The sequence below is a fragment of the Ambystoma mexicanum genome, chromosome 11, assembly GCF_040938575.1.
Source record: "Ambystoma mexicanum isolate Mex_15411 chromosome 11, UKY_AmexF1_1, whole genome shotgun sequence".
NCBI lineage: Eukaryota > Metazoa > Chordata > Amphibia > Caudata > Ambystomatidae > Ambystoma > Ambystoma mexicanum.
Genome location: NC_090934.1, coordinates 1,324,776,944 through 1,324,921,122, shown reverse-complemented (window position 1 = coordinate 1,324,921,122; position 144,179 = coordinate 1,324,776,944).

Genomic DNA, 144,179 nt, shown 5'->3' with positions numbered 1-144,179 from the left:
ATAAAGCCCCAAGAGAGGGAATGCTTTGTACAGTTTCGTGGAACACTCTAAATGAATACCGTAAAATTACTGCAGAGAAAGTGGAGCTGCAGTACAACATTCTGAAAGATCTTTCTACTGGCAATGGTGATAGTGTATTGACACAGTGGGCCTTTCGCTGTGAAAAAATCTTGGGTGACATAGGTGCTATCAGAAGTTTGCTACAAAAAAACCCAAACACGGTTAAATCAATGTTATGGGCACAAGACTGGATAGACACTGGTGACATTTGTGCAAAACACAGAATCATGAGAATGGCTCCTCCTGAAGCTAGGAAACTAAACAAGACTCAGTCTTACCTAGTAACATTTCCAGAAAATGATCGCAGGTCCATCTTAATGAAGTACCGTTTAAATCACTTGCACACAAGAGAAAATCTGAGTATATTAGAAAAAGATGGCACAGTACCTCTAATATGTCGTCTGTGTGGAGAAAACAATGAAACCTTGAAAGATTTAACTCTATCATGCCCAAAATTGAGACAAGATCACACCAATCATTTGGGAAAGTTTATTCTAGCAAAACCATCATTGTCCATTGATGATTGGTGGAGAGAGTCCTTTCAAGACTCGGACCATAAACTAACAATTGAATTAATATTTTTTTTGGAATCAATGGTGGAAAAATTGATAAAGGCAGAAGCTGAACTCAAACATAAATGCTAAAGCTACTTGATTCAGTGAATGAGCTTCCATGGAAATTTAGTAACTGATATGTGGATCTTTCCGATTATGTTCCTTTTATAGTCTTGCTTCTAGCCTAAATATGTGTTTTACCTTCCCCTTTTGTAACAGAATATGTTGTGGTGTGAATTCCTTTTCTGTTTGTTTCTTTTTTAAAGGTTTGTAACAAACCAATAAAAAATAAAAAATAATAATAGTTACAACCAGGAGGTACGCAGGCTAAGGCAGGAGTACAGAAACTGGGTGAAGGGGAGGCAATTTGTATTGTACATCAATGATGCAGAAATGATGTTGGCTTATATGGCAGGGAACAACAAAGGCAGATTTTGGCAGCTAATAAAGCCTCAAGAGAGAGAATGCTTTGTACAGTTTCACTCAATTTCGGGAGAAACTTGGGTGAAGCATTTTTCTCAACTGTATGTGAAACCAGGCGTCAACAGTCCATTAGTTTGGTTTCAGGCCAGGTGGACGGGGGCACTTAAATGGGACCTGGAGGACATTATTTACCTGATAAAAAGGAGCAAGGGTTCTAACGCCCCGGGCCCCGATGGCCTTTCTAATTTGACATTTAAAGATAATCTGGATGTCTGGCCTAAAGTATCAGATTTATTTTCCAGTATCCTTGTTAATGAAGTGTTCCCTTATACTTGGTCTGCTGCAACCATAATTTTGATTTTTAAAGGTGGAGATAAGTCGTCCCCTTCATTGTATAGGCCTATATCTCTTTTGCACACCTCAAACAAAATATTTGCAAAAATGTTCCTCAAAGAGCTACAAAAATGGGCACGCAAATCCAACTGCCTGGACATTTATCAGGTGGGGTTTCGCCAGGGTATGGGCACGGCACTAAATAGTTTCATCCTGGACTTACTTGTGTTAAGTATTTCAATCAGGCGATACACCATGGTCTCAGCCTAGTATGCAGTGCGCAACCGGAATGCTTATTTTATTATATATAGGTTCAATATTTTGAGTGATACACCACTCATATCACACCCCTTCTCAAATACCCCAGGTCACGATGGACCAGGAATCAGGCTGGTTGGTAAAGGTAATATTTATTTATTTAAAATTCAAATCAAACATATACTTTTTAATATGGAGCAGCAATCGCCAATGTGGTGACAATAACAGATAGGAAGGTATGTAATGCACTTAAATTCACTCTTTAGCAAAACAGAAGGAAAACACCAGAGAAAAGAACACTTTTGGCTTGTTTGGAAATACAGCACTTAAGTTAGGATTTCCCCTGGCAATATTTCTGAACCCACAAACAAACAATTCTAAATAGATCTAAGGAAGCAGCAGGTCATCAGGAATAAGGAATGGAAGACATAATTCAAATCCTACCTTCCCTCCCCAATCAAGAGAGAAAAATTGATTTGAAATCTTACACTTTAAAATGACATTCGGAAATGGCTGGGTGAAACAATGAATGTGTGCAAAAATTCTTAAATCAGTACAAATTTCTATGGGAGCAACATTGTAAAGATAGTAACAATCATGAGCTATAGTTTGAGCAAAAGAAAACACTTTGAATCTGAACGGAAGGTTGAAAATAATTTAGAATGAAAATCACACATGTAAAACTTTGCAAAATTGTGGATTCCCGCCTAAAATTAACCAAATGGATTTTAAAAAAAATGGGTGAAATACACTGATTTGGAGGGCTGGGATGTAGCTATAGGTCTTGGGTATAATTCAGAGTTGAAATGAAGTCTGTAGCTATTAAACTGAGGGAGATATGCAATGCTGAATGAGAGGCGTTTTTAGAAAAATCAGGTAGTGAAAATAGAAAAGAAACTCTGTTTGGACAAGAAAATATTTACTATAATTTTACGCTAGATTAGAGCATTCCGGACACAATACCAAAGAGGGACACAGTTAGCTCTAGAGTTGATTCATGACTTCAACACCAGATCCCCAGTGTCCTCTCCGGCGTAACCAGACTGAGCACTCAAAATAGGATTGATAGTTTAGGATTTACACAAGATAAAAATGGATAAAGAAATGGTGATTAGCAAAATAAAGCAAGACAAGATTGCAATAAGGATTCTGACAATGTTACAAGTTATTAAGGTAAGGACAGGATAGTTTAGAGTTTAGGATGAGACAAGGCAAGGTATGCTGTGGTTTTCTATGATTCCTATTAATACTTACAGTCCACTTTAATTTAGGATTTTGGACTGTCAAGGGTTCTGGTTATCACACGGATTGGGTCTAACCAAGGACAGCTGGGCAACTCTGGTGGGACAGGATCATCTAGGCCGTTCTGGTCACTGGACTGCACTGGACTGGCCTTTCTGGTTACTGGAGACTGGAGATCAGTGGGATGGTGAGTTTGCAGGAATGCATATAGCAGTAGCATGCCAGATTGGATCAGGATGCTTCCCTTGGGTTTTTGGGATTTTTAGAATTTGAGGGGCTTAGCTAAAAAGGGGTTCAGCAATGCATAGGCCTTGGCTTTGCAATGAAATCTGGAATCAGGATCAAGCACGATGAAGAAATCAGTAACAGGACGCCATGCAGGAAATCAGGAAGAAAGTCAGGAATCAGTGTCTTTGTCTGCTGTCAGGTGCCATTATGTATCATGCCAAATGACATCACTACAGTATATGGCAGGGGCAGGCTTACTACCCACACCCATAATGCTAGGATTGGGCAAGAGCATAGTTTCTGCCTTGCTCGTCACTGATTATATCACAGAAAAGGATGTCATGTTTATGGGATGATTTGTACAATGACTGGAAACCTCCCCTAGCTACTGGAACCAAAATCTCATTTTACCATAAATACATATTTATACAGTTAAACCTCTGAGAAAATCAGATGCACAGGTTACATATTTTGTGGGTCATACTTCAATCCAAACCCCAAGTGTGTGGGACCTAGTTTTGCTTTTCTGCTACATTGTGGCAATTTTAACCATGAAAGATTTGGCCTAAAATTTCCCAACTTTGTACACAGATGCGCGTTTACCCCTGGGATGTGTGTACAAAATGTTATGTTCGCAATATCACTACTTTCCCCACAATCTGTTATTCTTTACAACTTCTGTTCCTTATGCAGTAATGAGTTCTACCAGGTTTTCAAAGAAAGAGCATGACATTAGATTTAAAACTACAAACATTTCATTTTTTCCTCATTCTTGCTGCAAAGTTAAAGGTCTTTAAAGTTCAGTTACAAAATAGGCTTTTTAAAACCAACAGGAAGTCTATTGTCACTTAATCAGTTTTTTTCTTTTCCCCAACTGCAAGCAAATGTCAATTCCTTTGAAGCAGGTTGAGGGGCCTCTGTTTTGACTGAAGTTTACTGCCCCTCACACTTGAAAGGTGAGAGTCTCAGCCTGCAATTGTCTCAGCCTGGAGCAAAGACGAATGTCTGATGCGACTTGGGAAGTTCCTTTGCCCTGGGTATTCAAAGCCTCTAAGCTAGCAATTAGCCACATTCCTGTTCCAGAAGTTTATGAGGTGTCACCCTTTCTCAGGGCTAGCAACTGGCAGAGAAAGTTCTTTTTATATAGTTTGCCTACTCAGCCTGGGTTTTAGCTTTTATTTTCTCCTTTTAAATCTTGACTTTAAACCTATAGAAGTAAAACAGTTTATAGGTGTATTTCTATCAGTAACAAATCCTTTTACATTACTAAGTAATCAGGCCTTTATACAACAATGTACTTTTAAATAGGCGATTCTCCCCCTTCAGTCAACAAAAAGTACATTTTATTATTTCTTTAAATTCGGTTTTCATCTTCAGCAAATATACACTTTGTGCAGCTATAGTTCTTTTCTTGAGTGCTGGAGTTGTTTTGCAGAATGGATACAGTTACAGGCATCTATTTCTCTGGACAGCTGATCCTTGATACTGTTGCAAAGAAAATAGACACGTTTCCCGTGTAAAATGAAAACAAAGCCCCTGTTTGATTTTTCAAGGATACATTTGACAGGGGCTGGTCATTCAAATGAGGCCCGTTTCCTCTGAGACACCACAGATGATCCTGGGCATTGCAGGGCCTTTTTAATCACAGTGGTTCATGAGAAATTGATGAATTTAGCAACAGGCAGCAATTTTAAGTTTGAGAGAGTGTCATTTTAAAGAGGCATTTTTGGGTTTTCAGCAAACTAATGCTGCCTCTTTCACTTCACTCCATGTTAAATGTTGCAGAGCACACTGGCACATTCCTGCAGTGAGTACTCTGTTCCACCCCATCTGAAATGTGTGTGGCAGGGTGGCGCCACCATTCTCTGGTTGTTACAAAAACGCAGTTTAGAGATCTTGGCACGCACAGGAGTCATCGCAGCCATTTTGTGCTGCTTCCTGCCCCAATGCAGTAAGGTGATGTAGCATAGCACAGCTAAGTGGGTCAAAATATCCCACACTTGCACATCAGGCTAAAGCCCAAGTGAGACCAGTTTTTGTAGCCTTTTTGGACATTAGCAAGGCCTTTGATCATGTAAATAGGGCCTTGCTTTGGAAAAAGTTGCACGAACGAGGCTGCCCACCTGCGTTGGTGGGTATACTTGAGGTCCTGCACACAGGTACAAGAATTGAGGTCAGGTTGGATGCGTTTGGTGGATATTCAGTATGGATCTAAACTAATAGGGGCTTACATCAAGGGTGTGTGTTGGTCCCCTTTTTTTCTGCTTCTATTTATTTGGTATACCGAGCCATTTGGAAAAAGTAAGAACAAATCCGCCAAGACTGGGAACCTTGGTGATACAACATTTATTGTATGCTGATGATATTGTATTATGCGGCTTAACGGCTATACGTCTTCAAAGAGCCTTAGTTGCAGTAGAAGAGTTTCTGGAAAGCTTGGACCTGGCACTAAATATATCGAAATGAAAGGTGCTGGTGCTAAAAGGTAGTGAAAAAAAAGTTAAGTGACTCCATGGTCACTAAAATTTGGTAGCCTCGAGGTGGTCTCTAAGTTTGTGTATCTAGGCTTGGCGGTTTATAACTTGGACGGGTGTGAACTTGTTGCAGACCTTAAGGCTAATTTCCTTGGAACTCTCGTTAAATTACACCTATTTGATGCTACATTCAGGAGATTTTCAATTCTCCCGGTTTTAAAACTGTACAAACAGCAAATTATCCCAAAATTGATATACAGAGCACATACTAGGAGTAGACGTATGGATTGGTCCAAATCAGATAGTTTAATCTGACGAGGGCTCCTCCACCTACCACAGTCAGTGCTGTTAGTGGGGGATTCTTTATGAATTAGGACCACTGCCAATTCAAACTATGATTGACTGGGGGAAGCTACAGCTGTTCTCAAGTATGTTGTTCCCACTGGCTGCTTAATGAGGGATTGAATTCAGTATTGAACAAAGGTGGTTGTAAGGTATTAGTAGATTGGGCCTCTGCTTGTGTAAAAATAGTGGAAGAAGTAGGCATATCCCTAGATGTACTGAGATACACACCAACATTTTCCAAGACAAAATTGCTTAGACATGTGTGGTTCAAATTAAAAGAATCCTTAGTCGAACACAAATGTTTTGGGGATCACTTCGACCAGACAATCAAAGATTTTAATACGCCTGCTCCATACTTGAAAATGCACCCCTCACAACACTTTAGGCTTCAAGTGTTGAGATTTAGGTTAAATCTAGTGCTAACACAGGAAATCCTGGGCCGGCGAAATAACACTCCACGGGACCAGAGACTGTGTTGTCACTGTCACACACACAGAGACTCTGAAGCATTTGTGTGTGCAGTGTCCGACCCTGTGGACTTTGCATAACAAAATATCTCTGAATGTATGCCTACAGAAGAAGATTTTTGGAGGAAGATTTTAAATTGTAATGAGTTGAGTTTGTCCATTCATATTTTAGAGTTTCTAGCAGCTTCTGCGGTGGATTTTTAGAGTGATTTTAGCATGATAGATTGATAATGATGTCTTGCTATGCTTTTATTCTCTTTAATATGATGATGATGATGAAATGATGTATTATGTTAATGCTGTGTGTTAAAAGTATATTTTTGTACTGTAAAACACAATAAATAAATATTTTTTGGGACTAACTTTCAACCTCTTCTGTGTATGATTTTCGACTTCTCAACTCTACGAAGCCATATCCTATAAGGATGATTTCATTCGTTCATCTCTACTACAAAAGCATCCCTATGCTCTTCTGACTTTTGGCTCCCGATGTTTACTCTGTCACTGCCCTCTGGCATTTCCTCCTAATTGTAAACAATGATCAAAGCTCAGCTGTGCTTAAACATGTGTCTTTGGACCCATATGGCCTTTGCAAATTCCTCCCCATTTCTTGTGATCTCTTCTAGGTAAATGGCTCGAAAGGTACGTGGAAACACATCTTCATCACCGCCTTGTTTTGCATCACCTCTTCCATTCTGATCCACCTGGTCTCCTCCACAAGACCCACTAGATCACCCTATGCCAGCATGCTCTCAGTACCCAGGGTAAAAAGGACCAGAGCAGGGGGCTCCAGTTTCCCGTACCTCGCTGCCGTACACTGGAACACCCTCCCTAGCTCCCTGCGCTCTGAACCCTCACTGACCGCCTTTCGGAAAACCCTGAAAACGACCCTGTTCATCTAACAATTACATGGCCTAGCCCTCATAATTGTATTGTATGATGTATTATGTGGTATATCTGATCACAGGTAACCTCACTGTAACCCAAGGCACAACCTGCACACATTGTAACTAAGTCTTCCTTGCAAGTAACAGTGCCACAATGCCCCTGGGCTGCCTGCGCGCTATATAAATTTAATAAATAAATAAATAAATAAATTCTCTTCAATCCAGTTTTCACCCCCGGCAGGCTCTTTCCAGGAGGTGGATGATGTGTGTCATCCACGTGCTGGATTGTGTGCACCCGATTGGTTTTGCTTCTGCACCTCTCAGTAGTATTTCTCCTGGTTGACTAGGAGAAGTCCTCTTTTGTTATATTCACCCATATGGAAAAAACATTTTATTCCTGGAATGGGTCGGACTCTTTTTCGATAGACCACAGACAGTTCACTAAGGTGGGGTGTGGGGGGTGCAAGGGTCAGCCACACTTTTTTTGCTATGTGGTTCGCGCTGGGGTCGATCATGTCAGCCATGTTAACTTTTTTTTTTTAACAGGCTCGGCGATCGCAGGCATCTCACAGTGCAATTGCAGGCCCTAGACCGGTTGCCCGAAAACCAGACGCATAGAATATACCAGGATATGGTGTATGTGTTTTGGGGGGAAACAGCCTGTAGAGCAGCTGGAAGGGGCAGCGGGGGCCGGTTGAGCTAAGTGATGGGGTGCAGGGGGAGTTTTGTGAAGAGGCCAGACAATGGCAGGGGAGGCATGTTCAAAATGAACAAGGGGAAGTAGATAGGGAGGTATAAAACCGACTTAGCAGGGCGGGCACTGCCTTTCACAGGCTGCATTCTGCAACATCATTATTTTGTTTGCAGGGTTTGGACCCCGAACCCTACAGACACATGTATGTTACAAAAACGTTGCATATATCTGAAAGTGTCATCTGTGGCTGATAGCCACTAGATGAGGCACTGTCTCTGTACCATCAAGGACTGAGATGTCTTGAGAAGACCGATGGGTCTTCTCTCCTTGTGCATCCCAGGGTCTCTATTTCGCCCTCCACCTAAATATCTCCTGTATTCTTTTAAGAGGCGCAGCACCTTGGTTTTTACCTCCGGTCTTAAGCCGCACCCTCACCTTTCCAAACTAGCGTACACCTGTCTATATCACCTTTGTCATCTGAAAAAATCTATGCAATGTTAGGCATGAACATTTCTATTATTTTGCACATTTGCATCTCTTTAAAAAACATTGGAATTGTGAAACTAACATTTCCCACGTCAAGCCCATTAAGGCTAAAATCTGGAAATGTGTTCACTGGTTAAAGGGAGGGGGCTTCACCCCACCCCGCCTCCACCCCCGCCAGGGCAGTGTGGGAGAGGTGGGCTCAGCTGCCCAATGCATATCTCTGTCAGAGCATGCCAGCTACTAACAGGCTTTTAGGGACTGACCACACATCCCCTGCACTCACAGCTTTTTGTCGTGCGCGGAAGTGCCTTCTATGAATCAGATACTTGCCTAGCAAATGTGAGGGTAAACTGTGAGAGGCATCTTAGTCCTCACATTCACCCCACTGATTTCATTGTGAATCTGCCCCATAGTTTCCCAGCCTCTGCCCTTTGGTGCCGGCCATTTTGGAGGCCTTGTCGCATTGAGCGCACTGTGAGCATTGCCCTTACCTTCTTGTGATCTCATAGCCGGTGCCCTTTAATTTTAAAAAATGAGGACATTCACCTACGGGTGAAAGGAGGCAGTTATCCGGACCGTGAGAAATGGCAACCTGCCATTATGCTTCTCCACGATATTAATATTTTCCTGAAATCTGAGACACGAGTCCTTTCTTTCTACATAATTTCCGTGCTACTGAATAACAGAAAAGGGAGCCAAGAGCGGTTAAAGCTGCCAGCATGTAACTAACCATGGGAGAATGACTCTCGGTAATCGTATATCCATGGGAGAGTGGCTGACACTGTACACATACCAACAGCGAGGCGCGGGCTGGATGGGCTCTCTCTGCACCGATCGCAGGTGCTTTCTCGTGTTAGTAATCAGAGGCTTGAAGAGCCAGTCCTCCATACACTATAGTTTACATCTTCAAAGATATGGGAAAACGACCTAAAAACGTATACGCCAAGCGCGTGATATTTGTTGTTTGACATCAGCAAAGACAAGCATAGGGATTGCTTATTTCGAATGCTCCCTGGTGAAGATTTGCTGCAGGAAATCGTTTTGCATCTACGCATTTCAGCAACGTCAAGGAAGTCAGCCATTGCAGGCTATAATGACGAGTTGTAATGACATAACCTGGGCATTTGGCCATTTGTTATGCCACATTACCTATTACTCATTTGCTTGTGCCCCTTTCTTTCCCCTCCAGTAAGGTGCAGAATGAGGCATGTTTTCCTTTTGGCATAAAAAGGCTGCACATTTATTTGCACATATAATAACCACAGCAAACAAATAGTGAAAATAGTTCCAAAGGTGCAGTGACTGCTCCAACAACCTGCTTTGTCCATTTTCCCAAAGTCCATAATAGGCACAACTCCCCCAAACCCTACGTGCCTGAGTCCCGCCTGCCCCGGCAGGTGTTAAATATTAAATATCTCCAAAGGTGCAGTGACTGCTCCAACAACCTGCTTCCCCCCATTTTCTCCAAGTTCATAATATGCCCAACTCCCCCAAGCCCTTCGTGTCTGAGAACCGCATGCCGCTGCAGGTGTTTCTGGGCTCGGAAAGCACCGTTTGTTGGGGGGAAGCTGAGCCCTCATTGCTACCACCAGACGCCCCTGCCGTTTTACCCTCGCAGGAAGCGCTGGTCCAAACGAGCGAAGACCCTTCTGGCTTAGCAATGGCTCATTCGGAGTCTGTCTCTTATCATTGGTCGCCAAAACACTGCCTCGCTGTCCTGCAACGCCGATGGCCAGGCCCTGCCGTAGCTGTTCCTCCTGTAGGATGGGTGAGTTGGAAAACGAAATCATCTCCTCGATGGCGGACGTCCGGCTGCTGGGAAACTGTAAGTTCTTTCTAGCCGGACGCCTGCCGCTTATATGGGGCTTACCCTGCCCCTACCTTTTGTTCGCCCTTTGCGGGCTTTCTGAACACTTTGGCGCTCTTTGGGCTTCAGACCTCTCCCCCTGACCCCGAGGGGGTTAGGGGGGATAGAGAAGAGGAGGGAGACCCCTGCCCCGGTTATCGGGGTGCCTCCTCCATTTTGGAGATCTCTTTCCGTTGTCACCTTCATATTTTTTCTGCAACTGAAATAATGCACACTTCCGGTGCTGTTGCGTCATTCGGCTTACTCAGATGTCATATGTCACACGCTAAGTTCTCTGTCGAACAAGCCGTTCTTGCATGTGTTCAGGAAGACCATGACGACCAGAAGGAATTTTATTTGAACATTATTAAACAAAGATGATCCTGGATACGCTCTCTAGACACTGTGTACTCACCGCTAGGTCATATACAATAAGTGATTTTTGTTTACAATCATATGCTCAGAAAGCATGACAAAGTCTGTATGATGATTCAGTAATTTAACCTGTATAGAACAAGGCAAACAGAAGTGATTTTTGTTTACAATCATATGCTCAGAAAGCATGACAAAGTCTGTATGATGATTCAGTAATTTAACCTGTATACAACAAGGCAAACAGACTCGTGTGAAACGAAGCCAATGCATTTCGGACATTGTCCATCACCAGGGCTAAATCTATAAAAACAGAGGGAAAAACAAACAATGGCAAACATATAATAGAAATAGAAATGCAATCCATTTTGTATCAAGTGTCTCCGCAATATCCCCTTTTCTCAAAGCATACATGAGTAGTCTTGCATGAAGGACCCGAATCGTGAAATTAATATTAGAAGGAATCAAAGAGTAACCTGCATGAAAATGCAAAACCTGCACATTTTTGTTACAGTGAAAATAGCATCCAAAGTGAACATCCAGCAATAAACCAGAATGTTACAAATGCACTTGTGCCAAAAACAATCTGAAATGTACCTGTGTCACTAGTAATCAGACTAGTGAAAATCCTTCCAATAGATAACATCTGTAGTTTCATTGACAATACCCCACCAAACTGGCAGTATGAAGGAAAAAGTGAGTCAAATATATGTCAGGCCAAAAATGATAAAAAAAAATAATAAACAATAACCAAAAAGAAGACCAAAAATGCAAAGAATAATGATTAAAGACACCTGAACACAAAGCTTCAAGGATCCATGCAAACAAGAAGACGCATGGTTGTGGGTGGAAAACTGCGGCGATGCCGCATTTTATCAAAACAACGAAATGGCTACATCTATGATAACGTCATCGGGTTGAACAGTACCCTGAGCGATCGACCGGGGCAGATGATGCACTCCGTGCGTGGCCATAAGCCATGCAGAGTACACAGATGACATGGACGCAGGCAATGATAGCCTGTGGGTAATGCTATTATGCGGGGCACATTGTTGCCATTGCCTAGTCCTAATCGAGCGAGACCACATCGTTGTTGAACTGGAATGTAATGTCATTGATGATGTCAATTGTGATGCCATGTAGGGTGTTATGAACAATGCCTGGCAGGGGCATGTTTTGCTTGCTTTGGTAACCATAACTAGCGAATGCCATTGGTGTTTTTGGATTGTTTTCTGGGAATGTGTATGTTTGCTTTTGCCTTAGTTGTAACTGAGGCCATGCACAGTGGGTATCCGACTGAGGGAATTGCTTTCGGCCATACCTGGGCACCTTGAAACCACCCGCAGTGCGGACTGAGGAAGGTCTGCGGACATCAATGTTTGGTGGAAAGTGAGACATTACTTAGTGACCCTGCATACAGTGCCTCCAAGGCACTGTTTCCAGGCATTGCCTTTGACCGCGCCCCTTGCAGTGGGACTCTACGTGCAGTGCGCGCTGTGCATGGCCATGCTAAGTGGTCACTGTGCCTGCAGTCTGGCAGTTGGCCAGGCCTTGGGCTCTGTACCCATTTTTGCACTCCGTGAGGCAGCCATTCATTGCCAGTTGGTGAACTGTTGTATTGGTTGTCAATACGTTGTGCCTGCACGCATATGATTGGCATTTCGTGCCACAGGGGCTCGTGAACTGTAATTTGCGACAGTCACACAAAATGTCACCCTAACTTTGTAAGTCAATGCAAAACCTGTAGTAGCCTTTGCCCAGTGGGCTCATGTGTTTGAGCCTTTCACACAACCTTTCCTGTTTTATTTAATCTTATAAAGAGCATATTTGTTCCCTTTGTGCCGTGCCCGGTCCTATAATGGGTAAGTGCATAGGTCCCATCCAAAGTGTTTGTAGCACTAAGTTCACAAACGTATGTCTAACCCCGATCACATATCCCAAGGGCACCTGAGATGTTATACCACCAGCAACAGCCTGCTGCAGCACGCACAGCAGGGACCACTCCTTTGCTAAGGTCACGGCACTGTAGTCATTCCTGATTGGTGAACTGCTCCTGCAGCCTTAGCCCCATGTCATGATCTTGCAAGTCAAGAAAGAACAAACCTGATCTCTCCAGTAAATTGATTTGCACACCTGAGGGGGGCTCTAGGTGGGTGAGGCGCTGGAGGGGTGTAGAAGAACCTGCACTTGTGCTCCTCAAGCGTCAATACCAGGAGAAGGAGATAATCCATAGAAAATATCTGGTATTCTGATTAAAGGCCAAGAATTGTTACCTTACAGCTTAATCATGACCTGCCGGATCCTATTCTGAGTAACATGGTAGGATCCTGTTTATGACTTTAGAATGAGGCCGAAACATGTCTGGGGATGGTTGTGGTCTCGTGCAGAAGGGATGTGACCAAGCTTTTGGGCTGGACTGCCCCTTTTAGGGTGAGACCAAGCGTGATTTGCATATAGTCTTTTGTAATGGCTTAGCAGGCGAAGAATAATGGTCTGGAGGGTTGGCCAGAGCAAAGCCAGAAGTTAAGATAAATTCTAAACCTTCAGCCATCACCTCTTTTGTTTCATTATTGTCACCACGAATGGAACAGGTATGCCCAGACCTGGGCCCTGTGTCTGTTGGGCCTAGAGACTGTCAGGGCTGACCTCGGATCTCTGTATTCTAAAATAGCCCACCTCTCAAGAAGTGAATGCACGTGGTCATTAAACTAATTTTACTTCGCAATGGCCACTGGCTGGTAGAGAGGCTAGACAACTCCTTGGAGATTTAACTAACCAGAGTCTCTCTGAACCACAGAACAGATGCAGTATATATACATTTCCAGAATGGTTAACACACACCCACATTTCCCTCATGTTCCCTTACAAGACATTACCAAAAATAAAATTAGGGTTGGCCCTATACAAGGAAATCTAATCCCCAAAATCTCATTGGCTGCTTCACTGTGGCACCATCCCCTTAGACATACAATTTTCTTGACATTGCAAATACAAGCCCAACCCTCTTCTTTGGTTTCTTCCCGCAAGACACACAACCCTAATATGCCATACAATACATTTTTAGTACAGCGTCCCCTTGGTCATAGACCTGCAATACTAAATCTGACAGACATGGTTTATGTATGGACTCTTTATGAAGCTTTAAAGAGCTAAGGAAAGGCTCCTTTGATCTGGCTCTAAATCCTGTCTCCAAGCACTCTGGATATGTATTCTTGGTGTCCTCTTGCCTTTTCATTGTGTGCAACCACCAGTTCAATCCATTTGGCCTCTGTTCCCATTATAATATTTTTCCCGCTAATCTATGTAACTTTCTCATAGGCCCGCAGTCATCTCCGCTCTGTAAGTAAGGCATGGTATCAACAGTAAGACAGACGCAAGTAACCACAGTTCAAGGGTGTTTATTGAACTTGCACAAGGGTCTGATAAATGCCTATTTAAACCTAAATCTACAGATGTGGGCAAGCTACGACCATCAAATAATAATTATGCAGTCCTAGTAGAGTCTTGTCAAAATAAAAGGGCTTATACTAAAAAAAACTTTTGCCAATCTTTACCACTAACTTACAAATAATGTGGGGGACTGTTCATGAAAAAGAAAGAAGTGTTCTCAAAATAATATGTCAGGATGCTCGGGCCGTTGGCCTCCCTTCCCCATGTTTTCAGCATGAGGCAAGGCGGGTCACTAGAGCAAAGCACACACTCTTGCTTCTGCGGCATGAGGGTACATTTCCCTTTTCCCAGTTCAGGGCCTTCTGTGTCAAAGTCTCTTTACTTCTTGCAAGTCCCTTGGTGCAGAGCGCCTGCTGTACCATAAACAACAAGCAAACATTGTTTTCCTTTCTTCACAGTTCAATTTGGAAATTCACCCTAGATCCCCCTCGTCCATGCTGAGATCCCTTTATTCGTTCAATTAGTCTCCCTCAGCTTGGCTCAGATCAATTGTGATGTACATTAAACTATCAAAGATTTTAAAATGTTCACAGGGTTTAGTTGGACCCGTTGCATGACCACTTATATCTTAAAACTTCATTCGCTCGCACTCAACATCCGTTGGATACCTAATAGAGACTTTCAAATGAGCACCCACGTGGTGCTGGACCACTCTGTGTATAGTATTTTTACTTGGCATCCCAAAGTTCAATTATGAAGCTCAATTACTTCTTCCCGGTTCATTCCTGGTCTTCGGTTTCATACTTTCAAAGGCTCACGAAAGTAATGGTCTTTATAGGTCAAGGGTGCTTGCCTCCTTGCAACCCTTTCCGGTCTTGCCGTCTTTCTCCTTGGATTAAACTGCCATTTTGGAACTGCTGTTTCCTCATGTGTTTTGCCTCATCCCGAGTGTGCTTTCGTGCTCTGCCTTTTATCTATATAAGGAAGTGTGATGGAAGTTAGGTGTGTGTAATAAACCGTAATTGCCTGACCTTGCCTGACCATATTGTTGGGACATGTCAGGTATACTGGTCTGGTGTTAGTCCGTAGCCGCTCACTATGAACTGTCCGTGAGAAAGTGTTTGTGTTGGGAAAGGGGTAGGGGTTGAGTTCCTAGGTATCCGATAGCCGTGTTCTGCCCAACTTTATGACAGATCCCCAGGGACTAGCGCGTGAGACACCTTCAGGTTTCTCACAGCTCCAAGTGACCCTTTTACAGTTTTAGCTACTAACCCTAGATTGATAGTATCAGGTGGCCAATGCTTCTTGGGCCACTCGCTCAATTTCCAAGCCAAACCCTAGGCTTATGCTCTACATTCTATTTCAGATCCAAATAGCAGTTCCCATATGGTTGCAGCTTTCTTTCTGCCAACGGATACTTTCTCCCTCTGCCAGTCAGTTTTGCCGAACAAGAATGTGTGCATGTTTATTTTTATGTACGTGTGTTCAAAACAACCACATCCCCTCATAATGGATTCCCCATTTAAGAGATTTTTTCCACTTTATATGAAGCTTCTGTGCTTTAAATCTCATTGTGTTAAGTTGTACAATGTTCCCCCATATCATATTCACACAATTGATGTTGCTACATGTATTCAAATCTAAGATGTATCACACTTGACACAAAGGGCCTCATTCCGAGTACGGCGCTAACCAATGGCGCTATTAACGCCTTGGTTGACGCCGTACCCGGACCGGCAGCGCCTTGGTGGATGGCGGAATTACCGCCCCATTCCAAGGTCGGCGGGGCGGTAATTCCCCATTCACCAAGGCTCTTCCCCATTCCCAAATGAGCCCCCATAGGGCTCAATGGGAATGGGGAAGATGCAAATAACGGTGACCATTCATTACGGTCACCGTTATTGGCTTGGAGGCCCCTTTGCGCCCTCGACTTTAACACCTGCTCAAAGCAGGCGTTAAGGGCGAGGGCGCAAAGGGAACTCGGAGTATGGCGGTAAGGGATTACCGCCACCGGTCTCGTTACCGGTGGCCGCTATCCCTTACCGCCATACTCGGAATGAGGCCCAAAATAACACTAAAGGGAATCTTCAACAAACCACAATTAACTAACTATTCTATATATTTGGAAAACTACAACATTGTAACAATATCACATCCATTTCTTGACTGTATTATGGTGTGCAAAATATGGATTTCTCTTCTATTGGGATAGCATTGATCTACCCTAACAAGACCCAAGCTACTCCTCAATGATGACGCCCAAGGAGGCTGAAACATGTCTGGGGATGCCTGTGGTCTCGTGCAGAAAGGGTGTGACCTAGCAGTTTGGGCTGGTCTGCCCATTTTGGGATGGTTTAAAGTCTGATTTGCACATAGTCTTTCCCCTTTTGCAATGGCTTAGCAAGCGAAGAACAGGGGTCTGGGGGGTTTTCCAGATCAACACCAGAGATTAAGATTAATTATAAACCATGCAGCCATCATCTCTTTTGTCTTTCCATAGCCTTATGCGGTTCTCATGGTGCCTGGGCCAGTTCAGTTTTCATGCAGTTAAAGGTTTTCTGTTTACCCATAAATATGTTGGCACCCTCTCCTCCTTTAACAAGCCAGATTTGATATGTTTTCTGATTTATATGGCACCCCCAGTTAGTGGCATATCATAGGCACGTACCTAGAAACACCTTAATGTGCAATCAATCGTGTGAGTTAGGATTTTATGTAGTCACAGTGGCAAATCGTAAAGAGTGCCATGACAATTGTCAGATCTGCTTGAGCAGGGAGCTTCATTATTTTTACATTCAAGGGAATTTTAAGTCTAAATTGTGAAACTCAATCCAGTCTTAATCCGGTTCTAAAGGGGATATGGGTGAAGGTGACACCCAAAGCTAAAGGCGAGAATACTGAGCTTAATGTAGAATCCAGTATGTTGTGTCAGTGGAATCCCTGAGGTAAAAATCATGAGGTAAGAAGGGATTCCAAATCCACGAGGCAGAACACTTTGGTCCTGCTACTTATCAATGGCATTTCACTAAATTGTACTTTCCGATCCATTCATGAAAATATGTTCATAGATTCGTCTCTTTCAGTTTTTTACAAACGTGAGCTATCGTAGTGCCTGAACCTCTTTCACGTCATGAATAGTCACCATAATAATCTGTTTCTGAAGGCCATCTCGACATTTTGAAGTCTGGTTCTTTGCATTGTACCTCTGTACAATCTTGCAGTACACCTTTTCCATGGCTGCTCTACTAGCCCTGGAGGGACCACAAACCCCCTTCTGCAGCACCTCTTGACCTGCAGTTTTGCTCCCCTTTTCCCCTTCACCCAGTGCTCTAAGTGGGCTAGGAAATCGAGGGGATGGGATGGGCAATATTCTGGGGCGGGGCATAGGAAGCTTCTGGCATAGCCTAAGAATCCCATACTGCTAAGAAAACTTTAAAAGATATGGAGTCCATGGAATTAAAGAAGCCTAACAGATGCAGTCACGGTTTTGGACTATGCAAGAAATGGAGTAAAATCTAGTTTAAAGGAGTCTTAAATATATATATTTTTTAAATCCTCTGAAACAAACATGCTGAAACAGAAAATAGAAATCAATCAAAATAAGTAAATGCACGTACCAATCCTTCAATTATTTAGAAGGAAATTCATGATTCTGATGTTTTCATTTTATTAAAGCATTCTAACCAGACTTCCATTTATGTTTCTCTGTAATACTTTCCCTTCCATGTTAGAAAACTAATCTAATTTGAAATGTGTGTAACTGATGATTTGTTGTGCTGCTTTGGATAGCGCTAAGTTACCCTATGGCGGTATCAAAGCACTGTCTATGGAACCGCTTCCTCTTAAGAGAGGCTGCATTGTGTTAGGGGAATCATTCTACTTAAAAAATGTTTTTATGTGCTTCCGAAACTCAAACAAATCATTAATTTTATGTAGTTCTTCTGGCAGAGCACCAATGCTTGACTTCTTGAAAAGCACGCCCGACAACTCTAGTCTATTTAAACTTAGATGCGACAATGATGTACGTCTGTTGGCATCATAATGTGCCCCCCACCATGTGCCATGTCACTGCATCTTTGAGATACAATGGTGCAGAGCCATAAAAGTCCTTATGGACCAGAGTTACGACCTGAAGAATTATGCAAGCTCTCCCTAGGAGCTAATGTAATTTTCTCAATAAAGGTGAAGTATGGTCATGACGTCCAATATTAGTTGCGATCCTTGCAGCCATATTCTAAAGAACCTGTAAAAGTTATAAGATGGATTGTTTAGTGCCTATAAAAGCACATCATGATAATCCCATTGTGCTCCAATAATTGCCCTGACTATAACTGCTCAGCTGGCTTCTGACCGGAAGAATCAAATCTTACCCATTAACATTAGATAATAGTTTAATGAGCTAATAATGCTATTTGTCTGCAGAACCGTGGGTAAAGAGGCATAACAAAAGACCACATCATTATCCTGAGTTTTTTCTTTAAATTGAGAAAAGAAATCATAAGCATATGGAGGCTTCAGGTTGACAATAGGGTTTAGAATAGGTCATAGGAGCAGTGCTGTTTTAGAGTGACCAATACTAAGTCAGCTGTCCTTCATCTATACTTCAAAAGTTTTGAAAATGATTTGTATGTATGCCACAATTTCAGAAGGGTTGCCTGCCAATTTCAAAAGGACGTGGTGTCATCTGCATAATTGTGGAGTGACACCCCGTCTCCGGTTACGTAGTCATGAAACGGTCTAATATATACATTAAACAGCATTGGGGATAGACGAGAGCATACAGGAACTCCACATTGTATTGCAACTTGATAGGTTTGACGAAGATCCACTTAAACCGTTGTGGTTCTTCCAGGCAAAAACGATCTAAGCCAGTGCCTGGCCTTGAAATCCAGGCTCTATTCCTGATTTATACATCACAGCGGATGGGTAACCCCTAAACCATGGAACTGGGGAACAACAATATATCACAAGAAAATCCCAAAGGGGAAAAAAGGAGTTCACATGGAAGAGTACTATATTAATTTGAGTACTCGATTGTGGAGAATAGAGGCAAAAAAGAGAAGGAAGCCCAGTCATAAATATTCACGTTTTCATTTTTAATTTATTACCATTATAAAATAGCATAATATACAAACATCACAACAAAAAATAAAATAGATGAATTAATTTGTAGTATAAAATACTTATCAAATCTAATGCTTTACACCATTCAATCGCAATTTGATTGCCACAGTTCATAACCTCGTATTACTCAAGGTAAAATACCACTGTCTCATTTTTAAATTTCATTCATATAGTGGAAATGCTGTGTAAAAAGCGAATAGTTAACAATTGGATAAAGTGCTGAATGTAACCAAGTGCTAAGTACCAAATTGTTAATAAGGAATAAAGTACTGAATGCAAAAAAGTGCAAGGTGCCGAATGCAAAAAAGTGCTGGGTGCCTACTGTGCATACATGATCTTCAAATATCATAACAGTTTCGGCGAAATCAACCTATCTGGCTCAATAAAACGAGCCAGTAGTCGCCTTCTTCAGGGCGCACTGAATATTGCAAATGTAAACCTGGAACATACTAATGCTTGAATTTTTGTCTATCATTCAGTAGTTCTCACAGGTAAAACTTTGTACAATTCATGAGGGCTTGATTGTAGATCTGGAAGTCTGTTTAGAGACGTTAACCCTAAGTTGGTCCAAAAGTGGTGCCGAAAAATGTATTAGTTTCGATCCGCCACTCAAACAGGACTGATGATGCAAGTAAATTTACATCTTAAAATGTTGAATATTTCCAACACTGATCATAACCGCAATGGACTCAATTATGGATACGGATAAAGAATAATCAAAATCCATGAATCTTGGACGATGTGGGGTCCAGTCAGAAGAAGCCAACAACTACAGGGCCATAGATCCCCAGAACGAGCCTTCTCTCTCGTCTATGAAAGCAACCGCCTGAGATCTATGGCCCTGTAGTTCTTCCGACTGGACCCCACATCGTCCAAGATTCATGGATTTGCAATATTCAGTGCGCCCTGAAGAAGGCGACTACTGGCTCGTTTTATTGAGCCAGATAGGTTGATTTCGCCGAAACTGTTATGATATTTGAAGATCATGTATGCACAGTAGGCACCCAGCACTTTTTTGCATTCGGCACCTTGCACTTTTTTGCATTCAGTACTTTATTCCTTATTAACAATTTGGTACTTAGCACTTGGTTACATTCAGCACTTTATCCAATTGTTAACTATTCGCTTTTTACACAGCATTTCCACTATATGAATGAAATTTTAAAATGAGACAGTGGTATTTTACCTTGAGTAATACGAGGTTATGAACTGTGGCAATCAAATTGCGATTGAATGGTGTAAAGCATTAGATTTGATAAGTATTTTATACTACAAATTAATTCATCTATTTTACTTTTTGTTGTGATGTTTGTATATTATGCTATTTTATAATGGTAATAAATTAAAAATGAAAACGTGAATATTTATGACTGGGCTTCCTTCTCTTTTTTGCCTCTATTCTCCACAATTGAGTACTCAAATTAATATAGTACTCTTCCATGTGAACTCCTTTTTTCCCCTTTGCGATTTTCTTGTGATCTATTCCTGATTTAGTCTGTTCAACAGGGTCTTATGCTCCAACGTACTGAACACAGCCAATACATCCTGCAACATATGTATGCAGGATCCGTTGACCACCATGAGCTGGAACAGGTTGTCATCTAGCAGAGCTACCTCAGTACTTCGATAGACTGTCTTTCTACTACGAATATGGTTGTCTTCGATCTAAGCTTGTAATTGTGCAGATGACGTTGTATCCAAGACCTTCATGAGGAAAGCAATTGTAGAAATGAGTCGATAGTTGGCACACCCCCACAGAATCCAGGGCAGATTTTTTCAGGCGTGAGGTAATCCAAGTCTGTTTCAAGGTGTCTGGCACTGAGCCTTCTTAGAAGGACTGCTTGATAATATTTCCAACTGGGGCTGCTAAGACAAAAGAATAGTCATTACGTACGAGTGATGGACGGGGTCAACCAAGCAATTAGTTGGATTAAGTTTATTTATGCTTATTATCAACTTCAACTATGTCCAATTGCTTAAACAAAAACTACTTGTGCCGGGAAGGTGAAAGGTTTTGCAGCCTTCATAAGACCTAGCGGGAGCCGAGGGTGATGTTATCTTCTGTTGGGATATGGATTTGCATATATTTAAATCAATAAAGAAAGATTGTATTTCATCACACCAGGATTTTAAGGGACAGGGCCTGCTACCGGGATCACTAGGAAGGCTAACTGTCGAAAAAACTAAACAATAGTTTTGTATAAGTGTCCATTGTGGACAAAGTTCAGCATTTCCAGTACATATTTCTATTATAAAAACAATATATGATATACTCAAAAGTATATATGATATAATGAAGCATAGCTATCTTAAAATAAATTGTATATATCATAGGATGAAATGTGCATGTCATATAAGCAAGCAAGGATATTGCAAGTTAAAATATTAATGTCATAGAGTGAAAAGTCCTATATGTTAAATACCGAAAAAAATGAACTAGTAACGGAGACCATTATTTCATATTCTGTGTTGTTTGTGCTTATTGAAAACATATAGAATGAATTCTTTATAGCATACAATGCAAACATGCAAATAATGCTGACTGAAAGTAAATACATATATTTACTGTCTAAGTTTCATCCAGTCTATAATGAAACTTCAGTGAAAAAAAAAATCATATTGTAAGATTAGTCATCAGTCACATGTCCATGTTCCTTATGGGACCCTGGCACACGCGTCATGCTTCCTGCAGCTGATTGTAACTTTGGAGCAGCAGAGATCGGCTTCATTTTACTCTGCGAGGTGGTATGTCATGGAAGCAACATTCATCGAAGACAATCCATGTGCTGTTAAAATAATTCTTCCTACTAGAGCACCCTCCAAATGTTACTGAACAGTACTCTGCAATGCTGAAAAGTACATTTCTGTGCTCCTCTTCTCTTTTCTTAATGACAAAGCACTCAATAAGCACATTTTCGTTAACTCCTATCCTGAAATATTGTAAACAAAAAGAACCACCAGTTGTTATCTATGGTGCAGAAACAAGTAAAGGAATGAAAGAAGAACACTTGGATCAGTGTGAAGGTTTCTTTTGGAGAAAAATTTTAAGTTTACCTAACTCACTGCCAGTTGCGATAATTCGCCATGAGTTGGGCTGATTTCAATTCATTCAAAGCTTATGTGGAATAAAATCTCATTATTTCAAAAAACAATTATAGAACATTGTCTGCCTCACTTTGAAATACTTAAAAAAAGAGGAAATCTTGAAGATGAACGGATCCTTCTGGATTGGAAAAAGGAATGTACTGATTACCTTTTTTATTTGGGAACGACTCAAGAATCACTATGTTCAAACCCCCAGTTAGTTAAAAAAAACCTATTTCGGCTGATGATTGGCGAAAAACTGAGGAGAAAAGAGCGATATCTATAACGCACACATTATCAAAAAATAGTATTGGTTTGCCCAATGTGACAAAGAGATACTTTCATAAATTCCCAAATGACTGCTCAGAATTTAATATTGAGACTCAGATTAAACCTCCTGCCTAACCTAAGTACATACAAAAGACATAATAAAGCTTCAGTTGATGAAAGCCGGTTATGTGGTGAGAAAGAAGAATCATTAAAACATTTACTGTTATCCTGCAAAAAACGAAAAGATCTGAGATTGATTCATTTACTCCCGGAACTTGGACATATTGTGGGTCTAGAAGCGGAAGAATGGTGGGAGAAAATATGTCAGACAATCCAAGGATTAACTACGCCACAGTGAACTTCTTGAAAGCTACGATGGCGAAATTAAAAGAAAACTTAGATTTAATTGATAAGAGCTAAGCATAGGAAGACGAAAGTAAAAAACTGTTGTCTAGCACCCTAAGGAAAATCGTCTTGTAGTTCTATCTTGTTCCACATGGGAGTGAATGTAAAACATGAAAATGTAATGACATTGTTTAAATATGGACACTTTCTAACTTATCTAAAAGTTTGTAATAAACTAAATGCTAATAAAAAAATTAAACATAAAAATTAATGACATTTAAGCATAGTAAAATAATGCACCTTCTGTGTTTTTGAACAGAATGCAATGACAAATGATCATAAATATCAAACCCTAAAAAATATACGTCTTATTCTGGCTTTTCAGACTGTTTTACTGGACGACTTCCTAACAGGCTCGGATTTCCCTATGGGGAAATAGGGCAATGTTCGAAGGACTGGCTCAACTGGCTTGTCTTATGACCAATGTAGGCTGGTGTTAAGTGGCAGGAGGAACAGGACACATGTACAGTGATGTATCAGGTATAAACTGGTTTTATTCTGAGATCATTATAAGGGTAAAGGTGACAGACAAAAAGGGGTTAGATTAATTAGGATGGCCTGCTTGGCACTGTTGTATCTATATCAGCAAACAGAACCTCTCTCATCCAATCAGTGGTCAACAATGCAAAATCCTGTGAGGGTGAATAATGCCCAAACTCAGATGGGTAGGGCTCACCTCTTAAGTTAGACTCTCTTGAAATAGTCATGTATCCCTGGCTTCAAAGGCGCCCTGGTTTCAAAGGTGCCCAGCCTTTGTTGTTCCTCTTTAAAGGTTCTAGGGCCAGGTTAGTGTCAGGTGAGCTACAGGCCCTAGGGGATGAGCTAAGTAACAATGAAATGTGAGGTTTCTATAGGAAACATGTCAGGATGGGAAGTTGAACTAAAGCAAGTGAGGGCTGTGAGAAACCTGAGGGCGTCCTTACATATAACTCCCTTGGGACCTCTTCTCAGGTGGTCAGAGAAAGGCCATCACTCTTGGATCCCAACCCTGGGAATGGAGAAGCGAGGGAGGATCACCTGGGTGGAGAATCCTTGGGGATTGGAGACGAGAGGTCCTAAAATAAGACACAGTATTCCATACTCTCTTCTCTCAAAGAATCCCCTATCCCAAACACAATAATGGGATATTGTTACCCTTATCCCATTTACAAAGTGAATTATAAGAGATTTTGTCAGTCTAGAGGCAGCAGGAGAAGGGGGAAAAGGAGACGGTGTATATGTGGGGTATCCTTAGGAGAGACATGGTATCTCGTCTTCCCTAAAAATGACCTACCTAACCCTTCCCAGACCTTCATGGGCTAGTACAAGACTGCTCCCCTCATTTCCCCACATTTGAAAGTTAAAGGTACTGGGATAAGGAAGAGGAGACTGAGAGTAGTAAACACTATACCTTCCTTTTAGCACTCTGGTACTGGGACGAAGAAGATACCTGCAGAGAGCCAGGCATGTCCCTTTAATCATGGTCAGGCAAGCCTAAGTAAAGTCACACACCTACAACCTGTTAACTGGCTGCAGGTGTTTAAAATGAGGGTCAGAGAAAGAGGCAGGCAGCGCAACAGGGAGGCTGCATGGGAAAAACCAGCAGAGGAACCCTTATGTATGGAGGCAGCCTTGGTAGGACCAGTGCATGAGCCAGGTCACTGGCAGAGACCCCAAAGAACTTGTTTGGGCCAAGGCGAGTGGGCTGTGTCATGGCACAGGTGTGGGAGCCTCCCATCCAAAGCTTGAGCAGCAGGTGCTGCGGGAGAAGCCTGGAGAGAGAGGACGCAGTCCGCGTCGGGAGAGAAGCCTTGCCAAGTGCCGGCAAGGCGAGCAGGGCTCACATCAGAAGGCCCACCAGCCTCACGGGCAGAAAGAAGCTGCAAGGGCCATCAGAGGGTGCTGCCATTAGCCAGTGAGTGTCAGAGGGAACAATTGGGCCCCGGGCACTCCGAACTGACCAGATTCAGAAACAGTCTTTGAAACAAATTCAATATATGCCTAGTGAATACCAAACCAAGCAGAAACTTGAAATTACATATAACGAGTGCATTATAAATACCAAACTGCATGAAAACAAACATTTGAACATAAAGAATGCATTGTAATTACTGAACTGAATGGAAACTTAGAATTAAGCCGAACAAATGCAATTTAAACCCTGAAATTAGATATCTTGAATGCTGAGTGCTTTAAAAACTTAATCAACAAAGCAAACCTTGAAGAACAACTAAAGTGCCCATGTGAAAATAAACTAGGGGAAAATGGCATAAGTGTGAAAAAGTGGGATAGGAATGATACCCCATAAAGGTGAACTTTTATGAATGAATGCAATGCGGCAAGGCCACCGACTGGCGAGAGGTGTGTGATAGAAGGTGGCAAAATCAAGAGGTTGATAAGGAGAAACCAAAGAAGTGCCAACTTGCACATAAAGCCAAGAGGTGAACAAAGTGGAATAAAGTGAAAGTGACTTGGTACACAGGGGCAGGAACTGAAGAACCTGTGTTGCCCAGAACTTGGGGATCCTGGTTGCTCAACCTGTGATGGGTGGACCGTGTGGTATGACATCTGTGCCTAGACCAGTGAACCCTGGATGAGTGTGAAGCAAACCAATGAATACATTGGTGAAGCCAACCAGCAGGAGGATCAAATTAACCTCAAATTTTGTTGAATTTTTGAAAAGACTAAAATAAACTTGGCAGAGGTGAAGTCTTGGGGAAAGGCACCCCAAGATGTGAGGAGCTGTACATGTTGTCTTGAGAACGGATCCTTAAGACCCCTTTACTTTGTGAACTGTGTTGCTTGGAACTTGGGGAAGGGATTCCCGAGGATTATCTGGGACTGTGTTGCTCGAGGCTTTTTGTGGAACTTTCTTACACTTGGGCAAGGGAAGCTGAAAGAAAGCTGGAAGAAACTCAGACTTTGTGTTAAGCACTGTTTATTTTGTTAGTAACATCCCTACACATTGTTTAGCTTTAGTTGTGAGGGCAAGTATAGGTTTGGAAAAAGACAGACTTTTAAGTTGAAGTCTTTGACTTAGACTTTCCTTAGTTTTGTTCAGGTAGGGAAATCCCATCTTAGTATAGGGCAAGTTAGGCCTTGAGCCATTCTGATATTTAAGTCAATAAATATATTTAGTTTGAACTTTAAATCTGTTGTCTGTGTCTTGCTTTGGATGCCTTCACAGGCCCTGTACTAGTTGGACCTACAGCCCGGAATCCAAGGTCCAATCCCATTACTCAGTCTTCAGTTCCTGGGGTGTCCGCACCCAGTAATGTGAACTGAATTAAGTTCCTATTGATGATAGGAACTCACGTCCCCTGAACACTGCTAAGTATTGGAAAACATCCAATCAAAATTCTACTAATTTAGTAATGTACCTTTCAGATCAGTCACATTTCAAGGCCTTTTAAACAGGCCCCATACTTCTTGGTCTTTGCCTTGATCTTCAGATGATTCCAGTGTGAACCCGTCTCCTGAGACTCGTTAGCCCTGAGTGGGATTTTCCCCTTTCGCCCACCTTGGTTCCTTCAATGTGACAAACCGCTTTAGATGCATCTCAGTTTCTTCACGATATCACCAGTGCCTGGGCAAGAGCCACTAGTAGGCTGTCCTCCAGCTCCTTTCTTTTAGGCTTGGCTCCTACCAGCCTTTGGGACAAGGCTTCTAGGAGGCTCTCTCTTCAAGTCCTCCCTTTGAGCATGACCTGATCCACAGTGTGGTCCACTTGGCTCAGGAACCTCCTGTTCTGGATTTTTCTAACTACTGGACCTTGACACCTGATGTCCGCACATGCTGGCCGTTACTTTACTTGTTATCTTACCATGTACTGCACTGTCCCAGCCCCCTTCCCACGCACTTGCGCAATCTGAATGACACCTGGCCTAGTAGGATCGTTGTCCGTCCTCCCTTTGGTCCCCCTCCCTTGCCTCGTTGCGTCTTGAAACACTTGTGTATAGGCGCGTTACAAATGCCATATCATATCATGTCATGACGTCTGACTGTGTGGCTTCTCTTTATTTATTTATTGGTTATTTATATTGCGCTTTCTGCAAGACTCCACGAGCTTTTAAGTGTTAGACTGCGACTGCGCTATCTTGTTCTGAAAGGTGAATGTGTTGCCCCTGAGCTATCCTTTTGTGCTCCTCTACTCTTGTCTCTTCAACACAACCCTGAGTCTCTGTCCTAACACCTTCAAGGTCAGGAGGCTTGAACCTCTTTTTATAGGTCTGCTGTAGGATACATTTTTCCAAACAGTGTGCTGGCTGGTGGGAATGTTTCCCCGTTACCAAAATACTTTCTTTTCTTTTTTTTATTCTTTATACTTTTCACAGAAAACACAATCATGAATAGGAACAAATACATGAATCAAGGCACAGGGCATCATGCTAACATCCATGAGAACAGTTCCTTTTGCTTTTTGATTGCATATTTCCCAATGTTTCTGCCTCCTCCCAATGTGTCGAATACGTTACTGCCATTTATTTATATACAGGGGGAACAATGTCCTTTAATCACAAAAGAACATACAATATATAAGAAATCAGATTTGGTGGTAAGTGGTGAGCTTCTTACAATGGGGTGAGTTTGAGGCACATTGTGGAGGAGAGTAAATGGAACAGTCACTGGGGACAATACATAAGTAGAAATACATAGATTAAGGACAATGAACATTGGACAGTTTTAAGTGCAGGGAGGCGGTACAGCCAGCTGTGCTTGGGATGTGACCATGATCGAAGAAGTGCTAGAGTGGAGGCAGAGTAAGTGAGGGATAGAGGGAGGGTAGAGGCAAGGGAAAAATGTTAGCTAGCAGGCAGGTGAGAGGTAAGTTAAGAGGGTGACTCTGAGACGAGGCGGTAGGTTTTTAGTTTGGTTTTGAACAAATCTGTGTGGACTGTTTCTCGGATGTCCAGGAGAAGAGAATTCCACGCAAGTTGAGCAAGAAGTGAGAAGGAGCAGAAGCGAGAGAAAGTACAAGGAGGGTGAGGACCCACAAGGGTAGTTGAGGAGGCAGAGCAGAGATTACGAGAAGTCTAGTAGAGTTGGATAGAGGAGGATAGATACATTGGTGCCTTACTCTGGATAGATTTGTGAACAAGGAGTAGACATTTAAATCTGGCCTTGTTTTTCATCATCAGCGTCCAGCCTGGTGATGGTAGGAGGAAGTAGGTGTGAAGTGAGGGAGTTCAAAGAGAGTCTTGGTAGTGAAGTTAATGATCTTGTCGAGAGGACAGAAAGTATAGTTGGGGAGATCAAAGAGGACGCTGGCACAGTAGTCCACGTTTAGAGAATACAAGAGTGGTTAGGAGATGCTTGGCGGTGTTGAAAGGAAGGAGGTGCCTTATTTTCCTAATGTTTAGGGGGTAGAGGCGAACTGTTCCTCCAGTTTTGGAGATGAAAGTAGAGAAGGTGTGAGAAGGCTCACAGATGGTGAGGTTTCTAGCTGAAGAAGAGTAGGGGAAGAGTGTCTCTGTTTTGGTAGAGTTTAGCATCAGAGTGTGCAAAGCCATCCAATATTTAATGGCAGAGAGAAAGTTGGAAATTTTGATAGTGAGATCAGATGAGAGTTCAGGAACAGAGAAGAAGATTTGGGTGTCGTCCGCAAAGAGTTGGTGCGAGAACTAAAAGGAGGAGATTAGCGCCCCAAGAGCAGAGTGTAGAGTGTAAAGAGAAGTGGACCCAAGACAGAGCCTTGTGGACCACCAAGAGTTAGAGGAGTGAGTTGAGAGGTGTTGTTGCTCCAGGAGACAAAGAATTGGTGAGGTGCAAGGTAGGATTCAGTCCAGACAAGGGCTCGATCACGAATCCCATGAAGAAAGAGAGTATTAAGGAGATCGGAGTGATTGGCAATCTAAAGGGCATCAGCCAGGTCAAGAAGAATTAGTGCAGAGGATCGGTTGGAGTGCTTAGCAGAGGAGATGAAGTTGGGTACGTTTATGAGAGCAGTTTCCTTCCAGTGACGGGAGCGGAAACCTGCCTGTAGGTGGTCTCAAAGGTTGTGGGTGCCTAAGAAATGAATAAGAAAGTTGAACATAACCCTTTCAAGCACGTTTGAGTAGTCACCTTGCTTTTTTAGGAGAGGGATGACCATGGCTGTTTTGAAAACAGAGGGAAAGCAAGCAGAGTCGAAGGACGGGTTAAAGAGTTTGGCTAGACGAGAAGCCTCTAAAGGGGCAATAGGCTTGATTAGCTGAGGAGCAAGAGGGTCTCATGGAGCACAAGAGGGGTTAGCCTTCACCAGTAGAGATAGCATCTTATCAGTATTAATGTGACTAAAGTGGGAGATAGAGGCAGAGGATGATGGTAGAGGAGGCAGAGTGTAAAATGAAGGAGGAGGGAGTGTGCGGAAGGTCAGGAGAGAGTCTCTAATTTTGGCAATTTATGTAGCAAAGTCATTTGCTGTGAGAGTCTAGTTGATAGTAATAGACTTAGAAGGAGTGAGCTTAGGGTGCCCTGTAGTCGGCAAGGATGGTTGAGTGAGAGTCAATGAGGGTTAGGTAGAATTCCCCATTTTCTCTATCAAGAAAGGACTTTAGAGAGTTCAGGGCAGAGAGGTAGAGTAGCAGGTCCTCATGTGAGGTGTCGCATGTGGACCTGCATATGCCACAATTTTCATAGCAGCTGATGCATGTCTGGGCAGAGAGAGCGTATGCATGGGGTAACCCATGGCTAAGGATGCTGAGACTTAGGGGTGAAAGTAAGCTGTGGAAACCCAGATCAGAATTAGTCATACAGTTGGGACTGGAAGCTGGAGAAGGCAGTGTTGGTGGAAGAGACATTGGGTGTGAAAGAGGAGAGTAAGAACTGTAGGTTAGAGAGAATGGGGACAATGGCAGAAGATTTACATTTCTTTTTAGTAATAGGTGAAGCCAGTGGCGAGGAAACGTCAGAGGGTGGAAAGGAGATGGTGGTGGAAACAATTGAGTAATCAGATATGGATGGTGTGACAGTATTAGTGGCTGAGAGAGAGGTGGAGAAGAATAAGAGATCCAAAGAGTCACCCCCTGTGTGGGTAGGTAGGTTATGGATAGAGTGGAGAGTGTGGTCACTAAGAAAAGACTGAAGTTCAGATTTCTGAGAAGTGGTTGAAGAGGGAAGGTTAACGTCATCTAAGAGAATGAGGTGTTATTTAGAGGAAAGAGAATCAAGGAGTTGGCCAACATCATTGTCGTGTAGACAATTAAAACTTGTTGTGCAATGGGATTAATCCATATTATACACAACTACATAAAGATGAAACTCATATCAGAAACATTAGAAACTCGGATGTTTTAATGTTAGTAAGTAACATAAATATGGAGTTTTCTTTTTGCTTTGATTGCATTAAAGGTTTTTTCACCTTAACTCATTTGTGGCGCATTTTCTTTTGGTGAGAACTCAACCACAACATACAATTGTTGTTACTTTCTATGTGACCCCGTTCATGAAAGTTCTGCCAAACCCGTAAATATTCAAGATGTTACATTTCAATTTCTTTGACAAACAATAACGAAGAAAATCTATAGCTTTCCATAAACTATATATCAATGTGCTCTTAACGCATTTTAAGGCCTTGTATGCAATTCACATTTAGCAGTACAGCGGTGCAGGTCAACACGCAACTATGCAGGCTGTGGATGTGGCAGGCTGCACGTGAGTGTTGGATGTGGCAGGCAGGCTGCACGTGGAGTGTTGGATGTGGCAGGCAGACTCCACGTGGAGTCCCCACCCCCATCCCCCGCCCCCTAGTCCATTGTGATGGTGGACAGCGCCTGCCGTGTCAGCTCCCAGGGCACATTACTTCTGATCTGGAAACTGAAATCACAGCGTCAGCTATACAGGCCGATTCATGGAATAATTAGCGCGGCGCAAGTGGCCAAAAACGTGCGATTCGCAGTGGAATAGCGAAAATCGCAGTGCAAGTGCGAAAATCGCACGAAAAGCAGCGCACATCGATTCATGGAAGGCCGTGCGCGAGAAAACCATCGGATGTGCGCTAAAAAAGTGCGCGGCGCACGTTGGCGCACAGGCCATCTAATGGCGTGCGCCAGGCCACAGCGAAAATCGCACATAGCGTGGCGCACACAACAAAAGTAGGCGGAACACGGGGCGTAACACTCGGAATGGGGAACAACTTGCCAAAATGTGGGCGTCACGGGGGAAGTACAGGGTGCAAGTGCGCGGAACGCCCACACGCTCGCCTACAACACGTATTCATGGAATCGAATAGGGCAAAAAAGCGCACGGTCAAACCAGCGCACAGGCACAAACACGACCGCCACAAGAAAGCAGGCAGTAGCGTCTCTGCGCCTTTAATAAATGTGCGCCAAAAGGTGCGCCAACAAATAGCACCTATATACAGCCATGATGAATGTCCTATACTGTGGCCCTCCAGGACAAATGACGTGCAAAGGGGTACCCACAAACACAGACACCCGCTGACTGAAAAATAACATGTGCGTGTATTCCGGGGTGCGCGGGAACTTTCACATGCGATTTGGCTGGGTACGTGGATCTCAGGGGTGCGCGGGAAGTCTCACATGCGATTTGGCAGGGTACGTGGATTTCAGGGGTGCGTTGGAAGTTCCACACGCGATTTGGCCGGGTACGTGCGCGGGAATTTCCACACGCGACTTGGCTGGGTACGTGGATCTCAGGGGTGCGCGGGAAGTCTCACACGCGATTTGGCAGGGTACGTGGATTTCAGGGGTGCGCGGGAAGTTCCACATGTGATTTGGCCAGGTACGTGCGCAGGAATTTCCACACGTGACTTGGCTGGGTACGTGGATCTCAGGGGTGCGCGGGAAGTCTCACACGCGATTTGGCAGGGTACGTGGATTTCAGGGGTGCGCGGGAAGTTCCACACGCGATTTGGCCGGGTACGTGCGCGGGAATTTCCACACGCGACTTGGCTGGGTACGTGGATCTCAGGGGTGCGCGGGAAGTCCCACACGCGATTTGGCAGGGTACGTGGACTTCAGGGGTGCGCGGGAAGTTCCACACGCGATTTGGCCGGGTATGTGCGTGGGAATTTCCACACGCGATTTGGCTGGATACGTGTATTTCAGGGGTACGCGGGAAATTCTACACGCGATTTGGCTGTGTGCTCCCAGGTATTCCCTGTACACCCTCCACGGCCGCTGCAGGCAGCCGACACCACAGGGGACTACCCTGCACACCTGCTCATGCCTCCCACCACCCCCACCCCCCAGCAGTGCAGGGGCAGCCTCCACCAGGCCCCCACTCATGTCTCCCACCACCCCCACCCCCCAGCATCCAGGGGCACCCTCCACCAGGCCCCCACTCATGGCCCCTATCACCCCCACCCCCCAGCAGTGCAGGGGCACCCTCCACCAGGCCCACACTCATGTCCAACTCATGTCTCCCACCCCCCACCCCCCAGCAGTGCAGGGGCACCCTCCACCAGGCCCCCACCCATGTCTCCCAACACCCCCACCCCCCAGCCACCATGGGCAGCCACCACCAGGCTCCCACCCATGTCTACCACCCCCCCACCCCCCAGCCACCATGGGCAGCCTCCACCAGGCCCCCACTCATGTCTCCCACCACCCCCACCCCCCAGCAGTGCAGGGGCACCCTCCACCAGGCCCCCACTCATGTCTCCCACCACCCCCACCCCCCAGCCACCATGGGCATCCCCCACCAGGCCCCCACTCATGTCTCTCACCACCCCCACCCCCCAGCATCCAGGGGCACCCTCCACCAGGCCCCCACACATGGCCCCTATCACCCCCACCCCACAGCAGTGCAGGGGCAGCACCACCAGGCCCCCACTCATGTCTCCCACCACCCCCACCCCCCAGCCACCATGGGCATCCCCCACCAGGCCCCCACTCATGTCTCCCACCCCCCCAGCAGTGTGGGGCACCCTCCACCAGGCCCCCACCCATGTCTCCCACCACCCCCACCCCCCAGCCACCATGGGCAGCCCCCACCAGGCCCCCACTCATGTCTCCCACCCACCCCCACCCCCCAGCACCATGGGCAGCCCCCACCAGGCCCCCACTCATGTCTCCCACCCACCCCCACCCCCCAGCCACCATGGGCAGCCCCCACCAGGCCCCCACACATGTCTCCCACCCTTCCCCACCCCCCAGCCACCATGGGCAGCCCCCACGAGGCCCCCACTCATGTCTCCCACCACCCCCACCCCCCAGCAGTGCAGGGGCAGCCTCCACCAGGCCCCCACTCATGTCCCCCTGCACCCCCACCCCCCAGCATCCAGGGGCAGCCTCCACCAGGCCCCCACTCATGTCCCCCTGCACCCCCACCCCCCAGCCACCATGGGCAGCCTCCACCAGGCCCCCACTCATGTCTCCCACCACCCCCACCCCCCAGCAGTGCAGGGGCACCCTCCACCAGGCCCCACTCATGTCTCCCACCCCCCCACCCCCCAGCATCCAGGGGCACCCTCCACCAGGCCCCCACTCATGGCCCCTATCACCCCCACCCCCAGCAGTGCAGGGGCACCCTCCACCAGGCCCCCACTCATGTCCAACTCATGTCTCCCACCACCCCCACCCCCCAGCAGTGCAGGGGCACCCTCCACCAGGCCCCCACTCATGTCTCCCACCCAGCCACCATGGGCAGCCCCCACCAGGCTCCCACCCATGTCTACCACCCCCCCACCCCCCAGCCACCATGGGCAGCCTCCACCAGGCCCCCACTCAAGTCTCCCACCACCCCCCACCCCCCAGCAGTGCAGGGGCACCCTCCACCAGGCCCCCACCCATGTCTCCCACCACCCACCACCCCCCAGCCACCATGGGCAGCCCCCACCAGGCTCCCACCCATGTCTACCACCCCCCCACCCCCCAGCCACCATGGGCAGCCTCCACCAGGCCCCCACTCATGTCTCCCACCACCCCCACCCCCCAGCAGTGCAGGGGCAGCACCACCAGGCCCCCACTCATGTCCCCCTGAACCCCCACCCCCCATGGGCAGCCCCCACCAGGCCCCCACTCATGTCCCCCTGCACCCAGGTCCTCACAATCCCCAATCATGTGCGTTATGGTCAGCCTCCACAGCCAAAAGGCCCTACCAAGTAACCCATTCACCCACATGGAAATGGAAATTACATGTTACACCCCCAATGTTCATAAAGCAAATGAACCCATGTCCGTCACACACAATGGTTGCAATTGAATGGGAATACACCCAACATGACATGCATGAAACCAATGAGATGATACCACACAGTGAAGTATGAAAACAAAATTGTATTAAAAAAAATTGAATGCAAATGAAATGAAACAAATTACAATGGCAATGAAAAAAAGATAAGCTGCATGTCCGTCCAAAAAAATAAAAAATACAAATCCAAATCCAAAAAAATGTTGTCCAAAGTCACATTAAAAATGAAATCAATCCGAGAGAGACAAATAAATGCAAAGACCATTGCTCCATGGAGAATAATAACAAAAAAAACAATCCAATGAAGAACTATGTACAAAACATCCAAGGGTCCATGAGCCCAACTGAACAAAGGAAACCTACAAAAAAACCCTAACTAAAATGCAACTATATACAAAAAGTGGAGCAGTGTCCGTCGACTCCAAATCATAAGAAGAAACAAAGGAAACCTAAAACTAAAGAACTATATACAAAGGCGGCGGGCAAGTCCAGCGGCTCACTCCGTGGTGTTCCGGGCCAGGGCATCATCAAACTCCTTGTCTATGTCCCGGAGGCGGTCCTGTTCCATGGCCCGAGGGTCCGCAGGGACGACACCATCTGCTCCTCCAACCCCCTGCGGATTGCCTCGAGGCACTCGGCCCACCTCAGGGCCCTCCGCATGGAGTTCTCCGCCCTGACCATCGTGAGCCGCGCCTCTTCCGCCCGCCGCCGCTCCGCACCTATCTGCTGGCCCAACCGCAGCCACACGGAAGACACTTCCTGTGTTGGGTCCTCCTGCCCTCCGGCCAATGCCTGCCCCTCCGATGTTGATGGCCCCGAGCCATGATGCCTCCCACGTTGACTCTGCTGCTGCCTCCGACGCAACTGCCTCTGCCAGCACGACGGCATCCAGGCTGATGGAATCCACCGACGCCGCCGTGCACGTGCCCTGCCTGATGATGCCGGCACATCCTCCATCTGCTGGGGTACAGTTGCTGTGGTGTCCACCCCTGCTGGACCTCCGACTCCCGACTGTGGCAGGGATGGGATCCCCGCCGAGCTGGCTGCATTGGTCAGGGCAGGTCCACAGGGGGCCCTGGTGGCATCTGGGCCGGAAGACGGCAAGGAGAATGACCGGCGTATAGCCTCCACAGAGGAGGAGAGGGCCGCCAGATTGGCCGACACATGCAGGAAACCCCCGAACATGGAAGATCCCAATTGGGCCACATCGGCACGGTGCTCTTCGTGATGACGTGCGTGCTCCTCCCGGGAAGCACGCATGTCATCACGAATTGCACCCGCGCGCATCGCGACCCCAATCAGGACCTTCTCCATACAGACACGGGTCCCCTCGTCCGCAGGTGGAGGGGAGTCAGGTGACATGGACATTCCCTCTACCTGCGGACGGGCCTGGGACGGGGCATCCCTGCTGGTGCATGGTGGTGCACTCACAGGGTCAGGGACAGCGACATGCACATGCCCCTCCACGGTGACCTGTGCTGCCTCCTGCCCCTGCCCCTGGACTGCACCACTTGCACCAGCAGGGATGCCCCCACCAGGCCCCATGTGTGCCTCAGTGGCGGCCTCCTCCTCCTCTGTGGAAACCACCAACCTGGATGGCTCCTCACCGTCTTCCGCCGTAGCAGGCCCCTGTGGGGGCTCACCCACCCCTTCCACTGCAGCCGTGGGGGCATCCCCGCCGCCTTGCTCCACAGCGCCGTCTCCGCCCTCTTCTTCACTAGCCGCTGCGTAGAGGGAGACATAGAACACAAGCATCAGGGTTCTGTTCAATGGTCCCCTAGACAGGAAGCAATAGCAGATGAGTACCACTGTCAAAGTACACTTCCATCATGTCCCTCCACAACACATGGGTCAGTCCAGGCAAAACACACACAGTAACAGGCATGGTGCATGCCATGGACATTTCCATACATGTCCAATGGACTCTTGAAACATACAATGATATGGAACTCACATGCATCATGGGTCATGACTATCACATGCACACACTTCACCTCAGTCACATCCATCTGGCCTCATACACCCCAAACACAGCAGATACAAGGATAACTAGGCTGCATCAGTGAATCTGTGCATTGTCACACACATCACAATGCATCCATGGCATTCACAAGTCACAGACACGCAGGTCAGGCACACAGACATGGCTACCATATATGTACCTGGCATCAGCACCCATCCCTCACCCCCACCCATGTCCAGGAACAGAGACTGGCATGCTCTCATGTGTAAAATCTGCATAGGGCTCCCCCTGTCGCATTTAAACACGTGTTTCACACATCACTGGTCGCACATGCATTACCATGATGTCCCTGGTGATGTCCCTGCACACATACATGCATACATGGCCTATATCACACATACAGGCAAGTATCAGACAACCAGCACACCGCAACATGCCCTGTCTCACACAGCAATGCTTGGCCACTTACCGCTCAACTCCAGACGGGTCTCCCTCTCAAGGATCTGGGCGTGGAGCGCTGGGCGTACGCGTTCCAGGACCCTCATCTGGATGGGACTCATGCGGCCCCGGCCCCCCTCCACGAGGTGCCGGGCCTTCACGAGGGTCCTGGACCTCAAGTCCTCCCAGCGCTTCTTGATCTTCTGGACGTCGCGGGTTGCCACCCCCTCCGCATTGATGGCAACCACACAGTCGGCCCAGATCCTCTCCCGTCCTTCCTTGCTGGCGCGCGACGATCCAAAGAGGGCATCATACTGCCCCAGGACATGCTCCACCAGGACACCAACTTCGGTGGCAGTGAAGCTGGTGTCCCTCTGCCCCTCTGGCGTGGGGTTGCCACTGGTGCCAGATGTGGAAGTGCCCGACATGGCAACCCCAGAGGCAGGAGTGGGTGGGCAACTGGGTCATGGGGCTGGGCTGTGGAGCGATGTTATCCCAGTCAGGAGTCTTCTGTTCCAGCAGGGGTGGACACAGCAACTGGACCCCTGCAGATGGCTGATGTGCAGGCACCAAATGGCAGGGCACAGTGGCAGCAGGCAGGCAGGCAGCAGCAGCAGATGGCAGGTGGGAGGCTGCTCGGGGCAGTAATTCGGCCTTCTGGGCAGGAGCGTGGTCTTCCGTGTGTTTTCGCGTGGCCAGCTTGATACGGAGTGATTTGGCACGTGAAAATCCTGCACGTCACCGTGAAATTCGAGGAAAGGCCCTTAGCGCGTAAGCGCGTCAGCACGCATGCGCGATTCTATTGGGCCAAAGGCCCTCAGCGCGTAAGCGCGTCTGTGACGTGACCCGCACGGGTGTTTCCCTCATAGCACGTGATGACGGAGCACACGTGGAAAGACTGCACGTGAGAGTGTCATCGCGTGTAATTGGGCAAAAGTGCGCGTACACGCGATTGGCCTATGTACGTATATTTCAGGGGTGCGCGGGCACTTACACATGCGAGTACATCAGCGCACGTGTATTCCGGGGTGCGCAGGAATTTCCACACGCTATTGGCCTGGGTACTGGATTTCAGGGGTGCGGGGGAAGTTTCACACGCTCGCCTACAACACGCGAAAAGAAACACGTACGCCAGTAGGAAGCAGGCATACGTCGACCCGCAACGCATAAATTTGCGCGCAAAAAAATAACAAGCTCAGACGCCAGGATAAATATACCGTTCCTAGCAGCAGTGGCCGTGGGCTACCAAAGGAGGAGGAGGAGGATAGTCAGGGCCAGAATATTCACACCCAGAACCAGCCTTTTCGGGATGCCTGATGACCAGGTGTATGGGAGGTACAGGTTTCACCACACATAATACTGGACCTGGTGAGTGAGTGGGAGGATGACCTCACATCACCCACCCTGTGCTCCCAAGCACTCATCCCCCTGGAGAAGGTCCTCAATGTACTGCACTTCTTAGCCACTGGATCATTTCAGCGGACAAGTGCCATAGTGGGTGGGGTGTCACAGGCCACGCAGTCACGCTGCCTACACCAGGTCTTGAACATCATCACTGCACGCCCATCAGTCCGCAGGCACATATACCTACCCAGAACACTTGCAGAAAGGCATGCTGCCGTCCTGGATTTTTACGGTGTGGCACGATTCCCCAAAGTGCTAGGTGCCATCGACTGCACCCATGTGGCTCTACGTCCCCCCAGGGCATCTGAGCACATCTATAGGAACCGCAAGCACTGGCATTCCATCAACGTGCAGGTAGTATGTAATGCCAAGGGAATCATCACCTCAGTATATGCCAACTATCCCGGGTCCACCCACGACAGCTTCATTTACCGAATGTCCACCCTAAGCCGGGACCTAGAAGCTGGGCGGCATGGTGATACATGGCTGCTTGGTGAGTATGAATGCCACTGCACATGCATGCATGTCAGATACTGAGCAAGGTCACAACCCCACCAATGATACCAATCACCACCTCCACAGGGGACAGTGCCTACCCTCTCAGCCCCCACATGATGACGCCAATTCGGAACCCCACCACGCCACCCGAGGTAAGATATAACACAGCCCACATTGCAACCCGGGGCATAGTGGAGCGCACATTCGGAGTGCTTAAGTCACGCTTTCGCTCCCTTGACCGTTCTGGCGGGCAGCTGTTATACGCTCCCCCAGTAGTGTGCAGGATCATAGTGGCAGCATGTGTCCTGCACAATGTTGCAACACGCCGGGGCCTGGCCGTGGACATGGTGGTGCCCCCACATCCCCAACCACATGCACGCCCGCTGCGCATGGGAGGGGAAAGGGCACGGGGGGAGGCAGCCCGTACACAGCTAGTGGCTAATTACTTCACATAGAAATCACACCCCTGTGGAGTGCACACTGCCCTGGCACATACCATCTGACAATCAATGATGACACTGATCCTGAATGTCTGGAGAATCAACCGTCAAAACCATATCAGCCTGAGATTGTTCACCTGGAAGTGTTACAATGTGTGCATCCCTGCCTACACAGACACCACCAATGCAGTTTCGTGAAAAAACACATTCATGCAGCTAACATGAATACCCACTTGCAAAATGCAACATGAGGACAGTGCCATGTCACCCAACCCATCCTCAGCACCGCCACACGACACACCGTGCCATGTCATGCTATGTGCAGGTAAACAAAGTAATCCCCACAACATGACACAAGTGTCACAATGTACAGTGTCCCTAATTGAAACTCGCGACACCTGAAATGCTCACAGTAATGCAGGACCAACAACACACTTGAGCAGGTATTTAGCAATAACACTTATCAGCTACTGACCCTCAAAACTACCATTAACATGACATTACGAATGTAAGGAATTAGTAGTCTCACCACCTGGAAATGCCTGCACTCCCACCACTTCCAACTGTACAGTGTTGCCGCCATGTAGAGTTGTAGGTGCACTGCTGCCAACATGGACCCCATCTCCAAAGTAGAGGGCCTTGTGTAGACATGAGGAAAGGACCTGCAAATTAGGAGGTAGACACGGATGATGAGTTACACATCAATGCAACATGCAGTGTACAACACAACAGCAATATGCGCTAGGAATGTATACACAGTATTGACTAGACTACCCACACATGTAGTGGGAGTCCAATGTCACCATGTACGTCAATGTCACTTGGGCACACACTTTGCAAGCCCATGGAAACGGGAAGCAGGAGGGGTGTGTGTGACAAAAACCCAAGCATCTGAACCAAATACATGACAAGCCTGCATGTGCCCAGCCACAATGCAGCGTATGCCCACGGGAGCCACACAAGGCAACACATTGTCCTAAAAAAAAGAAAAAAAAAAGAAAAAAAAAATGGCCATTAATGGGCCCGGGGGGGTTGGGGAGGCCACCCAGGAGGTCCGAGGACAGGGTGCACACCAAAACCCACCTGTGTGGATCTTGCGAAAAAAAACACCTCCATGGGCTCATGGCCCACACGGCTACCCTATTGTGGGAGTATCACTGCTGTCGCTATTATCACCCTGTGCAGCTGCATCCGGAGGTGGTTGCACTATGGGAGGCAGCCCACGCAAGGCCCTAGTCTGTTCCTCCATGGCTGCAAGCATGCGGGTGTGGTAGGTCTCGTTCTGGAGGATGAGTGTGCGGAGGTCCCCATGCAACAACTCACGGGATGCCCGGACCTCCGCCCTAGTTGCCTGCATCTCAGCTGAGAGCGTACGGGTGAGACGCTCCAGCTGCTGTTCTGTCTTTCGGTTTGTTGAAGCCTCAAGCTCAACAAGAGTCGTCCTGAGGTGAAGGAGTTCCAGCCTCAGGGCTTCCCTGTGGCCCTGGGACTCTATGGAGATGGCTTCCTGCAGAGTCGCCAGTGCCGCCCGCCTGTCCCTGTTGGACGCCAACATGTCCTCCCTGTGTGACTGGCAGATGGAGTCGGTTGCCTGCTGTAGTCGCTCCATCAGCCTTTCGGGGGGGACAATGGAAGTGGCCACCCTATCCATGGCCTGAGCCATCATCTCTGATGATGCTGCCTGTTGGGTTGCCATACCGTAAATGGATTGCTCCCATGCGGTATTGCCAGGTGGTGTACGGCCACCACGTCGGCGGGCACCACACCTGTCTGGGGCAAGGCGAACGGCGCCTTGCTGTGCCGGCACTGTCTGAGGCTGCAGGACTGCATTCCCCCTCTGATCTGCTGGCCCAGGAACAGGATCAGATGTCGCAGAGTGTGACCCTGCATCCGTAACCACCAAAGGCGTAGCTGCCAACACTGACATCCCCATTGAGGGTTCTGACCCTGGTGCAGGTGGGTGGGACAGAACAGAATCCCTCCCAGGAACACTCACCTGCGACGGCACGTAGGTCTCATCATCCAAATCAACACCTGAGTACAGCTCGGGGGAGGTGCAGCCAGAGACACCCCTTGAGAGCACGACCTGCAGCAGTTGTGGGTTCTCACCCACCACCACACCACGTCCCTCACTGGTGGTCGGTCTGCCTCTGCACCATCTCCACAACCCCAGCAGTATCAGGTGCGTCTTACCCTGCAAAGACATAAAAGCAAACAAATGGAAACAGGCATTAGCACCATGGCACATAATGAGGGCTGAGAAGCAACAGAACCAGTACTTGATTGACACATGTCCCACATGACTAAAACCCTCCCATGCATGCACCCTCACTGCGTATGAAGGGCAGGCAAATGGCACACACTGATGACACCAAGATGGAAGATGAACACATTTTCTGCATGCTGCCTGGCAGTGGCATCACACATTGGCCTGTGATTGCCAGGTGAAATACACATGCCATCACACAGATGGCATGTACCATTGCTATTGAGTGAAGATGGAGAGGAGGGCAGCACTTATTCATTCAGTCCAGTTCCCTCATGTAATAGCTTTTCTAATTCAAACAGGTCTGATTTTTCACCTGGAGCTGCCAGTCCAAAATGGTCCGATTGCACAGGGACATGTCTAAACAAATGATATCCAGGTAACAAAGTCACTCCGCTTTACCATAGCCATGTCAGACATGTGACTAGAGGACTGAGAAATGCCTAGTAAAAGTGGTGGAATGCAAACAATCTGCCTGAATGAACAGAGAAAAATAAGCAACAATGTTGTGGCAAGGTGACACTTCAAGGGCAACTGGCGTGCTGTTGGGCTAGATGTCTACTGTTGGCAGAAGGGATACTGCTATGGCCAAATGCTGCTGCGCAGAATGTATTGCATGAAGCACATGGGTGACCCAAACGACTCAGGCGCACACACCCTCACCTGGCACACAAACAGAAGCCCTCACACACACACCATGCGCATGGATGACACACACATGCATGTGCACTCACCGGACAATGCCTCATAATCAGGCAGATCTCCCACACCTTGGATCTGTTCCTCCGTGACGTAGGTCCCAGCGACTGACTCATGTGGAGTGAGTTCCATGTCTTCTACTGGAGACCCACCTCCAGTCACTAGAGTTGCGGCATGACTTGAGGCCAGCTTATTCTTTGCCCTGCGCTTTAGGTCATTCCAGCGCTTATAGCAATCATTGGCTGTGCGCCTCACGATTCCAAGGGCACTTACGATGTCCGCAACGGTCTGCCAGTGTGCCTGGCGTTGTGCAGGTGTGGTCTTGGATCCTGCAACAATGACCATCTCGTTATCATGTGCGGACACATACTCGACAAGTGCATTCAGTTCGGCATCCGTGAAGCTGGGCTTCCTCGACGGGCCGGACTGTGTAGCCGTGTCTGGGGCATCAGCCTGTGCCGGACGAGCACTCTTCCTCTTCCGCTTGGAAGGTGGTGGTGATCCTGAGTGTCCTACGCCGCTCTGGACACTAGGGGCAGGAGCCCTGGTGGACTCTGTATCAGGTGTGTGGGATTGCACACTCAGCATGGGATTTGGTGCAGGCATTGGCTCAAGTGTAATGGTGTCAGGGGGAATGTCAGCAGGATGGACTAGGACCGACACTGTCCTGGCTGGGTGTGTGAGAGCTGGGGTGGATGGAGCCGCAGCTGCCCCTGCAGCCTCTCCACCCTGCCTACTTGGGGCAGCAGATGACCTTGCTGCCCCTGATCCACGTGGCCTGATGACATCAACGTGCACCAGCGCACGTGTCATAGGCCTGCTGACCTGGAAGTCAGCCATGGAGTCAGCCAGGTCTGGTGCCACAATGGGCTGGTCCAACAAGGGCTGAGCATGGATGGTGTCAGCCATATCAGCCTCAACCAGAGGTGGCGGGGGTGGGATTATGGGTGCCCTTGACTGGTCCTCCACACATGGGGGGACAGGGTCACCCTGCAAGTAACGACCACGTCCCCTACTGGATCCACCACAGCCACCACTTATGGCTCGTCCACCTTTGCCACCCTTACGGATTCCTCGCCTCCCAACCATGGCACTGATGTTAATGTGCGTATGGGAGTGGCTGTAAACTATTGTCCTGGGCAATTGGGGGTCAAAGGGGTTGGGTACCAGATGGTAATTGTACCCTAGTGCTCTAGCAAGGCTGAATGCGACCCCTGGGGAAAGATGACGGGTCACGCAACGCACAGGAAGCCCAAAAAAGGGAGATGACGTGCACGCAACCCCTCCTAGACCACGTGTGCGGAAAAAAAACCCTGCACTACGCTGTGGCACCCAGTAACACAAGAATGAACGTATGCGTGTCACACGCAGCCTAGAATGACCTCTGAAGGGGTAGGCTACACACGGGGCAAGCACAGATGTTAGATACGTGCGTGACTCACCGTCTGCCAGGAAAAAGAGCGTGAAAAAGAGCGCGTTTGTGCGTTGGCAACACCCCCGCCAAAAGAAGAATTGTACGCTGTCTGAGGAGACAGGACAACAGTAGAAGGGAACGCTGTTTGAGGGAACAGGCCCAGGAAAACCAGAAAAAGAGAAAAAGCTGTCAGAGGTAATAGGGAGTACGAACTTGAAACGCCGTGAAGTAAATCGCGTGTGAAACGACAAGAAGTACAGATTTCACCCACTCGCTCTCCACGAAAAGCACGTACAAGGAAATGGTGTTCTACACGTACCTTTTATGCAGGCCCACACGTCCAGCGTCACTTCCGCGTGTACGCGCTAGGGCCATTTCCACCAATTACACGCTTTATCACTTCCGCGTGTAGGGCCATTTCCACCAATTGTACACTTTGTCACTTCCGCGTGTAGGGCCATTCCACCAATTACACTCTTTGTCACTTCCGCGTGTACGCGCTAGGGCCATTTCCACCAATTACTCGCTTTGTCACTTCCGCGTGTAGGGCCATTTCCACCAATTACACGCTTTGTCACTTCCGCGTGTACGCGCTAAGGCCATTTCCACCAATTACACGCTTTGACACTCGGACGTGTCTTTCATTTTTTTAACACGCAACATTTCAAACGTGTGCCATATTCAACGTGCACGTGACTTCATAGACCCGCATACGCAGGTGGCCTTTGGGCCAATGAATGTACAGACGTGTGCTGACGCACTTAAGCGCTAAGGGCCTTTCCTCGAATTACACGCAGACGTGCTGGATTTTCACGTGCAAAATCACTCCGTATCAAGCTGGCCACGCGTTCACACACGGAAGACCACGCTCCTGCCCAGAAGGCCGAATTACTGCCCCCCAGAGCCCTGAGCACGCTCCCACCTGCCATCTGCTGCTGCCTGACTGCCTGCTGCCAACGTGCCCTGCCATTTGCTGCCTGCACATCAGCCAGGGGTGCTGTTGCTGTGACCACCCCTGCTGGAACCGAAGACTCCCGACTGCTTTTCCATCGCCCCACAGCCCAGCCCCAGGACCCAGTTGCCCACCCACTCCTGCCTCTGGGGTTGCCATGTCGGGCACTGCAACATCTGGCACCAGTGGCAACCCCCGGCCAAGGAGGCAGAGGGGCACCAGCTTCACTGCCACCGAAGTTGGTGTCCTGGTGGAGCATGTCCTGGGGCAGTATGATGCCCTCTTCGGAAGGTTGCGCGCCGACAAGGAAGGACGGACTCGGATCTGGATGGACATCGTGACTGCCATCAATGCGGAGGAGGTGGAAGTCTGCGACTACGAACGTGTCAGGAAGCGCTGGGAGGACTTCAGGTCTAGGACCCTCAACAAGGCCCGGCGCCTCCTGAAGGCAGCGGATGCTAAGGGGCGCCGGGGCCACTTGTCGGAAGATCAGATGAGGGTCCTGGAACGCATATCCCCAGCGCTCCACGTCCAGGTCCTTGAGAGACAGACCCGTCTGGAGTCGAGCGGTAAGTATACATGCATACTGATTGTAAGCTGTGCGTGTGGTGTGCCAGGAGTGTGCAGGTTGAACATGTATTTTTATGTGGGCAAGTAGGGGGGGGGGTGTACAGGGCCGTGAGGGTGACACATGCGAGGGGTCTCATGTGTGACACATGGATGGTGCTTGTGTGTGTGGGCTTGCATGGCACAGGATGTGGAGGAATGATTGTCAGGTGTGACATGGATGTCGATCGGAACACTGCGACAGTTGGGGGAGGTGTACACATGCATGCAAGTTTGGTGGTGTGTGTGCATGTGTAGTGTCCTCCCTATGTTGCATGTGATGTGTGGATGACCTTTGGCTGCTCATGCTGTTGTATGTGAATGGATGGTGCTGGCTGTTGCAATATGCCTGTGGTATGGCTCATGTGTGCAAGTTGAAATGACGTGTGTTGGGGATTGTGATGCCATTTCTGAGGTTTACCAATGCCACTCATGTATGACTGTCATGTGTGTATGAGTCCATTGGACAGTGCCCTGATGCCTGTGTTTTCTTTCTCCCTGTCTGCAGCGTCAACTGATGAAGAGGGCGGAGAAGGTGCTGTGGAGCACAGCGGCAGGGGTCACACCACCAGCCGGAGACGCAAGGTTCGGATCCCCTCCCAGGTTCTGATCTCGTCGGGGAGTGAGGAGTCCGGTGCCGTGTCCCAAGCCGCAGCTGCCGAGGGGAGGTCCAAGAGGTGGAGGTTGGAGTTGGACTCCTCGGCAGCAGAAGGGGCAGCTGGGACCCCACAGGGCCCAACGGAGGAAGATGGCACAGAGTCATCCAGGTTGGTGGGGGGTTTGGAGGAGGAGGAGGCCGTGCAAGCGACAGAGACGGGGTCTGGAGGTGGGGATTCCAATGGTGCTAGTGGTGCAGTGCAGGATCTGGGACAGGAGGCAGCACAGGCCGCCGCGGAGGTGCCTGTGTGCAATCCTGTCCCTGCTCCTGTCACTGCATCATCTTGCACCAGCGGGGATGCCTACCTCCAGACCTGTTCTCAGGGAGGGGATTGGCTTACAACACCTGGCCTTCCTCTCCCTGCGGATGTGGCTATCCTGCACCAGGTTGAGCCTGTCCAGGGTGGGGTGGCGTTGCGTCAACGGGCCATGCGAGCTGACCTGCAGTCTTTTCATGATGAGTCTGCACGTCTTCTTGCATGGCTCGTTGACTGCGTTGACCCACTGGGACAGCTCACCAGGGCTGGATTCCTCCGTTTCCTGGATCTTGTTCCGACCCCCTCCTCCACGGAACCCCCTATGCCCCAGTCGTCCTCCATGCCATCTTCCCACCCATGTGTCACCTGGGTGCTCTGTGGAGCTGCCTCCGACCGTGCGGCCAGGCTGGTGGACAACAGATCCCTGCCACAGTCGGGAGTCGGACGTCCAGCAGGGGTGGCCACATCAACGACTGCACCCCAGCTGGAGGAGGATGTGCAGGCACCATCGGACAGGGCACATGGACAGCAGCAGCTGCAGCAGCAGGAGGCTGTAGGTGGGAGCCACGATAGCTCGGGGCCTTCAACATCGGAGGGGCAGGCATCGGCCGGAGGGCAGGAGGACCCTGGACGGGAAGTGTCTTCCGTGTGGAAGCGGTTGGGCCACGCCATAGATGCGGAGCGGCGGCGGGCGGAAGAGGCGCGGCTCACGATGGTCAGGGCGGAGAACTCCATGCGGAGGGCCCTGAGGCGGGCCGAGTGCCTCGAGGCAATCCGCAGGGAGTTGGAGGTGAACATGTCGGCGTTCCTGCGGACCCTCGAGGCCATGGAACAGGACCGCCTCCGGGACATAGACGAGGAGTTCGATGATGCCCTGGCCCGGAACACCACTAAGTGAGCCGCTGGACTGGCCCGCCGCCATTGTATATAGTTATTTAGTGATAGGTTTCCTTTATAGTTTATTTTTATTTGGAGTCGACGGACACTGCTCCACCTTTTGTATATAGTTCCATTTTAGATAGGTTTTTTGGTAGGTTTCATTTCTTCTGTTGGGATGATGGACCCTGAATACTTTGTACATAGTTGGACTTTGGATTTGGACATTTTTTTTACTATGAATATTTTTTCCCATGGAGCAATGTTTTGCTATTTTTTTTTCCCTTCATTTCCTTTTTATGGACTTGAACTTTGGAAGAATTTTTTTTGGATTATCATTTATTGATTTTACTTTGAAAAGGGACAGCCAGCTTAATTTTCTTTTTTTTTTTACTTGTGTATTTTGTTTAATTTTGATTGCCATTACTGTTGTTATTAATACATTATTTGGATCTTCAATGTGTGGGTTCATCTCATTGTTTTCATGCATGTCATGATATGGGTTTTCAGGTTCACTTGCAACCATTGTGTGTGTGTGAGACACATGTGTTGATTTACATTGTTTCCATTGGCGTAGTATCATGGGTGCATGTAATACTTGGTTGTGTCTTTGGGCTGTGGTGGCTGGCCATGAGGCCCATGCTTGAGGATTGTCAGGGCCTGTGGGCAGGGGGACATGAGTGGGGGCCTGGTGGAGGCTGCCCATGGTGGCTGGAGGGTGGGGGTGGTGGGAGACATGGGTGGGAGCCTGGTGGAGGGTGCCCATGGTGGCTGAGGGGTGGGGGTGGTGGGAGACATGGGTGGGGGCCTGGTGGAGGGTGCCCCACACTGCTGGGGGGGTGGGGGTGGTGGGAGACATGGGTGGGGGCCTGGTGGGGGCTGCCCATGATGGCTGGGGGGTGGGGGTGGTGGTAGACATGGGTGGGGGCCTGGTGGAGGGTGCCCCACACTGCTGGGAGGGTGGGGGTGGTGGGAGACATGAGTGGGGGCCTGGTGGGGGCTGCCCATGGTGGCTGGGGGGTGGGAGGGTGGTAGACATGGGTGGGGGCCTGGTGGAGGGTGCCCCACACTGCTGGGGGCATGGGGGTGGTGGGAGACATGGGTGGGAGCCTGGTGGGGCTGCCCATGGTGGCTGGGGGTGGTGGGAGACATGGGTGGGGGCCTGATGGAGGGTGCCCCACACTGCTGGGGGGGTGGGGGTGGTGGGAGACATGAGTGGGGGCCTGGTGGGGGCTGCCCATGGTGGATGGGGGTGGTGGGAGACATGGGTGGGAGCCTGGTGGGGGCTGCCCATGGTGGCTGGGGGGTGGGGGTGGTGGGAGACATGGGTGGGGGCCTGGTGGGGGCTGCCCATGGTGGCTGGGGGGTGGGGGTGGTGGGAGACATGGGTGGGAGCCTGGTGGAGGGTGCCCCACACTGCTGGGGGGGTGGGGGTGGTGGGAGACATGAGTGGGGGCCTGGTGGAGGCTGCCCATGGTGGCTGGGGGGTGGGGGTGGTGGGAGACATGGATGGGAGCCTGGTGGGGGCTGCCCATGGTGGCTGGGGGGTGGGGGTGGTGGGAGACATGGGTGGGGGCCTGATGGGGGCTGCCCATGGTGGCTGGGGGGTGGGGGTGGTGGGAGACATGGGTGGTGGCCTGGTGGAGGGTGCCCCACACTGCTGGGGGGGTGGGGGTGGTGGGAGACATGAGTGGGGGCCTGGTGGGGGCTGCCCATGGTGGCTGGGGGGTGGGGGTGATAGGGGCCATGAGTGGGGGCCTGGTGGAGGGTGCCCATGGTGGCTGGGGGGTGGGGGGTGGCAGACATGGGTGGGAGCCTGGTGGGGGCTGCCCATGGTGGCTGGGGGGTGGGGGTGGTGGGAGACATGGGTGGGGGCCTGGTGGGGGCTCCCCATGGTGGCTGGGGGGTGGTAGACATGGGTGGGAGCCTGGTGGGGGCTGCCCATGGTGGCAGGGGGGTGGGGGTGGTGGGAGACATGGGTAGGGGCCTGGTGGAGGGTGCCCCACACTGCTGGGGGGGTGGGGGTGGTGGGAGACATGAGTGGGGGCCTGGTGGGGGATGCCCATGGTGGCTGGGGGGTGGGGGTGGTGGGAGACATGGGTGGGGGCCTGGTGGAGGGTGCCCCACACTGCTGGGGGGTGGGGGTGGTGGGAGACATGAGTGGGGGCCTGGTGGAGTCTGCCCATGGTGGCTGGGGGGTCGGGGGGGTGGTAGACATGGGTGGGAGCCTGGTGGGGGCTGCCCATGGTGGCTGGGGTGTGGGGGTGGTGGGAGACATGGGTGGGGGCCTGGTGGAGGGTGCCCCACACTGCTGGGGGGGTGGGGGTGGTGGGAGACATGAGTGGGGGCCTGGTGGGGGCTGCCCATGGTGGCTGGGGGGTGGGGGTGGTGGGAGACATGAGTGGGGGCCTGGTGGAGGCTGCCCCACACTGCTGGGGGGGTGGGGGCGGTGGGAGACATGAGTGGGGGCCTGTTGGAGGCTGTCCATGGTGGCTGAGGGGCGGGGGGGTGGTAGACATGGGTGGGAGCCTGGTGGGGGCTGCCCATGGTGGCTGGGGGGTGGTGGGAGACATGGGTGGGGGCCTGGTGGAGGGTGCCCCACACTGCTGGGGGGTGGGGGTGGTGGGAGACATGAGTGGGGGCCTGGTGGGGGCTGCCCATGGTGGCTGGGGGGTGGGGGTGGTGGGAGACATGAGTGGGGGCCTGGTGGAGGGTGCCCCACACTGCTGGGGGGGTGGGGGTGGTGGGGGCCTGGTGGGGGCTGCCCATGGTGGCTGGGGGGTGGGGGTGGTGGGAGACATGGGTGGGGGCCTGGTGGAGGGTGCCCCACACTGCTGGGGGGGTGGGGGTTGTTGGAGACATGAGTGGGGGCCTGGTGGAGGCTGCCCATTGTGGCTGGGGGGGGGTGGGAGACATGGGTGGGAGCCTGGTGGGGGCTGCCCATGGTGGCTGGGGGGTGGGAGTGGTGGGAGACATGGGTGGGGGCCTGGTGGGGGCTGCCCATGGTGGCTGGGGGGTGGAGGGGGTGGTAGACATGGGTGAGAGCCTGGTGGGGGCTGCCCATGGCGGCTGGGGGGTGGGGGTGGTGGGAGACATGGGTGGGGGCCTGGTGGAGGGTGCCCCACACTGCTGGGGGGTGGTGGTGGTGGGTGACATGAGTGGGGGCCTGGTGGGGGATGCCCATGGTGGCTGGGGGGTGGGGGTGGTGGGAGACATGGGTGGGAGCCTGGTGGGGGCTGCCCATGGTGGCTGGGGGGTGGGGGTTGTGGGAGACATGGGTGGGGGCCTGGTGGAGGGTGCCCCACACTGCTGGGGGGGTGGGGGTGGTGGGAGACATGAGTGGGGGCCTGGTGGGGGATTCCCCACACTGCTGGGGGGGTGGGGGTGGTGGGAGACATGAGTGGGGGCCTGGTGGAGGGTGCCCCACACTGCTGGGGGGTGGGGGGGTGGGAGACATGGGTGGGGGCCTGGTGGAGGGTGCCCCACACTGCTGGGGGGGGTGGGGGTGGTGGGAGACATGAGTGGGGGCCTGGTGGAGGCTGCCCATGGTGGCTGGGGGGTGGGGGTGGGTGGGAGACATGAGTGGGGGCCTGGTGGAGGGTGCCCCACACTGCTGGGGGGATGGGGGGTGGGAGACATGAGCAGGTGTGCAGGGTAGTCCCCTGTTTTGTGGGCTGCCTGCAGGGGCCGTGGAGGGTGTGCAGGGTACACCTGTGAGGACCCACCCAGCCTAATCGCGTGTGATTATTCCTGCGCACCCCTGTAATACACGTACCCAGCCAAATCGCGTGTGATAATTCCCGCGCACCCCTGTAATACACGTACCCAGCCAAATCGCGTGTGATTATTCCCGCGCACCTCTGTAATACACGTACCCTGGCTAATCGCGTGTAAAACTTCACGCGTACCCCTGTCATACACATACCCAGCCAAATCGCGTGTGAAAATTCCCACGTACCCCTGTAATACACGTACCCTGGCTAATCGCGTGTTTAACTTCACACGTACCCCTGTCATACACGTACCCTGGCTAATCGCATGTAAAACTTCCCGCGTACCCCTGATATGAACGTTACCCGCTTTGCGTTCCTTGTTTGGCAGCCCTATCAACTGGTCCAGGGTTAGCGCAGCCCTTTGCGATGATTTAGCGATTTTGATGACTTTTCCTTGCGCGAAGGCGTTCTTGGGGGCGTTACTGGCGCTGCTGCAGGGTCGCTGCGATACTCTGCGCCACGGCTGGTTTGGGAGCCTAAAATCCATGAATACGCTGTGCGCGGAACTCGGTTTTGGCGCACGCGCCTGGCGCAGACAATCGCACGCGGACACTCTGCGCCAGCCGCTTGCGACACTTTTCTGCGAAATTCTATGAATTACCCTGTAAATGTGACTTCCAGGAATGAATTTTTAATTGCAAGGAATTCAGCTGAATTACATGAAGCAATTAGAGATTTCAAGGAAAATGTACACGCCCAAAATTTATGGAAAAAAACACAACAATGAGTCGCATTTTTCTCAAAATGCTATCATTTAAGTTGTGCTTGTTGGTTGCTGGGCCAGAATAATGCATTTGCGGACCCTACACACAATTTGGCCCATACCCAGATACCAGTGCAAAGAAATACAGCACATAGGATGTGCTTTTTTTATTTGCACCAGTATGAATAGTGTGCAGGTCACCTTATTCTCGAAGGTGACCTTTGTATTTCAGTGAAAGAGATTCGCTAGCCAGCCCCCTTGGGAACACACACCTGATACTAATGTATTACTGTCTTCCCATCACCTACGTGGGTGTGCAGGGCACATTTCACAGTGACAGGCTCTTAAATGGAAAAAAGAAAGTGAATGGAGATGACTGCAGGAGGGAAATAGATGTAACTTTTAAACCAAAAAATATACTTTTTTTAAAACACATTTAACAAACCTCTCTAGAAGTGCCATAGCCCACTTTCCTGTATATTTGCATGTGCAGGTGAACTTTGCCTTTTGGAAATGGGCAGAGCTGGCACCCGGGAAGCTGCAAAACATCTGTAGCAGATGTCACCCAACCAACCAATTGGAGCATGGCGTCGACTCTCTTATTGTTAGGCATGCATTATTCATTCTTAACCGCCTGGGCCTGGCCTTGCATCAGGCACTGCACTTTCCTAAATCACAGGCACCGCAATACCCTCTTGCTGGTTGCAGAGCACACTGAAAGTGCCCCAGGCAGCGCTGATAACGTGTATAACATCTGCCCTATATCATCAGTGAAGACGAGGAATGGGAGTATCGCGAACGACTGTGCTTGGGCGCTGCCTGCTCCGAGCAGGAACGAGGGCCAACTAGCTCTTTTTCAGGTCCGGCTGGCGCCCGCTGTAACCACTGATCGGAGTTCAGACGACATTAGTGTTTCCATCAGCGAAAGAACATTGGGTGGGCGTGGAAGCCGGCAAGGTGAGTTTGGCCATCTTGGGCCCATTTTGTGTAGTTGCCCGGCACAAATGTGCCCCGGCCCACTGAAGCACCCCTTGCTTTCCCATCTCCTCCCTGCACCCTCTTCCTGGTCTCCCTCCCTCCTCCATCCACCGGACCCGCCACCCGCTCTGATTGGGCCTCGGCCCGTGTAGCAAAGGGTCTAGCGACCCCAGTGTGCACCGGCTCCTCTTTACAGCGAGGAAGCCGGCGAGGTGAGTTTGGCCATTTTGGGTCCATTTTGTGTAGTTGCCAGGCACAAAAGGGCCCCCAGCCCCCTGAAGCACCCCTTGCCTTCCCATCTCCTCTCCCCACCCTCTTCCTGGTCTCCCTCCTCCCGACCCGCCCCTGCTCTGATTGGGACTGCGGCCATGCTGCCCAAGCCTTAACTGACCCTCTCAGGGCAGCCCTCTGGCTAAGGGCCCCAAGGCAAAGGGCGGCTCCAACAGAGGCGGCTCCAGGAAGTGTCAGCATTTGTCCGCAGGGGAAGCCAGCGGCCAGCTGTCAACCAGCAATGACCAAGGACCGGTAAGGTAAGAGTGGCCTAGGTGGGGGATACAGCAATAGCTCCACCCTGGAAGCCTAGCCCACTTATAGACAAGCATGCTACATGTTTTCCCAAATTACATTGTATGATATTCTGATTGCATTGATAGGCCTCTCTTCCACTATACAGGTCCCTCAAATTTAGCAGGGATTCTGTTCCCAAATTGCATTGTATGATATTCTGATTGCATTGATAGGCCTCTCTTCCACTATACAGGTCCCTCAAATTTAGCAGGGATTCTGTTCCCAAATTGCATTGTATGATATTCAGATTGCATTGATAGGCCTCTCTCCCTCTATAAGGGTCTCTCATAATTGGCAGGGGTTCTATTCCCAATTTACATTGTATGATATTCTGATTGCATTGATAGGCCTCTCTCCCACTATACAGATCTCTCAAACTTGGCAGGGGTTCTCTGTTCCCAAATTGCATTGTATGATATTCTGATTGCATTGATAGGCCTCTCTTCCACTATACAGGTCTCTCAAATTTAGCAGGGATTATGTTCCCAAATTGCATTGTATGATATTCAGATTGCATTGATAGGCCTCTCTCCCACTATAAGGGTCTCTCAAACTTGGCAGGGGTTCTGTTCCCAAATTGCATTGTATGATATTCAGATTGCATTGTTAGGCCTCTCTCCCACTATACAGGTCTCTCAAATTTGGCAGGGGTTCTGTTCCCAAATTGCATTGTATGATATTCAGATTGCATTAATAGGCCTCTCTCCCACTATACAGGTCTCTCAAATTTGGCAGGGGTTCTGTTCCCAAATTGCATTGTATGATATTCAGATTGCATTAATAGGCCTCTCTCCCACTATACAGGTCTCTCAAATTTAACAGGGGTTCTGTTCCCAAAATTTGCATTGTAAGGATTACAATACTCCTTAGAGTTCCCCCTACCATACGGGACTCTAGAAGATAGTTAGACTTAGTCTCAAGCACAAACTACCTTAACATACTCCTAGTGAGGACCAGACCGTGATAGTATAGTTTCAACCACCCTCACCTTTTCCGGGAGACCTACATAGACAGCCACTGAACTTTGTACTACACCCCCGACAACTGTACACCCAGCATCCAACCACTCCCCCCACCCCCCCGGACAAGGCTCTCTGAGGAGACACAAACCAACCCACCTGGAGAATAGACAGCACAAAAAGTGCCCTAGCCTACAACACAGGAACAAACTCCAGTACTACCATCACAAGACACTGCAGCCAACCACTCCTCAAACGGCACCGCCGCACAGAGCACTAAAATGCCCCAGATCAGGAAGGGACGCCGAGAAAGGGCACAAGACAAGGCTGTACAGGACACAGGCGCACAACCCAACCTACCACCAAAGCAACAACAGAAAATAGAGGAAACACAACGCCAAAAACCTAAACAACCAGAACAATCTTCCAAAGGGAAAAATCCTTGTATCTCACACCTTACCTCGCAGCAACCCCTGAACCAGGACACCCCAATGACACAGAGACATCAAGACACACAAAGAACAGCCCGAGACAACCAGGAAAAAGACGACAGCACCCAAGAAGAGTGTGGATAAACTGCGACCCCATCACCCCATACATCACAAGAACAGAAGGACACCCTCAACACCCACGCCACATCGGACAAAACGAAGATGAAGATCTAACATCCAACAACCCAAACATCAACCTATCTGATCAATTCAATGAAGAAGAAGCCTCCACAGACCTTCACCTATACGGCATAAATAGGGAAGCACTACCATTGAACAGCCAAGCTTTCAATCTAACAGACCGCCTCGATGAAGATGCAGCCTTCGCTGATCCTCATCCGCCACCCTTCAATGAAGATGCAGCCTTCGCTGATCCTCATCAACCCCCAATCAACGCCAATAACGATGCACCACAACCAAACAACCACAAACCAAAACAAGGAGCAACTAACAAGCAAAACCACACCAAAAAGATCCACTCCAACCTCATCAATGCAAGGTCAATGTCCAAACATGCCACCGAAATATACGATATGCTCTGCGACGGAGGGATCGTCATCATGTTTTTAACATGGCTAGACGACATATACAAGATCATCCTCACCAACTGCCTGCCTGAATACTTCAAATGCGTCCAAGCAAATAGAAAAACCAAAAGAGGAGGGGGACTGGCAATCATTCACAAGGAACATCTGGATATCAATTAGGAATATCCACTAAACATCGATAAATGCGAATCCCTAGTCATACGTCTAACAGTAAGCCCCAAAACAAACCTGAAATTCATACTAATATATAGACCACCAACCTACGATGCAACCTTCGTAGACGCCTTCACAGAAGCAAAGAAAGTGGTTAGGGCGGGCACCGCTGAGTTTGTCTTACATTCATGTAACTCTTAGTTAGAGCAGCCAATTAATGGAATCACCAAGTAAACCAGTATACACTATACTGGGTGTACAGGAAAGTTGCATAAATGTCTGATGAGAAAAAATTATCATCAGACCTTGGGTCGCCAATTGTAGTAAAAACTACTGAAGGATATTAGGTTCATTCATATGTAGAAGATGAATAAATTGTGGATAATTGTGCCTCACAAGGCATCAAAACATTTCTGAAAGAAATATGTCCGGAACGGAACTTTTAGTAAATAACTTCTTTACTTCATTTATTAAGAAGAAGCAGCAGAAATAATATCCCAATGCATTTCGGACCACAGAAGCAATCACCGTCCTAGCCATCAAACACAATCACCTGATAGTCCTCGGAGATTTCAACATCTGGTTTGAAGAAGAAACCACGACCATACAAAAATCGCTAACCAGCCAACTAGCAGCAATGAATCTGCAACAACTAGTCAAAGGAGCAACCCACTCGGCAGGGCACACACTTGACGCAATCTTCGCAAACAAACTACTCCTCACTCCTCACTACGGCACCCCCAATTCAAATACCTTCGGGCGACCATCTAATCACCCCCTTTGTAATCAAAGTGACCACCCCAAAAAACAGTCAACCGGACAAAACACTGAACACCGTGAAAAGAAATTGGAGAACCATCCAAAACTCCAGCTTAATTGAACTCCTGTAGCTTAGCAAACCACACCAAACATTCATGGAAGAAGATGACCTGGACAAAAAAGTAGCCCTGCTGCATTCCTGGATTATAACTACTATAGACAACATCGCCAAAGAAAAACCCTTCACTCCTTCTCATAAATGGGCAATGGCAAAATGGTTCACCCCACCACCTAGCCCCATGAAAAGGAAAAACTGAAGACTAGAACTTGATTGGAGAAAACAAAACGACAATGCGAAAAACTGAAATTCCTACAACACAACCGCACATACAAAAAAGAAATACAAAAAGCAAAGAGGAAACACTATGACAACCGAACCTTCGAAGCACCAAACACCCAAAAAGAACTCCTCAAAATCATAAACAAAATCAAAAACCCTCCGGGATGTAACAACACACCAGCTCCGTCCACGAAACTATGAAATGACCTTTCTGACCACTTCAAAAACAAAATCACCAGCATCCAACAAACCATACAAAGAAGACTGCCTGATCTGACCACAATCCCCACCTACACCCAGGAGGAACATCCAAACAAATTACGAGGCTTTCCAGAAATATCAGTGGAGACATTTGTCAAACTGGTGAATGAAAGCAATAACTCAGGGTCTCCCGAAAACTCCTGCCCACCAGATATATACAAATCCATTCTTAAACAAGGAACGCCCCTGGAATAGCACATGAACATCCTCAACCTTTCCATCGTAACTGGGAAAGTGCCACAAGCCTTCAAAACTGCCTACATCAGGCCACTACTCAAAGATATAGCGGGAAACATAGAGGACCTCTCCAACTACAGACCCATCTCCAACATCCCGTACACAGCCAAACTGCTCGACACATACATATACAAAATGACCCAAGACTTCATAGAAGAGCACGGCCTACTAGATCAAGCACAAGTTGGCTTCAGACCAATGAGAGGAACGGAATCAGCTCTACTCTCAATATGGGACGATCTAAAAATGAACCCAGACTCGGACAACAGCACTGCCTTAATACTCCTAGACCAATCAGCAGCATTCAACACAGTTAACCACAACACCCTCATAACGAGACTAGAAGGAGTGGGAATAACAGACACCGCCTTACTATGGATCAAATCTTTCCTAACAAACAGAATGGAAACCGTATGGATGAAACCCTTCAAATCTAGCCCGAGAGTTTCGGCCTGTGTAGTACCACAAGGATCCTCCTTCTCCCTGCTGCTATTCAGCATCTACCTGTATCTACTTATCAGAATCATCAAAAACCACGGCCTCACCTGCTACAACTATGCCGACAATACACAAATAATCTTCAAAGTACAAGACAACCCGGAAATAAACTTGATGCTAGAAAACTGCCTCTGGGATGTATTCCTCTGGATGAACTCCAACTGTCTCAAAATCAACCCAGCCAAAACAGAAATAATGTTCGTCACAATAAATGGAGGAGAAAACCACTTCATCCCTTGGCCAAAGGAACTCTGGACAACCCCAGCACCCTTGCTGATTGTAAAAAACCCGGGGGTCCTGATGGACAATACTCTCACGCTAGAACCACAAGTAAACGCCCTTCTCAAGAAAAGCTTCTTCCTCCTGCGAGCGGCAAAGAGGATCCTACCATTTCTATTGTTCGCCAACAAAACAACCACTATCATCGCCCTCGTCATGTCCCGAGTAGACTACGCCAATAGCCTTTACTTAGGCATGCCGGAATGACTATTAAAAAAACAAACAACGCATTCAAAACGCGGCAGCCAGACTCCTTCTGAAACTACCCCGAAGAGAACACACCACAACAGTGCTGAAAACACTACATTGGCTACCAATAAAACAACAAATAAAATTCAAAACAATGTGCATCAAGCACAGAGCGGTACACAACGAAGGCGCTGAGTTCCTGAGAGACAAACTGCGTCTACATCAACCGACAAGAACGCTCAGATCAAGCATTGACATCTGCCTGGAACCGAAACCCTACAACAAAAGAAAACTTGGAGGATCCTCCTTCTCTCACCAAGCCCTGAACAACCTTCCAAAGTACATACGTAACACAGGAAACCACCTACTATTCAGGAAACTACTAAAAACCTGTTTCTTCACGTTGTAACTAGAAAGAACAGCCACAGGGGCACACAGACAACCAAAACAGCTATGGACGTAGAGAGAGACCTGGATCCACACCAAGCAATCAATGGGGAAAAACCCTCAGGAAAATATCCCACAACATACTAAACGACTAACCGGAAGACAGCCGCAATGCGACCAAATACTGTATACATAGCAAGACAAAGACAGAAACACTAGGACAAATCATCAAGAGGACCATGACCTTAAACTATAGCCATTCCCAACAGACCTCAGGACAACAGAGAGGGAAATGAAGGACTACACCATGAGCCCCAATCCAGTGGGTGAGAAACAGAATGTTTCATCATTACACACTGTCCACCTACCACACAGCGGGAAGCACAATGCCCCATCACACAAAAACTACAACTAACAACATCCCCAAGGATGTTCACCCCACAGAAACCAATGAACCAACAGAAAGACATTCATTACAGGAGGAAATGAACGACTGAATACACAGGCTCACCAAGACGGAAGCACTGGAACGCCACATCAACAACACTCCGACCCTGAACCATTCAAAACCTGAACTGACCAGTGTCACACCAGATAATAAGAGAATAGAGATATTACCAACCCATTCCCACACCTGAAGAAAGGTTCAGACGCACCTATCAATCCAAACAATAATCACTATGATACAGCGGGGTCAGCGCAGCACCAACAAAGCGAGTCCGCCCATGAGGAACCGGCATCAACCAAACCAACAGGGATACAACTCTAACGAAATCAGGACACAGACCCTACTAACCCAACCCTCAATCTTCTGCATACTTAAACCACACAAAGCCACACAACCATCTCTCTTCCAGCAATCCGCACGCACTTTACCACACCGCATCAACAACACATAAACATCACCTATCGCACTCGAGGTCTCGCCCGATCCGATACTAGCACCAAAGTCCAGCACTGCCACGCGGTGTACACCGAGCTGAAGCTGCCAACAGCATATCACTTTTCCCACTCTCCCACTCTCCTGCTCTCCTCCTCCAGACTAACCATACCCGTCCTTCCTGTTTATCCGCCAGGGCACCTGGGGATCAATTCCATTGGTGACGGTGTGCTATATAAGTACCTTTAACATAACATAACATTGGGTGGGCGAGGAATTCACAAGGGTTCCTTTCATGCGCTTCACGATGAACACAGATGTTGCCATCTAACTAGTAGTCGTTATACCACAGTAATGGTGGGGATAAAATGAATTCTTCTATTCCTTCGCTCGCCCAGCTTCGGCGGTCCCACCCTTTCAATCAGTGGTCAGAGTGTACGAAAAGAGGCAGTGGAACTATGCTCCCAGCTGGTCTGCCCTCTGCTCCCCATAAACCCCATCACCAAGCCCCGTCCCACGCACAAATCAAACCCCAAAACACTTTTCAAAAAGTGTTTGGGCCTCATCAGCGGCCCTTATTGGGTCACTGATGAGGCCCAACAACGCTGCAACACGTGTATGGTACTCTTGTTCCGAAGACATTGCCATAGCATGTGGGCGGGACAAAGACCGATATGCACATTTTTATTCCTCCTTTGTGAAAGGTACAGTGAGCAAAAAGTGATGGCTGCGAACTCTCAAAGTGGGAAATAAAAACACAGAACAGGTTATCATGCCATGTTCTTTCTGGAGAGAGGCGCCTGCTACCTTTTTGACAAACCCCCAAACACAACTGCTGTTTAAGGAAATGTTCAGTGCAGTCGGTACACTGAAGTGTACGTTTCAACTTCTTCCTAAACATTTATTTGAAAAATAAACCATCCTGGAATGGTTTCTTCTTAAAATAAAAGCATAGGAACAGTCAAGCATAAACAAAAGTAGAGGAGCACCGCTCCGGCCACTCGGCCACCTTCATTGCGCTTTGGAAGTGTGTACTGTACGTCTATTTATTTGAGAAATGAACGATTGTCCAAAACGTGATACGCCCTTTGCCCCCATGTGGTGGAATGACCTCTAGTTGCTTCATGTCTGGTTTCCTGTAGACGATTTATGCCAGAAGAGAAAGTAATTCCCATTGGAACTCAGTTTAGCCCTGGCAGTGAAATCGTTAACTTAGACGTATTTTACCGGAGTCTCAATACTTTCCGCACTTTCATTTGTAAGTACGCCTATGCCGCTGTTTCTTCCTGTGATAAACAGTGTATAGATTAGCTAAGGCTGGCAGTAGGCGGAAAAGGCACGTGTCTGAAGCACGGAGGACATCCGGGGAAGCGCCCTTACCACGTGATCAAACGTTTGTTATTGCTTACATAATGCATGTTTTCATTTTAGTCCAAGTCCTTCTTTACAGAGCAGGCGGTAATGGGCGGAGTGCTTACTTCAAATCAGCAGACTGTTTCCTGCTAATAAAGAACAGTATCCGGCTCAGGCGTGATCAACAGTGATGTGCAGCGAGTACGTTTTTCCAGTCTTCACTGCATGAGTACTTTTGAGACCATAGTTCCTCTCCTTTTGAGTTTGTGTAAATAGCTCAGAAATCAGCCGAACCTTTAACGCAGCACGCATTGGACTTACTTATGGGCTATTTCTCTGTCTGTTCATGCCGGCAGTGATGTAGGGCAACATGGCGATGGCCTGCTGCAGTGCGCTATGGTGAGGGCGCTCCCCCTTTGCCACATGTTTAAATTTCCAGCATTAAGCGTAACAAGGATTTTATAAATACTGGCAGAAGGCCGTCCTATGATATATACAATAGGCATAGGTTTGAGCGTTTGCTAATTGTATGAAAATTAGCAGCTGGGAAGTGACATGAGCTAGCCTTCTATCTTATTGGGGAGCGCGTAGGGCGGACCGTGTTACCGCCTAATGCCGGCTCTCAGTCAGTGCCCGATCACCATCTTCACCAGGGTCCCCTGCCGCACTTCTCACATTCTCCCTTCTCTTCCTTCCCCCATCCACTTATCTGCAGTCGATCTCTCCCAGGCAACACGCTCAGCCACTTACCCGCCATTTGTCCTCTTTCCTCTGTCGACAATGGCCTCCATGGAAAGGGAAAAGGGACCAGGTGTAGTTCTGTTCTCCTTTCTGGGCATTTTGTTTTGTAGTGTTTTAACTTGTGACAAGGCTCTGGTGCCATTTCACAACCTGAAGAAAAATGGTCCTCCCACGCCCCCACCCCTCCCCCCGAAACCATGCCGGGGCTAATAGCTATAACACCCAGTAAGTAAGGAACCTAACTTCCTTGGTAGGCTCATGCATGCTGCATTTCTTCAGGTTTGCGGCATGAAGATTGAAGGATTCAGTGTGACACCTGTGAGAGAGCCTCCTCTTCATGTCTCAGAATTTGTTATTTTTTTCGTTGTTGCTGGAAATGTCTAATGCAGATGGTGAAATTACTGCAAAATATTAGTCCATGGGCCTCATTACAAGTCTGGCGGTCTGGAAATAAGAGTGCCGGTAGCAATGTACCGGCACCCTTCCGGACCTCCAGACTATGAGTATGCCTGCAGGAGCCAGTGCTCTCGGCAGGTCCTGCCGGGAGCACCGGCCCCTGCAGGCATGGTTTTCATGGAAGCACCGGCACCGTCAGCAACAGAGCCGGTGCTTCTGTGTCTCCATTCCCGTGGAGTTTTATGGGACTCCACGGGAATAGGGACTTACAGTTCCCTCCACCTGACATCACGAGCCGGCGGGACTTGTAATATCCCGGTGGCGCCGGGATATCAGGAGGCAGAAATGGTATTACGAGGTCAGCAGCATTCTGCCGGTAGCACCGACGGGTTACAGCTGACCTCGAAAGGAGGCCCATGTGTCTTTAAAAAAATATTAATTTCCTGGCTAGAGAAGGTGGCAACCTCCAAGTAGTTGCATGTTTAATCCAATTCTAAAAGAACCTTCGTAAGAAGCAGAATCAATTTACCTTTCGGTGGCACAGTTCTAAACATTTGATAACGGAAGAAGTCTGTGGATATTATGGGGAATTTGAACACACAAGCTATTACGTTATCAGTGGGCAAGATAGTCATTTACGCACACGTTCCACACATCTGTGTTGAACCTGCAGGGCACATGTTTGAATTTCGGGCGGGTTGTTTCAACCGTGATCATTCTGAGGTCAATACATTGGGCCCCATGCCAAGTTTGCCGGTCTGGAAATAAGGGTGCCGGTAAGCTCACCGGCACCCTTGTTACCGAACCGGAAAACTACGGGTTTGTCTGCCGGAGCTGCTGTGCCCAACAGGTCTGACCCTGCCGGGTGCAGCGGTCACAGTAATCAAAGCTGTCACGGAAGCTCGGGCACGCTGTTGCTTCCATATACCCACTCCCATATAGTCCTATGGTACTCTATGGGAATGGGGATTAACGAAATTACTGGTCCCTGACTTCCCGGCTGCAGAATTGTAATAGCCCAGTGGCACTGGGAAGTCAGGCGCAGGTAATTTTTTACGGGTCTGGCGGCAACCCACTGGTAGGACTGGCAGGGTTACCACAGGACCCGTAATGAGGCCCATTGAGTACCATTAAATCGGGCCACAATAACACACCCACAGTGCTTGGAAGCAAAGAAATCCAGCAAGAAGCGCTATATAAAACTGATTTAATTATTATAATTGCAGGCAACATGCCTAATTTTTGGGTGAGGGAATTCTAATCAGGTCTGCAAATGAGATGGTACATTAACGCAGCAAACAAAAGAATATTAAACAATTCTTAATTCCAGGAAGTTTCCAAACTTTCAGTTTACAACTAGAGCAAACAAAAGAATATTAAACAATTCTTAATTCCAGGGAGTTTCCAAACTTTCAGTTTACAACTAGAGCAGTAACTGTTGTCTAAAATACACACAGACTTACTGGAAATGCATACAAAGGACATTACTGGGTTTCACATATTGCCAAAACCGTCGCCATTATGTGTTGTTTCTGTGAGCTGGAACTCAGAAACTGTTCTGTTCTATGCACAGCACCTCATGTTCAAGATGCTATGCGCCTTATTGTTTTAGTGCATCCTACACATTTTGATCAGGATTCTGCAAAAGGAGTGGTGCATGCTCTATGTTTTTCCCAGCTGAGTCCAGGGAAACAGGCAGCAGGGGCGTTGCTAGGGGGGGCTAAGGGGGGCTATAGCCCCTGATCTTTTGCTTGTAGCCCCGGAAAGAATCTCAGGAGCTACAGCCAAAAGACTAGCTAGCCCTCAGTCCCAACAGTTCCGACATCAGTTTAGCCCCGGGTCTTTTCCAGACCTAGCAACTCCCCTAACAGGCAGCATTCGATTTTGTTGCAGGGACAGAGACTATGATCTCTATGGATCCCGGCTGCTTATTACCATCAGATTTTTTGTTTACATGATAGCAGCCTTTACTGATCAGTGCCATACACACGTGTGCATGGCGGTGATCACAGCGTCTTTTCCACTGTAGTACATAATTGCACAGGTACCCGAGGAACGCCAACATTCCTGTGCCATTGTCTGCCTAGATGGCAAATTATGAACATCTGGCTGAGTGGACCACAAAGGTCATCGCGAATGTTGCCTGGGATTTACAACTCAATCAACCTGAGCCCCTAAATATTCCCCTTGAAACAAGAGTCCCAGTATATCACGCAGATGAAATAAAATATGATCGCATTGAATGCATTTCTGGAGTCCATGGTCTTCATTACAAGTTTTGCGGTTTGGGAAAAGTGGCAGTAAAAGTGGCAGTAATTCCATGAACGCCACTTTTCCCGCACTGCAAAACTACAAGTGTGCAGGTGGGGGTTCACTGACTTACCTCCAGTCAAGAGCTGGAGGTAAATCAGGCCCCCACTGCCAAAAAACAGCCAGTATTTCCGGTACCAGTATTACTGGTGCCGGAAATACCAGCAATCCCCTCCATGGAGTCCTATGGAACTCCATGGAATGGGGATTTACTGCTGTTGCTGGCACCTGGAATACAGGCACCTGTAACGGCAGGTCCATTTCCCAGTATCCCGACTGAATTACCGGCGGGATACCGGGAAACCCATGATGAGGGACTATGGGCCTCATTACAAGCATGGCGGTCCGGGAACTACGGTACCGGTAAGCATGCCGGTACTGTAGTTTCCTGGACCGCCATACTACGTGCTCTGCTCGCGAGTGTCATTTCACCTGCCAGATTTTTCCCTGGCGGGTGTAACGGCACCCGCGAGCAGAGCACATCGGATGCACCGGCACAACTCTGTATGTGTCGGTGCATCCAACCTCCCCATCCCCATTCAGCCCTATGGGGCACAATGGGGATTGGGAGGCCCTTGATTCTGGCACCCGCAAATGTGCAATTACAGGTTCCGCAGAGCTCGGCATGACCCGGTTCTTGCCCATTCGTGGGTGCTGGAAAAAATGCAACTCCGGCGGCAGCCGTACCGCCAGAGTTGTAATGAGGCCCTATGTCTCCAGAAGGATAAAGGCAGATCAGCCATAACAGGAATTAGCTACCAAAATATGGATTGTTGAAACACATGTCCAATGAAAGAGCCTCAGGAGCCTTAACATGTATACATTGGAGGAAAGGGTTCAATGTTACAGTTATAGAGATTTTAGTAACACATACTTCACTATAGGTATGTAGGAATTTAATTCCCCCGGAGTGCACATGCATCATGGAAAGAATGCATGCACAAGAGTTAAAGATGAATCTATCATTTGTTAAAAAGAAAAATAACTCAAAGTATCCCTGCCTATCCAATTCTCGCTACTTCCCCTTTAATTAAAATAAATACCACTGCCTTACTCGAAAGACAGGTCAGCAATTCAGCAGCATTTTAAACTCCATTGCAACAAGCAACAGGATCTTCAGGCATGTAAATGGCCTGTAAAAAGGAAAATGTATGTTCAACATGTACGTAGGCTAGATTCCCTTCAGTGCTATTTCTATTTAGTTATCGGGGAAAAGTATACTTTTCTCACTTTCAATGGGAAACTTTAAATAGTGAGAGAAAGGGGTTTATAGTGATAAAGTCGAATGACATAGTGTCGAAAGTCATGTCTAAAAAAAAAGTCAAAAGAAATGTGGAATTTTTTGTTTTACCACTTTTCTTTACCTCCGGAACCCAAAAAAAAATATAAATTAAAAAATAAAGCATTTGACTTTTTTTTGGACATTTTATTTCGACATTATGTCTTTCGACATAATGTTTTCGACTTATTCACTGCCTACCAGAGAAAGGGTAGTGAATAATAACCCTCTATCAGGAGTCTGGCTGATGGGCACAGGGCAACGGCTATACCTCAGAGTATGCACTGTATATTAGGAGAGATGCACTGGGTAATGCTAGCATCTAACATAAACAGGGTACATACCAAGCTGATCTGAGTTGTAACAGTTATTCACAGGAACTACAGTGGCAGGAGCTTGCTGTAAGCATAGAGAGAGAGCAAAGGCAAGCAAATATGCTGGGCAACACATATTAATCAGAATAAAGGGTGTACTGGAATATGATAATGAGCCTCTAGGGATTAGGGATCAGTACCAGCAAATTACTCTTAACAACTGTCATACAGCAGCATCATGAGTTAGGCGTGCCGAAGAGACTGTGAAACGGTGAAACTGGAGCTCATACACTGAGGCTTGTAAGACTACCACGGCTAGATGAAGGCAACAAAAGTCTTTCCCTTATCTGATCTAAATGAAGGCCAACCCAGGAGCCACACTGTCAATGGATACAGAACGGAGGCACAACAGTGGACCAAGATGTAATACAGACGGAAAGAAGCATAGAAAGAAATAACCAGGTACAGGATAGGTAGAGAAACAAAGTACAAAACAGAGGCTGTAATATCAGGACACACAAGGCAAAGCACTCAGACAAGATAGTTGCCTGCCAACACAGAAAATACAAGTAGTTCAGGAAACTCAGAGTACTTAAGAACAGGCACTAGAACTATGGACTGAAGTATGATAATATCGCAGGCAAGGAACAAACAGGAAAACCTCAAGAGACTGGGATTGTAGAGAGAAAGAGAGAAAAGCTAGGCAGAAATAGGACAAGTCTGTGAAGCAGAAATGCTTACAGAAAATAGGGTGTTTGCAGAAAGTTAGAAAGGCAGCAGAGATATCAGAACAGAACTGGATGGCCTTGATAGCAAAACAGGACAGATGCTGTAACACAGCAGCAAAGGCAGGCAGGGTTTCAGAAGTCAGAAGCTGGAAAATCAAGGAAAGTTAAAAAACAGGCAGACTGCAAAAGCAGACTGGAAAGGGTGCTGCAAGGCAGAAACAACAAACAGGATTCAAATGCCAAAATGAGGATATTCAGGAAAGGTTAAAAAACGGGTTACAGGATCAAAGAATGAACTCTCAGCAGAAGCATTTGACTGAACAACTGCTTTTTTCAAAGTGAGCTTATAAAGGCCCTCCCAACCAACATCCCAAAAAGGTGGAGCTGATGGCAGCCTCATGCAGCTGTGTTCAATCAAGTCCACCCTGGCTTGAGTCGCCTGCAGCAGTGGATTGTAATAAAAGTCTATTGAGCTCTCGGCAGCATAGCCTGCCATAGCTTGGAACAGGTGAATGCAGTCAGGGCCTTTCCAGCTCTTAGTAGCTTCCTGCAGACAATGTTAGTTTGTATTCCTTCTCCAGCCCTCTGCCTCTTGGACAGCATACATGTACCAGAATGCACGTGCTGGTTTAACCCAAAATAAAACATGAAATTAGATTGGTCCTAAACTGCAGTGATAAAACAAGTAAATGAATTCAGGGGCAGTTTGTAGGTTTTAACTTTGCAATTATGCCATAAACAGAGTCTCTGAATGTGCGAAAGGTAGCAGTGCTGAGGGGCAGGTGAGTGGGATTGTGACACCCTGTCCCTTTGGTCTGGAACACATAGCTATAACAACAGTATTCTGCTTGATGTTGTATCCAGGAACTGACTACTTTATTTTTGTAAGTATGCACAGCGTGAGATGACCTTTGTTCTTCTGTGCTTGCACAATGCACAGTGAACGAGTCAGGGTATCTCACTATATACAGACTATAGGTACTATTTCATTGATCTATAATTCCAGAAGCAGATACACTTATGAAATATTTACTTATTTCTCAGGATGTGTAGTCAGTTTCTATGCCCCTGACACTCAGTACCTAAACATAACAGAGCCATGATTTCATCTAATTCCTTTTATAGCATCATTCCCCTCAGGATTGTTCCCCCTTTAAATCATACTCGCATATGAATTTCTTTTGGCTTTATCACAGACAGGTGTACACCCTCTTATAGACTGGTTCAATTCTTCCTCCCTAGGAGCAGGCGGGCATCAGTCAGCCAGATGGGACCAGCTTTCTTCCACAGCCCGGTCTGCTGTTTTATTTCACTAAATAAGGTCTGGGACTTCAACTCCTGCTAAGCCTCACTTTCAAGGTGCTGGTAATAATCCAAAATGGGTAGAAAAGAAGAGCAATCTATTCCTTCTTCTTCCTTTTGTTATTAATTCTTCTTTCTCTCCATTAGTTAGCGAGTAAGTGAGTGAGTCTGTCCATCTACCATTGAGTGTGTGTTAAATCTTATATAAAACAGTAACGCCACCTTTTTGAGGTATGTATACTTTCCCCAATCTAATTGGTCAAGGCATATTATTGGACAGTATTCCAAAAGTGACATTACCGTAGACATACCCCATCCACAGTCATTGGGCATACTAATTAAGGAGGCAGTCTGATGAGGGTAACTTCTACACCCAGTTTCCCACCTATCTAATGTGATGTCATCTCAAGGATGTCTCGCATTAAATATTGGAGCATTCTCTGATTATAACTTCCACACAGGCTACCACTTTACTAATTGGCTCACCAGATTCCTCTCTCTGGCACAACTCGGTTGACTTAATTTTTATCATGTAAGTGTCACTGATTAATTACTTGCAGATTGTGGTTTATAACTTATTGATACTTTTTTGTACAAATTATTTGTCCATGTCAACGTGATAAGCTTGTGGACGCTAATACATATGGCACACTTGTGCATGCCATTTCTTTGCAACAAAATGAAAATAATGCATAATTTGCATACTCAAAATTACCTCACACAAAATTCATTTTTCTACCCTCAAATATACCCTTTCTAGCCAAATTTTGCAAAAGAAAAATGTACTTTCTACAATTCTCTGTTCAAGAATTATGGGTGTAACAGTGACTCTCACTGTAAAAAAATGCATTTTTCCAATACAAAATATTAAATAGCATCTGCAATTAGGTCTATCACCAGAAGAGCATGTAGAGTCTTCAGTTCTTTATCTATTAGTTCAGGGCTAATATTTACGAAACAGAGGACTGGTAGTGATAAGGTCTTTGAATTTTGGTTCTTCAGGGCTTTATGACTTTTGTTGCTGTCCCCTGTGGAGAGTACCTGGATCTGTAGATTCATTAGATTAACCTTTGTTTTCCATGTATTTTCTCTTTCTGCCTTCATGAGGGCCGGGTGATTGAAAGATCAGATTAGGCACCACAGATTTGCTGACCCTCCCCATTAGTTCATTAGCTTAAGCCTGTCATACACAGATGCAACCCCTAAAAACACTGGCTTAGAATTTATACCATGTCCAGCCTTCCCGTGACTAAGCTCCAGGTCAGTTGTTATATTTATGCCTAACCCTATACCAGTTCATCTCCGTGAGAGGGCATGGGATCTGTTTTCACATCTCATTTTGGGCAGGTGACATGTGCAGAACACAGTGTTGAAGCTCAAACCTGTAGCTGATGCTTAAGTCATGGTTGCTTTCACACCAATGCTACTTTTAAAGTATTTTTTTTCGAAGCCCTTAGATGTTCCTTTTTCCATGTTAAATTTTCCATGAATGCAGTTTATCCATTTTGATAAGAGTTGCAGGATGCTTTCTGATATTTGAAGCTCTTCATCTCTGGCCTTGTCAATTATACTTTTATTTGACTCGCTGTAAAGCATTTCACATGTGTTTTTCAAACGCTGTGTGCAGGCTGCAGCTTATATATTGGTTTTGAAACACAGCGCTTTGTGCTCAATCTTTTCTTATGATTTAGATTTCCCTACAGACAGGTGTGGTATTAAAGGATATTTTCACAGAAACGGCTGTGAAGAGACAGCCACCCCCAGCAGTAGATGTGGCACAGCCAAAATGAATAAAATATTTGGTAAAGTCATTATACTGAGATAATGGGTCACTGTCCTGAAAAAGTAAGAGTAAAGCTGGCTACCATGTAGAGTCTGTGTAATATGGATAAATAGGTACTTGGAATACTGGATGCGCCACCCGTTACTGCTTGCCTTGAAGGTCATTGTTCCTATATAGCCACTGTGGACACATCATTCAGCCCTCCTTTAAACTGGCATAGTATTGAATTTGCTGGGTGTCCACTAACTAGCAAGGCATATCCTATTCTACTCAGGTAAGGTGTGACTATACTGGTGTCATTGAGTCCACAGTAGCTTCATTCAGCATATTTCTGGTTGCTCTACGAATAAACAGTGAGGTTATTGAAGGCGTGCACTACCATATGGTGTGCTATTGAATCTATCTCATCCAGCTATCCACACATACATATATCCATCCATCCCCAGAGCAATGCCATGCTTAGAAGCAGTAATCAATTGGGAGGACCTACCGATGCATGCCACGGACAAGCTTGGAATCGAAGGACAGGTCATTGCCATAGATTGAAGACAAAAGTAAGAGCACAGGTTCTTATTTTCACTTAGAAACAACTTAATAATGGGCCAGTTGTCATCAAATGGGTGGTTCTGCAACGTGCTATTATAGCGTGTGGATAATCTTAATATGCTGTCTTGAAGTCTGAAGACGTTGCCTCTGCTAATCTTGAAACGATAAAGGACTTGTTTCTTATAGTGCCAACACGGTAAGAGGAGAAGCTTGGCCCAGACCATCCTGTGACACTCCGTATTTCCTCTGCTTAAACCAGCAACTCCTTTAGCATTAACAAATCTCTTTATTATTCGTGGAAATACATCAGCTATAAACCATTTGGCATTACATTGACAGATAATAATTACCCTTTTCATGGGACCCTGGTTATATATGCCAACTTTAAAGAGGTATGTCACTAGGTTGGACATAAGCAAGAAGATTGATTAACAGAAAGAAGATTGCAGAGAGTGCCTGCCGTTATATGCCAGGGACCCTGCGATGGCTGGTTGCTGTATGTGGAGGAGCGCGGTGAGCGCTGCGATTCTCATGGAAGCGTGTTTCTCCCTTTGCATGTGTGCAGTGTGTTTTTGTGTCATAGTTACGTCCGCAGCTTAGTCCTTGTTTTGAGAAATCGTCATGTTGCAGCACCATTGGGCATATTTGGGAGTGTATCAAGGGGCATTCCATTTCATGGTGTATTCATGGAGTAGTGCTGGTAAGCCTGTCCAGATGTGGATATCCCTGTTGCTCTCAGTGCAGAGCTTACCACGTTGTGTCTTATTCTCCACAATTGCTGTAAGCGTAATTTTCATGCTGTTCTGAAGTTGGTTGTCACATCATCACAGTCACACAAGACTCACTTTCTGCATTTCCTTGATTGCGCCATAAATTGATATAGTGCCTTGGTGGACACATCATGGAGCTGTACATCTACAATCACCAGACCCCAGTCTGCTGGAGGAAAAAGAACATAGGGTATTAGAGATGGATGAGGTGTAGAAAGGAGGACAGGAACAAATGAGGGAAGCTTGAACTGAGACAGAGTGAGTGGAGACATGAAAATAAGGAAATTATAAGTGGGCTGTCTGATGGGGGCCCGAGATGTGCTCGGGCTATCCTAAGTTTATTGACGGCATAATTGACTAGATCACAACCTGGATATACTATGGGCCTCATTACGAGGCTGGCGGTGGCCGTGGCTGTAGTACAAGCACGGTTGCCCTCGGTATTCATTTTTTTCCAGCGCCCAGAAAAGGGCAATTACCGGGCCATTACGACCTTGCGGACCCGGTAATTGCCCTTTTCTGGGTGCCGGAAAAAATTCTTCCCCGTTCCCATTTGAGCCCTGTAGGGCTCATTGGGAATGGGGAAGGTGGTAGCACTAGTACTGTTAATAACACTACCGGTGCTGCAGTCCTGTTCTGCTCTGGGGTGCCCGTATGGCCACCAGGTCAGGCCTGGTGGCTGCAAGGGCACCCGCGAGCAGAACTCGTAGTTTGGTAGTACAGTAGCAACGGTGCTGGTAGCGCTACCGGCACTGTTGTTGCCTTACCGCCATACTTGTAATGAGGCCCTATGCCTTTTCAAGCTATTGAGCTGACAAACAACTTTGTTGTTATACAAAAGATTGCACATTTCTTTTTAAAAAATCAGCAAACCAGTAACATTCCAAATTTCATATAGTATGAACAGAATACAAAACACATTTAGTCATTACCATGATACATCAAGTTAGCAGAGTGAAAATCCCTGCAAATAGTCCTCAGTTATTATTTTCTCAAAGTACTCTAAAAGGCAAATGGGAGAAAAAGTGTAAAAGGACCCGGTATCATTGAGTAAGCATTTGTAACATCAAGTCATTCAGCCTCATGAAATTCTGATACCGCAACTCGGTCCGTTGGAATGTCCACTGGATTTCAAGTGCCAGTGTCGGTGGTGACTCCCCATTCCATGGAGTCGCATATGGCTCCACGGGGGAGTTTGCCGGTATTACTGGCGCCTGTAATACTGGTGAATTATGCCGATAAGGTGCTGGAATGACCTCTAGCGCTCAGCGGGAGGTAATTCCAGGCATCTCACCAGCAAACCTTTAGTTGGCCGGTGCAGAAACATGCCACTTTGCAGTAATAACGGAAAGTTAATTCCAAACTGGCCAACTTGTAATGAGGCCCAATTGTGTGAAGGTGTTTTTGTGCTCTTGAGACCACTGCTAACCACACACAGTACAAATTGAGTTGCTTTAGAAATATGCCGAGTCTGGCCTGTGTAATGAAAGTGGGTATTGCCATAGAATGCTCTACTGAAACAGTCCCATTTATATATCCATACATCTACCCCCAGAACAATATAATGCTTTGAGTGAAGGAAAGAGTTAGAGTAGAAGGTCCGATTAAAGTCGATGATTGAAACTAGGGGCAAGAAACATCTGAATATTGGATCACGTCTCCTCCACAATATAAGTTTATTTTGATACAACTGGCTCCAATAGCTTGTGGATAATTGTTCTTTTGATGAAGACTCTGTCTCAACATACATCTTAATATGGTATTGAACTTTCTAGATTCTTTAATAGTTTTTTTTGCATGCCAGAGAGGAAGCCCGTCATAGAGCATGACCCAGTTCTGACAGAGACTTTCCTTATATCATCATAATTGAGTAAGCATTTTTTATTTTTACACATTTCTACTATGAACCATTTGGTATTAAATTGACTGGCGAGATAACCCCTTTTCGTGGGACCCTGGTTATATATTGTAACGATAAAGATTTATAAATACATGTCACTAGTTTGGGAAATAAGCAAGAAGAACGGGTACTGGATAACCAAAACTAGTCATAATATCAGCTCATTTTTAGGTACGGTCCTACCTTCCTTATAATGAAGGTAGAACCGATATAAAACACATTTAAATATAAACAAATAGTTCATGAACTAGCATGCAAGGCTGTGCTTCAGCCCACATTTTTTTGTTTGGGCCATTAGGTGTCGATGATTGCATTGGAGTACAGATAGGGAGTAATGACATATGAGAAGGGACACAGAGGCCCCCATTACGACCTCGGCGGTAGTCATGCCGCTATTGGCGGCATGGCTGCCGCCGCAATCGCGTCCGGGTCCACAGAATGAGGAATTACCGGGCCATTCCGAGTTCGGAAGGCCCGGTAATTCCTCCCTCCAAGGACCCGGACCCCGTCCTTCCCCATTCCCATTTCAGCCCCCATACCTCTGAATGGGAATGGGAGAGGGAGCAAACAACGGGCCATTACGAGTTGGCCCGTTGTTTGCTCCCTCTTCCCCTCGCGGGACCCGATAAGCACGCCTGGTTTGACCAGGCGTTACTTACCGGTTCCCGCGAGGGGACCTTGTAATGAGGCGGTACGGGGTTAACGCCGCTGGCACCTTTTACGGTGCCGTTATCCCCTTGCCGCCAGAGTCGTAATGAGGCCCAGATTCTGTAGGTGTTGTTTGGTTATGTGCCCATCCATTGCCTGCCCATGGCCATGCTACACCCTATGGCCATTCCCACCCATTCCTGACTCTGCCCACCCAAAACACCTCCTCATGGAAACTCTTTGAGCTCACTTTAATTAAGCCTTGCCATCAAGCTTTGCACTCAAGTGCCTGCAAGTGTTTGTTCAAAGCAGTCTTCTGAGAGCTAATGAGCCTCATTACAAGTTTGGCGGTGCAGGGAAAAAGTAGCAGTAATTCCGTTACTGCCACTTTTACTCCTCTGCCAAACTACAAGTTTGTTGGTGGGGTGGCCCGATTTACCAGCAGCTCGGATCTGCTGGTAATTCCGCCACCCCACTACCAAAAAAGCTGGTATTACCGGTACCGGTAATACCGGCAATCCTCCCATGTACCCCATGGACTCCATGGAATGGGGAATTACATACACTTACTGGCACTTGGAATGTGCCAGTTATTCCAGCATTCCAAATGCTGGTAAAGCTATTCTCGTTTTGGTGCTATTGTAATGAAGCCCAATGACTTAATTGGAGTTAATTAGAAAACATAGAAAGTAGAAAACATACTACTGTGTTATAAAAATGTCTTAACCAGGTCTGCCATCACCCACTCGATTTATGATCACTTTGCGTGTCCTTCACTGGAGTCCTGTTAAAAACAAGAATTGGCAAAGCCACTGAAGTCCCGTTTAAAACACGCATTGGCAAAGCCAACATGTTTGCCATGTGCATACGTTTTAAGCTTTTGCCAGGCACTCCTATTCGATGCCCAGGTACTCACACCCTTTTCCACCTGCTACCAACAAATGCGTTGTTAATAACACTACGGATGTGCCTGGCATGTGCCTTTCCCATACCTTCACAAAAGTCCAAACTGTTGGCATTGGCAATGCTTGTTGTGATTATGATCACCTGAAAGAAAATCACAGTTCAGAAGGTTGCATCGATTTTACACATTGAACTATAATTGTAGTGCAAGTACTACTAAAGGTGGGTAGCATGATAAATCGAATTGAAAGATTTCAATTAGAATAAAACTGCAAATCTACTATCAAAGGAAAGAAGTACAAAACATGTGGCGCTATGTATGAAACAGAAAAAAATCGCTAATATAATAAATAAAACGTGGCAGAAAACGGACTAGACTAAATCGTCATTAGAGATGAGTGGAACTGGAACAATGTGGTAGGAACGTCAAACCATGGTTACGGGAGGCATAACATACTGTAGCAATCTATCTTTGCCAGAGCTTACAATTTCCTGATCTGTATCAATCTACACATTTTCCAGTAGCCATGGCTTTGTTTGAGCTGGGTTTCTGCCATCACTTTGATCTGTAAGCACTGAGGGTCTGATTCACCGAGCGTGCACCATTATAAACTGCTTTTGTGAAGCAGGCCCTGAGTGGTGTCCCTCGTTAATCATCAAACCTCGGCAGAATTGGCCGAACCTGTTGGCAGCAAGCAGAAGAGTGTGCAAAGGGAGGAGTTTTGGGTGGTCCAGACCTATCTTTGCAATGGGCCTTTAGTATGGATTGCAGTGTGGCAATGGTTTTATTGTCGTGTGATTTTCATCATGGAGAGAATCGACCAACCTGATGTTGCCTAGATGCTCAATACGGCAAACAGGTGGTTTACTACTATCCTCACCTTTCTTCTAGAGCATTTTCAGGATTCCTAAATGTAATTGATGAAAATTACATTTGCCTTTAGCCAGCTATTGTATCAAAGAATCAGACCCAGCCATCCGATTCAGCATTTCTCTAGGAAGCCAGGATTCCTGATTCCCACACTTCTGTTCTCTTCCTATGTAATGGGAATGACATTTGTCTTCCACAAATGTGTGCTTTAAACGCTTCCCAGGTGGTTTTGAGGACTTTGACTGAGTTAAAACGTTTTGTCTAGGTGTGCAAACCTCCCTTTTGTGACTTAAACATTTTCTACTTTTTGAAGGAAAAGGCATCCGGCTCCAGTTACCCTTGCATGGAGATTCTGCCACCCCAAGAGAGATATTTATTTAAATAGGGGATGATAAGATACAATTATTAAGACCATTTTAAATTAGGTCTAGTCTTCAGGAACTGCTTGAAAAGGTATTATAAACACACGACCAAAAAGTTTAAAATTGTATTTTTCCGGTTTACACAAACCTTGGAACAATTATTTATTATAAAAAGTAATCTAAAACCTACATTTTCTCTTATATGTACACTTACATCAGACAAGAGTCAAGTCAAGTTGCTTCTACAAGTTTAGAAGTCGAAAACCTTAACCCACAACAAGACCATTGTAAATATTTTATCCAGAATTCCAAGTCTGAAATATGCATTGGTTCGTCTCGGAAAACCCTCAAATGTTTAACTGTTCTATGCTATAAAACGTTACATTCGAACAGCAAACGTGTCAATATTTACAGTGCATTTATGAGACACACACACACACACCCTCCATCATGCAGGATTTAATGCTACACCCCACTGATTTCCCTCTACCTCTAGCTGACCGGTTAAATCTTAATTATGGGAACATTCTGCAACTCTCCCTATATGGCTAAAGGTGCAGATATTCTTGCCAAAGAGGTTCAACAGGTGGAGTATTAACGTAAACTGCAAACTAAAATGTTTTAATATAATCTTCATCTTGCAACAAATCATGCTCCATAATTATTTTTTAAGGGCAACTTCATACTCTTGGAATGTCGAGATGTTCTCAAACCAAAGCTTCAATTTATTCATTCACAATCCACATTACTCCCCATATCCCTGCAATCTATTACTCCCACGCTTTTTCCGAAGACCTGAAAAGTCTAGTTCACACGTGTACATTGCTGGACCTTGCGTACTAACACACCATGTGATTTGGCAACATGACAGCTATATAATAACATGTGCCTCACAAAAAAAAGTCTGCTGGAACCAAATTAATTTCAACAGCCGTGGGCCTACTTTAAAAGTACTGCCTCGCGTGTTCAATGTATCTTTAACTGCATAACCACATGGTGGCAGAACTTAGGTTACATATAAATATAAAGTTACATCAGGTTTGAAATATTGGCACACGAGAAAGTAGTTAAAACTGCTAAAACCCAATCTGATGTCATATGTTATTTGCACTTGGTTTCTACTGGAGCGCCAGGGCAGAGGCATTTGTGTATTGCCTCTAACATGGATGTTACAACCAAACTACATGAAGGGCCCTGCCCAGGATGTTCTTTGTTCTCTGCTGCGAAGCTTTGACTAATTTCCCTGGAAAAGAGGACATACATCATCTAGGGTGAGGATGAGAGGGGGTCCTTCAAAGGGGCCTCTGCAACACACTGGGGAACGGAACTCGCACCATGGACATAATGACGGGAGTCCTTTGGATTTGGGGGCAGATGGGAGATGGACAGTTTAGTTGGAGAGGACCTTGGATTTCCATTCCCCCACTTCCTTCCCGAGAAACCACCTAACTCCCAGCAGACAAGGCACTCTGGGAGCTAACATCAAAAGGAATAACACTTGTTACAGCAGCATGGACCGGCCCCTTACATACGTCTTGATATGGACGAGTCCACTGTGGCAAAGTGACTGTATAAGTGGTGAAACCCTCCCCCCAAATCCCTGAATTGAATCACCTTTGAGACTCCTCTTAGGATGCCATCTGGTATACCTAGTTTAAAGAATCATCTTGGAAGCATCTTGAAGAAGATTTCAGTGGAGGCTTGATGGGTTAATGGCTGCCAGAATTTCCAATCTATTGGGTAGAGACAAGGATTTCCAAGTAGGTTGCAGAACGTTTCCCTGCTCGCTTCAGGGGAACATTTGAAGTGACTTGCTGTGGTTAAAGCCTAAATGCAGCTGGGGAATGGTAACCAGGACTCTGCCTGCTGAAGGGGCAAGACCTGCATGTGTCCCTGGTAATCTTCCTGGCTGTAAAGGTCAGAAGATGGATTTGCCGTTGCTCAGGGACCTGGTGAAGGGTCACATAGCACCCCAAGGACCAAATAAAAGATGCTTCCTTTGGCTTTCTCTGCAATTTCGAGCCGCTGCAAGCACTTCAAGCACCTTTGAGCAGCCACAGAGACCCAACACAGCTTAATTTGACACTCTCTCAACTTTAAGCTTCTCCGAGAGCTACCAACACAAACATTGCATCTGCTCTAAGCTTCTTTGTGGCATGAGCTGTGTCACTTGTCAAACAGCACAGCGTTGTTTGATTCGATAGAGCCAGAATATCTGCTTTTCTTGCAGTGAGATCCAATTTATCTTTCAAGCCACGCCGACTTGAACATTGCCTGTCCCAAGCTTTTTCGATCCACGAGCTGTTGCTGCTTGTTTAAGCCCACTCCGCTATTGCATCACATTGAGGCACATTATTATCCAATCGAAATTGGTACTCACTTTATCGACCTCGGAAGGATGAAATACTGAGTTGATCTTGCCGGGATTGGATACACTGCTCACTGTACTTTTCACAGATGGGAAATACCCATTTGCATATCAGTCTTTGTCCCGCCCACATGGGCAGTCCAGCACCGAAATGCTATGGCAATTCCCTTCTGAACAAGAGTACCAACAGCAACACCATACAGGTGTTTCACCCTTGTTGGGCCTCATCAGTGAGGTGAAGCTGTGCCTCTTTGAGCACAGTGAGCAGGGAGTCCACGTCTGGTTGCCCCTGGGTAACTTAGGGTGACCAACCCCAAATTCCTTCCAAAAATACAAAAAAGGTAGCGGGCTCCCCGCTCTCGAAAGAACACAGTATGATAACCTGTTCAGTAGTTATTAACCACTTTGAGAGTTAGCAGCCATCTGCTTTTTGCTCATTGGAACCTGCAACCGGCAGATCAAACACAGATCATAGCAATGAGTGCTCAAACCGCAGAGGTTTCTTACCGGCTAGGATATACATATGAGTAGTTCCTGCACTGTGGTCTTCTTCTATGGTCCCTAAGACATTTTAAACCCCCTTTTATACCTTACAGGCATATTCTTGACCCGGGTTATTTTTTTTTTCTCCAACATAATTTATTGATTTTACAGTAAATAAGAACAACAGAAAACTATTCCTATTCACATGAGAATTACACAAGAACATAACATGTACACAGAAGCTACAACAAAATCCTTACAAAAATATTCTAATCATATAAATCATTAAAAGCACTCCAAATGTCATCATATCTATTTTGCTGCTGCTTAACTTGAAAGAATACTCTTTCCTTGCCAGAAAGAATCGATAAACTACGTAGCCAGTCTTCAACAGTAGGCGTTAGATTGCTCTTACAAAATCTCAAAGTGTGTTTTTTTGGCCATTTGAAGAGCTCTATAAACCCAAAAGAGCTTCCTAGCAGAGAGATTGATATCAACAGGGTAAAGACCCAAACACAAACAGGGGTGTCATTTCACCAAAATGCCAGGGGTAGCGGAGGTGAAATCACACGAGCCTTGACCATTGGATGACATCATAGAAAGTGATGTCAATTGACCCTGCCCCAAAGGACATCACAGGAAGTGATGGCAAACGTCTGTCAGATTTTTTAGATGCATCTAGCATCCGTGTTTCCAGGTGCTCTCATTTCAGCCAGATATAAGAACCGAGGCACAGACGGAGGCATGATTTGTCCATGATTACACATATGGGGAATGCCATTTTCCAGATTCGACGTTGTGTCTATATGTAAAACATACATAATGCAGTATTTATAACAGGGTAACCAAAATCTGTAACACAGGTTACAGCTAGTGTATGAAACATCTATAGATCCAGGGACAGAGAAGTATGTGTTATCTGCGGCGTTGCTGTGTTAAACAAGCCAAAAAAGCACTGACCGGGGGAGGCGTATGCTGCTGTTTAACCAGGAGAAAAATGCTGCACGAACAAGGCCTGAAAATTAAATCATTGATCAGGATTTAGTATCAACAAAATTCCCTGATTATAAATGTATATATGATTCAGCTACCACTATGATAGAAGGAACCCATTAGACTGGTCCGTGTGCACAGAGGAGAGTGCGCCTGATAATGTTATCTTTGCTGGGGTATAATACCTGGGAAAGGGGATGGCAAGTCACCAAAGGTGCACCGGGCATTTCCTAATGCATTATTATGCCGGTCCGTGCAATGTATGCCAGTATAAAAAACATTTGTATGCTGGCTGTGCCCATACATTTCAATGCTGGCTCCACCAACATATGCTAGTATTCCCATATAAGACCATACTTATGTTTGCTTTAAGATGCTTTTCTATAGTATAATTGCTGGCACTGGGCACAAATCTGGCTCTGCCAATATATGCCAGTACTCCTATGTATGTACATAATCCCGTTGGTTTGGCCATTATAAGTGGCATGTCACAATAGGAAAACCTGTCCAATCTGGTTCCAATGTAAGCCAATCTAGACCCATAAGAACACCTATCTTGCTTGATTCATCATAGATGCTCAGTTAATAAAAAGTCATGCTACAGTGAACACTATACAGGCCGCTACACCAAAACATCAGTCTAGTGAGGTAACACTTCTTATCATGCTTGCTTTTTTAAAGATGCCGAGTAATAAATGTCATGCGATTAGGGGCTTGAACTACTGGCAGGTACGGCATTCCGGTAATTCACTGCCCCTACTGGCAGACTTGTAGTTTGCCGCTCCTGAAAAGGTGCTGGTAACGTTGTTATTGGCATCTTATTTCCGGACCGGCAAACTTATAATGAGGACCAAACAAAGGAAAATGCAATTCACCTTATAGTTCTTTGACTGTATGTAGGAATTTGGCCTTCAGCCTCGTTCCGTAGCTCCTCATTGACTTTCAGTATTCTTATAACCTAAGGTAGAGGGTAGTTTATCACGTATTTATTGCACAGCTGGGAGTTCATTCATCTGAATGGAGAACACTTAAGCTTTAACCGCTGGACTTTAATTAACATGGAATCCTCCTGCATCACGAGTTCTTCTTGCTTCCAAGTTGTGCAAGCGGTTGATTTTGGCAGCAGGAAACACCAAGGTGCTGCGTGCTTTAATAAGTGAGTGGTCGTGCTAACCATCTGCTGAACTGCTTGTTTTTCACGTGAGTCACATGCCGCCATGTGATGCGATCATGCAGGAGGGAGCATATTATGTGCTGGCGGTGTTGATTTTTCTCATGCGAAAACTGCAAAGTAAACCACTCTGAAACCTGGCGCTTATTCCTTTCACAGTGAAGTACAAATCTGACATGACAGCAGTATAGTCTTTTTTTGGCCTGGTAAAATAGCCTCTACTCAAGGAAGCCAATTTATGATTTTCCCTGAGTGGGCGGGAGGGGGCAAACTTTAGGGCAGTGGCATTGAAAGGACACTGACATTGTTAGAGATTAATTTTCCTGGGGGTTGCCCGCCCCTGGCCGCAGCACCTGTGTTCCCTGTGCCCCTGGCTCTACTGAATCCAGTTAAGGCATATGGGTTTTTGCATCTTGGTCCATGTATGCCCAGTGTTAGAAAAAAATAAGATAATTCTACTGGTTCAATAAAAAAAGGTTGTATGTGATTTCATCTTTTTTTTTTCCCATCGAAGAAGAACGTTGTTCTAAAATGTTTTTGTGGGGCATTCTACTGAAAATGCCCCTCACCCCCAAAATCCCTTCTACCTTCATTATTAACCTAACCTATCCACCACATACATTTGCAGTAAAACGCGGTGGCCAAAATTCGACAAATTCTCCCTCAATGGAAAAACTTGCAATGGAATCTTCCTATCCCATAAAAAACACTTGAAACAAGTTCACAGTGGTAGACACCAAGAAGTCCCTGTGTGCAACTGGAACCAACTGTAATCTACTCCTTGACAATTTAGTGCATCTCCAAAGCCCATAGGCCTGCAAAAGGATCCAGCAAACACCACTTGGTGAATTGCATTTTCCAGTAGGGTTCTCAGTCATCTTGCTCCGGAATACGGTTAGCGGTGGCCCTCAATAAGGAAAACATGAGCAGGTAAGAATTAAAGACCCTTGCTGTGGGCAGTATGTGTAGTTATGATTTATGGACTGGAGGGAAGGAGACATGAGGTGTGCTAAGGGCACATAACAACAGCTGTTGCCCGCAGAGACTGGCTTTAGAGTGATTAGCAGACTGCTGCATGGAAGGGCGCTAGGCTTTAACCCTTCTCATTTTCCATAAAATGAGGGTTGAAGTGCCAACAAATCATTGAAAGATGGCCGCGGAGTCCTTCAGTTTTAGCAGCACTTTTCGCAGAGCCATGGACCTGTGGCCGGAAGAGCCAGCATGGAGAAAGAACAAGGCAGTGACAGGGGAGATGCATAAGAGCAAGGTACATGCAGTCGCCTGAGAGGGGAGAGGGCATAGTAGGGATCACTGAGTGGCAGTTACCCGGAAGGCCTGACCCCTGATTGGTGGTTAGAATTGTAATGCAAATGAAAGATGACGTAGACGTCAGAGTTTATTTATTCAGCCCTGAAACTTTTAAGCTCACCACACAACACCGAACTTGCGGTTACAACACCCAGGCATGTCTCTGGAATTCGCAAGGCCTTGTAAAGCAAGAGATCTGTAAGGCCCCCTAATTTGCATATGTGTTGACATCATGCAGTGACTCCACAGATACTTGAGGGCATATTTGGGAGTTACATTACAAGGAGTTACCAACATCTGTGATGCGCAATATATCAATGGTCCCATTCATTGTTCAAGATAGAACAATACTATAGACCATTAGCACCCTGGGCGGGAGAGCCAGCCAATCAGGTGGCTAGGAACGCAAGCTTGAACGCCCGTGTAAGCCCGCTTTCCACGCTGCCTGACAGCCGGCTCCGCCTGCTGTAATCTTTCCCCCACCCTCTGTCCCCATTTTCTTTTATTTATTAACCACCCTTACCTTATTTCGGCTGCGGCGGCCCAGCTGCACCTTCCTCCAGCTTCCCACGGCCCGAGGGGCTCTGTACGGAGCCCCGCCTTCCCTTTCCATGGCAGCTACATTGCTAAAAGATTTTCCTTCCTACAACGGGACGCGCACCCTGGGTTGCTGCTTTGGTAACCCCGGGTGCTAATGGACTTAAGTACCCGTTCCACCACCAACACCGGGGGTAACGGCCCTGGGCCCACGTTAATGGCCCTCGCTTCGCTCGGCCTATTAACTGGGGCTTTGGACTGTTACCCCCCGGTGTTGCCCATGAAACAGGTACATAACGCCACATTAAATGACGATCAAGGCTTTTTTTAAACTGTACCATGTTAACTAAATATTTTCAAGGGAGTCATCATTTTGACAGATAAGCCATAACAAGGTACACATATTTGCCCATGATCACAAGCTTTTGTTAAGTGGAGAAGCTGGGAATTTGACCCCAGTCTGCAACATAGGCTCTTGACCACTTCTCAGCTATAGTTCGTAAATATATCTGTTGATTCTGAGTGCTCTGCTTAACAGAAATGACTTGACACTGATCACAAAATAAATTCACCTAAGGACAAATATATACATCCTTGTAAAAACACGCTAAGAAAAATGAGTATTATTATTATGGTATTTATTGAGCGCAGACCTAGATTCGAGAAGCAATGGGGCGCTTTACATCGGTATACACCAATACACAGGCACAACGGAACGCTTGATGTATACAAAAGTACAGATGCATAGCGGAGCACTTTTCAAAGATAACAACAGAACAGATATAGAGCCTCATCAAAAGGTTGGCGGTATCTCAGCGGTAAATCTGCTGTGATACCGCCAACACAAACAGCATTACTGTAACTCAGTACGGCGCTATTAGTGCCAGATACCTAGTTGTGGTAAGGTTGTTACCCTCCATTTTGTTAAGAGTCCATAGGACTCTATGAGGCAGTATCGGTGCTATTACCGTCGGCGCTAATAGCGCCATGGTAATAGCTCTGCAAATGGGTGGGAAGTGGCAAGATTTACCTCTAGCTCAAAGCTGGAGGTAGATCTGTCTACTTTCTGCCCAAACTCGAGATTGGGCGGATCGTTAATGCAGTGGTAATAGCGTTACTGCCGCATTGTTACCGCTCCTCCCAACCCCAGATGAGGCCATACAGAGGGGTGTAGGATACAGAGGGGCACAGAGGAGGGGTACAGCTGTGCAGGGTGGCAGGGAGGAGAGAGACGGATGGCATCTAGCGAGTCAAGTGGCGCAGGGGTGAGATGATGGCCTAGTTGTTGAGGAGGAGGGACGTCTTGAAGAAGTAGGTCTTGAGTTCTTTTCTGAATTGTAGGAGCGTGGGGGAGAGTCTGATGCTGACGGGGAGGAGGTTCCTTAGTCTTGAGGCATAGGCAGAGAAGGCTTGTTTTCTGGTCCTTTCCTTTTTGCTAGGTGGATTTCAAATCTGCATGTGTCCTGGCTTCTGGTGGTGCACTGTCCACCGGAGATATTGAGTTTCTCCGCAAGGTAGCTGGGTGACTTGAGGCCGACTGCCTTATTGATGATGCAAGAATTGAAGGTGATTTGTGCATGCAGTGGGAGCCTGTGAAGCTCAATGAGGGCCGGCGGGGGTGTGATGTATCTGCGTAGACCCTTGATCAGGCATGCAGCAGCGTGTAGGACACTTGTCAGGAGCACAAGGGAGGACAACAGTAGGCCTGCAAAGAGGGCATTGCCCCCATCCAGGTGGAATAGGACCTGTGCTTGAACAGTAGATCTTAAGCTGTCCAGAGGGAGGAAGGACTTGATTTTTTGCAGGAGGGACAGCTGATACCAAGCTGTCTGAGTTTTCTTAGCTATGTGTGCCTTGAAAGAGAGGTGTTTGTCAATGTGGAACCCGAGGGTCTTGGCGCAGGAGGTGAGCTCGGGTGTGAAGACTTCAGGGTTCATGGTTGATAGCCATGCCTGTGTGCTAGCGAATCTTGCTGATTTTGTCAATGAAGAAGGTGTTGATGGCAGTGGATTTTTCGATGGAGTGTGGTATGGTAGGGGCGGGTAGTGGGTTGATGGGAGTGCTTGACTGCAGTTTTATTTTCCTCAACTTCCCTAAAAGACTACACATACCAGAAATAAAAGCAATATTAGATTTAAAACTGCCCACTGGATTTTTCAACTGTACTTTTAAGACCTATAGTTAGGCAATGAAATAAACTCTGTGATAGGGTCACCTGCTTGTAGAAAGGCATGCAGATTGTTACTATGCACAATGTCACGGAAAGTGTCAATTCAACAGATTCAATTAAAATAAATGACACAGTTCAAAGGGCGGGCATCTTTGTAACCCTTTCGTTGTTGGGAGATGGCTCAGAATTGAAGATTTTTGGGGGCTTCCAGATGCAAAGGTGCCTATCATAGTACTTATCACCAAACATACACCCTTAATTTGGGAATCCTTTCTTTTTGTCCGGGAGACTGATGTGTGTCACAGGCAGGATTCCTGGGGCATCCTTCTCAAAATGACTGGCAGCGTAGAGAGTGCTATGCCCTCCTATTGACAACAGAATCCCTTGCAACATACAGGCCATGCATGCATTGCATGCCCAAACCAAGATGCTAAGCAAAAGTAGCTTTCAGTCTAACAGCTAAACAGTCTTTTCTTTTTAGGCTTGGTTTGAGTGAGAATGTATTTCTCTCACAAAACCTTTTTGACAAGGATTCAAGGTGTAATGTCGTGGATCCCATCAACATCATTATGTGTTAATGGGCGGGATGAATGTGGGCGGAGAGCGGGAAGAGGACGTGATATGGGAGGGGGAGGGCAGTGACGAGCAGAGAAGGGAAGAATAAAGACACTTTTATTGTAACCCTTTGTCTGCGTCTTCTGTACCATGAAGGTACAGAGTGGGAGAAGGGTCTAGAGCCCCTCGGCAGCCCTGAAGACTCCAGATAGTGCACAAGGGACCCCTCTGGAATGCAGTTTTGTTGTGCTTTCATTGGTATTTGCTGAGGGATTCTTAGATTTGGGTTTTTGAATGATACGCCCTACGTAAATGGATGCTATTTAGAGAGATTGCTTTCAATGGTTAAAGGGCACCCAGTGAGATGGAGACTCCTGCTGCTCTCAGTGACACAGACTATGTCCCACCCGAGGGTATGCACTTGGATTCACTAAAAGTAAGGAAGAATTGGGGCCATCGCTATTGGTGCACCACAGGGTCTAGCCATGTGGTCATGTTAGCGCTGCCCCAATCATCCTCCTCCCGCTTACATCTTCCTGCCCGGTCTGACCTCACTTTCTTGATTGAGCTGCCCATTCTGTCCGGTTACCTGGTATGTTTGTGTTTAATATGTTTATGTTGCTGTCGATCATGACAGCACCAGCAGAGGGGACAAGCAACTGAGCACTACCCTCTCATCATGAAGGGAGAGCATTTCAACCCCACCAACCACTGGACCCCCCCCATCACAGAACTGAACTCCTATATCCCCATTTTCAAGCCAGGCCTCACTTTGCCCAAGATCCCAGCACTGCCACTCTTACCCCAGATGCCATGGCTCTGAACCTCTGCCTCCTATATTCCAACACTGCTCCTGACCCAAGGTCACAGCACTCACCCACCTGTTCACATTCCCACTTCCATGAATGCCTGCGCTCCTTAAATGTGCAGGCAGATGTTTCCCGTAGAATCCTCCATATTACTCCCTAGATTGCAAACTCAAACACATGACCCCTTCCTTCCCCCAGGACTCTATTCATCTGTCCTCTCATTCCCAGCAATGGCCCCCTTTATACCAGTAATGTCCCCACCTGCCCCCAGATCCCAACCTGTTTTGGAATGTCCCTCACTGGTGCAAGCAGCATTTACCCTCCTATTTCCAGCACTAACCACCCACCTACACCTGTGGCTCTAGCAAAACACTTTGTGACCTTCTGATCCACACAAACCCTGTCCCACGTCCCCAGATCCCAGCATAGATGCTTTGGCCCTTTGATCCATGTGGGCCACATCCAGTTGCCCTTGATCACAAGCAGAGACAGAAATATTTGAGATCCATTTCAATCTGGCTTCAGTACTAAGCACTCCACAGAGACTTCACTCATTCATGTCTCCAACCTTCTCTCTGATTCTCACCACTCCACACTTTTTTCTACACTCATCCTTTTGGACCTCTCTGCCGCTTCCGACACCGTCAACCACTCATCTCTCCTCCTCACTATGCAGGACCTTGGGTTTTGCAAATCTGCTCCCACGAGGATTGCCTCCAACTTGGAAAGTTGATCCTTTAAAAACTCCTGGAACTCGCAAACCTCTGACCCATCCACCAAGGATCAGTCCTTCAACCTCTGCTCTTTACCATCTATGCCACTGCCCCAGGAAGACTTCTTTCATCCTTTGGCTTTTATCATCACTTTTTTGCTGATGACATTTTTCTCGTTTCCCTCCTTCAACAGACCGTCATGTAACAAATTTCAAACCGTCTCACTGAAATTCATCACGGGATAGCTCTCCACTGCCACATGCGGAACTCTTTAAGAACATAATTCATCTTTATCTTGACGTCCAATGCCATCCCTACCTCTCTTTCTCCTATCTCCTTCCCACCTGGTCTTCTTGCTCCCTTGCCCAATGCTCACAATCTTGGGGTCCTCTTTTATAGCAACCTTTGACTGCAACAATGAATCACTACCACTGCCTCTGCTGCTCATATTAACCTCCTCAATGTTCTTAAAATTAATACTTTTCTTACTTACTACTCTAATCTCCACCCTCGTCCTCAGCAAACCTAACCTGGGCATGTTTTGGAAGGTCCTCAATTAGCATCTTACGAATTCCTTACAATTCACTGGACCAGAAGAACATCACAAAAAAATAATTGAAGATTTTATTGTCACAGTGAGATGCATTTATTGGTGCTTTGATACATTTAGACAATTTAGCATTCTAGTTGACATGTTTTGCACTATGACTGTTAGCCCATTTTGTATTTTGACAAATGTGTTATCTGTGATATTGATTTTATACCCAGTAAAAATATTTTACTGTTTTTATGATATGGTGGATTGTAAATTTTGATATTTTCTTGTAATTTACACCACGTGTGGTGTGTGTAGCCCAGCAACCCAGCCTGAGCCCTCCTCTGTGTTTCCACTCTCCCGGCCCACCTCCTAGCCCGCCCCTGAGCTGTGATTAGCCCTGGTGCCCCCAAATTTATTGCATTGAGCAAGTGTATCGGCTTGCAGAGGACCGGCATGCATTTTCCATCTGCGGCCTCCTCGTGGAAAGAAGGTGTGTTTGTAGCCATCTGCGCTCCTGCTCTTAGCCTGGTATAGATGGTGGATTGTTCATTTTGATATTTTCTTGTATGTTTTGCCAAGTGCGGTGTGTGTAGCCTAGCACCCCAGCCCCAAGCTCTCTTCCATGTTTCCCCTCTCCTGGCCTGCCTTCCAGCCTGCCCCAACTGTATTGCATTGAGCAAGTATATTGGCTTGTAAAGGACCGACACACATTTTCGATATCTTGGAATTGGAGAGCATTATTCATATTGATTTGATCGCTATTATCATCATTTGGACTACTTGTTGTGTCTTTCTTATCAGATTCTACAAAGCTAACTGATTTATTTGAACATTTATTAGTATTCAAAGAAGGCTGTTTTGACTGAGGGATTTGAGCATAAGCCTCATTTTGAGGATTTTTTTGAGTCTGCTCATCAAATATTCTCTTTAAGTCTCTTAGTACTCCATCAGCTATCCCATTGTGTTTTTTAGCTTTCTTTTTTCTTTTTGTCGTTAGCTTTTTTTGTACCTTCCCAACATTTCCACTGGACATTGTGGAGTTACGGCAAGTTACAGTCTGGCAGTAGACTGTGAATCCTTTCTGTGCTTGCTGGAGTCTGTTTGCAGTTGCTGTTATTGTGGGAGGACCCACAATACAAAAATCTCTGGAGCAGCTGCAGAGTTACAGTGAGTTACAATCTGGCAGTCTGGTACGTCTTGTACGTCTGTAATCTCTGCCGGCCAATATAACATCTCATAACACCACGCAGTGATCTTTACTTGGCATGGATGAGGGCCTCCTTTTACAGAGTTCCAAGCGCCGTGAGGAAGAGAGAGAGTGAGTGAACATGACAACGCTGCTGGCTTCCCTTCAGAGGTGTGAGAACGCTGGAATCTGGCTCGACGAAGAAAAGAGAGAGGAGTTGAAGGAGTTGATGGAAGGTAGGACTTACAGTGAGCAAGAGCCTCAGTGCTTGTTGCCTGAGTCTCCACCTTCCTCCCCGAGACCCACAAACTTGCTAACGGTCCACCTACCTTCTCTTCTTGGCCCCTCTCGCATGTTCAAGACACTGGGTTTGCTACCTTGCCTGCACGCGGAGACCCTTCTCTGATTCCACCCGCTGTCCTGCCAGAAGCTGGAGGCGTCATGCCCAGCGTGCCGTGAGGGGGAGGGGGTGGACGAGTTGGGAGAGTGTGGAGGCTGAGACAGATTTGCCTTTGGGATCTCGCTCCTCTGAGCCTTTGCCGCGTCCGGCTAGTGGTGATGTCCAGCTGCTGGAGGCGGTTAGTGTGGGTGCCGCTGCCGCCGACTTTTAAAACTGCAACGTTATGGTGAAAGCTATGATCCACGCCTCCTCTCCCTCAATAAGCTCCCAGAACTTTTTACTGAATGGATTGAGGTAAGCAGAGGAGCCTCCTGTTCTAACAACTGAAACTTTAGGAGAAACCTCTGTCACGGCATTCGACCATCTCCAAGAGAACAATGGGGAGAGTCGAGAGTAATGGTCCCGGCAACGTATTCGGCCTGGAAGTCTCATGGGGGGGACGCAATGCCGGGTTTAATGGTTTACGGCTACTCATCTGGAGAGGGCGCTAATGTTTTCTCAAAGAATCTGAACTCAAACCCTGTTGTACCCATTGCACTGCACAACCAGGCAAAATCAACGAAAAAAACGTTAACATTGACAAAAAAAAAAAAGAACATGGGGCGCGTTCAAAATAAACTTCAAGGACAACATTCAATAAGGAAAGCCATGAAAAACCCTAGGGGCAATCCCTCCTTGGGCGAGTTATTGGAGAAAGAGACTGACCCAGAGAATGTGAAGCGACAAATGAGAATTACAACAGTCTACTAGAAGAATTTACAGAAAAATGAAACCTAAAGGGCCACTCCTCTCTAAAAGCCTGATAAACTATTTTTTGAAACAGAAGGTAAACTCTGAAGAGCTATTTAAAGATTCAGTTCATGAAATTTCAGATGTAGAGATCCTTGAAGGGGCGAGTTAGGATATCTTCTCACCCGTGCCTAGAGCCTCGGCCACGGAACTAAACCCAACAACAACAGAGAAATCGGGGCAAGGGTCATTTGGGCAGTCTGGCAGTGCTCTTTAAAGATTGCTGGATTGTGATCGTACCCCCACAAGCTTGGGTGGCAGAAAGTGCCCGGGAAGGAACACCGGAAAGGATAAAATGGCTAAAGGTAACTAGACTTGAAGCAGAGCAAGAAGCAGACAAAGGTGAGCGGGGGAGAGCAATCAACGGCTCCTTGAGTCCTCTAATGGAGGTGGTAAAAAGCACATCCCCGCCCGTAAAGATCACGGAACCCAGTACGGATATTGGGATACTGGACATTGGGAGGCCTGTGGAAACCGAGATGGCCAGGACCAAAATCACCAGGCCTCAGGCCTTGGCAACATTACATCAGACCTTAAGGATAGTTGCCAGGGAGAGATGAGCTCCTGGTTAACATCATCTTCAGAGAAAGAGTCGATGAGGGAAACTGGTCAACTGGTACCTGAGGACCGCTTATTAACAGGTAGCCCATAACAGAGCAATGGGAAATCATTACAGCCCGTAACTCCAAATCACCTCACCAGAGAACCAGGTCACCGCCATAGAACAAGGCTAGGTTCGGAGGCTCATGATGCCCACATGTTTTCCGCACGACTCAAAGACAGAAAATCTGGTGATACATTGGAGAATAAAACAAATGATCACTCCAAAACACAAGATCTACTATCAGTCATGTCCACAGTAACCATAGCATTGGCACCTTTTTCAAAACAATATGAAGGCATGAACGAGGCAATGAAGGACAATACGACCCTAATTGCCATGATCCATGCTAAATTGATCTTTCTTGAGGGCTACATCACAGCCCTGGACAAGTCACAACATTTGGTGAGGCCACAACAATATAAAGTGGAAAGGGGTTGCCAGACAATGGAGGTGGACCCTTATCTCCCTAAACCATGACTTGAGGAGGAAGGAACCTCTAGGAGTGATCACATTAACCTCACTACAGAAGTTCTTAAGACTCCTAGACGAGTCCCTTTGAAAGAAAAACAAAAACGGCAAATTTCGGATCTCTGATGTAAAGGGACAGAAGGGGAGGTTACAGTCCCAGCAATTACATCGTCCCACACTTTAAATCAAACCAGAGTCTTCAGTGAGCAGGACAGCTCAAAATTCACAAGAGGAATAAGGAAAGACCTGGTTCCTAGTAAACTTAATGAACTAAAACTTACAAACTCGAATAAGGAGAGTGAACACAAAGAATACTTGATTTTTACTAAAAATAGTGGGAGAACGGGGCCTGAGGGGCCTGAGGAGATGTCCAAAAAGAGTAGCCAAAACGCAGAGCAATCGATAGTGAGCTCAAGGGTGATCGTAGAACATCAAGACATCAAGACGCTCAGACCATAATTGTAGCAACACAAAGCAGGTGGCGTAAAGACAGAACAGTCCTACAAGTTACTTCTGTGGATTCATTGGAGCTCAGGGACTCTGCAAAACCTACAATACAGAACTCAAGCGATGGGGCTGAAGAATGGAATGTATTGACCTGATGGAGCTATCGCAATACTCAATAGAAAACTCAGAGTCGGATCGCCCTCCAGCGAAAGAGAGGGTACAAGGTAACCTGAATCGAGCCACAGCGAAGAATAACGAGACGCCTCCTGCAAAAACTTAAAATGAGCGCAGTCCTCACTTTATGACCTTGTCAGACAGAAGGAGAAGGGTCATAGAAACTGCTGCTCATAGTATTACAAGATCTCTGTCTTCTCAAATACCAAACAAGAAAAGAAGAGCTGCAACTACACCAAGCATAGTGAGTAAAAAAAAACAAGAAGTATAAGCAATAGAGAAACACTAGTGAAACACTTGGCAATCGAACTACGGTCGTGACATTGACTAGGAAGAAGAGGAACTCAAGTAAACAACGAGCTGTAAACGACTGAATAGAAAAAAAGAGAAGATCTAATTCGCCCCAGAGGAGGAAACACTCAACAAACTACGATTGTTTAAACTGCCAAAGTCCAAAACAAGAAAGTAAAGGAACATTCAAGCTCAAAAGCTTGCTAGGTAAAGGAGAAAAATGGATTCTATATAAAAAGATGGCAATTCAGATTCTTCATTGTATACCGTCTTTGCGTCAAGAGTCTTCTGACGATTTGAAGATTGTGGAATTTGAAATTAAACATTGCCTAGACACGGTTGTCCTACATATTTCATCCTCAATTGTGAAGGGAATGATGATTGACGCCACGAACATCAGTCGAGCACCAGAAAAGTCGACGATTATCTTTTAAAAAAAAAAAAAGATCTAACCTTAAAGGTGACTCTACGACTGACCTACCATCTATAGGAAGGATACCAGAAAAAACCTTATCAGCGAAATATGCTGATCCGCTGGACATAGGGAGGGTCTCTAGTGGCCTGCGAAAAACCTTTAACATTACATTCGATGTAGACATTCCACAAGGTGACCCCACAACAGCTGGGGTGAACAAGTTACCTGTCCATCAAGGGACAAAGAGGAAGACTGGTCCTGGATTGCAGAAGCATTGGCTAGGTACCAAGAATAGCCATCCATGATATGGACTAAAAAGGTCAAGGACCCAGGAGAGCAATTACCTGTCCTGCGTCACTCTACAATGCAGGATTTATAAACTGGTGTCATGGAATACCGGAGGATTTAAGAACCTAACAAGAGCAAGTGATGTCAACTTGAGTGCCCACGATGTATTATGTTTTCAAGAAACTTGGTTGCTGGGTTTGCCCTATTTGGATGGTTACAAAGTAATTGTTGCCCTGGCTGCAAAAGGAGACAAAGGTCGTCCACTTTCTGGCTTACTGATAGCCTTAAAAGCAGGATCACAAATTACCCTACAAAGGATTCTCTTTGTCGACCTGCATTGTCTCGCGATCTTGGTGAATTGGGTCATTAAGACTGACCGTATTAACACGAGAAACTTGGGAAACATGGTTATCATAACATGTTATTGGAATCCTCATATTACAACAAACAAAAGTTTCATTGAGTTAATCACCAAGATAATAGAAAACGCTTGGGCAATGCATAACATCACTCATATTGTGCTTTGTGGAGACTTGAACGCAATATGACAGTTGTCACTCACGAATGAGTGTGCAAATCCAAAAACATCAAAGCAATTGAAGGAGGAAGGCTTCTGTCAGAAGTCAGGCGGGCATGGGACATGCACCGGCTGAAAGTGAAAGAGTTAAGTGGTGTCAGTAAAATTCTGACTTGGGAAAGAGGTTCCCAGATTACGGACCTGGATTACTTCTTTCTTTCATGTGAACTGTTATTAATCCTCAAAGGATACACAGTCTTTAGGACATTGAATAGCGATCACAACCTGCTCACTTCGAAACCAGTGGCCAAAGGCATGATGATAGAAGTTAGCGTGAACAACGGTAGAAGCTGCTTGAGTCTAAAATCCAAAGATATTATAACTTTAACAAAGAATTATACAAATGGTCAAGAAAGCGATGAAACCAACAACTCCTTGATAGATTATAGACCACTTTTAGACCCATTTAATACTACGAAGCGCGGGTCGAATAAGTTTGTAAGATCCGGCCATCATTCATACGACCAGGAATTGGTGAAGAAGAGGAGGGTTATGAGACGCCTAAAATGAGCTTCTGCAATTTCAGACCAGCAAGAGATAAAAAAAGAGGCAGAGAACATAGGTAAGGCCTACAAAGCCTGCATTACCACTCGCAAGATGCTGAACAAATATTGAGAACTTTGAGTGGGAAAAAATCAAAAGACTTTTGGACCCTAATAAAACAAACACCAATCTCCAATGAAGATTTGCAACAAAATCCTGTAAGCGAATCAACGTGTAAAGAACATTTCCCAAAATGTTTCAAGGGAGTAACCCAGTCGGTTCAACCAGGTACACCACTGTTCAATGGGAAGATGTGGTCATTTGAATATGACGAGGAAGAGATTGTGGCAAAATTCATGAAACTAAACCTCTCTAGAGCTCCGGGGCCGGATGGGCTCACGAACATAATGCTGAAAGAATTCCAAAAGAATGGGCTCACTTTACCCAGGCTGTATTAAAGAATGTTTCCACACAAAGGACAATCCTTGATTTATGGAAAATGGCAACAATTGTGTCCATTTTCAAGAAGGGTGACAAGGAAGACGCAAGAAATTACAGACCGATACTGGATATGATTGGTAAAATCTTTGGGTCTTTTCTTTTGGAGAAATTCAATAACTGGACTATGGAGTCTGATTCAATCGACCCATTTCAAACTGGGTTTGTGAAATCTATTGGAACATCGGCAAACATCATGTTACTGAACCTCCTCAAAAATAAATCCCACCAAGGGAACGGAAAGATTTTCATTGCATTTGTAGATCTTACACAAGCCTTCGATCGATGGATCGAAATCTGCTATGGGCAAAATTGGAGGAGAGGAGTTTCCCAGAGGAAGTGATGAAGTCACTGATCGCTCTGCACACTGATACAAAGATAAAAGTCTGCTTAAATCGTGCTGGTTCACTATCCTCTGCATTTTTAACATCTCAAGGAGTAAAACAGGGATGCCTGTTGGCCCCTTCGATTTATAACTTCTTCATCTCGGACATACAGTGGTTTGAACCCCAGCTAAGAGCCTTTCCGCCTACTATCGGGGATGTGAAAGTGCCTAGATTGTTATATGCTGATGATCTTGTTTTATAGAGACCAGACCAAAATAGGATTGCAAATCCAGCTGGAAAGTTTACAGAGATATGTGAACCAGAACAAGCTGGAGATAAATCAAGCCAAAACCAAAATAATGTCATTCCAACAAGGCAATTCAAAGAATGAATCTTTTACATGGACCTTGGGTCCCAACAAAATTGAAAAAGTGGAGACATTTAAATACCTAGGGGTCACCATTAACAACAGTTCGGTAAAAACCCCTCACAAGAAGTATTGATTGGGAAAGCAAGAACTCTAGCGACTCAGGCAAAAATGCTGGATAAAAAATATGGTTGCTTTTCTTTGTCAGCGACAATCAAGTTTTACAAAGAAAAGGTCATGCCTACACTGATTTACGGTATGGAAGCAGCACCAAATATGCCACAGAAATATTGGTCTAGACTTGAATCCATTGTCTGGAACAAAATTCGGAACTTGCCAAGTACAACTCCAATCTCCGTAATCCGTAGAGAATTAGGCCTCTCTTCATTGCAAGCGGCAGTTGAATAGAAAGAAATGGCTTTCTTCAGAAAAACATCAACTCCAGCTACTGCAAAAATACTGAAAATTGTGAATCAGGAGATACTAAGAGAAATTTGTGCAATGTTGACAAAATGGGCTGATCGCAACAGAAAGAAATTGAAGGAATTAGCCTGCACAGAAGAAGATCTCAAGGTGAATCCGACGAGAGTGAAAAAGAAACTTTTCGAACTGGACTGGATCCTCACAGAAGAGAAGGCATGGGCTTATAAACTTTTTGGGGAATTACCACCTAACATCAGAAAACTTAACCAGCCCCAGGCCTCTCTCGTAAAATTCCCAAATACAAAATACAGGGAAACTTTTATGAGGATGTGATTAAACCAGATCTTGACAAACAAGATTAAGACAATCCGCGCAGTCAGCACACCAGATGAATGTAGATTCTGCCAAATTCTGTGACAAGTGGAACCTATAAGACACGTAATGACGTCGAGTCTGGGGCTCAGAGCGGAGTATGAACTCTTTTTTACACCATTGTTGCGAAACCTCAGTACACTCGATACAGAAAGCAGATGGCCAGCCTTGATCAACGGTGACAATACATCTTGGGTCATTGCTGAGGTCTCATTCATAAGAAAGATATTCCCACCAGAAGGATAAATAATGCATGAGATAGAAATCCTTTGATGTATGAGGAGGTTTTCCCCACAAATAGAGTTAAACAAAGGTGGCTCCCGGTCGGAAGGACGCTTAAAGTTGGGGCGTTCGCACGTTATGAAATGTTAACACGTGTGTGGTGACTAAAACCCTACTATGGCGAATTGATGGGAAAGGAAAGTCACGAGAAAGAGCTAAAGAATTATAGACTAAAAGAAGAAAAAACAAAAGGATTTATGGACTCGGAAGGGATGTGATGATTTATAAGGCTACGGAAATGAAGAACTTTTGGGGGGAGAGATTTTGAGGGATTATTGAGGGATTATTGAGTTTATTGTAAAAATTGCAATGCAATTAAATCAATATAAAAAAATGGTGCCTTTTTTGATTCTGAATTAAATAGGAAGGGCCTTATGTCGGTTGTATTTGGAGTTTCTTTAGTGCAGCTATTTTCTCCATTTTCCAAATGTACCTTCTCTACATTAACTTTTCTATTACTCTTTTTTATCTCATTCTCAGGAATCTCATGGATCAAAGCTACATGTGGACCAATGTAGTTGGGTTCTTTACATAAGAGCAGTGGTCTCAATGGATTTGCCTCAATCGTTGTTATTTGTTCGACTTTATCTGCTGCCGCATTGTCTATGTTGTCTATAGATTTTTTTATGACAATGCATCCATTGGTGTTATTACATAGAGGTCTCTTACTGTACATTATTATTTCAAATCGTTTTTTTCTTTTTTCTCACAGTTTGTTTCTTATTATCTTTATTACTATGCTTCTATTTTCGTTGGACTTATTGTTATCATCAATTTCAATAATGGCATGTCTGTTTTTTCTTCCCTTCGTGGGTTCAGCTTGTTCTATAACATTAATTATATCCTTCATCACTGACGACTTTGTTTTCTCAGTGTTTGTACCACTATCTTCCAAAACCTTTCTACCTCTGTTTATACTTTTGTGTAGTAATCCAGAGTGAATATCCAATTTCCGTTCTATATTTTCACATTTATCTACTAACGTGGTCAAACATTTTCTAACGCTTCTAAGAGCTCTGGTGTACTTATACTCATAAAGCTTGTATTATTATATAGCTCGTCATCACTTACAAGTGCGGATCTCCTAGAGGTAGTGGCAGGTACCTGCAGAGAAAATGCCTGTTTCTGCTCCAACTGTCCAGTGATAGCATCAACAGTCACTTTGTCTTCACTTTTATTGGTACACTCTTCCTTGGCTACCGAACGAGGAGTAATTTCACTTATCGGACAAAAAGTATCACTTAGAGTCATCGATAAAGATCGGCGTTCATAATGATCGCCATTACCAATATGGTTACTACATATTGTCGCATTTTCAATTATCCACAATCTATATCATTCACAACTGAATTCCCCTCGTATTAGTGCCATTTTCATATTGATGTTTACTATTTCACTTAATGTAGGAACCTTCATTATTATGTATTGGCCATTTAAAACATCACACTTGTCAACTTGTGTCACAGCCTCACTTGAGGATTGCAATACATCTTGTTCCCCACTCCCACTCATTGCAACTTCACTGTGCATCCATGTACTTCTTTCATTAGCCATATCAGAGTGTTCAGAAACGGCTTCATCAATCAAAGGAACTACCATATTTGAGCGCTGGAGCACTTGTGCAATGAATTTAGATCATATGCAGGGCAAGCTTACACAGAGATCAGTCATTAACTCCTTACATGTCGTGTCTACTACATCTGCATGCAAGCAATTCATTTTGGCTTCTTGGTTACACTCAATCGTGGAAAAAAAGGTAGTCATTTTTGCTAGTTTTATATTGGGAAGTAACCATAGGTGACTAATTATTTTTCGTGCACAAGTTCTAGACGAGCGGGTCGTGTGTTTTATGTGGAGGTTTCTTGAAGTTTTCACCAGAGATTGATAGGAAGCCTTACCTACACATGCCGGTAGCACAGGAACAGGAGATCTCAGTTTCATCTGGCACTTGTACACACGGTTTGCAAGTCGCGGCTCGGTGCTACACGAGCGCACAAGCCAGCTAACAGCAAACAGCTACTTAGCAAGCTACTTCACCAAAGCGTGTGCGCCAATGTCACGTGCGCTCCGGGTAATGAAGTCTGGTTGAAAAAAGGGGCAGTGCTTCTGCCAATTATCCCTGGGAATACAAAATGTATAAATGTAAATGATGTTACAGGTTGTGACTAACCAACTAAAAGTCTGTTCACTATTGAAGTATATTATTCGTACCGCTCCACTGGTGCAAGTATTCGTGAAGGTTCCAAATTGAAATCCAACTTCGGGTGCAATGTTTCATCCAAACACAAACAGCTACTTAGCAAGCTACTTCGCCAAAGCGCACACGCCAGTGGCGCGTGTTCTCTGGTTAATGTAGTCTGGTTGAAAAAAAAGGGGCAGAGCTTCTGCCAATTATCCCACTACACTGGTGCAAGTATTCTTGAACGTTCCAAATTGAAATCCAACGTCGGGTGCAGCGTTCCATCCATACACAAACAGCTACTTAGCAAGCTACTTCGCCAAGGCACATATTTTCTGTCTGTGGCCTCCTCGTGGGAAGAAGCTGCATTTGTAGCCATCCGTGCCCTTGCTCTTAGCCTGATATAGTTGGTGGATTGTACATTTGTATATTTACTTGTAATTTTTGACGCATGCACCGTGTATAACCCAGCAACCCAGCCCGTGCCCTCCTGCATGTTTCCCCTCTCCTGGCCCGCCTCCCAGCCCGTCCCGACCTTTGTTTGGCCCTGGTGCCCCTTTTTAGTCAACACTGTAGGGCAGCCCCTGCCCATGCAGCCCCTGTGGCTAAGGGTCTGCGGAAAAGGGCAGCTTCCAAAGAAGCAGTTCCAGTTTGTGTTTGCCCGTTTAAGTCTATGAAGCCTGAAGCCATCAAGCAGCAGTGACTGACAAGGTAAGTGTGGTACTGGCAGGGGACACAGCCATTACTGCACCCCATTAAACTGACCCACCAATCTTATTACATGTTAGCTTGTAGTCTGATGCATTTAGCCCACAATTGTATGGCAACCATATCTCGCATTTGGACAGACTGTGTCAGGAATCGTTATCTCGTATTCAACAAATTGTTTAAGCATGTAGACCAATTGTCTACTGTTATACCCCCCCATTTTAGGCATTTCTACCTCTATCTAGGTGTCCTAAATCTAGGGGCTACTGTGGTACCCCATTTAAGACTTTCCCCCCTCTATCCAGGTGTCCCAAATCTAGGTGTAGCCGCATTTACTGTTTTGCCCCTATTTTATGAGCTTTCTCCCTCTAACCAGGTGTCCAAAAGGTAGGCGTTGCTGCATTTGCTGTTTGTGCCTGTATTTTTGGCGCTTTCTCCCTCTATGCAGAAGTCTCAAATCAAGGTGTTACTGTGGTATCTCATTTAAGGCATTAACCCTTGACCCAGTGGTCCCAAATCTAAGTGTCACTGCATTTTACTGTCTATTGTGGTGCCTCCATCTAGGCTTTTCTTTCTCTATCCAGGTGCCCCAAATCTAGGGTTCACTGCATTTTCCTGTCTATTGATGTACCCCCATTCTTGGTGCTTTCTCCCTCTATGACGGTGTCCCAAATCCAGGTGTTACTGCATTTACTGATGTGTACCCATTTTAGACACTGTCACCCTCTATATGTCATGACCCACAGAACGCGCCTCTTCTGGACTTCCTGGTCCTTGTCACGGCGGGGCTTGCATTCATTGTTTCTCCCAACATGGCCGTATCACGTGACACGCCTCGCACCAGCCTTCACGGCGGACGTAGTACGTTCCATAAATATGCCACGCCCCCACGGCCCCACGCGTATTAATGCTATTGCGAAGTAGCGACCAGACGTGTGCTCCGTAGCTCGCGGTATTGTTTCCCTTGCATCTTCCACCCTACCCCAATTCTAGTCCCTTTCCTTCCTTACTTGATTCCTGGACTTGTGTGCTAGTTGCGCACCCTGTTTATTTTCCCGGATTCCTGGATCCTTGCATCCCGGTACTTTGAACGCACGCTGGAGTCGGAAGAGACTCGTGCAGCCGTATTCAAGACTCGATCAGTCCACAAGAAGGCATCGATCAAGAAATCCAGCAAAGATCGAACTCAGGTGAGAAGAGAGGAACTCCTTGACAGTTTGAGAAGCCAACCGACCGAACTCGATATGGATATGGAAGCGGCCGTCCAGAACCTGGTGCGTGGCATGCAAGAGCTATCAACCGAGGTGCAGAATCTAAAGGCGGAAAACACCGCTCTCAAACAACTAGTTCTATCCTGTGATTCTGCCACAAAAGAAAGTGTATTGCTGGGTGATATAGTGGACAAATACGATGTAACGCTCACCTGATTCCCACGGAGGCGCAGGTCTGGCTTCGAGTGTTGATGCTTCTTCAATGGTGAAGCGCAGGACTCTGAAGATGGACAGGAAGGGCCCCTCTAGTCTGGCTTCTCTGGCTCGCAGGAATATTCCCCTGTGCGTGAAAAGGGAGTATTACCTACTGACAGAGTTATGCTCAAGCCTCCCACTCTCTTCCAACCCTCCACGATACCCTTCACGATTCCCTGTGAAGTCTCACCTTAGGGTCAGGAAGGATGAGCTCTCCATCCTGCTTCTGATGCAGGGGCGCGTTGAAACCCAGTTACTTCACTGGATTGAGGATTGATGGGAGTTCAGATAAGCTTGACTATTCAGGTAAGGCGCTGTAAAAGTTCTGTTGCAAGTTCAAAAGTCCAAGCTTAATAATAATGTTCATTGTCTTGTTGCAGCAAGCGCTAATGCTTATGTCTTTTTCCCCTTAGGGGCCGGGGTTCGGAATGCCGGAGATATGGCGCCGACCCGAAGTGAAACGTGCAGTTCCAGTAAATGACAGGTAAGTTCTGGATGAGCGCTCGGGTAATGTCTTTGCATTCGCTCATTCAATGTCTTTGTCTTTTTTCCCCATAGGGGCCGGGGTCAGGAAAATGCCTGGAAGCGGCAAGACCCGAAATGAAATGGGAATGACCCAACAGGTAAGTCTTAGAAGGAAACTGAGCTTTTCCTATTCCCTTCCTTCTCTCACCTTGTTCTTGTCTTTTTCTCTCTAGGCTCTGGGAAGTGGCTGTGGATCCGGATGATCGCTGCTGAAGATGGAGGCGCCCAGGATAGGTGAGTGAAATGCAGCGCTGCAGCGATCGTAGCGAAATGCTTTTAAAAATGATGTCTTCCTTTTCAGGATCGTCGGTGTGATGTATCCGTGGTGCTGATTTAGCAGGTAAGGTCTTTTGTCTCCCTTTGCAGGTGACCCAGGATACTGACAGGCGTGGCTGAGGTCCAGATGTAGGAGCTGACACGGTGAGCATCCAGCTGCGAGGAGCAGAACAACGTGAAGCGTGAGTTGCTGATCGGGCGTGGTTTAAATAGCTTTGGAAGAAGTTCCAAGTGTGTATCCTTCCACCGATCAGGTATATATCCTTCCCCGACCACACCCGGGTGGAAAGTAGTCCCACAGGTAAAGTAGTTCCATTCAGGCCTCAAGAGGGCCTGGATGTAGCAGCATGGTCTGCATCAGGTAAGTGCACATTAAAATACTTGAACACATGTCTAGCTTTATGAGCCTGGCGCCTAAGGAGCCAGGACAGGGATCCAACATGAGCCTGGCGCTTAAGGCGCCAGGACTGCGTCCAAAGGGCCCCAGCTTCGGCCTGCTGGCACTCCCCTGGGGGAAATGATGCCTGCCTCTGGGGTTGCTGGGTCGGACCTGGCTCCTTGGAGGTAGGCATCATGACAGTACCCCCCCTCAAGGCCCCTCCCAAGGTTCTTTCCTCCGGGGGTTTTGGCTTGTTCGGAAATCTTCGGTGAAACCTTTGTACTAATCGAGGTGCGTGGACATGGTTACTAGGCTCCCGCGATCTCTCCTGAGGTCCATATCCCTTCCAGTCAACAAGATAGAAGAGTTTCGACTTTACCACCTTGGAGTCTAAAATGTCTTTAACTTCGAATTCTAATTCCCCTTCAATTTGAACTGGATCTGGAGGCTTGGACAATCGGGTTCCTGGTTGTACTGGCTTCAAAAGTGATGCATGAAAAACTGGATGAATACGCATGTTGGACGGTAGATCCAGTTTAAAGGCCACTGGGTTGATTATAGCCTTGATGGGATAAGGTCCTATGAATCTGGGATTGAAGGTTCGCGGGCCCTTGAGGGGTAAATGTTTAGTTGCTAGCCATACCTGGTCTCCTACTTGGTAAGGAGGAGTTTTACTTCGGTGCAAATCAGCATTTTCTTTATACTTTTTCTTGGCTTGCTGTAAATGAAATGCAGCTTCTTTGAAGGCTCGGGTTATTGTGGAATGCAGATGATTTACTGCGGGCATTTCCAGGGTCAGAGGTGGATCTAGGTCAGAGGTCCGAGGATGGTGACCATACAAAGTATAAAAAGGGGTTTGTCCGGTCCAGAATGCACTGAGTTGTTGTATGCATATTCTGCGATCCAAAGAATGTCTTTCCAATTCAACTCAGATTGGTGTAACATGCACCGAAGATATTGCTTGAGAGTCTGATTGGTTCTCTCGGTTTGTCCGTCGGTCTGGGGGTGGTGGCTGGTGGATAACCGCATATCTATTTGTGCTAATTGGCAACACTTCTTCCAAAAATGGGAGATAAATTGACTTCCACGATCCGAGACTAATACGGAAGGGAAACCATGTATGCGAACTATATTCTCCAGGAATTCCTTGGCCAAGGTGGAAGCTGAAGGCAAACCTTTTAAAGGGATAAAATGGGCCATTTTGGAGAATAGGTCCACAATTACAAGGATTGTGTTGTAACCAGCACAAGGAGGCAGGTCGGTTATAAAGTCCATTGACAGGATGTGCCATGGTGCCGGTGGAATATCCAAGGGTTGAAGTAGGCCGGCTGGCCTTTTCTTTTGAGCTTTGTTTTGGGCGCAAATTCCGCAAGACAGAACAAAAGACTTTATGTCTTTTCTCCAAGAAGGCCACCAGAAGTGGCGTTTGATTTTTTCCTCCGTTTTAGCGATACCAGGGTGTCCTTCCATTAAAGATTCATGATGATGGGCAATAACAAGTTCTTGCAGTTCTTTACTTGGCAGAAACAACCGCTCCTGGAAGTAGGGTAAGTCATCCTTAACGGTGTAATGAGGACCCTTTTGACTCCATTCCAGTAAGGTTGAGGAGCCTAGAAGTTGTTTTACTTGCGTCTGGATGTCCTCAATAGTTTGCAATGCAGTTAAGCCTAAGATTCTTTGCTCAGGTATGATGGGCACAGGTTCTAAGGTCGAATTAGGTTCTTCCATGCTAATCCGGGATAAGGCGTCCGCTTTACCATTCTTGCAGCCAGGGTGATAGGTAATTACAAAATCAAATTCCGCAAAGAATAGAGCCCATCAGAGTTGTCGTGAAGATTGAGCTTTGGCCGTCTTTAAATACTGTAAGTTTCTGTGGTCCGTAATTACGGTGATGGTGTATCTTGCCCCGAGAAGGTAGTGACGCCAAGCCTTGAAAGCAGATTTGATGGCCAGTAACTCTTTATCGGTAATTGCGTAGTTGATTTCAGGAGGAGAACATTTTCTGGACCAAAAGGCCACTGGGTGTAGTTGGTTAGTTTTTGAGTCTCTTTGCGACAGGACAGCTCCCATGGCCGAACTGGATGCGTCGGTTTCCACAATGTACGGGAGATCTGGGTGCGGGTGCTTCAATACAGGTGCAGAGGTGAATTTGGTTTTCAGGTCCTGAAAGGCTTGTTTGGCCTCAAGAGTCCATTCGAAGCGTTTGTTTTTCTTTAGGAGAGCTGTGATGGGTTGGACTGTTCGGAAAAATTCCGGGATGAATCTTCGATAGAAATTGGCAAAGCCGAGCATGCTCTGAACTCCCTTCACCGAGCTAGGAGATGGCCATTTGAGGATGGCGTCCACCTTTCGCGAGTCCATTCGGACTCCTTGAGGTGTCAGGATGAATCCGAGAAACTCAACTTCTGTGGTATGAAAAACGCATTTTTCGAGTTTTGCAAATAGTCTGTGCTGGCGCAATTTCTCAAGAACTGCCCTAACATGTTTTCTGTGATCAGATTCTGAAGAAGAGTACACCAGGATGTCGTCAATGTAAACAATGACACAGACATCGATAAGTTCCCGAAGAACATCATTCATAAAGTACTGAAAGGCGGCAGGTGCATTGCACAAACCGAAGGGCATCACCTGATATTCGAAGAGCCCAAATTTGGTGCGGAATGCAATCTTCCATTCGTCGCCTTCTTTCATACGCACCAGGTGATAAGCTCCTCGGAGATCTAACTTGGTGTACACACAAGCGTCTTTCACCTGGTCGATAAGCTCAGGGATCAGGGGCAGAGGATAACGATTCTTAATCGTTATTTGCTTTAGGGCGCGATAGTCTATACACGTTCTAAGGTCGCCCTCTTTTTTCGGCACGAAGAACAGAGCTGAAGAGACAGGAGACTTGGACGGGCGAATAAAACCATTGGCTAGGTACTGATCTAAATACTGACGCAAATGCAGGTTCTCAGGTTCCGTAAGAGCATAAATCCTACTACAAGGTAGTTGAGCATTGGGTACCAGATCGATTTGGCAATCATAAGACCGATGGGGAGGTAACGTGTTAGCCTGTTCTTTCTGAAAAACGTCTTGGAATTCTTGGTATTCTGACGGTAGCTGTACAGGGGTGGAAGTTGCTGAGGCTAGACCCATAGCTGGATTTCTTGGATAACAAGTTGGTTCACAATCAGGAAAACTTATCTTCTTTGCTCGCCAGTCAATTCTGGGATTATGTGTTTCTAACCAAGGAATTCCAAGAATTACTTGAAATTGTGGGGCCTTGATCACATCAAACACGATTGCTTCCCGATGTCCATCCTGACCCACCAGTGTCACTTCAACAGTGGAATGCGTTACAGGCCCTAAGGCTATTTTGGTTCTATCTACTGTAGTAATGACATCTTGGGTTACTTTCGGGCGGAGAGGAAGCTTAATCCTGGAAGCCAATTCACGGTCTATGTAATTTCCAATAGCTCCACTGTCGATGTATGCTTTTATAGCATGCAACTGCTGAGGCTGTTTTGGGTCCACAAGCACCATTGGCATGACAAAATGCGAGGTCAAAGAGTTAGTCTTCAAGCTCGGCAAGCGGACCCCTACGCTTGTCGGGCTAGGTCGTTTCCCGAATCAGGTGTCAATGAATCGTTATCAGTGGCTCCAACCACCTTCTTAGGTGGTTTAACTGGACAATTTCGAAGAAAGTGACCGGAAGTCCCGCAATACAGACAAAGTTGCATTTGCCGCCTTCTCTCTCGTTCTTTCTGCGTTAATGGTCCTTTAACACCACCGATTTGCATAGGTTCGGATACGTCGGTACTCTTGGAGTTAGCGTGGGTTTTGATCGGTACTCGGGTTTCGTACTTGAACCGATCTGCTTTTCTATTTTGAAGTCTGTGATCGAGTTGCACCACCAAGTCTATGTAGTCTGCGCAGACCTGGGGTGGATTTACTATCTGAGCTAGAACATCCTAAAGCTCTCCGCGCAGGACTCGATGAAACAATGTGATCCTTTTGTTTTCTGGCCATCCAGTTTCCACAACCAGTCTGTTAAAGGTGGCAATGTAGGGCAGAAGATCCTGATTACCTTGTCGTAAGGATAGCAGTTCGTTATCAAGGGCCTGTACTTGAGAGTGTCGAGCAAACAATCTTTCCATGCTGGCCTGGAAGCCCTGAAAATTCTGGAGAATGGGATCATCCTGATTTACCAATGGAATAGACAAATCGGCAGCACTGCCACTGAGGTAAGAAAGTATAAAGGCTGCCTTGGTCTGGTCGTTAGGGAAGGCTCCGGGTCTGCATAGAAAGTGTAAACGACATTGGTTCATAAAGACGGCATATTTCTTGGGATCCCCCGCAAAACGTTCAGGCGGGGCCAAAGGCATATGTCCAGGTAGATTGATTTGTACCGGGTTATTCAAACCCATTGATGTGGAAATGTCTCCGGAATTAGGTAAAGGAGTGTGCCCTGCCTAGGCCTGCAATAACCTTTTGGCCAGGTCATCTGTTCTTTCCTGGGATAGGATCAGTTCTCTTTTGAGAGTGTTAGTCTCCTGGCGGGCTGAGTGCACCTCTGCCCGTAATTCCCCCAAAAGCTGGGCCATCTGGTCAGTCTCGGAAGTCTCCATAGCGCCCGGGTGGGAAATTGTGGGTAGGCTTCGCGTTCTGTAACGCTCACCTGATTCCCATGGAGGCGCAGGTCTGGCTTCGAGTGTTGATGCTTCTTCAATGGTGAAGCGCAGGACTTTGAAGATGGACAGGAAGGGCCCCTCTACTCTGGCTTCTCTGGCTCGCAGGAATATTCCCCTGTGCGTGAAAAGGGAGTATTACCTACTGACAGAGTTATGCTCAAGCCTCCCACTCTCTTCCAACCCTCCACGATACCCTTCACGATTCCCCGTGAAGTCTCACCTTAGGGTCAGGAAGGATGAGCTCTCCATCCTGCTTCTGATGCAGGGGCGCGTTGAAACCCAGTTACTTCACTGGATTGAGGATTGATGGGAGTTCAGATAAGCTTGACTATTCAGGTAAGGCGCTGTAAAAGTTCTGTTGCAAGTTCAAAAGTCCAAGCTTAATAATAATGTTCATTGGCCCTCATTACGACCCTGGCGGAAATCGTGGTGCAATATGCACCATGGAGCACGGCGGAAAGCTGCCGATAGCGCCATGGGGGTTGGTGGATTTACCGCCCCATTCCGACCTTGGCGGGGCGGTAAATCCCCATTCCCCATTTTACCCTTCCCCATTCCCATTTTTGCCCCATAGGGTATAATGGGAGTGGGAAAGGCGTTAATTACGCCACCGTAAAATACGGTGGCGTAATTAACAACAAGGTCCCGTAGCGCCATGGATTTCTCCGCCCGGAAAAACCAGGCGGAAAACGCTCCATGGCGCTACGGGAACTCGTAGTAGGGCGGACGGGTCCGCCGCGAATACCGCTGGCGTAAACCCACTCCGCCAGGGTCGTAATGAGGGCCATTGTCTTGTTGCAGCAAGCGCTAATGCTTATGTCTTTTTCCCCTTAGGGGCCGGGGTTCGGAATGCCGGAGATATGGCGCCGACCCGAAGTGAAACGTGCAGTTCCAGTAAATGACAGGTAAGTTCTGGATGAGCGCTCGGGTAATGTCTTTGCATTCGCCCATTCAATGTCTTTGTCTTTTTTCCTCATAGGGGCCGGGGTCCGGAAAATGCCTGGAAGCGGCAAGACCCGAAATGAAATGGGAATGACCCAACAGGTAAGTCTTAGAAGGAAACTGAGCTTTTCCTATTCCCTTCCTTCTCTCACCTTGTTCTTGTCTTTTTCTCTCTAGGCTCTGGGAAGTGGCTGTGGATCCGGATGATCGCTGCTGAAGATGGAGGCGCCCAGGATAGGTGAGTGAAATGCAGCGCTGCAGCGATCGTAGCGCAATGCTTTTAAAAATGATGTCTTCCTTTTCAGGATCGTCGGTGTGATGTCTCCGTGGTGCTGATTTAGCAGGTAAGGTCTTTTGTCTCCCTTTGCAGGTGACCCAGGATACTGACAGGCGTGGCTGAGGTCCAGATGTAGGAGCTGACACGGTGAGCGTCCAGCTGCGAGGAGCAGAACAATGCGAAGCGTGAGTTGCTGATCAGGCGTGGTTTAAATAGCTTTGGAAGAAGTTCCAAGTGTGTATCCTTCCACTGATCAGGTATGTATCCTTCCCCGACCACACCCGGGTGGAAAGTAGTCCCACAGGTAAAGTAGTTCCATTCAGGCCTCAAGAGGGCCTGGATGTAGCAGCATGGTCTGCATCAGGTAAGTGCACATTAAAACACTTGAACACATGTCTAGCTTTATGAGGCTGGCGCCTAAGGCGCCAGGACAGGGGTCTAACATGAGCCTGGCGCCTAAGGCGCCAGGACTGCGTCCACAGGGCCCCAGCTTGGGCCCGCTGGCACTCCCCTGGGGGAAATGATGCCTGCCTCTGGGGTTGCTGGGTCGGACCTGGCTCCTTGGAGGTAGGCATCATGACATACGATGGCTCAGCAAAAACCCTTCGAGGATCCCTGGATTCATATTTGGTTCACTTTACTTTTAAGCCCTACTACTTTGCAACTCCGAGGGCTAAATTGGGCTTCATAATTTCCCACCTTTCAGGAAACGCCCTCCAAGAATAAGACCAATCCCATTCTGGCCTTGGTGGACTGCGGAGCTATGGGAATTTTCATTGATCAAGACTGGGTTGTTAGTCATCATATTCCGTACGAGACACGAAGCACCATGCAGCCGGTGGAAGCAATCGACAGAAGACCTCTCTCTTCAGGACCCATAAGCCTGCAGACAAAAGAGATCCAACTTTCCATAAACCATCACCAAGAGCGGATTACATTCGACATCATTAAGTCAGCCCATTCCCCCATGGTATTGGGTATGCCCTGGTTACAGAAGCACAATCCGTATATCAATTGGACAGCAGGATCACTATTCCTAGGCTCAGAGTTTTGTATGTCCCACTGTCTAATCCTGGATCCCTCCTCGACACCCCCTAAATAACCACCAAGAGACCAGAAAACACCACTCATGGTTTCCAATATCAGTCCCAGACGCCTATCAGTGATATGCTGATGTATTTTCAACTGCCATAGTTCAGGTCTTACCCCCTCACAGACCTGAAGACTGTGCCATAGATACAGATCCCTCAGCAGTGATTCCTTTTGGCAGAATTTTCATTCTTTCCGAACCAGAGAAAAAGGCCCTCCGAGAATACCTGGATACCAACGTTGAAAACGGCACCATAAGACCTTCAAAATCTCCAGCGGGTGCTTCGTTGTTCTTTGTTCCCAAGAAGGACACCAAGGAACTCAGACCTTGCCTCGACTATTGTGGCTTAAATCAAGGCACCCTCAAAGATCGGTACCCACTGCCCCTGATCTCGGATATCCTGGAAGCTGTGAGAGGTGCCGTAATATTCACGAAGTTGGATCTCCAGGGTGCCTATCATTTGATCCGTGTCCGGGAAGGAGACAAATGGAAAACAGCCTTTAGAACACCCTTTGGTCACTATGAATATCTAGTCATGCCCTTTGGACTAGCTAATGCCCCCGCAGTTTTTCAACGTTTTATGGATAGGGTGTTTTATGACATGTTATTCCTTTTCGTCATTGTCTATCTGGATGACATATTGATCTTTTCCAAGGATCCTCTAAAACATGAAGAACATGTAAAGGCAGTATTACAATGACTCCGTGAACACAAACTTTTAGCCAAACCCGAAAAATGCTTGTTTCACGTTACTTCTGTTCACTACCTGGGATTCATCCTTAGCCCAGAAGGAATTGGTATGGACCCTTCAAAGGTAAAGGCCATATTGGCATGGCCTGCTCCCACGTCCGTGAAACAAGTTCAATCCTTCCTGGGGCTTGCCAACTTCTACCAGAAGTTCATTTCTACCTTTTCCGAGATCGTACAGCCGATCGTTGCTCTCTTGAAGAAAGACACCCCCTTTATCTGGTCTACATCGTAAGATAAAGCATTCCAACGATTGAAGACAGAGTTCACGCAAGCCCCCATCCTGGCCCAACCAGACATAAATTCCCCATTCCTAGTGGAAATGGATGCCTCTAACTACGCCATAGGAGCAGTTTTGAAACAGGAACTTGAGGATAAACTGGAACACCCCATTGCTTACCTCTCACAAACCCTGACTCCCAGTGAGACACACTACACCGTCCTGGAAAAAGAACTGTTAGCCATCCGCCAAGCCTTCACTGAATGGCGACATCTACTTCTGGGTGCTAGCTATCCAGTTCAGGTCCGCACAGACCATCGGAATCTTCAAATTCTACAGTCGTTGGAGTGCAGGAACAGTCGTCAGGCGCATTGGGCCTACTTCTTTGCCCAGTAACAATCCCAAATCACTCATATTCCCGGATCACAAAACATGATTGCTGACGCCTTATCTCGACGTCCTGATTATGTAACTACTGAAGACAAGGCCTATCCTAAGATGTTTCCCCACACGATCTTTGTAGCTCAAGCAGTCAACCTCCTGGAAGAAATTCAAGTGCAAACTCAATCCTCTGACCTCTGGAAGGATATTTCAAGTAAGAATCCATGGAACCTAAGAGTTAAGGAAGGATATTTATTCACGGACAATGCACTGGTCATTCCTACACAGAAATTACAACAAAGAATGATGAACCTCTGTCATGATACCCTTCACTCCGGACATCGTGGAATAACCAACACCCTCCGTTTTATACAAAGACAGTTTTGGTGGCCTGGAATGAAGACCGACGTACAGCAGTATATCAAAGCTTATGCTGTCTGCAGTCAAAACAAACATGATAACAAGAGACCGGCGGGTCTTCTATTGCAACCATCGCTGCCAACAAGGCCATGGGAATTCATTGCTACAGACTTCATTGTGGAATTACCACCTTCCCGAGGGTAATTAAAAACGACCATCATGGTTACCATAGACTTGTTCACTCATATGGCTCATTTTACACCCCTGTGTAAGCTACCAACCTCGTCCGAGCTTGCTGGAAACTTCCTGGAACACATTTTTCGTTTATATGGACTTCCTTCCAAGATCATATCTGATCGAGGACCTCAATACGTCTCTCAATTCTGGAAACATTTATGTCCCATTTTGGGAATCCAACGCGCCCTCTCGTCTGGTTATCATCCCCAAACCAACGGGGCCACAGAACGTGCTAATCAGACCCTGGAACAGTATCTTCGATGTTTCGCCACCAAGGTTCAGGATGACTGGTCGCTCCTGATACCCGTGGCTGAAATCGCCTACAACAATTCTGACCATTCAGCACTTAAGACCAGTCCCTTTTATTGTAGCCAAGGTTTCCATCCATCGGTTCTACCCTCTGTACTCCCTCATCCTACACCAGTACCTACTGTCGACTCCTGGATTGAAACCCTCATCAACGTACACCAAGAGGCCAAAGAATAGAGAGGGCCAGAACACAGACTAAGAGGTATGTGGATTTAAAAAGGAGACCAGGTCCTTCTTATGCAATCGGTGATCAAGTCTGGTTGTCTTCGAAATTACTACCCCGGCCTCTACGGCCAAACAAGTTGGCCCCTCGGTACTATGGTCCATTTCCCATCAAGGAAATTATCAATCCAGTTTCATACCGGATTAGACTACCAGACTCTTGGAAGAAAATTCACCCTGTATTCCACACATCCTTATTAAAACCCTACCACCAATCCTCCCGGAAATCCTGCTGACCTCCTCCTCTACTGGTCAACAACCAATTGGAATATGAAGTATCTCGAATATGTGACTCCAGGTACAAACGGGGTCAGCTTCAATACCTGGTTGAATGGAAAGGATATCCTCCTAGTGAAAGAACCTGGGAACCACTTTCTAATCTCAAGGCCCCTCGACTACTCAGAAGATTTCACCTTATACATCCGGGCAAACCTGGTGGAACAGGTTTTCGGAAGAGGCATGCTGTCATGACCCACAGAACGCGCCCCTTCTGGACTTCCTGGTCCTTGTCACGGCGGGGCTTGCATTAATTGTTTCTCCCAACATGGCCGTATCACGTGACACGCCTCGCACCAGCCTTCACGGCGGATGTAGTACGTTCCATAAATATGCCACGCCCCCGCGGCCCCGCGCGTCTCAATGCTATTGCGAAGTAGCGACCAGACGTGTGGTCCGTAGCTCGCGGTATTGTTTCCCTTGCATCTTCCACCCTACCCCAATTCTAGTCCCTTTCCTTCCTTTCTTGATTCCTGGACTCGTGTGCTAGTTGCGCACCCTGTTTATTTTCCCGAATTCCTGGATCCTTGCATCCCGGTACTTTGAACGCACGCTGGAGTCGGAAGAGACTCGTGCAGCCTTATTCAAGACTTGATCAGTCCGCAAGAAGGCATCGATCAAGAAATCCAGCAATGATCGAACTCAGGTGAGAAGGGGGGAACTCCTTATCACTATACAGGTGACCCAAATCTAGGTGTGCTGCATTTACTGTTGTGCCCCCACTTTAGGCGCTTTCTCCTTCTATCCAAGTGTCCCAGGTGTGGGTGTTTATTTTAATTTAATTTAATTTTGGCATTTATAAAGCCCACCAAGCTTGTGGGCACCTGGGTACTGGTTATCATCAGGAAAAAACGCTAATGTAAAAACAGGAGGAACAAGCATGCACAGATTAGCAGTGTTTCAGTTGAAGAGGTGGGTTTTGAGCTTTCTTCTGATGATGGTTCATCTCGCAGATGTACAGGGAGCTCATTCTGGAGAGGGGTGGCCCGGCACAGGAAGCTGGAACCCCCTTCCCTTTCTTAAGGGCCTTGCTGCAGCATGTCTTTTGAGTGTTATTGAAAGGTAGGAAGGTCATCGTTAGAAAGACATCGATGTGTGATGGCGAGAATCTTGAAAGTAATTCTGTCCTCTACCGGGAGCCAATGGGCAGATTTTCTGTCTTTTGTAATGTGGTCACACCTCCCAATGTCTAGTGCTGCTCACAGTCCGTTATTCTGTATTGTTTGTTCAGGTTTTTGGTGGGGGTACGACTGAGCCGTGAGTTGCAATAGTCAGATTTTGAGCAGATAAGGGCACGAGTAACCTCAAGTTGGTTCTTTGTGGACAAAAAAGGTCTACTGGCAATTAAACGTTTTGTGGCATATCCTGATGTTGAGGCAATATGATTGACATGTCGGGACATGTTAAGCGAGGAATCCAGGTAGATGTCATGGGTTTTCACTGCCGAGGACATGGGGATAAAGTGGCTGTCAATAGTGAATGCTTTGTAAATTGGGCGAAGCTTGGCTAGGTGATATGGAGGGCCAATGATTAGATGCTCCCTCATATCATCATTGAGGCAGAGGCTGTGTGCAGCCATTCAGAATCGGATGGTCTCATAGATGCTATTTATTTTGAGCGAGTCCTGCATGAGATCACCAGAGCGGGGGATGACAATCTGTGTATCATCATCGTAGTTGGTGTATGAGATGCCTAGCGAGTCGAGGTGGTCGAAGAGTGGTTTGGTATATATGTTGTAGAGGGAAAGGAAGACACAGGAGCCTTGTGGAACTCCAAAGGATGCTGGGGGGGGGGGGGTGGGAGGCAGGGGTGTGCAGAGTTTTCTCCGGCAAAGACCTGCGAAGTTCTATCGGCAAGGAACAACGCAATCCATTGTATTGCATTGTAAGAGAAGTGGGCTGATGAGGTGAGGTGGTGGCAGAGTGCTTGGTAGTTCACCAGGTTGAATGCTGCGGACATGTCTACGAGGACGAGAAGGACGACGAGGAGGGGGGGAGTTGTTGCCTTGGTCATTGGCATCATCGTCTAACAGTTTTAAAAAAAATCTAGTAGGGCTGATTCTGTTCTGTGTTTTGGGCGGGAACCCTGATTGTCTGGTGCCTAGGATGTGGTGAGTTTCTAGGAATTCCAGGATTTGTAGGCATGCAATTCTATCAATAATTTGCAGCAAGAAAGGGACTGTAGGGATAGGTCACTTGTTGGTGGGGATGGTTGGGTCAAGGGAAGTTTATTTTAGGAGGTGGAGATCCATTAATCTTAGGGGCATGGTGCAAGTGTTGAAGGAGGAATTGACAATAGCCGCTATGAGTGCAAGTAGAGGTTTGGCACAGTCTTTTATTAAAGGGGCTGGGCAGGAGTCTCCTTTGCACTGAGAGGGTTTCAGACCATTGATGAGGTTCCATGGCAATGGGTGCTGGTAGGTTGGAACTCGAAGGGTGAGACATTGGTGTGTCCAGCAGGTAGCGTGATGATGGGTGGGGCTGCTGAGGTGCTGTGTCATTTAGCAGCAATCTTTTCTTGCAAGAGTGCAATTTTGTTGGTGAGGGTGTCTTGGACAGTTTTACACCACGTGTCATCTTTGACGATAATGGTGGGGGGGGGCCTCCAACTCATGAAGGATGGTGAATAGTATGTGGGAGCTGGAGGTTGCCTTAGATATTCTCTCATTTTAGGCAGCTACTTTGTTGTCATGAATGGTTTGACCGTAGTGACAGGAGATCCTAGCGAAACGGGCTTTGTTGGCACTAATGAGTACTTTGTGCCAAGTGGCTTCAGCTGCTCTTTTCTTTAGCACATGTGTCTCTAAGCTCTGGGGTAAACCAGGGGTTGAGGTGTTGGATATTCTTTGGTTTCTGGGCTTCCCTAGGAGCCAGGGACTCTAGGGTATTAGTGAGCAAGTTGTTGTAGTGTTCTACCAAGGAGTCAGTGTCCTCTGAGGGTGGGAGGAGGTATCTGAGTAGGGGAATGATGTGTCACTGGTTAGGTTGCGGGTGGTACAGCCCATGATGGTGACTGATGTGCTGGTAGGTGGTGCAGCAATGAGACTAGGTTGGTTAGGGAGTGGGATCGTGAAGATAATAGTGTTATGGCCCAACCATGGACAGGGGAGGTTGGAGAAGATAGTGGTGTTGTTTCTGTAGTCCAGGTGTTTCAGCATTTACTGTTGTGCCCCCATTTTGGGTGCTTCCTTTCCCTCCAGTCTTATCTCCATTAAAACCCGAACACTCTTGTGACCCTACTTAACAATCCAGCTATCACTATTTTTGTCTCATCTTTGAAGGCCCTCTCCCAACAGCCACCTGTCCCAGTTTGGCAGTTTATATGCCTGCTGCTGTAGTCTCAACTCGGTACACAGACTGCTCTCTGTGTAATGTAGCTGTCTTCACTCCTGCCGCTGTTCGTCTCAGATCTGGGATTTCTACCACAATAGCCAGAAACCCCAATTCCAACAAATTAAAGTTGCTGCTGCGATCTCAACTGTGACTGTTTATACATACTGCTGCTGTCTCATATTTGATCACTCTTTCCCAGTAGCCACGTTTCTCTACTCGAAACAGTTATACTTACTGATGCTACATCTAATTTAGCTGCTTATACTAGGTGCTGTTGCCTCAAATCTGGGTGTAATCGTGCACTGATCAGACTCTCTCGAATCTAGCCTTCTCATACAGAGTAGTATCTCAACCACAGCCACTCCCAGTGCCCCCAACCTGCCCATTTTGCAGCCCCACCCTTACATGACCCAGGTGATCAGCTCACACTCAAGCCGGAGAACAGGGACAACCTAGATCTTTACCCCCAAAACCCTCTTTCCGTACATCACTACTGCACTCACCCAGACTCACTCATGCACTCACTACCACTCACCACACACCTCCCACAACATACAAGAGCAGTTCTCAAGCACTCCAGAATACACCACACCTGTGTTACAGCACTGAACCTCGCACCCTCATTTACGAACCAAGTACCACACCATCGTGGAATCGTGCACACACACACACACTGCCTCTCACCACACACCTCTCTACTCACATACACAAGCAGCTCTCAGACCTTTCAGAATACACTCCCTCCACCCTTCATCCTCCAACCTTGCACCCTCTTTTCTGAACCCAGTACCACACTCACCCAGAATCCCTCACATACACACCACCACTCCCACACACTACCCTACTCTCATAAACACAGAGCTCTCAGACATTCCCAATACACCCCAACTGCCCTATATCCTTCCCCCTCGCACACTAATTCCTGAACACACATTACACAGAACTTTTTCATCTTTCGATCACTCAAATCGAACCCCACACACATACCGACCCATCACCACTACCAGCCACCACACACCCTCCAACTCTTTGACCAGAGGAGCTCTCTGGCCCACCACGAGTCGCCCAATGCCTGCCCACCTCCCAACTACCCTCACTGACCCTCCTCCCACCTCCAAAACCTCTGTCCCTACCACTCTCCCAGAGAACCCACAGTCTCCCACATCTTCTCAGTGCCGACCCTCCAACTCTCAGACCAGAGGAGCCTTTTGGTGTTCCAAAAAACACTGTCCCACCGCCAGCTCAACCATTGTGCCTAGCTTCAGCAACCCTCCCTACACCTCTCTCGCCGCACCCAAGTCTGTGCTCTCCACAGCTACACCCCCAAGGACCACCACTCATCAGTCTCAGTCTAGCTTTCACATGAGCAGAGGCTCCCCTCTGCCCAATAGCCCCTGCTCTCTGCTGGCACCCTCCAACCACACACTCTCCCTCTCATACACTTTTGCACAATCTGTCCAAAGACCACACCTGAGGAATTCCCGGGGTACTGTGACAGCTTGCGTCTAACCCCTCCCTTGCTCGGCCTACCCCCACCACCAACACCAGAGCTACCTCCACCTCCTTCGCCTCAATCACACCTCCCTCAGCAAGCACTGCCCACCAACCCACCACTACCAGCAGGCCACCCCCAGCCACCCCTTCCCTTGCCTCATCTTGTGCTTTACCAAAACATTTCCTGCCCCCTCTTTCCAGTCCCAAACAACCCACGACCCTCTGCATACCCATTTACAGTATCCCCCAAATACCGCCATATGTTTTATTACACTGCCATACCCAATCAACCCTCTCCCCACCACCAAACTACTGGCTCCTCCAACCATCCCAGCACTACCAACCTCGAACACCCAGAAAAGCATAGCCCCTACCAACTCTCAAGAAAGTCACCTGCCTCCTCTTCAATGCCCACTCCATAGCCAAAAATAGACACAGCATCTATGATTTCCTAGCCTCTGAGAACCCCTATCGTTTCTTCATCTATTTTTCATTATATGCTGATTAACGCTGCTTTGCAAGCGTTGTACATTGTACTACTGTGCTAATTTTCACGAGTCCTTTTTTGCTTTTCCGAGGGGCGGGTTTATTGCTCTCTCGCCCAGCATAATCACTACTAACGTGTGTTGGCAACCACGGGCGCAGCGGGCACGCCGTCAGCATGCCGAAGGCGCGCTTAAGGCACGCCCGTGTGCAACGGTAGGCAACAGAGGCATGTTACGTTACTCCAGGGATAAATTGCTGTCTCTGGCCCCTGAGCATACGTGCCTTCCAGTTGGCTGGTCAATGGCTCTACTGCCTAATATTCAACAGTTCTAAGGCATACAACCTTGTATTAACACGCTATACTTGGCACTTTTAAACGCTTGGTCTCTTACGGCCCATGCAGCAGAATTATCCTTTCTCCTCACTGATTGCTGCCCAGCCATGTTAGTCCTTACAGAAACTTGGCTTTAGGAGTGCTCAGCCTCCGCTTTGGTTCAGGCCATCCAGGTGGGTTACAGCATTATCCACCGGGACAGGCCTGGCCCCAGCCATGGTGGTGGGGTCGCTATCGTTTTTAAAACAGAATTACACTGTTCCCAACTATGTTGTCCCCAAAACCTTAATTTTTAATCTTTATTATTGAGATGTACTGTCTCTCCCTCTCTCTATTACCATATATTAATCATTTACCGCCCACCGGGCACCTATGGCGACCTGCTGGAACCATTGGTTGATTTTATAGCGAGCTTGAAGGCAAAATATGCCAACTTGATCATACATGTTGATCTAAATCACAAATGTAATCCTCCCAGGACGACAGCCTTGGATCTTTTTTATGATAGCTTACTTGATCTTGATCTGCCCCAGCAGGTTGTTGGACCTACTCATAAGGTAAGTAACACGCTGGATGTGGTGTTCGCCAGCAGAACCCTTCTGTCTTTCCTCTCTGCCGACCCACTATTTAATAACGTGTTCTTTGCTCAGCAATTGTGCTATACCCAAGGTTCTCCCTGAACGCACTTTGCAGCGGTGTTGGCGCTCCGCTAATCTCCAGTTGTTGGTTGGCTCTGTTAAGGAAAAATGGTCCCTGGCGTCACCTCCTTCTATGTTCCTACTAATATCTCTGCTTCTGGATGCCACCAATAAGGAGGCACCTCTTCGTTATTTTCATCCCTGCAGACTTCCCTCCGAACCATGGTTTTCTGACCAAATGAGATTGTTGCGCCTTGGGGTACAACAACTTGAGCGCAAATGGCATCTGTACTATGATACTACCGATAAGTTGCAGTATCGCGCTAGTCCTTCAGCCTACTCTGCGGCTATTCTTACAGCCAAAAAGCTTTACTTTGCAGAAAAGATTGCAATCGCCCTTAACCAACCTAAAACTCTATTTTCAGTAATGAACTCTCTGTCATCTTCCACCAAATGCACGCCCGCTATTAGATCTACTCAGGAGTTGTGTGACTCCTTATCTGACATCTTTATTACTAAAGTCGAAACCATTTGTGCAAATATTGCAGGTAGTCTCGTTCCTGGGACTTCCACTGCTCCATTTGGTAATTTGCCCACTCTTCAGGATACGGCCCATCACAGGCCCTCCTGGTCACACTTTCCGATATTTTTGGAAGACATGGACCCTCATTCCGAGTAGGACGGTAAGGGATACCGGGCACCGGTAAGGAGACCGGTGCCAATAATCCCTTACCACCCTACTACGAGGTCTCTTAGCAGGTCCCTTCTTTAATGCCTGGTCTGACCAGGTGTTAAGGACAGACCTGTTAAGGGACCTGGGTGCAAATAACGGGCTTGGCATACGGCGGCCCGTTATTTGCGCCCTCCCCATTCCCATTGAGCCCTATGGGAGCTCAAATGGGAATGGGGAATGATTTGGTAAATAGGGACTTACCGGTCCCTCCAAGGTCGGAATGGACCGGTAAGTCCCCATTGAACCAAACCGGAGTCGGTAAGGGTATGGGAGGCAGTCATGGCGCAAATAGCACCATGACTACCACCATACTCGGAATGAGGGCCATGGTCTCCAAAGCTCTGCTAGGGATTAAGTCCTGTGCTCCCTCGGATCCACTCCCCCTGGCAGTGATGAAACAGCTATCGGCTGATCTCCTAGGCAAAATCACCCTAGCTGTCAATCTCTCCTGCCAGTCGGGTTTTATTCCACCTGATCTTAAGGCTGCTCTCGTTATACCTCTCTTGAAGAAGCCATCACTTGATCCCTCCCATTCGACTAATTTTCATCCCATCTCTCTCCTACCCTGCCTCATGAAACTGCTAGAGTCACTGGTGTTCCCTCTACTGTCCTCCTTTGTTGAGTCATCCAAGATGCTCGACCCAGCCCAGTCTGGTTTTCGTCCTGGTAGGGGTCAGAAAGTGTTCTCGTCTCAGTACAGGACGATATGGCCCGGCTTGTCGACGGTGGCGGTGTCAGCGCCCTGATTCCTTTAGATCTGTCAGTGGCGTTCGACACCATGGATCATACCACTTTGCTCGCCCGTCTCGACCTAATCGGTATTTCTGGTCAAGTACTGGCCTGGTTCGGCTCTTTTTTGGAAGACAGATCCCAAGCTGTTTCACGTCCCCCTTTTCTGTCTAAATCGTCTCACCTCTGGTGTGGTGTTCCACAAGGCTCTGCTCTGTTCCCTATTCTATTTAATATTTACATCTTTTTGCTGATTTGTCTCATCCGCTCCTACGGCATCAGGTGCTATTCGTATGCTGACGATACCCAGCTTCTGAATCGTCTAGATCTGGATCAGGCTGAGGTGTCAGTATGTCTGCACATGTGCCTGACGGCCGTTGGACAGTGGATGAACCACAATTGGCTGCAATTGAATGGGGACAAGACTGAGGTATTGGTGGCGGGCTCTCCTCCCAATCCTTCTCTGTGGATTTCCTCTTTCTGGCTTTCTTCTTTGTGCCCTATGTTAGGGAGAATTCTCATTCTATGGCTAATTTCCCTTACCTATAGAGTCCCCCAGCAGCATTGCTGGACTTGAAGGGTTTGTTTCTTTTTACCTGCTAAGAGTGAGACTCTTTTTCCCACTCTCAGGCACTTTTGCTATGTGTGTTCTAGGCTATTTTGTGTTTAATGCCTATGGGATTTTCTCTCCCCCATAGGAACCATCTTTATTCACATGTGTTACACAGCACCCTCAGTGCAGTAACACAGGGGTGTCGTAGCAACCCCCAAACATAGACTCCATACCCTGGGACGGACTACTGCCTCCCAGGGCATGTAAAGTCCCCATTGACTTTACTAGTCAAATCTTATGAACTTAACCAGTACAACCCATCTTACTATGGAGGTACTAGAAAGGGTTAATAGTTTTTCCCTTAGGTTCATTTTCGAAGGGGTACAGTAAAGTCCCTCTCTCTAAAGTTTCTGGCTGGTGGCAGTGGTTCCTACCATAAATATTTGACCGTGAATATTTTCCTATGGGATTTTCCCATTGTTCGAGGCTACCACTTTTTCTGACAGCCTCTAACATACTGCTGGTTTATTTTATGATTAACTTTACCCCGGTAGGTTTTATTTGCCAGAACTTTAATATAAATTCGTTCTCGTGTCTTAGTCTAAACTCCTAACCCAGGTCGGGGATGCTTTGTTTGTCTTTTTGGCAGGCTTCTGCCAAGAAGCCCTCCTTTCGGCGCCACTGAGTCTGGGGTGGGTCCATTGTGTGGGAGGGGGAGTAGGCCCCCTGGACAGGTTGCCTCTGCAACCCATGTTGCACTCTTTCCTGATAGGCTGGAGGGTTTCCCACCAAGATGACCACTCCACTGTGTGGGTGACAGCTAGGCTGTATGAATGGGGTTCTTTTTGCATAAAAGCAGGGTTCTGAGGACTGGAAGAGCAAGACGTCGCCACTGGAACTACGGAACCGAAGGTGAGAGAAGCCACGGACATCTTCAGCACCTGCACCACCGGTGAACCCTGCTGCAGAGTCTCACCACTTTACTTCCACATGATGAGAGGAGATCTTCTTCGCAAGAGCCTTCTTCCGTTGAGATGGTGGGACCAACCAGTTCACCAATTGCTTAGTCTGACCTGCCTTGGTCGAATCGCCAGTGCCCAGCACTTGGAGGCCGGATAGCCAGGCAGCCACCCACCCGTATCCCCCAAACAGCAGGAACTACCAGGAACAACCGCCACCGACAGGAGCCACTTCTTAATTCAAAGGTACTTTGTTTTTCCGCCAGGCCTCCCTTTCTGCGCGGTAGCCCTAAAGGTGTTTTAAATCCTTTATCTACTTGTCGGGTTGGCCGCCCTTTCGTCTAACATTGTCTTTCGCCTTGCATCTACCTTTTCAATATTCGTTAACCAATGACTTGACTGCAGCTAGAAGAACATTTTTGCTCCTAAGCTCTTGGTCCTGTACCACTGACTCTGGCTCAGGCCTATTGACTCTGGCTGATTTGTTAGATCTGCTCTTACTAGATTGATTCTCAATGAGAAATGTGTTGATGCAGCTGAATCTTCTAAACACCTCTTCCCTCCTACTGTTTTAACTTGTGAAGTGCCATTTTGCTCAGTTTTCAATTACTTATCTTTCTGCTAAAGTATTACTGTGCATTACTTGTTCACAAAACTTCAGGGAAGTGTTGCTAGGGGGTGTCTGAAGATATTTCAGTTTAACTTGTACTTTCCCCCCCTTTCGCTAAATTGCTAGAGTGCCATTTGTAGTTGGTTTTCACTGTGGCGTTTTGCTCAGTTTTCACTCTACCGCAAACTTGTCTACAATTGACTAGGGAGTTGTATATACTTTCTTTGACTAAACTTAACTTGCTTTATCAACTGTGATTTAGGTGTTGAACTAGATGTGTATAAAATAAAATAAAAAAAAATAAAAATCAAATATATATATATATATATATATATATATATATATTCTCTTTTTCATACAAAGCTTTGGTCAGTGTTTCCTTGTGCCATAGTGCTGTGATACCTATTGTGTAAACCCTGAATACTGCTCATCTCGCTGTTGAGAAAAGTCTGACTGCTTAGCCACAGCTACCAACTAAATCTTTGTGGTACGGACTGATAACAAAGGGGATTTTTCTTGCTCATACCTGTAGTCTTCATCTTCTGTAGTGCTCCCTAAGGGAACTGCATAGGATTCTGCCTAACACTGGTGTACAGCGGTGAGGATAAAAGTATTGGATTTATATTTTAGTGTGCTACTAGTACCTTGGTTCAATTAACCACAAGGTTAACAATCACAAAAAGTTTATTTTAACAAAGTAATGTATGGAAAGTTATAGTCAGGAGACCCACCTTACAAAAACCGCTGATTATCTTAAAGATTTGTGCAGACAGAAAGGTTTTCCTGTCAAATGCAAGAAAACAGAAATGATTGATAGACTGTTAGAGAAACAAAGTCTGGATAGTGGTGCTGTAGGCCCTACTGCTCCAACAAATGTAGCAAACAGTAATGAGGATAATGTGGAAGATGTTATTGTTGAGATTGATGAGGAAGAGGAGGATACCAATGTCACCCCCTCTGGCCCTCTGCCTGCTCAAAAGCCTCAGCCTGTGGTTACTGGACCCTTACCAGGTCCCACATTAAGTCCTGAATTTATCTCACTAGAAAAAATTAGACTTGAACTAGAATTCAAGAATTCAAAAGAATTAGTGCCCAAACTGAACACAGGCATCAAGAACTAAGGCTCAAAGAAATGGAGCTAAACCATGAGCTTGAGATGAAGAAATTGTCTTTGGAAAATGCTTCTCTCCCCGAATCCTCTAGATCTTCCAGTCCAAAAAGACCCCGGATGCCTAAAGAGATTGTGGGTATGTATGAACCGAAGTTGGATGCATTAGATTGGCTTGCAATGTTTGAATGTAACCATGGGCTCCAGGATATCACAGGGAATCAGTTGATCCCCTGGTTATTCTCTAAGCTCCCCCTGTTGCATCTGCTGTGGTAATGGAGTTGGGGAAGGTGGATAGGATGGATTATGAATGTGTAAAGCTAGCTTTAATAGCTAGATTTGGGAAGATTCCTTCCCAGTACCTTAAGAGGTTTAGGACCCTCAAAAAGCATGATAGTACCCCTTGGGCTACTTGGGTGAATGAATGTTTGAAGAACTTAGAGGGATGGATTAAGGGTTACAGAGTTAACACTTATGAAGGAATGAGAAATCTTGTCATGATGGAGTCTATCTATGATGCCTGCTCTTCTGAGCTCAGACAGCACTTGGCTGGTTCAAAAGAATTGTATTCTAAGAAGCTAGCTAAGGCTGCTGACTTGTGGGTTGCCAACAGGGCTACTCACAAGGATTCAGGGGTAACTCAGAAAAAAGATGAAGGAAAGCAGCCTAAGAAAGACAACAACAAGAATTCAACTAATTCCAATTCCAAAGAGGGCCCCAAACAAAATCCTAAGGGTAAGCCACAAGGGAAACCCAATCAGGCTAGTGTATCTTCTGGTCCCAGACCAGAAGGAGGTCAGAACAAGCCACCATTCATAAAGACATTCGGGAAATGTTATGTTTGTGGCTCTACTGATCATGTGAAAGGGGGTCTCAGATGTAAGGGTAAACCTTCAGGGGTCCACACTGTCTCCTTAGCCTTCGTTCCAGAGGAGGAAGTACATATGGTCAGTGGAAACGTTCATCTACTAGCTGAAGACCCCATTGGAGTCTCAGCTAGTGTATCTTTAGTATCCCTAGGGTTGTGGGAACAACAGAATTTAGATGTGTATAATTCTATCCCTCCTAATACTAAAGAGTATTATAAAGACAGTGTCCTAGTCAATGGTCAGGAGACCCCTGCCATTAGAGACACTGGGGCCAGCATAACCGTGGTGGACAAATCTTTTTTTCAAGGTGGTGGATGTTGCTAAGGCACCCAAACGCCTCACCAAGTTAGCTGGAGGTCCTGTGCAGATGCTTCCCCAATTACCAGCTCTCATCCAGTGCAATGAAATGACTGTCAGGATACCTGTGAGTGTACAATCTGAAGTACCAGGAAGGGTGCTGTTGGGCAATGATCTGAAAGACCTGGGAGTAGTGTCAAGTACTCCCAGACCTCCTAGTAAGAGATTACAGGAGTTTACCAGACCTGCAAGGGAGAGGACCTTAAGAGGCTCTCCTGAGTAGATGATAGGAAAGGAGATCACTCCTACTCCACTGGAGTTACAAACTGATATTTCCAAGCAACCAGAAGCAAAGTGGAAACCCAAGACATCAAAGACGAAACCAGCAGAGAACACTCCAGTACTGCCAACCAGGAAATCTCCTAGGTTGTCAAAAATCACACCTGTGATTGCTCCTCAAGCTGAGGCTGAGAGTGAGGTACAACCCTGTGTGGTTGTACTAGAGCCTGAGGACTCAGATCTAGTAGGAGGCCAGGAGCTCATTGGAGATCTTGACCCTGTGGACCATCCTGAGCTGCAGTCTTTACTGGCAGAAGGTGGACCCCAAAGGGCAGACTTCAGTAAGGGACAAAGAGAATGTCCAACTCTGGAAGGTCTTGACCATCAGGCAGCTTCTCAGCTTGAAGGGCAAGAGCTTGGGAAGTATAGGTTACACTGGGAAGATGGCCTCTTCTATAGTGAACCAACAGAGTCAACCCCTGGAGACTACAAGAGACTTGTAGTGCCCCACGCGAACCAACTCCAATTCTTTCAACTAGCCCATGAGATACCTTTGGCTGGTCACTTGAGTTTCAAGAAGACCAAGGAAAGGTTCTCTCTCTACTTTTATTGGCCTGACATGGGGGCTGGGGTAGATAAGTACTCCAAGAGTTGCCACACTTGCCAAACTTCTGGTAAAAGTGGTTCCAGGAACGTGGCACCTTTAGTGCCTCTCCCTGTGGTGGGAGTACCATTTGAGAGGGTAGGAATCGACATTGTTGGTCCCCTTGATCCTCCAACTTCTTCAGGCAACAGGTTTATACTTGTTGTATTAGACCATCCTACTAGGTTCCCTGAAGCAATTCCTATGAGGACTGTAGCAAAGGCCCTGCTTGGTATTTTTACCAGTGTTGGGTTTCCTAAGGAGGTAATATCCGACAGGGGGTCAAATTTTATGTCCCACTACATGAAGGCCATGTGGAAAAACTGTGGCGTTACCTACAAGTTCTCAACAGCATACCACCCGCAGACAAATGGATTAGTAGAAAGGTTTAACAGAACCATGAAGAGCATGATAGGAGCTTTAGAAGACCCTCTTAAGAAAAGGTGGGATCTTCTACTGCCATGCCTTCTCTTTGCATGTAGAGAAGTCCCTCAGGAGGGAGTGTTTGTACAGTCCCTTTGAACTTCTCTATGGCCATCCGGTCAGAGGTCCGTTGGCCCTGATCAAGGAGGGGTTGGAGAGTGCTCCTTTCCCCACACCAGTCAGAGTCACGGACTATGTGATAGGACTCCGGATGAGAATGTCACACATGATGGCTGAGGCAAGTGATAACTTGAAAGCAGGTCAGGCTCTGGTCAAGCATTGGCATGACCAGAAGGCCAACATGGTTGAGTTCACTCAAGACCAACTATTTTTTGTTATGGTCCCAACAAGGCAGATGGCCTTGCAAGACAAATGGATGGGACCCTTCAAGGTTGTGGGAAAACTTGGAGAGGTGAACTATCTGGTGGACTAAGGCAATCCTAAGGAGGCTCCTAGAGTCTTTCACATCAACCGTCTAAAAGCTTATGTCTCGAGACCAGAACTCGGAGCTCTGCTTCTAGCTTCAGCTCAAGAGGAGGAGGAGAGAGAACCTCTACCTGACCTCCTCAGAGGCAAACCTTTGGATGAGAAAATAGAAGGAGTTAATCTCTCTTCTAATCTGACACCTGAGCAACAGGAGGAGTGCAACTTTTTGTTAAATCAATTTACCCCTCTGTTATCTCTAGCACCAGGCTTGACCCCTTGGGGCCAACATGATATCCAAACTGGTGACTGTTTACTTGTCAAAAGCAGGGGCTACAGGATGTCAGAAAATGTAAGAACCCACATCAAAGGAGAGGTCAACAAGATGCTTGATCTTGGGGTTATAGAGCCCTCTACTAGTCCATGGTCTAGCCCAGTTGTGTTAGTAACAAAGGCAGGATCCAAGGAGTTGAGATTCTGTGTGGACTATAGAGCTCTAAATGCAGTCACTAAGACTGATGCCCATCCTTTGCCAAGGACAGATGAGCTGGTGGACAGACTTGGTTCAGCCATGTTCCTCAGCATATTTGATCTCACGTCAGGCTATTGGCAAATAGCTCTGACTGACCATGCCAAGGAGAAAACTGCATTCTCCACCTCAGTTGGCTTATACCAGTTCAAGGTTATGCCTTTTGGACTAAAGAATGCACCTGCTACATTCCAAAGGATGGTTAATCAGGTTCTGAATGGGATGGAGGACCTCTGCATGGCATACTTGGATGACATTGCAGTGTTCCGCCCTACTTGGAAAGAACATGTTGACCACCTAGGATATGTTTTGCAGGCTCTTGAACAGGCCCATCCGACCATAAAGGCAAGTAAATGCCAGATTGGTCAGAGTAAAGTGGTCTACCTTGGGCATGAGGTAGGAGGTGGTGAAATAAGGCCTTTGCTCAGCAAGATTGAAGCTGTGCAAAATTGGACAACCCCTTCTACTCAAACCCAGGTGAGAGCCTTCCTAGGCCTCACTGGGTATTACAGGAATTTCATTGAGAACGATGGGTCCATAGCTTCTTCACTGAATGTAATCTCTTCTCCTAAATTCCCTAAAAAGATCAAATGGAATGAGGAGTGCAATCAGGCCTTTGAAAGCCTAAAGAAAGCCCTTTGTCAAGCTCCAGTTCTCAGAGCTCCTGACTACCACCAACCCTTCACTGTACAAACAGATGCTTCCAATATAGGTGTAGGTGCAGTACTCAGTTAACTGGATGAGAAAGGTAGGGTGCACCCCATTTGCTTCATCAGTAGGACACTGAAGGGACCTGAAACAAGGTGGCCAACTATTGAGAGAGAGAGTGTTTTGCCATTGTGTGGGCTTGAAGAAGTTTGGGCCGTACTTGTATGGATCTACTTTCGTCATTCATTTCATCATTCAGACCACAAACCCTTGAGATGGTTGATGCAAATGAAAGGCAAAAACCCCAAACTGCTAGAATGCTCAATCTGCCTCCAAGGGTTTGATTTCACCACCAAAATGCTGATGGTCTCTCTAGGATGTTTATAACCGACTAGAGGTAAGAGACTCATCCAGGAGTGGATTAGATCCTCCTGTCCCTTAGTCTGGGGGGTGGGGGGGGGGTGAGTGTTAGGGAGAATTCTCATTCTATGGCTAATTTCCCTATCCTATAGAGTTCCCCAGCAGCATTGCTGGACTTGAAGGGTTTGTTTCTTTTTACCTGCTAAGAGTGAGACTCTTAGGCACTTTTGCTATGTGTGTTCTAGACTATTTTTGTGTTTAATGCCTATGGGATTTTCTCTCCCCCATAGGAACCATTTTTATTCACATGTGTTACACAGCACCCTCAGTGCAGTGACACAGGGGTGTCGTAGCGACCCCCAAACATAGACTCCATACCCTGGGACGGACTACTGTCTCCCAGGGCATGTAAAGTCCCCTTTGACTTTACTAGTCAAATCGTATGAACTTAACCAGTACAACCCATCTTACTGTGGAGGTACTGGAAAGGGTTAATAGTTTTTCCCTTAGGTTCGTTTTCGAGCGGGTACCGTAAAGTCCCTCTCTCTAAAGTTTCTGGCTGGTGGCGGCAGTGGTTCCTACCATAAATATTCGACCGCAAATATTTTCCTATGGGATTTTCCCATTGTTCGAGGCTACCACTTTTTCTGACAGCCTCTAACATAATGCCGGTTTATTTTATGATTAACTTTACCCCGGTAGGTTTTATTTGCCAGAACTTTATTATAATTTCTTTCTCGTGTCTTACTCGAAACTCCTAACCCAGGTCGGGGATCCTTTGTTCTTCTTTTTGGTGGGCTTTTGCCAAGAAGCCCTCCTTTTGGCGCCATTGATTCTGGGGTGGGTCCATTGTGTGGGAGGGGGTAGTAGGCCCCCTGGACAGGGTTGTCTCTGCAACCCATGTCGCACTCTATCCTGATAGGCTGGAGGGTCTCCCGCCAAGATGACCACTCCACTGTGTGAGTGACAGCTAGGCTGTATGAATGGGGTTCTTTTTGCATAAAAGCAGGCTCCTGAGGATTGGAAGAGCAAGATGTTGCCACTGGAACTACGGAACTGAAGGGGAGAGAAGCCATGGACATCTTCAGCACCTGCACCACCAGTGAAGCCCTGCCGCAGCGTCTCACCACTTTTCTTCCACACGACGAGAGGAGAACTTCTTCGCAAGAGCCTTCTTCCCTTGAGCTGGTGGGACCAACCAGTTCACCAATCACTTCCTCGGACCTGCCTTGGTCGAATTGCCAGTGCACAGCACTTGGAGGCTGGATAGCCAGGCAGCCATCCACCCGGTTCGCGATTTAAAGGTGCGTACCTTTTTTTCATTGGCAGCACCGCGGCTGGTTTCATCCCTGGGTAGTGCAGTAACTCGAACCTTCCTCGATGACGAAAGCCTCTCTTCCTCTGCTGGATCCCCTGAACTGCAGGAACTACCAGGAACAACCACCACTGCAGGAGCCGCTTCTTCATTCAAAGGTACTTTGTTCCGCCAGGCCTCCCTTTCTGTGCGGTAGCCCTAAAGGTGTTTTAAATCCTTTAGCTACTTGTTCGGTTGGCCGCCCTTTCATCTAACATTGTCTTTCGCCTTGCATCTACCTTTTCAATATTCGTTAACCAAAGACTTGACTGCAGCTTCAAGAACATTTTGCTCCTAAGCTCTTGGTTTGGTACCACTGACTCTGGCTCAGGCCTATTGACTCTGGCTGATTTGTTAGATCTGCTCTCACTAGATTAATTCTCAATGAAAAATGTGTTGATGCACCTAAATCTTCTAAAACCCTCTTTCTTCCTACTGTTTTGACTTGTGAAGTGCCATTTTGCTCAGTTTTAAATTACTTATCTTTCTGCTAAAGTATTACTGTGCATTACTTGTTCACAAAACTTGGGGAAAGTGTTGCTAGGGGGTGTCTGAAGATATTTCGGTTGAACTTGTACTTTCTCTCCCTTCCGCTAAATTGCCAGAGTGCCATTTGTAGTTGGTTTTCACTGTGCCGTTTTGCTCAGTTTTCACTCTACCGCAAACTTGTCTACAATTGACTAGGGAGTTGTATATACTTCCCTTGACTAAACTTAACTTGCTTTATCAACTGTGATTTAGGTGTTGAACTAGATGTGTATAAAATAAATATATATATTCTCTTTCTGATACAAAGCTTTGGTCAGTGTTTCCTTGTGCCATAGTGCTGTGATACCTATTGTGTAAACCCTGAATACTGCTCATCTCCCTCTTGAGATAAGTCTGACTGCTTAGCCACAGCTACCAACTAAATCTTTGTGGTACGGACTGATACCAAAGGGGATTTTTCTTGCTCATACCTGTAGTCTTAATCTTCTGTAGTGCTCCCTAAGGGAACTGTATAGGATTCTGCCTAACACCCTGTCCCGTCTCCTTCCACTAAGGTAGAAAATCTTGGCGTTCAGCTGATCTATCTTTAGGCCCTCAAGTCACCGCAGTATGTCAGCAGGGCATTTCCAATTGAAAGTTCTTAGGAAAGTGCTCCATCTGATCCCTCCCCTGCTGCGGCAATGGTTCTTAGCAGGCGTGATTACTGCAACTCTCTGTGCCTCGCTCAGCCCAAGGGACTTGACAGTAGATTTCAGCGCCTTCAGAACCTGGCAGCCAGGCTGGCAACGGGCACTCCTTATGGGTCTCATATATCCCCGGTTCTCCGCTCTCTCCATTGGCTTCCGGTGGCACACCGTGTTCAATTTAAGTCGCTGTGCATTGTCCACTGTGCTCTATTTGGCCAACGGGCAGGGTATCTTTGTGCTAAATCTGAGCGGTATACTCCTAACCATCCATTGTGCTCGGCTTCAGCAGGTCTACTATCAGTGCCCACTTATCGCCGTTCACATCTGGGTGGTCGAGCCTTCTCTGTTACTGCATCTCAGTTATGAAACAGTCTCCCATTATATATGAAGTCACTGTCCAATCACCTTGTCTTTTGGAATGCCCTGAAGACCTATCTCTTTTAGGTATATTGTTCTTGACTGGGTTTCCTCTACTTGTAGTTTCCCTCCTCTCAGCGCCAAGATACTCCCTAGTGAGCGTGCCCTCTATAAATAACGTTAACATAATATAACATAACATAATGGAAACTTGGTTCTTGGACGACCTCAAGCCCATTGCTTATGAAGCATTTCCACCAGACTACTCCCTCATCACCCACAACAGACTCTCTAAATGAGGCAGATTAGCCATCCACCACAAACATCACATCTCTATTACCTCAGCTGAAACATAACCCGGCACAGCTAACTGTGAATCCCTCCTAGTGAAACTATCTCCCTCTTGCCTACTCTATCACACAACTTCCTACTCATCTACAGGCCCCCAGCTACGTCAGACACTTCACCAATAGCCTATGTGACTCACTAGTGGCCATTCTAGAGAACCACGCTGCACTCACTCTACTGGGAGTCTTTAACATCTGGTTTGACCTCCCCAACAACTCCATGACCTTACCCCTGTTCAACAGCCTAGAGGCACTCAATATCACCCAGCATATAACAGGACCCACGCATACTGCTGTCTACATCCTCAATGCAATTTCCAGCTCTTCCAACCTCATCTCCACCACCACTCCTCTACCCTTCATCTGGACAAACTACTCTGCCATACCTTTCCCTCTCCTCACACCTTCGCCACGCCTTAAGTCCTTCTAAACCCCTACATCTCAGTTCAAGTGCTGGAACAAGGTCAAAGTACTACCGGACCTGGTTGAGGCACTGCTAAGCATCCTCTCCTCACTCCCGACCACAGATAGACTCATACCCATAGAGCTCTTCAACTCCTGGCTAAATGGCTCCATCACGTCCCTAAACCCTTCCAAATCCACTCCCACCGGCAAAGGACATACCCGCAACTGGTTCACCCCCCACCTGAATACTCTAAAAACCATAACTGCTCCGTTGAGCCCAAATGGTGAGCTTTCGGAGCCCTGCAAAGAAAATCAGTACTCCTCCACCAACACAGGAATTACAAATCAGAGATTTTAAAGGCCAACAACACCTATTATAATAAAAGGATCCTGAACTGCCATAATGACAGCAAAGAGCTCCACAGGATCAATATAGAATTCCTGAACCTGCCCTGCACCGCAGCCCTGACTACCTCATCACAAACGCTCTGCAACTCCCTGTCTGAACACTTCCACAAAACAGCCCTAGACAGGACGGCCACCCTCAACGCCAAGATCACCATTGTGTTTGCCCAACCTACACCTGCCCTACAAGAACATCCCTCCTCCCCCTTGAGAACCCATCTTTATGCTCTTTCAACCCCATTTCGAGCAAGGAGTTTGTGAAATTACTATCCATTAGGCGACCCTCCGGCTGCCCCCTCGACCCTTGTCCCGCCTCTCTCCTCAAAGAAATCTTCACCTACACCTGTGCAGGAGAATTGGTGAGGCCCATTCTTAATGACTCCATCACCTCCAGCAACTGCGCAGAATCCTTTAAAATTGTGCATGCCAAACCTCTGCTTAAAAAAAAGCTTTCATCGACCCTCTCCTACCAGTCAACTACAGACCCATCTCCAACACCCGATTCCTGGCAAAACCCAACGACCGCAATGCATACTCACAGCTCAATGGTTTTGTGGAATCTAACAATCTTCTAGACCCTGCGCAATCAGGTTTCCATCCATGCCACGGAACAAAACTACTCTATCTCTATCTGAGATGACCTCAAGTCACAGCAGACTCAGAAAGTTGTGCACCACTTCTCCTTCTTGACCTCTCAGCAGCGTTTGACACCATTAACCACATGATCTTCCTTGACAGACTACACTCCCATGGAATAGGAGATTTAGCGCTCATCTGGATCGCCTCATTCCTCACTAATAGATAACAAATCACCCTTCTCCCCGCTTTTCTCTCCTCCACACGCCCAGTACACACTGGAGTACCCGAACGCGCCTGCCTCTCTCCCATTCGCTTTAACGTTTATGTGACCCCCCTGCCTAGGATCATAGGATCATCCGCTCACACAACCTCACCTGCTATAACTATGTGGATGGCACACAAATCATCTTCAGAATTCCTAAATCGGCCACCGACCCTCGCCCTGACCTAGCAACATGTTTCACTGACATTGACCACTGGATGATGACTAACCATCTCCTTCTGAACCCAGGTAAAACGGAGATCATGATATGCAAGAAACCTGCTCTATTTCCTCAACCGACTCCCTGGCCACCCTCACTCGCCTCCCCCCACCCCCACCAAACAGCACAACTGTCAAAACCTCAGCTGCACAATGGACTCAGACCTAACTCTGTCTTACCACATCAGCAATGCATCCAAATCCTGTAATTTCCACCTTAGGCTACTGAATCACATCTTCCCTTACCTCACCTACCCCAATGGACTGGCTGCAATTATGTCCATTGTCATGTCCAGACTTGATTATGCAAACTCCCTCTACCTGGTTGTGTTGGCCTACCAGCTAAACAGACTCCAAAGTGTACAATACTCAGCTGCCAGGCTGCATCTCGCACTGGGACGTAGGGACCACAACTAATCCGCTTGTGGGGTGAAATAGCCCTGAACGCCATAAGTAAAGGCTGGAGTCAGGTCTCCCCAAAATGAAAGGCCTGCTTGAATTAACATGGAAATAAGGCCCTGCAATTTCAAAGGGAAAAGGAGCGAATGTAGGTGTCAAAACTTGGAGATGGCTAAAAATGTCCATTGCCTCACGGGATGGAAAGACATGCGACTACAGTTGCAAAAAGTCTCAAATGGCCTAAGTCCTCCTGTCAGAAACTGCAGCATCCAGCATGTAAATGAAAGTGCCAAGATTGTGTGCAGGCCTGCGCAGCAGAAAGAAGCTTTCACTGTGACAGAAATAATTCTATTAGTAAAAATCTGTTTTTTCCTTTCAATTAAAGCCATGCTTGTTAAAAATGTGTCCAAGAGGTGCAACCAATGAACTGGAGTTCTGTTCATAAGGCGCTCATCACAGAAGAATCCTTTAAGTTATAAGAATCTACAAGGAAATGTGAAATTTCAACAGAATGAAAAGTTTCCCGGCTGGAACTTTCCCCAGTAACATTGCCATTATGCCTATACCATTAACATTTTAAGCATTCAAAGGTACCGCTAAAGTCTGAGAGCGTGCATGAGACGTACCTAAAGGCGGACACAGTGCCTATTAGCACCTACGAGACGAGCCTGTGAAGACACACAGCCGGTCTTTTAGACCACTCCTGACCACCTCTCGACATAATGCCTAGCATTTCCACACTGCCACACAGCAAGACTAACAAGCTCCCACTACAACCACAACATAGGAACACTAATGGTCCCTATTACAATTCGACTGAAGGATTGCACGCCCCCACAAGAACCCCCAAGAGGTCGTGGTTATTTGTATATGTCGATCTTCACTCAAGCTGGATGCAGAATAGGAATTTGATGCACATTACTTCCTCCTGATGAAAGTTCTGTATATATGACTTTTCAGAACTGAAACATGTTGAGACTAGATGTTTTTGTACAATGACAGAGCCATAATATCGTTATTAATTGTAAAGTTACTAACTATTGCAATTAATGATTTATAATTTCCTGCCTTTTTTCTATGCTCCAATTGAAAGTTAGCCACTGAATGTTGTTTTATGCATGTCCTAAATAATTAAAAATATATTTTTTTGCTATAAAATGTCGCACCTTTGACCTGTCCTTTTAAGTTCTAGTTCTCTGTTTCTAACAGCTAAAGTCTGGACATATATATTTTTGTTGCCCTTCTGTGTGCACTGTTTGCAGGTAACCACTGTGTGAGGGTTTTACATGTTGAAATTGCACAATTCTAGGAGTTGATTTAAGTGTAAAATGCTTGCAGTGGGGGAAAAAGCCAAATTCTTGGTTTCATTTCTGCTGTGTGTTCTTCAAGCATGAAACTAAATTCCAAAGGCTCCGTTGTTAGGGGGATGTGATGAGGAATTCTCCTGCTTCCCCAAGTTTTATGACTTAAACCACTAAAGCCGTCATAAAACTGCCCAGCCTTGGACTAATCTAAACAACAGCCTCCCCCCTGATGTCAGAGCTAAAACCAGATCTCTTCTATGGGTGGGGGCAGAGTTATGGAAGAGTTTCACACCCATTGCACAGAATGAGAGATATGTTGTTTAGGGGGTAACTTGGGAAATATTAATCACTCACACACGATTCATGTTCAGATTTTTGAAAAGCTGTCAGTGAGCTGCTTCTGGTGTGGCAAAAAATGATTTTGGTGACACCAACATACCAGACGTTAGGAGGAAAAATGTGATTCTGGTCTCTTTGGAAGTGTGAGAACCATGGAAATTAGAAGAAATATGTAAAATGTCATCAATATTCTGCCAACCGAGTGCTAGACTTTTCATTAATATAGTTTGGGTGAAAACAAGAAAATACTGTAGGTTCACATCAATAGGTCGCACAGACATCAAACAAGGTTTATGCAATTTCCTGAAAAATTGAGTATTCAAAAATGCTGACATATGTGTCATAATATAATGAGAAAGGGCATTTGTAATACAGTGAGATTTCCATGTGCGAAAACCAGACCCAGCCCCTTGTCCCAGTCAGATGATGGATGAGGTATCCTCCCTTAGCTTCCCAAAACATGTTCAAATTCTTTGGACCTATTGGCCCACAGAGAGGAGGGAACCCTTGACCACTGTCTTATCAATGTTGCAAGAAAGTTGACATATCTGTGATGTCATTTGCCTTATAAATAGGTCACCACGCCACAAATAAGGACTCTCTCTCTACCAAATCTGAGGTGTGCAGCTGACCAAATCTGGAACCATCCCTGCAGAGAAGGGCCTAAATCTTGGAGTAAAGCCAGGAGCTGGAGTAGCTGATTTTGGAGGACTGAGCAAATTTCTACTTGCATCTGTCATTTTAAACCCAAACCGTTTTTCCTATTGCGAGTAATCCCTTTTCCCCCGAGCCTAAACGTTATGTGCCTCTGTCATTGTAACTGAAAACCGAGTTTCCTATCTTGAGTTCCCCATTGCTTAAAGCATGTCTATCATTGACAGCCTTTGTAAAAAGAGTGTCCTTTGCATTTTTGTTTTCCTGGAAATTTCGCTTCACCTGTCTAAAACCGTTTTTCTTAGTCTATCCTTTTTCCCCTACAATATTCTGATAACAGATTTGCAATTGCATTCCCTTTTTTATTTTTTTCATGTGTTGCATGTATTAAAATCGAGTTTCTTATTGTGTGCTAGCTAGTCTGTTCTGAAGCCCTATTTGTCTCCTAAAAGCAAGCAGCTGGAAAGTACCCTTGTGTGCTGTCCTATAGCAGTTGTCCGAATAAAGTAAACAAACCCATTTACCTGGTTCAGAATTGTTCCATTCATTGCTGTCCCCATATTGTTTCTGAAAACCCCATTCAAAATCTGATTTTAACCTGGTGTTCTGAGTCCTTGCCACTGCCTTCCCTTCGAGCTAACAAGCCTAGTGGAGGTCTAGGGTGGTGAGGGTTGCTGGGACTAAGGAAGCTTTTGGGTGCGCATGCACTTTCCTGTGGGTTACATTCACTTTCATGGTGTTTTAAATGGTTGATAGCAGTGGTGAAATCAGTAAAGTAGATCTGTGTGCCATACATGTTTGAGTTGTCTTAGTGTGCTACTTGACTAAAAGTTCTCTGAAGTCAGTGTTGCCACACCTTGGTGATTATTGTAACTGTTCATTCAATTTTTCCATTAAATCACAAATTAATAAAATACTCATTGATAACACACTGGCCTGGTTCCTGGTCTACTGATCACGGTGTGCTTGGGGAGGTTGGGTGCGACACGGGTTGGAGGCCTCCTTAAAAGAATGTGATTGTAAAAATAAAAAGCGGTTTTATTGTGCATCTCATTCATTTGCAAGGGAAAGAGATCCCTGACTTGTTTGGGCTGCATAATATATCATGACACGCTTCCCGCACCTTACACTGGCTACTATTTGGACGCAGGGCCACCTTCAAACTCCTAGACATTATCCAATGAGCGGTTCACAAAGCACGCCCCAAATTCCTACAAGAAAAGATTATGCCTTAACACCCAACTTACAACCTTACGTCAAGCACTGCCCTCCTCCTAGTGGTTCCCACCTCCAATTAGGCCAGGATCGGAGGGTCTGCCTACTCAACCCTGGCGCCAACTTTGTGGAACTCACTGCCTCCCGCATTAGACACATCAAAGACTACATGGCTTTCTGGAAAGGCACTCAAAACCTGGCTTTTCTGGACCAATTGTGCTAGACTCGTAACCCAAGCACTAATAGCAATTATGGACATGCTTGCAAATCTCACTAATCTGGAAAATCATTAGCAGAATTAGGTACAGGGGGCCGTATAGCACTTACTTTGCTAATCACACCTATCTGGAATTATATTTAGCAGAACTACCTACCGGGAATCTATCTACCAACCCAAGCACTAATAGCACTAAAAGTACTAATAGCACTTATGAACTTGATCATTGTTCTGCATATATGCACTAGGCTACCAGTCCTGGAAATACCCTTGCTTGCTAATGCTACACATCTGGACATCGCTGAGCAGAACTATATACAGAGTACTGTCTGGCACTTATTCTTTGCTAATCCCAACTATCTGGGAATGTATTTAGCAGAACTACCTATCGGGGAACCCATCTAGCAGAACTACCAACCGAGGACGTCTCTAGCACCTATACAGTAATGACATGAGTTGGGACAGATCTGCCTGTCTCCACCCCTCAGTCTTTGCCAAAGCAATTTGACCTTAACCTAACAGGCCAAACCCAAAGGGAGATACCACCCCCTCAACAGGCAGTGGAAGCTCACCAGGAACAGGGTTCCCCTGGAAAGCGCACAGACACTCAAACACACCATCATTCTAACTCTTTCCTCAGCACCAATAAACAATGGAATGCATCTATACCCCTCGATTAATTCGGCCTAGCTTCACACATACTTATACACCTCCACGATCACCTTAGCAATCTTTAGAACACAGCTATACCCCTCGAAATCGACCTATCTGCACACATAATTTCATTCACAAATTCCAGTGCTGCCTTGCTGCACATGTTTCTACTGATCTCACACAACCACTGCACCACACCTAGCACTAATATTAGTATGCAGCTACACAGCACTTATTCCTCACTGGCTGCACACATACTGAGTGCACCAAAGCACGTTTTACTAAACTACTCTCTCCACTAACCAGCACTGTGGTCCCCGAGGGCATTCAACCCACAGAGCTTTCGAATAATACCAAATGAAAAAAGACACTATACAAATGCCCCATAGCATAGCATTACATAACACATCAAAACAACAGGAAGCAGTGAATCAAGGTATTCTTACTCCAAACCCCTCAACCCCCAACACTGCCAAGGGAGGACTGGCTGCTTCTGACATAGGTATGTTTTGGTCAGTTCTTGCTCAATTCTACAAAAAACAAGGGGGGTCCTGGAAGTTCCTCTGCCGAACATTAGTCCCGGTTATGAGAGACTTAACCAGAGTCTTTAGCTCACTATCTTTCACAGAGGAGAAATATCCAAAATATATCAGTCTTTGTCCTGTCCTAGGGCAGTCCAGCAACGAAATGCTAGGCAATTCCCCTCTGAACAAGAGTATCAACAACAACCCCAGACACGTGTTTCGGTCTGGTTGGACCTCATCAGTAGGGTGGACCGGTGCCTCTCTAAGAACAGTGAGCAAGGGGCCCACGTCTGGATTCCCCTAGTAATTTAGGGTGAGACCCAAAGTTACTTAAATATGCAAAAAACAAGGAGGGGTCCTGGGAGTCCCTCTGCCAGACATTAGTCCCGGTTACGAGAGACTTACCCAGAGTCTTTAGCTCACTATCTTTCACATAGGAGAAATATCCAAAATATATCAGTCTTTGTCCTGCCCTAGGGCAGTCCAGCAACGAAATGCTAGGCAATTCCCCTCTGAACAAGAGCATCAACAACAACCCCAGACACGTGTTTCGGTCTTGTTGGACCTCATCAGTAGGGTGGACCGGTGCCTCTCTAAGAACAGTGAGCAAGCGGCCCACGTCTGGATTCCCCTAGTAATTTAGGGTGAGACCCAAAGTTACTTAAATATGCAAAAAACAAGGAGGGGTCCTGGGAGTCCCTCTGCCAGACATTAGTCCCGGTTACGAGAGATTTACCCAGAGTCTTTAGCTCACTATCTTTCACAGAGGAGAAATATCCAAAACATGTCAGTCTTCGTCCTGGTCTAAGGCAGTCCAGCACTGAAATGCTAGGCAATTCTTCTCTGAACAAGAGTACCAACAGCAACCCCAGGCACGTGTTTCGGTCTGGCCGGACCTCATCAGTCTACACCTTGGCCTTCCTCCCTACTCCTTCCACCTGCTAGACAATGGCCCTCCTTACAGGTTTGGCGGTCTGGAAATAAAGGTGCTGATAACAACGTACTGGCACCCTTTCCGGACCACCAAACTATAAGTATGCCGGTTTGGGGCAATGAACTACCGGCAGGCCTGACCTGCTAGAAGTTCAAGCACCTACCGGCATGTTTTTCACTGAAGCTAACGGTGCCGGTTCTTAGGTTTCCCATTCCCATGGAGTCCTGTTGGACTCCAAGGGAACAGGAAATAACCGTACCTTTGCCGCCTACGATATCCCAAGTGCACCGGGATGTCAGGTGGCAGTAACAGTGTTACGGGGTTGCCAGTAACCCATCGCCTACCAGCGGGTTTTACTGACAAACTCGTAATGAGGCCCATTAATGTACTCAACTATGCTTCCCGCACTCTCTACAACCTATCCAGATCCCCCCCCCCCCATTTCTACTTACCGACAGCATGCTGGTTGGCTCTCCATGCACAGCTGCTTCATTTTTAAATTCCTTCTTCTTGTCTACAAAGCTACCAATGGCCTTGCTCCTCAGTACCTGTCTGATTGTATCTCTGTTTACTCACCATCTCGTTCTCTCTGATCCTCTTCTGCACTCAGCCTCAATGTACCATGCCCTCTCTGTGACTCATCTTGCTTCGATTCTGTCAGTTTCAGCTGGGCTAGGTCTCGTGCCCGCCTACATCACTGACCACCTACCCACCCTCCTACCCACAAGAAAGGTGCAGGGGGGTTCCCAGACAACATTTTGTCCATTTCCAGTACTTCTCTGTGCTAACTAATAAATATGTGTCTTCCGTATTAAGCATATACACTAGAGATTCCTAATTCCTAGGCACCAGATAAGGCGCCACAGAGTCAGACAGTGGAGATTGAAACCGGCTAGCACCCAGAGACGTAGGAAAAAAGATCAATAAAGGATGTGCCAGCAATGCACCATGATGTTTCTAATAACAGAGGTCTGCTTCCTCATACACGTCCCCCAAACAAAAGGAAACAGGAACCTGCTACTGTGGGGAATCCGGCGGTACGATTATTACTGTCACGTAGCTGGAAGATCAGCAAAAATTTACATTCTGCCGTGGGAAGACGGAGATGGCAGAAAATAGCACAATGGGCCTCATGACAAGTTTGGAGGTAGCCATGCCCTTAATAATGGCATGGCTACCTCCAAACTTGGGTCCGGCTCCGGGACCCACAAAAGGGGAATAACCGGGCCATTCTGACCTCGGCGGGACTAGTATTTTCCCTTTTGTGGGACCCGGAGCCGGTATGTCTCCATTCCCATTTGAGCCCCCATAGGTAGCAGCGGTACTGTTCATAATCCTGTTCTGCTCGCGGGTGCCACTCTGCACACCTGGTGTGACCAGGTGTGCAGAGCAGCACCCGCGAGCAGAACTCGTAATGTGGCGGCATGGTAACAACGGCGCTGGTAGCACTACCGGCACCGTTATTGCCTTACCGCCACATTCGTAATGAGGCCCAGTGGGCCTCATTACGAGGTTGGAGGTAGCCATGCCTTTAATAAGGGCATGGCTACCCCCAAACTCGGGTCCGGCACCGGGTCCGGCGAAAGGGGAATAACCGGGCCATTCCGATCTTTGCGAGCCCGGTAATTCCCCTTGCGTGGGACCCGGAGCCGGTACATTCCCATTCCCATTTGAACCCCTATAGGGCTCAATGGGAATGGGGAGGATGGTAGCAGCGGTATCGTCCACAACGGTACCATTGCTACCATCCTGCTCTGCTCGCGGGTGCCACTCTGCATGCGTGGTCTGGCCAGGCGTGCAGAGCGGCACCCGCGGGGAGAACTCGTAATGTGGCGGCATGGTAACAACTGCGCCGGTAGCACTATCGGCGCCGTTGTTGCCTTACCGCCACTATCGTAATGATGCCCAATGTCTATTAGCCTGTGAGACAGACTAACACATACTGAAAGCGCGTGTGTCAATCTTTGGCAATACCTGATAATGCCAATAGGGCATCATTGAACTGAATCCAATTGGATGGATGGATTGGAGGGCCAAGGGCAACCGTGGCAGTGAGAAAGAAACCGAGAGAGAAAATGAAACAGACACTTGCACATAGCAACTGCAGTTCTATTTTTTAAGTGAGGCAATGCTTATTGTGCTGAATAGCAATACAGAAAAGAATGCCAAGAAATTATGATTGTCATTGTAAGGCTCCCTCGGCCAAGACTTGGCGTGCAGGGAAAAGGTCGTTTATTTTCATGTGCAAGCTTTGCTTTTTACAAAAGGGCCCCTGATTCATCTGGTGAAATTCTGGCGTAATTCTGGTGTTACAGCAGTTGAGTGGCTAGTAACTTGTAGATATTAAGGCAATAGTAGTAGGCCATTTCAGCTAAAATGCCACACGTGCACAGTGCCACCTAGTAGCCTTCACTCAAAGTTCACCTCTATACAACAGCCACTTACACATTTCATAAGGAATCATCAGTGCAGTGTAAACTGCTTCCTTCTTCACCTTAGAGGTTTCTGTGGGGTAGTGGGGCATGTTTCCATTTACCATCTAAATTATTGTGGGTTTAAAAGAGAAAGAAAAACACTCTAACTGCAATGTGATAGTAGAAGTAAAGTGGCCATTTCAGCTAAAAACCCACACGTGCACAGCACCACCTAGTAGCCATCAGTGGAAGTTCACCTCCAGATCAGAGCCATGCAGCAATGCACTATGGGTAGGCACATTAGTTGAAAAGCTTACTATTTGATCCACATGATGAAATTGGTATTGGGCCTCATTACAAGTTTGCCAGTCCGGTAACTACCGTACCGGTAAGCTTACTGGTGCCGTAGTTACGGGACCATCAAACTACGAGTTCTGCTCACGGGTGCCTTTTCACCCGACAGGTCGGACCTGGGGGGCGGAATGGCACCCACTAGCAGAGCATGGCGGATGCACCGGAACCATTCTGAATGGTGCCGGTGCATCCGACCACCCTATACCCATTGAGTCCTATGGGGCTCAATTGGAATGGGGAGCATTTTTTCCCGGCGCCCGTGAATGGGCAATTACCGGGTCCGGCGGGCCGTAATGACCCGGTAATTGCCCATTCGCGGGTGCTGGAAAAAATTGCAAGTTTGGCGACAGCCTGCCGGTTTTACCGGCAAGGCTACCGTCAAACTTGTAATGAGGCCCATTGTCTTATAGGGCAGTGCTACTTTATAATTCGCTTTATCAACCCAAGACTGACAGCTGTCAGTGATGCAACAACCAATCGCATATGCATTTCACTCTCAGGGATCATCAGTGCCGCGTAGGTTGACATCAGGGAGACTGGCACATTATGGCAAGTGTACTATTCACCATCCATATTATGGTGGGTTCAGAAAAAGGTAGAAAAAAACTTTATAAATACCTGCAATGTGATAATTAAATAGGCCTAAATTTCAGCTACAAGGCCGCACATGCACTTTACCATCTATTAATGAAAGTCAGATGAGCCAAGCCTGGGAGAATGGCATGAAACCCTACTGTCACTTGTGAGCTTTTTTGCAGGGAAAATGATCCTTCTATCCCAGGGAATCCCGATGGTATGGTGTGGCTCTTGTTCACACTGGAAACACTGGATTGGTCCTATTGAAGCCCCGGACCCACAACCACAGCCTCCTTTGAGTTGGCCACCATCTGGGTGGCAGGTGAAAACAGATGCTCGCTTCACAGAAGACATTTCCATATGGTTAGAGATCCATGGGCAAAACATTTTATTAAAAGCCAAGTTGTATCTTATTTCTTATCTATATATTGTAGCGTGTGAGTTTTTGTGTGTGCGTGTTAGATATGTTGAGGTATGCACTGGGGCTAGAGGGATTGCCTTACCAACTCCCCGACCCCCTCAAATGCATATGCACTGCACGTGTTTGCCAATTACAAGCCCAATGCGATCAGATACGTCCTGATTCTTCTTTGTTTTTTCAATGTAGCTAATTCGGGCAGTGCATAGGCGAAATGGACAGATTCCACCTAACAACACACCCTTCTGTGTATCGAGAAGAGACCGAGCAAACACAAACACGGATGGGGAGCGTGCATGCATGGGAGCTTTGTCAGGCAGGCACAGCATCCATTTAATAGCGGTGTGGCCTGCCCTCGCTGCTCCAGGTGCTTAAGAATCCATGATCCCGCCCTTTCCTCAGCCATTCCAGTTGAGGAACCTCACACAAGGGGGAGACTCTAAAAACCACTAGCCGGCCCAGAGTTGAGTTGGCCAGATTATTAACACCACCATATGCAGAGAGAACTCACTGCTCTGGTCTTGTTGGAATAGAGGTGTGGCAGCATTGGAGTTGTGGCAAAAGGAATAGTCTGGCATCCCATGGGAATATGTATACCTCAAGGAAGTGGACCTGAGGCCAGAACTCTGGAAAGATCTGTGGTCAACTGCACTGCTTCTCATTGCACCCTTTTGGGGCGATCATACTGATTTTGCAGCGCACCAGTCTCTCTCAATTCTCTTTGCTGTGAGTTAGGAGGTTGCAGATAATGTTTATTTTCCTAGATCATCTCTAAAACCCTTGAACCTTTGGCCTAATGTTACCTGTGCACCCTGAGTCTTGAATTAGGATTTCAGCAGTATTTGCTGAGTGTGGTCACCTACAGTGCCATAAAAGCTTGAGCTCGAAAACTACCCCATTAAAACCACTATGCACTGTAACTAAGCCTGTAGAAGTCAACCAAGGGTCATGCCAAAATTTGCAAAATTAAAAAAACTCCACAGGGTCCATGAATGATTTTCCTACCATTTTGCCTACCCCACAAAGAGCTCCCAGCATATCCAAAGCAATGCAATCAAAGTTTATGAAGAGCTCCCGCATAAAATGGCAAGTAATACCCCAGTAATAAAGACACAGTTTCAATATAGGACATTTTAATTGGGGGAGGGGAAGATCAATAAAGGTGATGTTGTCGCCATCTCCAACCTGCAGTACCTTCTGAACATCTTAACAGGCAGTGCCCTTTGCACAGAATCCACACAGCCAACTCAGCCTGGTGCCCAAGGGACTTTGTGGCACACAGAAAAAGGCAGAGCAGATGATGGAGACGAAACAGCAAGACTATCTCTGGGGTGTACTCTAGATGAAGTCTTCTCTTTATTAAAGTAACCTGAACATTGATACCTTGTTGAATGAGAAGATGGGAGCCATTAGAGAGACGGGCCACAAGGGAAAGAACACTTACAGGAAGTTGTGGAGGAAGAAACCGGAAGGGGAATCAGGTTCTTGAGGTCTTTGAGTTTACTCCCAAAGGCGAATTAGAATGACTAGTTGAAGATTAGCTTGTGACAGAAGGAAAACTGATATTTACAATTAAATCAACTGTGAAAACAAATAAAACCCCATTGGTAATAAGAGGTAAATAGCCAAGGCTACGGTCTTGTTGACCATTGCTGCTCAGATGGTATTAGTTTCTTCCCACAATGAAAAAGGAGTGCCCAGACAAAAAGCTGGTCCAACGTGGCAGAAAGCAGGACACTTAGAAAAAGCATGATGGGCAGAGCAACACATGGGCAAAATCTCTAACGTGCAAAAATCCATGGGCAAAAAAAACAAGATTTAATCAACAATAAGAGAAATATGATCATTAACAATGTGGAGAAAATAACTGGTGTGGAATCCCATGAGAAACTGAAAAATAAAGTACCTCCCTGGCTTATGTCAATGTTGGGCCAAAGGATATTTAGAACAACGGACGTAAGTTTTTGAAGCAAATTCAAATCAATGAGTGGTCAATCACAACCAACTGTATTCAAGTAGATGCTGGCAGAATCAGTGTGCTTCAGTGCAGCCTTGAGGAGCAAAGCGTTCACTCTAAAAATAGCCATGATTGTTTTTAATTTTAGTGGACTGACAACAAGTAATTTAGAAAGAACCCACAGTAAATATTTAACGAGTTAAGCAAGAGGCCGGGAGTTGTGAGCAGCCATCTATTGCAGTTTGAACTTCCAACAGAGTCAGGAGAACTAGAGTGTTTAGGGGTCATGACAGCAAAGCCAATGCTGCCATAAGTACATTACAAAGACGTGATAACTGCAAAGAGAATAGCCCCAGCCGATCAAAACCAAAAGGGTAAAAAATGAGGGAACAAAGAAATGATAATGTACCGCACAATATAAAATGGAATCCTGTCTCATGAAGCAAACTGAACCCTAAGCCTAAGATCTTCCATTAGTACCCCGGTCTGGCAGGCCGTGGTACTAATAGCTATAGCCCTGCGCTTGGGCCTATAACTATGGGCCCAGGGGCATTACCTGACTCTGTAATGCCCCCGCGGTGAGGGGTTTATTGCTTATTTAGTGCGTGGCTTATTCTCAAGAGTCCTAGACATGGGATCATGCTCTGCCAGAATGCTATGAGATTTGTAACCACTGCCTATTTGTAACCACCACTTGATCTTATTATCTTAACTGTTTTGTAGCCTTATTGTCTTTACATAGGCCATGCTTTTTAATGTATGTTTTTACTGTGGCACAAATTGCCTGATGGCCAAAAGAGTCAGAAGAAACTCAACTCAACCGGTAATTCTGGGTTTCTACAGGGAGAAAAACGAAACACATAGGAGCCTGCTTGCTTCAAGGGTTAGGAGTGCCATAGCCACACTAGAGAGCAAAGTCCCCATAACATCACACGAAATGGGGAAGTAAGGACTTGTGGATTCCCCACCATGGAATTCCTGCATTTTCTCATAATGCAGAAGAAACAAGGGATCACAAAATTAAAAGAGGACTTCAAGAAAGAAACCTAAATATCCAAATCCTAAATGCCTGTCTGGTGTAAAAACGCAAAAGAAATCCAGATTGACACAAACCCTGACCCAGACATTCCACATGTGAAAGGAACAAGCAAGCCCACAATGCAGAAGGTTTCAACTGCCAATCTGGCGCACACTATTTCATACCTCAAAACAGTGGTGTAACACAAATGTGGGGCCCCCCTGCGAGCCATGCTGAGGGCCCCCCCCAACTCGGCAACAAATCACTGATCGCACCTCACTCTGGGCCGGCATAGATTATCACGCTTGCACAATATGTGTAAACCTGCTGCTGAAGGGATATGCTGCTCACTGCACTAGGAGAAAGATATAAATATGTGTTTTAAGGCGATATACAGCACACTTTCTGAGAAAAATTGGCTAAAAAGCCAGAGTGTTTGCAATTGTTTTGTAGGCTAACACCATTCCAATAGATACAAGTCACCGACAGTGCACAGGAACATTAATGCTTTGCTATTAAAAATGCCATGCCACAATGAAAACATGTCCAACTGGCTGCACAATGTAGACGAATGTAGACATGTAACAACGTTACATTAAAGCATGCCAAGCCACATTT